Below are 144179 nucleotides of genomic sequence, written 5' to 3'. Positions count from 1 at the left end.
AACATAGTGTTTAAATCCTTGTTATATTCAAAGTTGTTTATTTATTCAAAGATCCAACGTTACAGATTATTGATAGCATGAATATAGATCTGCGCATTATCAGAGATTATTTTTGAAAGGATCTTGTTTTCTAATCTTGCTTAAAGTATTCTGAAATCGAACCTTATTGTTTCTCCAAAACATTTATTTATAAAATCATATTTGGGAGATCTTGATTTAAAGGATTGATTTGTAAAGCATATCATTCATATAACGATATCATCGTTACATACATAGTGAGCTTCAAGTTTTATCATATGAATATGTGTTAGGTTTTCCATTGTACTCATTAGCTTTGTTAGAAGCAATATTGAGTTTTTTAGATTTGAAATTTTATATTATAATCACGGTTTGGGTTGTGAACCGGGTGAGGAGAAAGTTGTGCCTTTTGTAAATAGCGGATTGTAAGGGAAGCTCTGTCCCGGTTAAAAGAGCAAGGATTTAGTGGAATCCTTGAGTGGGTTGCTCAAGGCAAGGACGTAAGCCGGGTTGGTTGAACCTTGTAAAATCGTGTTTGCCTTCTCTCTTCCCTTATTTTTTTTAATTTTTGCTTGCATTTCATTATCAGCTTTTGCATGGTTGTATGTTAATTTATATTATACGCACTTGATAATTAATTGGGTAAAATAGAATTTATTGAGATAATAATTTGAATTAATTTTAAGTCCCTGCAATTAATTTGTTAAATATTGAAATAGGGATTAAGTGGTAAAATAAACCAAAAGATTTTTAAAATACCCAATTCACCCCCCTCTTGGGATTACACCTAAATTAACATTTGATATCAGAGAGGGTTTACATAGACTTAACCATTCATTTTATAAAAAGATAACATGGCACACATCAGTGTAACTCCATTCGGTGAGGGACACTCGTCCACTAGACCACTTATTTTCTACGGTGTAAATTACACCTACTAGAAAAGAAGAATGAGTATATATCTTTTAAATGTGGATTAGAAAGTGTGGAAAATTGTTTCTAAGGGAAACCATGTTCCCATGAAAGTAGTTGACAAGGTAAATGCTCCTAAGAGTGAAGATGAATATACAGAGGAAGACTGGAAATCTGTGCAAATAAATGCTACTGCAATGAATTTGTTATTCTGTGCACTAGATGTAAATGAATTTAATAGGGTGATGGCCTGTAACACAGCTAAAGAGATTTGGGAAAAATTAGAAGTCACATATGAAGGTCCTAAGGAAGCAAAAGATAGTAGGATAGACATGCTCACTAGTGAATATGAGGTATTTAAAATGATTGCTAATGAATCTATTCAATCCATGTACACTAGATTCACATGCATCACGAATTCTTTAAATGGTCTTAGTAAATCTTACCCTACCTATGAGTTGATCAGGAAAATACTTAGGGGACTACCTCTAGTCTGGGAAGCTAAAGCTACTGCAATAGCAGAAGGGAGAAATCTGAAGGAGATGTCTGTTGATGAACTAATCGGATCGCTCATCACCTATGAGCTTGTAATAAATAAGAGGAAGAATGAGCAAATTAAAGCAAAGAAGCTACAACACTTAAGGCATCATCAACACTTAATACCTTGATTTTTTGTAGTGTAAGAACTTTAGAGAATCAATCCAATATGAAAATTCATGTAATATATCCAATTGTTCGCTTAAACGTATATATCATAATGATTGGTTAAAATATGAAAATATTTGCTATAGCATGCTAGCTTTGAACCTGAAAGGAATGAGATAATATTTACTTGAATGGGACTTTTGTCTCCACACAACCCATATCATTCTTGTGATATATTCAAAGTAAAGGGTTAAGGGCTCAAATGGTTTAACATTTAGAACCTTTATTTTCTAAGATGAAAAACATAAATCATTAATTCTTGAATATAATCTCAGAAGCATGATTGAATAAATCCACTTCCAACTGGACAAAGGTATCCTTACCAAGTAAATAATTTTTAATGCTTAATTCATGCTCAAATATGAATATCTTAAGTTAAGCATGTTGACTCTATGAGTTCAATCCTATTTTGATAATGACAAATCACTTGGTATTTGATCTGTGCATTGAAAGTGTGAACAAGAACATTATTTAGCATGCACGGAAGTTGAGGAAGTCATGGAAGCCATGAGGATTAAGGAATATACAACCAAGCACAATCCATGGAACTAAAAGAATAGAAGAATGGAGATGCAAGCGTCAAGTTCAAGATAGTCATGGGAATGGGTATTTAGATTTCATTATATTTGTATAGTTTATATGATGATATAGCTAGAAGCTCAAAATCATGCTTTAGACTGACCTTAGGACACATGCATATCATGAAGAATTTATTTAAAAGAGTCTAAGTTAAAAAGGATTTTAGAGGCAAATTTTTAGAGACCTCATCGACGAACCCTATGGCCTCGTTGACGAACTCATGAAGGTCACTCAAGGACGAACACTTTGTTCTCATTGACAAGAAAATACCGAGAGTCCAAAAATTTCAGACAAGTCTCTCATCGATGAACTCAAGTTTACGTCGACGAAAAAGTTTAGAACACTTGTCAAGGAATGTCAGAACTACGATTCAACGGGGATACGCATGGAATTTCATCCATTCTAATTGATCCAATGGTTGAGATTAAACCTAGGGTTGAGAACTCATATAAAATCAGCTTAAGAACCCTAGTGCCTCACTTTGTGAACATATCATGAGAGCGTTAAACGAAAATTCTCTACGGGCCTGCATTCCAACTTCTATATATCAAGTTTTGGGCATTCTCATTCAAAAGTCAAGAACTCTCACTCATATCTTACTGCAACGTTCCATACATCTTGAGGTTTGAGGTTTGGTAAAAGTATTTTACACATTTAAATATTATTTTTGTTATTCCCATAGCTCATTAAATTTATATATATATATATATATATATATATATATATATATATTACTTGGTAACAAAAATAACAATTTGAATAGCTTATTCGTAGATTTAATATACATGCTTGAGAAAAATTTGTTTGAACTAAACTCTTTTAGATATTCTTGAATATATTTTTTTGTCCTAAGATTGACTACTACAAAAACTATTTGATTGCAAAATTTGAGAGTGTTTAACTACATGCTTGTGAGAAATCTTTGCAATATTTCAAGTCATATTTTATTCAAAGAGTTAATCTTGCAAATTACTTGATAGTTGGAACCGAGATCTAAGTGTTACAAAAAATTATTTTTACAAGGATCATATCTTGATTTTCCTGCATCAAGTGGATTGGTTTGAAACCCTAAGATCTCCAAAGTTCTTATCTTTAAGAAATCAATTTTTGGGAGATATTGATTAAAGGATAATTTTGTGAAGCATATCATATATATAACAATTTTATCGTTACATATATACTGAGTTTCAAGTTTCATCATATGAATATGTGTTAGGGATTTCTATTGTACTCATCAGCTTGTGTAGAAGCATTATTGAGTTTTTTTTTTGCAAAATTGTTATATTGTAATCACGATTCAGGTTGTGAACCGGATTTGAGGAGAGAGTTGTATCTTTTGTAAGTAGTGGATGTAAGGGAAGCTCCATCCCAGTTAAAGGAGCAGGGATTTAGTAGAATCCTTGAGTGGGTTGTTCAATGCGAGGACATAGGCCGGGTTGGCTGAACCTCATAAATATTGTGTTTGCCTTCTCTCTTCCTTTACTTCTTTTAATTTCCGCAATGCATTTCATTACCTATCTTGCATGTGTGTATGTTGAACAACCTTACAAGCACTTGGTAATTAATTGGGTATAATTGAATATAAAATTATTGGATTGAATTAATTTCAAGCCCTGGTAATTGTCTGTGTTAAATCTTAAAATAGGGACTGATTGTTGAAGTAAAATTAAATATTTTCAAAATACCTAATTCACCCCCCTCCCCTTGGGATTACACCTAAATTCACAAAGCATACTTTGTCTATCACACAAGCTTGAGCTTTAGGAAATTTATCATAATACTATATATATCATTTAACACTAGACTTATCTTAGAGCATAAATGATTAATCAAATTCTTGTGCTGCTAGCTTTCCACATGTTTAGTACTAACATCTTTAGAGGAAAGTATTTAAATCTCAAAGCAATGATGGGTTCTCTTAGATAAATGATCATGCTAATTCAAGAATCCTCACTCAACCATGAACCTCAAAGTGTTAGTACCATGTAACGTGGTTTGAATTTTCACAACATACAGTTGAGTCAAAAAGAAGAAGAAGAAGAAGAAGAAGAAGAAGAAGAAGAAGAAGAAGAAGAAGAAGAAGAAGAAGAAGAATTAAGTCTAAATTCTCTTCTAAATTTATTAGTGAATTATCTTTAAAGAGTATTTATGTATACTCCCTTTATAAACTCTCGAATTTAAATCAAATCAATTAGAGCTTAATAATGGTACTAAATGGCTAAGATGATTGTACTAGGTTTAAATCTAGACGAAGGAACAAATTTTTTAAAAAAACCTATGCATAAGCAATTAATATTGAAAGTCATCTGAATTGGTGCCTCTCACAAAACTTAAAGCTAAATTCAAGATATTAAAATTTGAGAGCATAAGATAATAATGATTTGGCTGCATTACTGAGGGGGAGCATCTTTGTAAAGTTTTGTCTTATAAACACTGAATATCTTATCATGTTTATGTTTTTGATAGTACTGCATGCCACTTGAATTGGAACGCCATCTGCATGGTTGATGCAGAATATTGTGAATTGCATGCTGGTAGTTGATCTTGGTTGTTGCATGTATTAGTTTGAACACCATCTGCATGGCTGATGTAGATTTGTGAATTGCATGTCGTAGAAACAACCAGGGCTTTGTGTGCATGTTCCTGTAATGTGCTAAATGGAAAAATGAACCATTTACAAACAGCATGCTGCTCAAATTTTTAAAATTCCTTAAATTTTCCTAGAATGCTCTATATACATGTTTCTAATCCTAGGAAAATCTAGTTCATGGACACCATTTGGTCTAAATCATGTTTTCTGAACTTTTTACTGGACCTAAATGGTTAATTAGGATACTTTAATTTCAAATCTCATGCCTTGATTAAAGTCCATAAACTATGAGTAAATGCACAACATAGGGGACGTTTTCATTTCACACTCACTCATTGAGTTATTTGAGTGGTGTTGTTTTCATATTAAACCCCAATAACATAGCTATTGCATAATAATTTTAGTATAGCCTTGATGGCCATCGTATGTTAATTGAAATGCAATATGCAATGTCTATATGATAAATGATTATGATATGCTACATGCTAATTTTTTTTTTTTGAAAGGATGAAGTTTGCATTGTTGTACGCATGAGCATATACAAGGGAGCATAAGCCCCATCCTTAGAGAAAAAGGATTAAAATCACCTGCCTTATGGACTTATATGCATCATATTGCTTATTGTTTTGTTTTTATGAACACTTTGCATAACTTAAATGAAAAGTTTCTTATGCATGATACTCATTGTCAAAATTGAAATCATTTTTGTAACATATAACTTTGTTTTTAATTTAATATTCTTTTAAATGTCGACTTTAATATACAACGCACATTGGACCTAACTGCACTTATTGCACAACTTAAAAATTCAATAGTCTTCTTGTTTGAATATGCTTGAACTATATTAAATATCTTCTTAAATTATGCATATTGTGAGGGGGGGACCTTTTCATGCTAACCCAATTTTGCTCCTGTGTTTGTCATCGTCAAAAAGGGAGAAATTGTTGATTTTTTTAAGTCTGATCCCTGTTTTGATTATGACAAATCACAACATCTCACTTGTGTACCTAGTGTATGAGTAGGTTTATCTTTCTGTAAGCACAAGTGACCAATGCAAAATGGAAGCCATGTAATACCTAAACGAGCATATTTTGTGGCGTATTCCATGAAGATTCAAAGAGCAAAGCATGAAGACTTTATGATTTTCAATCGTAATATTAATTAGGTTTATATTGTGCATGAATGATCATCTGATTTAATTTGAAGCTCTATATCAATCTCTCAAAATGACCAAGACCTTAGATTGACCTTAGGATCCCAAGTTTTTCATGAAAACCTTTTATTCAAAAAATTAAACTTATACCTAAAGGTTTAAATTGGTTTTGAAATAAAAACAAGGGCAAAAATCATTTTTGGAATGAAAAACTCCAAAACAAGTTTTTTAAAATCTCTCTCATGTTTCTTCCATCAAATTGATGAACACTTTTCTCGATTAATCCATTCTCATCTTAAAAATGTTCAACATGAAAATTTTGAAAATTTCTTTTAGCTTTCTTTTGATACCAAGAAAATCCCATTTGGGGTTTTCTAGATAAAGTAATGCCCGAATTACTGAAGGGTGTCCGTAGCCGAAAATTTCATTCACATTTCTACCGCCTCAATATCTTTCATCTTTGAAAACTCTTTTGGGTGAAAATATTTTGGGCTATTCAAGGAAGCTTGGAGCATATATCCACTTATATATCTTTGCTCCAATGTCTTCTCAATCTTGAGATAATTTTGAAAGCTTGAGAACATATTCACATTTATATATTTTTCTTGAAATCTTTCTTGTTTTTGAAGATCAAACTCACACTTCTCCATTCTACATTTTTTAATATATTTTTGGAGAAAATCTTTTGAGCTTTTACAAGCAAGTCTTAAGCTTATATTAATATTTATATATTTTTCTTGAGAGCCTTCTTGCATTCAAAAGGTCAATCTTATACAAACTATTTCTCCCACTCTTTATTTTAAATATATTTTGAAGAAAATATTTTGAAGTTGTTGGCCTTACAAGGCTTAATATCCTATTTTGATGCTAACAAACAAGTAGAACTTAACATATTTGGTTAAGTGATGTTATTTTCAGGACTAAATGAAGAATGCAAGGATAAAGAGTTCATGAGAGCTTGTACTTCAGAGAAGGATAAGTATATCAAGCTTGAGGCATGGATTCAAGAATAAAAAGCTTGATCAACATGAAAAACTCAACATGGAAAGCTCAAACTTCAAATGCTATATCTTGAAAGCTCACAAGGATCAAGGAACATGAAAGCTTTATATAAATGCAAGTGATCCAAATTGAAAGCTCAGAGAAGTCTGGAAGATCAGAAGTTCAGCAAAGAAGATCAAGAGACCTTAAAGCCAAGAAAATGTCACACCAGCTTAGGTCCAAGTCTTTGTAAGTACTTCTAAGTTTATTCAAATATGAATTTTTCAATTTGAAGCTCTTTAGGCAAAGAGACTTAGAGATCTTAATATAAAACTTGGACAAATATTTCAAAGTAAAACGAGAAAATATTCCAAGATTAATTGAGCAAAGAAGAGAGAGTTTAAAAATATGGTTGAAATGCAAAAATGTTAGTTGACAGACGACTGTCTGTTAATGGATAGACGACTAGAAAATTTAGTAAAGCTTAACTGAAGACAGAAGCTTAATAGACGATTGTCAAGGTTCTGACAGATGACTGCCAGTGCAAAGTGAGAAGTCTGTGAGTATTCTACCAGACGACTGTCAACTCTCTGTGTATATTGAAAATTTTGAATTGTTCATGGATAGGCGACTGCCACCACCATATGGATAGGCGACTGCCACCCTACTGAGTTGTATTATAACTACATTATTCTAGTGACAGACGACTGCCAATCAAAGGACAGACGACTGCCACCTCTCTACCTATGTTTTTATAGTTATATCATACGGACAGACGATCGCCAGGACTTCATAGTCATCTGCCTCACCACATTTTTAAATTTTCCAATGGATATAATTTTTGAAATTCAAATTATTGGAAGCTTAAATAATTTTATTATTTGGAAACAACTCTAAGTATTCTTAGGGAACAAGCAAGGAGGTTTTTCACCTCTATAAATACCTCAAGATACATTGTTTTTTAAACAACAAAAGAGACACCAAGAAATCAAATTATGCAAATATACTCCCTCAAGTCTTCTGAAATTCTGAAATTTTGAAATTTTTTCAAAGCTCACATCATTCACGAAATCAACTGAAGTCTTACTAATCTTCTCACCAATCTTGTGCTTAAATTGCTAATCCTTTCATCAATTGAAAGAACTCTACAGTGAAACAATTCTAGAGCTTCAATTCTGAATTTCATATTCTGAATTTACTTTGAAGTATGTTAGTTGTGCTGTAATTGTTGTACTAACCAGCTCTTTGAGGATCAAGTTCTTTGCACACATCTATTTGATTTTTATCTTGTAGATTGACAAATCCAAGGACTATTTGGATTGTTGACTAAGCAAAGGGATATTTCTTAGAGAGGCGGGCTCTAGTCTAGTTAAGGAGTGACCAAGCGAGGGTACATTGTTTGGAGAGGCGGCTCTAGCCTAGTTAAGGAGTGACTGGAAAAGGGGATATCATTTGGAGAAGGCGGGCTCTAGCCTTAACCAAGGAGTGTTGTACAGGTATTGTTCCACCCATTAAAGGAGCATATTTAGTGAATCCTTTGGTGCTTTGCCAAAGGCGAGGACGTAGGCTAGGTATAAGCCGAACCTCGTAAAAATCTCCGTCTCACTCTTTCTTTCTCTTACTTCTTGTTTTCAATATATATTTCAATTGCGTGGATGGTTTAAATTTGAAATCATATATACTACGTAAATTTGGAAATCAAACAAACTTAAAGTTCAATTTTGATTTGGGTTGCGGAAATTGAAAATGGAGTATGTTGGTTAAACCATTCTTTGGGGAAACCATGCGGGAATACGTTACTTGGTTAAACACCCAAAGATAAATTAACTGAAAGTTTATTTGAATTCTAAATATTTGGAAAAAGTGATTGAATTTTATATTTAAGATCATATTGAAGAAGAAAATTCACTACAGGGCTGCAAATTGATATAAGCAAGTATAAAATTATCATTCACAACAAGGCTTGGTTCAAATTCTTATATTATTCAAAGTGTTTTATATCTCATTCTTGGTTTGGCTATTTTTGCTTTCAAATTGTGGTTGATTGGTTTGGATATTGTGGTTGAAGATTGAATGTTTAATTATTTGATTGTTTAAAAAGAATCTCAGCTATTGTGTAATTGATAAATTAAACAAACAAGTTAAAGAATTAAAAGAAAGTTTTAAAATCTAATTCACCCTCCCCCCCTCTTGGGAAACTATTCCTAATTTCAATTGGTATCAGAGTCAAGTTATAGCAAATCTTAATTAGTAGCTATAAAAAGATCTTAATCGCTAACTTAGGCGTAGCACCCTTTGGAGAGGGACAATCTTCAACTAGGCCACCAATCTTTTGTGGTTTGAACTATACCTTCTGGAAAAAGAGAATGCAAATATATCTTCAAACTATGAATTGGAAAGCTTGCGAGGTTGTCATGGAAGGTGACCAAATTCCCACTAAGATAGTTGATGGAAAACAAGTCCCCAAGGAGAAAATTGATATGATAGACTTAGACTATAAGATGCTGCAAGTAAATTCTAGTGTCATGAATGCTCTATATTGTACTTTAGATGCCAATAAATTTAATATAATAATGGCTTACAAATCAGCTAAGGAGATATGGGAAAAATTAGAAGTAACATATGAAAGCACTATAGATGTTAGGGATAATAGGATCGATATGCTTACAAGTGAATATGAAGCTTTTAAGATGAACCCGGATGAAACCATAACTATTATGTTTACTAGGCTCACTCACATAATTAATTCCTTAAATGCACTAGGAAAAACTTACACTACTTATGAGATGATTAGGAAAATTCTTAGAGGGCTGCCACTAAAATGGGAACCAAAAACCACTACCATAACTGAAGGAAGAAATCTGAAAACCACTTCCTTAGATGAGTTAATAGGTTTTCTGCTTACATATGAAATGACAATGAATGAAAAAAATGGAAAAACCAAAACCTAAGAGACAATAGCCTTCAAAGTCCTAAAAGACAACTCAAGAAGTGAAGAAGAAATGGATGAAGATGAAGAAGCCTTCATATCTAAAAAGCTAGTAAGGATACTAAGAAGGAGGAACAAATTTAAGAGAAGTAATCAAACCTCTGAATCAAAAGAAGAAGTCAGCAAGAAATCAAAGAACAAAACTCATACATGTTACAATTGTAACAAAGCTGGACATATAAAACTGGAATGTCCTCTACTTAAGAGAGAGTCTAAGAAGAAAAAGAAAAAGGGCGTGAAAGCCACTACTTGGGACCTGATGAGTACAAGTAGTTTTGAAATTGAATCAAGTGACCAAGAGGTTGCTTATACGTGCTTTATGGCTTGGGATGATGAGGAAAGCTCCTCATCTAAATCTTCAAATAATTCTTGTAGTAATTCTTCAAATGAATCCAATGATGAGGGAATTCCATCTTATGAAGAACTACAAAATGATCTATTCAAAGTATATAAGATGCTAATCAAAGTAAATAAAAAAAAAATGCTTCATTGAAGAATAAGAATGAAGGTATAATGAAAGAATTAGAATCCCTTAAGAATGCTAAAAGGGAAAAGGATTCAAGGATCAAGAAAATTGAAAAAAGTATGATGCTGCAATGAAAGAATTAGAAGCTAAAACTCTTGCTGAAAAAGAAAACAACTTGAAAATTAAAGAATTAGAATGCAAGAATGAAAAAATGATAGAAGACCTTAGATCCCTATCCTTTACAGTATATGAGAAAGATATATATATATATATATATATATATATATATATATATATCTCTTTTGAAAAATAAAAATCATAATTGAAGAATAAGAATGAAGGCATAATGAAAGAATTAGAATCCCTTAAGAATGCTGAAAAGGAAAAGGATTCAAGGATCAAGAAAATTGAAAATAAGTATGATGCTGCAATGAAAGAATTAGAAGCTAAAACTCTTGCTGAAAAAGAAAACAACTTGAAAATTAAAGAATTAGAATGCAAGAATGAAAAAATGATAGAAGACCTTAGATCCCTATTCTTACAGTATATGAGATATATATATATATATATATTTCTGAATTAGAGATAAAATAAGAAAATTATCTCTAGAGTTAGAGAAATCTCAAAAGAAGGTTGATAACAAGAAAGAGATAGAGTTAAATGATCTCAAAAATCATATTAAAGATAAAGAAAATATCATTTATAACTTTACAAAAGAAAACCAAACTTTGACAAAATGCTAGGCTCCCAAAGAATGACTTTAAATAAAGAAGGCATTGGTTTTAATGGAATTGAAAATATAAGGATAAAGAATCTTCATATGGGTTGTTTTTCAAAAGAAGCCAAAGACTATGCTACCACATCTAGTAATGCCTACACTAATACTATATGTTATCAATGTAAGAAAAAGAGGCATATCAAGTTTGAATGTCCATTCAAGAGAAAGAATGTGAAAACAAAAAAAATATGGAGAACTAAGGAAACATCCCTTGTGAAACCTACAGGACCCAACAAGGTATGGGTACCTAGATAAAAAGCATTGAAAAACTTATTGTGTTTATTGAAATACATAAATAATTAAATAACATTGTTGGCCAAAAATCTTAAAAAGATTCATACAAACTCATGATAGAGAGTTTTTGAAAGAAAAAGTCATATGAAAGCAAAAATCAAGCTTGTTACATATAAGAGAAGTTAACTAAAAGAGAAGAAGAACAGTTGGTCAGGGCAGACGACTCCCAGAGAGCTGGCAGGCTACTATCTGTGTAAAAGACAGTGGACAGACGACTGTCAACTTAGTGACAGACGACTATCTCGTGGCGAGTGATGTTCATTTCACATAAAAACACTATTTTAAACCCCCCCCCCAGACGTCTGTCCATTCATCTACCCGTCTCTAATCAACTCCTCTTCCTTTTCTCCAAAGTTCCTTCTCTCCTAAACTCCTCCCAACAACCATTCATCATAACCCTAATCTATACACGTCTAGGGTTTCTAAACTTCATCTAGTTCAAAATGGTTTGTACCAAAACCGTAGGAAGAAAAGAAAAAGCCTCCTCGTCTTCTTCAAAGCCTACAAGCAATGATGACATAGAGAAATGGCTGGTTTCTTTGCATGCAAAAGCATTATATCAAAATCACATTTTGGCAATCGATCCAATGTTCTGCAAGGTACTAGATGTCACTTTCTTTGAAGAAAATTTTCCGAAAATTCTCAAAATGTTCAAAACTATAGGATGGGATAAGTTCATTCTTCACCAAGTTAAGGGGTATTACCCAGATCAAATTAAGATTTTTTATTCAAACTTGGTAATGAAAGAAGTTGGAATTGCTACCAAAATTTATAGCCAGAAGATAACTCTTACCCCACACTCTTTATGAAAAATTCTTCACATCAAGCATGGAGATTTTGAGTGTACTCCAGTTGAAAAACAATGGACTATGGAACAAGGTTTTTCACCACAAGAATTTCTACCTCTTGTGATGAATGATACACCTGTTTATTTTGGACATCCTCCACCATATAAACAGCTCAATCTTCAGGCACAAATCCTGCATAAGATCATTGCATATAATATTATTCCAAGGTTTGGATCCTTTGATCATGTGTCATCCTTCGATTGTTTCATAATGTGGTGCTTACTAAAAGGGAAGAAATTAAACTTAGCCAACATTATACTGAAATGGATGGTTATGAAGCTTGAATCCCCTAGAATTGGGCTTCCTTATGGCGGCATTCTTTCCTTGATCTTTGCTCATTTTCAAGTGCTCTCTCCATCTTCAAAAATAGTGAAGCGAACCCATTACCATGTTTTCTCATCTACTACACTAAAATGAATGGGTTACAAAAAGTATACCGAGGGATGGATGTTTCGGGGCAATAGACCGGCAAGACCTGCACAAGAAGAAAGGAATCCAGCTCCTGAAGAAGCTGATATGCCACCTTGGTTTGTTCCGTTTTATCAGAATTATACCAGTTTTAGTTTGAAATGCGGGAAAATTTTGCTTCTCTTCAGGATAATATCTCAACCATTGATGACAAATATACCTTGTTAGATAATCGCATTGCTAAAATAGAGCATCATGTCACTAAAAATGACACTGATTTAGGTAACGTGGGTAATGAAAATAATGATGAAGAAGAAGCTACAAGTGAAGAAGCTGAAGATGAAGGAGAAGATGAAGAAGAAGCTGAAGAAGAAGTGGAAGATGCAGGAGATGATGAAGAAGCAACTGAAGAAGAAGAAGAAGAAGGTTCACAGCAATCCAAAGGAAAAGGAATTGCTGAAGATAGTGACACTAATTCTGATACATAGAATTTTGATGTTGTCTTTGCTACTTTATATGTTACACATGCTCAAAATCTGGATGTATTTTGCCTTTTTGTTGATGTAAAAAGGGGGAGTTTGTGTGAGCAAAGTCTATGAGTCTTTGTATGTATTTGTTTCTAATTCTGAAGCTCTGAACCTATGTAATGTTTTGTTAATAGTTTGATAAGTTCTAATGTTAATGTTAAATCTGAAACTTTAAAACTTCTGAACTTATGACTTAAAAGAAATTATTGAGTATACTGATTGTCAGGGGGAGTGTTATAACTTATCACCTGCATTTGCTCATTTCCCTTTTAATCAATTGATACCATGAATCATATTTTAAATTGGATAATAACAAAGGCAGAAAAAGCTGTTAGTAAAGATATGCCTCTTAACACACACTACCCATGGTATATTGAAAAATAAATTGAGGTGTATACATGTTTGATGATATACTCAAAATGATATTTGAACTTGATCATCATATTTTTTTCTTTTTTTTTATAAACGTCAAAAGGGGGAGAAGTGTTTAGCAAAAATTGAGTTACAAAAATTGAGCTTGAACATAATATATCAAAAGGATGAGAAGTATTTGAAATTGTTTCAAAAACTTGAAACTTGAAGATTGTTAAAATGATGCTTATTGAAAGGCGGAGTCTTATTTAAGGCTCACTCCAATTTTTTGCTTCTTGTTTGTCATCATCAAAAAAGGGGAGATTGTTGGCCTTACATGGCTTAATATCCTATTTTGATGCTAACAAACAAGTAGAAATTAACATATTTGGTTAAGTGATGTTATTTTCAGGACTAAATGAAGAATACAAGGATAAAGAATTCATGAGAGCTTGTACTTTTGAGAAGGATAAGTATATCAAGCTTGAGACATGGATTCAAGAATAAAAATCCTAATCAACATGAAAACTCAACATGAAAACCTCAAACTTCAAATGAAGCTCAAACTTCAAATGCTATATCTTGAAAGCTCACAAGGATCAAGGAACATGAAAGCCTTATATAAATGCAAGTGATCCAAATTGAAAGCTCAGAGAAGTTTGGAAGATCAGAAGTTCAGTAAAGAAGATCAAAAGACCTTAAAGCCAAGAAAATGTCAAAACAACTTAGGTCCAAGTTTTGTAAGTACTTCTAAGTTTATTCAAATATGAAGTTTTCATTTTGAAGCTCTTTAGGCAAAGAGACTTAGAGAGACCTTAATATAAAACTTGGAACAAATATTTCAAAGTCAAACAGGTAAATATTCCAAGATTAATTGAGCAAAGAAGAGAGAAATTAAAAATATGGTTGAAATGCAAAAATATCAGTTGACAGACGACTATCTGTTAATGGACAGACGACTGGAAAATTTAGTAAAGCTTAACTGAAGACAGACGACTGTCAAGGTTCTGACAGACGACTGCCACTGCAAAGAGAAGTCTGTGAGTATTCTGCCAACCGACTGTCAACCCTTTGTGTATATTGAAAATTTTGAATTATTCATGGACAGACGACTGCCACCCTACTAAGTTGTATTATAACTACATTATTCTGGTGACAGACGACTGCCAATCAAGGGATAGACGACTGCCACCTCTCTGCCTATGTTTTTTATAGTTATATCATATGGATAGATGACTTCCAGGAATTTATAGTTGTCTGGATCACGACATTTTTAAATTTTCCAATGGATATAATTTTTGAAATACAAATTATTGGAAGCTTAAATAGTTTTATTATTTAGAAACAACTCTAAGTATTCTTGGGGAACAAGAAGGGAGGTTTTCCACCTCTATAAATACCTCAAGATACATTGTTTTTTAAACAACAAGAGAGACACCAAGAAATCAAATTCGGCAAATATACTCTCTCAAGTCTTTTGAAATTCTAAAATTCTGAAAGTTCTTCAAAGCTCACATCATTCACGAAATCAACTGAAGTCCTGCTAATCTTCTCACCAATCTTGTGCTTAAATTGCTAATCCTTTCATCTATCGAAAGAACTCTACGGTGAAACAATTCTAGAGCTTCAATTCTGAATTTCATATTCTAAATTTACTTTGAAGTATATTAGTTGTGTTGTAATTGTTGTACTAACCAGCTCTTTGAGGTGCAAGTTCTTTGCACACATCTATTTGATTTTTATCTTGTAGATTGACGAATGCAAGGACTGTTTCGATTGTTAATTAAGCAAGGGGATATTTTTTAGAGAGGCTGGTTCTAACCTAGTTAAGGAGTGACCAAGTGAGGGTACATCTTTTGGAGAGGCGGGCTCTGGCCTAGTTAAGGAGTGACCGAATGAGGGGATATTGTTTGGAGAAGGCGGGCTCTAGCCTTAACCAAGGAGTGTTGTAGAGGTATTGTTCCCCCCGTTAAAGGAACAGGTTTAGTGAATCCTTTGGTGGTTTGCCAAAGGCGAGGACGTAGGCTGGGTATAAGCCGAACCTCGTAAAAATCTCCGTCTCACTCGTTCTTTCTCTTACTTCTTATTTTCAGCACGTATTTCAATTGCATGGATGGTTTAAATTTGAAATCATATATACTACGTAAATTTCAATTTCGATGTGGGTTGCGGAAATTGAAAAGGGAGTACGTTGGTTAAACCATTCTTGCGAAAACCATACGGGAGTACGTTACTTGGTTAAACACCCAAAGATAAATTAACTGAAAGTTTATTTGAATTCTAAATATTTGGAAAGAGTGATTTAATTTTATATTTAACATCACATTGAAGAAGAAAATTCACTACAGGACTGCAAATTGATATAAGCAAGTATAAAATTATCATTCACAACAGGGCTTGATTCAAATTCTTATATTGTTCAAAGTGTTGTATATCTCATTCTTGGTTTGGCTATTTTTACTTTCAAATTGTGGTTGATTGGTTTGGATAGTGTGGTTGAAGATTGAATGTTTAATTATTTGATTGTTTAAAAAGAATCTCAGCTATTGTGTAATTGATAAATTAAACAAACAAGTTAAAGAATTGGTTAAAGAATTAAAAGAAAGTTTTAAAATCCAATTCACCCCCCCCCCCCTCTTGGGAAACTATTCCTAATTTCAAAGGTATTTTGAAAGGCTTAAGCATATATTTACGTTCATATACATATTACTTGAGAGCCTTAGTGTATTTGATTTTGCAAAGGTCAATCTTGAAAAGAAAATCATTTTCCATACAGTCACACTTACTTGAAAAATATTTTAAGAGAAAAATCATATACTCTATCGAGCTTCATTTAAATATCATTTGAGAGTGCATTTAATTTTTCAAAATGTACACATCAACTCTTTAAGGAGTATCTACTTGTACGAAAATCTTTTCAAACAAGCTCCTCACGGTTCGGGTTGTGAACTGTGACCAAGTGAGTGTACATCACTTGAAGAGGGGGACTCTACCTTGTAAGGAGTGGTTTTACGATATGGGTACAAAATCGGGCCAAGCGTGGGGTATCGCTCGAAGAGGGGACTCCACCCTACTCAAAAAGTGTTCACTAAGTGTAGGGTATTGCTTAGAGAGGAAGCTTCCATCCTACTTGAACGAGTGTGTAACAGTTTTGCTCCACCCGATTAGGGGAGTAGGCTAGTGAAATCCTTGTGGGGTTTGTCCAAGGCGAGGATGTAGGCGGGATTCGCCAAACCTCGTTAAACTGTGTTAATTTCTCTCTCTCCCCTATCTCATTTAAATTTTCGCAAGTGTGTGTTTAATTACTTATTGTTGTGATTGCCTTACATACACGCATATAATTGTTTTTGGGATATTGCGTGGTGAATTGGTTTAATTATTCCGCAAAGTTTTTTAAAAATCCAATTCACCCCCTTTCTCTTGGGAATACATCATTCTTGTCATCCTTGCTAACCAAACTTGAGAAATTAGATTCCTTTATATTTTACTTTCCTTTCCCTCATATTTTTTAAGTTCCAAATGGAGCCTAAACATTCAGTAAATATTTGAGAGTTCATAGTAAGACCTTAACCTTATATTTCAAAGCTTAAATTTTAAGACTTAAATTTGAATTTGTATGTTTTTTAACAAAATTACAATATTAAATCATCTTAAAATTTTTGCTCAAATTTAGACTATTTATAAGACACAAATATATGCTCTCAAAAACAAATTAAATTTTAAAAAAATTTAAAAAATAAATATAAAATATAAAAGAATCTACGTTTTATGTTTGACTATTATACATAATTATTAAAAAAAATTTAAAAATAAAATATTTAATAAATCAATATAAAAATTTTGATATTATATGTCACTATCACTTGATTATTTACTTAATTTTTAATCATATTACAACAATTTTTTATTTATAGCAAGAAGATATCATAAAAAAAAAATTCCTTATTCTCTTTCCTTCTCCTTTCCTGAAATAAAAATATTAATTTAAACAAGACTAAAATTTAAGTTTATATAAACTTAAATAAAATATAATATTAAATTTTATTTAAACTTACACTAATCAAAATCCATATACACGAAAATGATATCAAACACTAACTTCTCACTATAGGGACAATAGATAAAATTGCCAAGATCTAATTTCAGTAAAAAATGTGTGTGCAAGCGCATGAGAGAGAGAGAGAGAGAGAGAGAGGAGAGAGAGAGAGAGAGAGAGAGAGAGAGAGAGAATAAACTCAAGAAGCCAAGGGGGGAATGAATTCACAGGCCAACTGTGTTTATGTGTGTGTGTGTGTGTGTGTGTCTGTGAGAGAGAGAGAGAGAGAGAGAGAGAGAGAGAGAGAGAGAGAGAGAGAGAGAGAGAGAATAAACTCAAGAAGCCAAGGGAGGGAATGAATTCATAGGCAGACTCTGTGTGTGTGTGTGTGTGTGTGTGTGTGAGAGAGAGAGAGAGTGAGAGAGAGAGAGAGAGAGAGAGAGAGAGAGAGAGAGAGAGAGAGAAAGAATAAACTCAAAAGGGCAATGGGGACTCAAAAGAAAATTTGTCCTTGGGCTTACTTTTGCTTAGAAATCATAACACAACATTTATAATTGCGGAGTTGGTTTTTGTTGACCTCATTGGTCACACCTAGATTTGATTATGACAAATACTCTTGGTAGTGATAATTGTACTGAGAATTGCATGCAGGTTCACCTTGTGCGTGCTTTAGGACTGAAAGTCATATCATGATGGCGTAAGGTGTTCGTGCCAAAAAATAAAGATATATGTGTTGTATTTTGTATCCATTTGATTATTTCATCATTCTATATGTAATTTATTATGAACTGTGCGCGTGTATGGTTTGTAATAATTTGCATCATGCATGGTTGGTAGGTATGCTTAAAACGATCATAGTTGGACTTTAGGTACCTACACAGACCTTAGGGATTTCTCCGGTAGAATAGAAAGACCTTAGGTCTCTAAACAAATGCACAAAAGTCCTCATATCACATATATTATCAGGGGAATTACAAGTAGCTAAATATGTACTTAAATTGAAAAGGTTGAGAGGGTTTGGGCGACCGAACCCAGGCCGTGTAAAATGGCTCGGGCCACTGAACTAGTCAACTTGTTGACTCTGTGTTCGGGAACCCGAACCTCTTTTGAACGTATCTTCCTCGGGCACCCGAATGCTCCTCAGAGCACTTTTCAACCACTCAGGCGACCATCTGTTTATGTTCAATAGAGGCTTGGGCGACCGAACTGCTTGGTTTGGTTAACCGAACTCAGCTTCGAGCACCCAAACCTCGGACATTTGGCTACTAACTTTGATTCAGCCAACCGGACCTCAACTCGGGCACCCAAACCTCTTAAAATTGACTTTTTTACTGTGTCTATTCGAGCACCCGAACCTTAGGCCAGGCACCCAAACCTTGTGGGTTAAAATAATTTTTACTGATTTTTAAATGGGGTAAACTGGGTTAATTTTCTTAATGGTCTTTTAGACAAATCTAATTATACCCATTGTGTCCCCAACGGTCAAAAAATCCTTCTTGCCTATATATACCAGTTCATTTGTCTTAATTAGTAAGGATTAGCAAACTTGATTAGGGCAAAAATTCTCTCAACTCTCAAAACCCTAAAAACCCTATATTATCCAAATATTTCTTGCAAACACTCACAGACTCCTCATTCTCTTTCTCTAAGCATTGTGATATCTCTACAAGGCTATTGTGCTTAAATCTCTCTAGCTTATACTCTCTCTTGATATATTGATTAATTGATTTTACTTGAGAGTATATAGCCTAAAGTTCTTCCACCGATTTCATTTGATAAATCTAGTGTGGAAAAACTTTAAGGGTTTTAGGTTCTTGCATTATTGTTACAAGTTACCTAACCCTAGTTTTTGTGTACAAAAATCCTTTACAAAAGCTAGTCTTTCAAACAACTCTATTGTGCTTTATACATTGAAATATCCTATTGAGTTTGTTTGATTTATCTTGCTTAGCATATTTGAAACCCTAATATGATTTTGTGATATTCAAATAGTGTGTTTCAAATCTTTCTTAGATATACACTCTAGATCTAGACTGAAAATATATACGTGATTGAGTATTTAGCACACATTAGAGCACTGAACATATTTACATATCATTCGTGCTTGCATTATTGACTGAGCTATATTGGTGCACACATCTGCTTGTGTTGAAGCGCATTTATGTGTACAAACAATTTATACACATTGGATGTATTCCAAGCACGAGCCTGAAGAGGAAAACTAGCCCTGTGGAATAGTCCCGGATTGGCTTAAACCCGATTAGGAAAGCTAGGTGTGCCATCCTGTTAAGGCGTGTCGGTTGAGGTCATCTTCTTGAATTGACCTGGTTGCATAGGTGCCGCTCCACCTGTTTAAGAGAGCATTTTAGTGGTAATCCTTGTGCTAGTGTGGCCAAGGTGGGGACGTAGGCACTGTTGGCCGAATCCTGATAACATATCGTACGTGCTCTTTACATTTCCGCAATTTACATTTACTGCACGTGTATGTGTGTTGATGATTGTATAGACTAACCCTAGGCTAAATTACATTGTTGTTAAAATTTATAACCCTAGGTAACAAATTTTTAAATATCCAATTCACCCCCCTCTTGGAATTGCACCATAACTATCAGTTTTGCATCAATCCTTCTTGCCCTAATGTGCGCCAAGGGGAGAATGAGAATGAATTAACAAGCCACAACTCCTATGGCATGGGGATGGGGGCCTCAATTTTGAACCTTTTTCTACTTTTAATGGAAGAGCTCTTACCCACTGCTTACATGCTAACTCATGCACAATCATTATTGTCATCTTTAGAATATATATATATATATATATATATATATATATATATATATATCTAACTCATGCACAATCATTATTGTCATCTTTAGAATATATATATATATATATATATATAGAGAGAGAGAGAGAGAGAGAGAGAGTATAAATCACTTTCTAGTTTAACTCAATTTTACTACTGTTCCCTGTGAGTCTCATCGAGTTTAATTAATTTTTTAAATAATATATTACATATTTAGTGCATATATTCAATAATATAAATGAAGAAAAATTAAGATGATTTGATGTTTGAACCCTCAACAATGCCAGTCATATCCAAGAATCGACCAGTTAATGTTAGCGGTATAATAAAGAAATTGAAAAGAGAAAAAGAGTAAAGTTCAACATCGGAGTTTTTCAAATATGACACTTCACCCCTTATATTTTTAAAAATGACCAAAAAATTCCTTAAAATTTAAATTTATTCACAACATGAACCTTCCATTAGTTGACCGTCAATCAACCATTAAGTACTTGTGAAAAAAAAATTAATATTTTACTTGTAATAAAATGAATTTTAAAATAATATTGACTTAAATAAATAAATTTACAAAATTAGCTAGTGTAATGTCTTGAAAACTAAATAATTGAATTGGAAACTTAACCGATTCTTGAATTGAACATGTTAGCCGTACTGGCTACATAATCATATTTAATTTGTTTTGATGATATTAACATAACTTGTAGTTCCAAGTTTAACATATCTTTGCAAATCAAGTTAGTACAGGTACAAGTCACAAAAACATGAAGGTACTGGATCAAAGGCAATGATTAGATCGAGTAGACATTCGAGCATGAAAGATCAAGATGGACACTCACTCAGAAGAACTCAAGCACATCCAAGAAAATCATAGTGTAATAGGGAGTATTTGGGGTAGGAACTGTTGTAAATCTTGCAGTATTATTTCCCGCATGATCATTGAGCAAGAGTTGAGCAAATTGCATGTGCATACTAGTTCGTGAGAGTACATAGGATATCATCGAGTCATAAGTTCAGTACTTATGAGTTTTCAAAGTCAAAACAAGAGTTTTATAAAAATATTCTTTACTCAAATGTATTTTTTTATTGAACAAGTTTTAAATCATATTAGTGTTATAATCTTTTAAATACTTGGTCCTGGTTGGGTTTAAAACCTCATTCACGCACCACTCAAATTCCTCTCTCAAATTCCCTGAACACCCTTCTGTATTTTGAGCAACGTATTAAATCATTTGTGGTGTATGTGATTGAACACATTTTGGTACATATCTGCTTTACTTGAAAGAACTTTTATTTGTACCATTTGATTGTAAATTTGAGTGATTCCAGGCGTGGCTTGAGGGGGCGGTAATCCAACCCGGTAAGGATTGTTGTAAAGGTTGAGGTCAGCCCTGTGCTAATTGACCTGTTTGTATAGGTGCCGCTCCACCCGTTTAAGTGAGCAAGTTATAGTGGTAATCCTTGTGCTTGTTAGCCAAGGTGGGGATGTAGTCAATTGGCCGAACCTCGATAACATCTCTGTGTGTCACTTTTACTTTACTGCTTTCTGGTGCATGTGGTGTTGAGTAAATTGCTTTATTTAAATTCTGGTATATTTGCTTTACTTGCACTAGATTGTCCTTAAGGTTATGAGCATACTGGTGTTAGAACATTTACCTAGGGATTAAATTTAAAAATGCCAATTCACCCCCCCTCTTGGGATCACGGTAAAGCTAACAGAAAATATTGTTTTGAGAAAACACTCTTTCTTTACTGAGCATAACTCATATCATATTAGAGTGCATATCTTTGAGCTTAATGTGTACATCGCTACTTATGTTTTCGAAAGCATGCTTTATGTACGAAAAATATTTTTATTTTATCGATGGGGTTTAGCCCATAAGTTTGAATTGGGGAGTCTCAACCTCATAAGTGAGACCGGTTCAGTTCAACCCGAAAATTGAACTGGGAAGTCTCCACCCCGTAAGGGAGACAAGTTGGGCTCGGCCTTGTAATTGAGCTGAGATTTACCTTACCCTGTAAGGAAAGGTTGTAACAGCTTCTGCTCCACCCGTTTAAGTGAGTAAGGTTAGTGGAATCCTTGGGGGGTATGCCCAAGGCGGGGACGTAGGCTAATTTGGCCGAACATCGATAACAAATATCGTATGTTGCTCTCTCTCTTCTCTCTCTCTCTCTCTCTCTCTCTCTCTCTCTCTCTCTCTCTCTCTCTCTCTATCTCATTTATATTTCTGCACTTAAATTTCCAAATGTGTATGCTTTCTTTTATCGTTCTAATTATTTGCATGCACACCTCTATTTTAAATGAGATATGTTCCACGTGTATGTATGCATTTATCGTTTTATTGATTTACATACACATGTGAAAATGGGATATGATATGTAGTGAATCAGCGTAAATGTTTAATTTAGCTAAAATATTTTTAAAACCCAATTCACCCCCTTCCCTCTCTTGTGATCACACCAATTCCAACAAACATATCTAGTAAATTGATGGTTTGGTTTTGCACCAAATCGTCGACAGTTTCTAGGGAAACCATCGATAGAAATCAACTAAGGCTGGTTTATACTTTGGTTCAAAGAAGTCACTTAAAAACAGGCATAAAATCATTTTTAAGACACACCAAAACCCTAATCTCTCGTACCTCTCTTTTTTATGATGATAAAAGGGGGAGAAGTAAAATTGGTATATTTGCATTTTTTATGTATTAAGAACAAATCTATAATGATGCTTAAATTGTTATAAATGGAAGTTCAAATTTGTCACTTAAATGGTTCTTAATGAAAGTTTGGTTCATTTGTGGTCTTAACTTATATAGAATGAACTTTCTAGTTAAATATATTGCGTGTTATAAAGCTCTAATAATATCAAATATCTAGTTGAATGTGTTTATTATGTCTTATATGCATATAGTAAGAGGAAGCAAAATTATATCGTATTCAACAATACGTATAAATTAAGGGGGAGCTTAAAATTATATCTCGTAAGAATACCAATGGTTTGTCATCATCAAAAAGGGGGAGATTGTTAGTCTTGGTGGCTACATGTTCCTAACTGTCATATTTTGATGATAACAACCTGCCGGCCCAGGAGTAGAGTCTAGAGGGGGGTGAATGGACTCTTTTGCGTATTTAGGCTTTTCTCTGCAAAAAATAATTATTGGCAAGATACAAACAATTATATCACAATAAATAAAATGCAAATCATGCACAAGAAAAAAATTAAGGAGTAAAGGGAAGAGAAGCTTAAACACCAATATTCAACGTGGTTCGGCCTCTTACCTACGTCCACGTCTTGAGATACACTCAAGGATTCCATAATCCACTATGCGTCTCCTTCAATAGCAGAGAAGCCTTTACAAAGGGGAACAAATCCCTATTGCTCACCAAGAGCCACAAGGTTCACCAAGAACCTTCACACGGGAACACTCCCTTTCCCTCACCAAGAGCTGTAAGGTTCACCAAGAATCCTTGCAATTTTGTTCACCAAGAACCCTCACACTTTGGTTCACCAAGAACCCTTTTACAACTTGAGAGGATGAAAATGATTTACAGCAACAATGCCCCTTAATTAAACTAATAATAAACACAATCAAACCTCTTACAAATCTCTCTAAGTAATGATTCACAACTAGAATAAAGAGCAATAGAGACTTTGAGCACAAGAATGATGGACTAAAATGTGGTGTGCTTGGGAATAATATATGAACTACTAAATCAATATTTAAAACAAGTTTTTATACTTTTATTTATAGGTAAAATGGGCTACTAGCAGTTTTATGGCCGTTAGGATGATAATAATATGTTTACTTTGAAAACTAGCCATTTATAGCTGTTGGGGCTTGAATCCCGACACAAATCATCGATTGTTTAACCTAATTCATCGATTGTTTGACCCAATTCGTCAACTATTTGCCCCAATTAGTCGACTATTTCACCTAGGCCACATTCTGCCCAAAATCGTCGACTGATTACCTTAAATCAGAAAAAATCTTCGACACAAAAGTTGTGGGATTTTTTCTTAACTTTTCGTAAATACCAAGATCGCCCATTTTTTTCACTTTTCTAGAAAAAGTTATGCTCCAAGTAGCGAAGGGTGTTCAGGAAATTTGAGAGGTACATAACTTAGGTTTTAAACCCAACCAGGACCAAGTTTTTTTTTAAAGATTATAACACTAATATGATTTAAAACTTGTCTCATATAAAAACACATTTGAGTAAAGGATATTTTCATAAAACTCTTTGTTTTGTGTTTGAAAACCATAAGTCTCAAACTATGAAAACTTATTTTTCAATTGAGTGATATCCTATATACTCTTATGAACTAATATGTATATGCATTAATCTCAACTCTTGGTCAATAAACATGTGTGAAATAGAACTGCAAGAGTTACAATAGTTCCTACCTCAAACACTCCCTGTTACACTATGACTTTGTTGGAAGTGTTTGAGTTCTTCCGAGTGAGTGTCCACCTTTTGATCTTTCCTACTTGAACATCTACTCGGTCCAATATTTGCCTTTGATCCAGTACTTTCATATATTCATCACTTGTATCTGTACTAAACATGATCTACAAAGATAGGATACACTTGGAACTGCAAATAGGTTAATATCATCAAAACACATTAAATATGATTATGTAGCCACTAAGGCTAACAATCTCCCCTTTTTTGATGATGTCTAACCTATTAAGATTTTACTTAATGTTTGCATTTGAGTTTGTGCTTATCATAGCTTGATATGCAAAGATTAATTTACCTAGAACCACTAATGGGTTGTTATCACCAAAACATGACAATTATGATCATGTAGCCCCCAAGGCTAAAAATCTCCCCCCTTTTTAATGATGGCAAACCATTGGTGCTCTTACAGGATATAATTTACAAGCTCCCCTTTAATTTATGCATATTGTTGAATAAGATGAAAATTTTATTCCCCCTTACTATATGCATATAAGACATAATTAAATCATTTAACTAGATATTTCATATCACAAGAGCTTAATAACACACAATACAAAAATTAGAAAGTTCTTTCCTTTCATTATAGAATTTCAATGTAAAAGACTCATTCCATTCATACAAAATTGCAATCCAAATGTCAAATTGAACTTTCATCAAGATTTACACAACATAAAAAATCAAACAATTTCACACCAATTTTATTTCTCCCCCTTTGATCATCATCAAAAAGAGAGGCACTATTCTTTTAGCTTAAAAGGTACCCCACGATGAGTTAAGGGTTAATGGTATGTAGTACTTATGCTATTATGATTAATTTTCCCTAAGACTCAATTTTATGCAAGAAATATGCTGACTATGCATATTCATAAGTTTTTCCATTATATGTTCATATGACTAGGGAAGACATCTCTTCTCTATAAGAGGTGGGTTACTTGGGCATGCTCCTGAGATTTTAATCGAAAGTAGATGACCTGGGTTGTCCGTCTCAGAAATACAAGGTTTTTCTATTTGTCACCCATAAATTTATTCCTAAAGAACAAACTTTGAATAAAGAGCTTGTGAGGGTGTGCATGCTATTTCATCCCATAAACAATAGCCAATATTTTCATATAAATATTAACCAATTAACAAGAATATACACAGTTCAAAGATCATATTGGATTTACATTTGAACTTATCATATTGACTTGATCTTTTAAAGTCCTAGCATATTAATAAACCATGCATAAACTGGGTTTTTACATTTTAAGCTCATATATGGCAAGGGTCTTTGATTTTTCACTATATAAACTCAATTAGTCAACAATTATCCCATTTTGCCTAGGTATGATTAAATCTACCTAGTTCCTATCAAATCCTAAGTTCTAAGGAAACAATAGTCTAGAATTTAGGCACTTCTTTTTGGTATCCATTCTTCCTTGGGTACCAAGTGGTTTGTTTTCTTGACTACCCATTCTTGCTTCCTTTCTTTACCTTTAGCACCTCTAAAGGGGCAAGTGTAACGAATGTGCCCTTTCCTTTCACAATATAACAAGTCTTGTTTGCACATGAAGGATTTGATTTATTTGCACTATTTGATGAGGCATAAAATTTATGGGAATTATGAGAGGAACCATAACTTAAATTCTTTTTTATAAAAGCTATTTCTTTGGGTTCCTAAGATCTTGTTAAAATTTTCTTTCCCATCGATGAATTTACTATAATCTTCATTTTTATTTTTCAAGTGAATATTTTCCTTTAAAATATTTTCAATTTAATCTTTTAAATTTCCTACTTCTACTTGAAAATTTTCATGGTCTTTTTGAGCATTTGAAGTAAGCTCCTCAATTTTAATTTTAAGGGAGATATTTTCTTCTTTTAGAGAGGAACAAATACAAGGTTCCTTTTGTTTACATTTTGATAATTGTTCTTCTAGATTTTTGTTCCTTCTTTTGATCACAGCTAATTCATTATATATTTTAGCACATGTGATCCTTAATTCATTATAAGAGGAAGCATAATCATCCTCATCCGAACCTACTTCCTCTTGTTTGTCTGCCATGAGGTAAGAGTGTGCTTCTTTTTCTATTTCATCAATGGTGGATAATCCATCAATTTCATCTCAAGTAGCACCAGCTATGGCATTATGATCTTCGTTTAGAAAATTACCTTTGTTTTGATTTAAAAGGCAATTTACCATGTCATGTCTGGTGTTATTGTCATTACGACATTCAATGCTATTATTGCTTAATTCTTCTCTTCCTATTTGTTGCCTTCTTTTACTTAAGAGTTTCCTAAGTTTTCTTGTAAAGAATATAATATCATCCTCACTATCCTCATCTATGTCTAGGTGAGTAACACTAAATGAATCTAAGGCGCGACCTATTTCTATCTTAGGCTTCTCTGGGTTGTGTGTTTCTTCAATGGTCATTGATGACACGGGTAAAATTTAGAGAATTTTTTGAATATAATCTTCTAATGAGTAAGTTCTACCGAGTGCTTTTAAATTGTTTATGAGGTATGTGAACCGAGTAAGCATGGATGAAATTTCTTCACCTTCATTTAATTTAAACATCTTTTATTCTCTAACTAGCATGCATGTTTTTGATTGTATATCTTGAGATGTTTCTTCATAGGTGATTTGAAGCATATCCCACATTTCTTTTGCGATTTCACATCTGCAAATACATATTCAACATCATTTAAAGCACAGTTAAGAAAATGTCTTTCTTTAAAATTGAGTTCTACTAACCTATTTTTGCTTATTGATAGCTCCATTATAGCCTTCGAAATATCCTCATTCTTGTCATTTTTCTTTGTGAATGAGAAGTCTCCATTTGAGATGATCTTCCATAAATCCAAGCTATATGATTGAATGAAGACGACCATTTGATTTTTCAACGAGAGGGAGTTTGTGCCTTCAAGCCTTGGTGGTTGATATATGGATCGTCCTACGGAAGAAGAGGTGTTCACCATATACGCCATTGATATTTCTGCTCTGGAATTTACTCCGAAAAACTAAGCACCTCGATCTGATACCACTTGTCAGCACGAGAGTAAAGTCTAGAGGGGGGTTGAATAGACTCTTTTGCGTATTTAGGCTTTACTCTACAAAAAAAAAAAAAAAAAAAATTCTTGGCAAGATATAAGCAATTATATCACAATAAATAAAATGTAAATCAAGCACAAGAAAAAAACTAAGGAGTAAAGGGAAGAGAAGCCGAACGCTGATGTTTAACGTGGTTCGATCTCTTGCCTACATCCACGCCTAGAGACACACTCAAGGATTCCACAATCCACTATATATCTCCTTCACCGATGGAGAAGCCTTTACAAACGGGAACAAATCTCTATTGCTCACTAAGAGCTGCAAGGTTCACCAAGAACCTTCACACAAGAACCAATCCCTTTCACTCACCAAGAGCTGCAAGGTTCACCAAGAATCTTTGCAATTTTGTTCACCAAGAACCCTCACACTTTGGTTCACCAAGAACCCTTTTACAACTTGAGGATGAAATTGATTTACAACAACAATTCTCCTTGAATGAGCTAATAATAAATACAATCAAACTTATCACAAATCCCTCCAAGTAATGATTCACAACTAGAATAAAGAGCAAGAGAACCCTAAACCCTAAACCCTAAACCCTAAACCCTAAAACCCTAAACCCTAAACCCTGTCGAAAACCGTCTACTGATTACCGTAAATCGTCAATTGATTACCCAAATCATAAAAAGTCTTTCACACGAAAGTTGTGGGATTTTTTTCTTAACTTTTTGTAAATATCAAGATTGCCCATTTTGGAGTTTTCTAGAAAAAGTTATGCTCCAAATACCTAAGGGTGTTCAGGAAATTTGAGAGGTGCATAACTTGGGTTTTAAACCCAACCAGGACCAAGTTTTTTTAAAAGATTATAATACTAATATGATTTAGAACTTGTCCCATATAAAAATACATCTGAGTAAAGGATATTTTCATAAAACTATTTGTTTTGTGTTTGAAAACTATTAGCTTTGGTGTACTCCCAAGAGGGGGGTGAATTGGAATTTTTAAAATTTATCCCTAAGTTTAGCTAATCTAATAGTAGTATATTCGCAATGTAGGGTCTCTCTATATAGTTCCAAATGCGCAGATAAATAAAACGTGTGAAAATTAAATCATGCGCAGCATTCATAATATAACATATAAGTGCGATAATTAAATTATGAAAAAATAAAATGCACTGAGAATATGTTATCGAGGTTCAACCAATACTGTCTATGTCCCCACCTCTAGTTCGCGAACCTAAGGATTCCACTAATGCTCACTTAACGGGTGGAGTAGCACTGGTTACAGTCAAATCAATTAACGGGGCTGACTTCAACTTACACCTTACCAAAATGGTGCACCTCGCTTTCCTAACTGGGTCTAAGCCAATCTAGGACTATTCAACAAGGTTAGTCTCCCTCTTCAGGCCCATGCTTGGAATACAACAAATGTGAAATACAATTTTTGTGTACACAGAAATATGCTTCTTACACTAAGCAAATTATATACCACTAAGCACAGTATAATCAATCAATCAATGCACATCAATAATATACGAACTATAAGCTTAGTGTAGATAATACTACAACTCTTAAGATAATGTCATTAGGCAATTCAAGTGTGAGAGTGTGTTTGCAATCTATCTTTGAAATAATATATAAATATATATCAATCACAAATAGGGTTTCAAAGTTTTCAGAGAATGTAATCACAGGATCTCTAAGATGATTTTCTCAAGATTCTAACACAAGAGATATTTGAAATCATGCTTGTTAAAAAAAATATTTCACAAAGCACAAGAACAAGCCTTTGAATACTTGCAACAACAATGCAAGATTCACAAGCTCAAATGAGTTATCCCAAGATAATATTTATCAATGAAATAATCTGGGATCAACTCAAGCTAACTCTCTAAAAATGATTTCAACAATAATAAATGAGAGAGTATACTAACTTTAAAGTAATGTATGAAAGCATACAAATATGTTCACTCTTCAAGTTGCGACAATAATGCAAATGAAGAGAATACAATAAACGCTCTCTTTATCAAAGATGGTTTCTCAAAGAAGAATCAAAGAGAATATAAAAATTTTGCTCGGAATGTTGAGTGTATAGTTAAAGGGGTATAAAATATTTGAGAGAAATTTTCCTAATCACTTTTTCTAATTTCATGCTAATGCTTACAAATGAGGGGGTCCCCAAAATTATAACCGTTCAGGACATGTAAGGTATTATTAGGATTGTTTTAAAACATTTTAGCAAAGTTAACCCCATTTAAAAAATTTAACCTCAGTAAAAAAAAATGTCTAACCCGAGAGCATTGGTCGACCGAGCTTAAGGTTCGGTTGATTGAGTCACACGGTTCGGTTGACCATGGAAAATTTGAATTGAGAATTCGATTCGACTGTACAGAGGGTCTCAAAGGTGATTTTTCCAATTCCACGCAGTTCGGTCGACCAGGTGATTTTGAACTAGGTAGTTTGGTCGACCGAGCGGTTGGAATCTCCCACGTGGGGGTTCATTCGACTAGAGCATTACCCATATAAATCTGGTCGGTTGACCAAGGAGTTAAAACGTTGACCTGGTGGGAGTTCGGTTGACCAAGTTGTATGAACTTGGCAAGGTACGGTCGACCGTGCTATGGTCAAAATGTTGACCTCCATACGGTTTGGTCGACCAAGTGATTTACACTGTGAAAGTTCGGTCGACTGAAAAACTGTTCAATGCACAGTTTCGGTCCTATTCTTTATCAGAAGTCGTCTCTGTTCATATAGGTATAAGTTTTAAGTTATGGGGGACTTTACATGTGATGATTAGGGATCTATGGTCAATCTATGGTCAATGGTCAAGGCTTTTCAACTATGCCCAAAAATCCAGCGTCGATTGATCTCTAATCAACCGAAGGGTGATCCCTAAGGTCCATCTATGGTCATTAAGCTTATAAGTTCCTACATGCATGATGCACACCAATTATTACAAACCATTCCTATTTTACTATTACAAACCCAATATTAAACTTAATATGAAATTTCACCAATGAATCTTCTGGGTCTTCTTTTTGCTTCAAGTTAACATGTGTCATCAAATGATCTTTGCTAATATAAACCTACACACAAACTTGATAGACATTAAATACCTGATTATTTGTCATAATCAAAATAGGGTATAACCCATAGGGTAAACAATCTCCCCCTTTTTTATGATGACAAATACTTGCCTACTTCTCCCCCTTTTGGCAATAGTAAAAAGGGTCTAGATAAACATTTTAAGTATATATAGGCAAATAATCATCTGAATACAGGAAATGTTTAGGAAAATATTTTTTTTTTTAAGAAAAATCAACAGCATAACGTTTGAAAATAGAACATTTCCAAAAAATCTCTATAAACAAGTGACCTAATTAAGTAATATATTTTCAAGATATCCACAACTACTTACTCAAACAGTTCAATATTCTCAAAACATAAATATAGAAGTATAACTTTCAGTCATTTAAGAGATATAATAGTTATACAATGCAAAATGAATAACAAAGATAACCTCAGCAATTTAGCACACAAAAAATACAACTGGTCATTTAAATGATTTAAATGACATGAAAACGGAATTAGACCATAAATATGTACAAACCATTTCAATTGAAACATATCGTAAGACCTGTGGAAGATTTGAGTATAAAGCACATGGCATATGATAGCAAATAGTTGGTTTGAGCACAGACATAGTCAAACAAGTTCGCGTGCATTTACATGTGAAGTTATCGAACCAGTTGTGCATTTAAATATATATATATATATATATATATATATTCCCCTTTGATCTTTGCAAAAAGTACTGGGGGTTGCTTGCCAAAAAGATTTTAATTTAAAGTAAGCAAACAACATTTTTCTGGTTTTGCATTTTAAGCATATTCATAATATAACCAGAAAACCACAACCATAATGATCCTAAAAATTTAACAATCACATACAAGATCATATGGCAAATCAAGTGACTGTGGCAACAACAACATATTTAAAATTTATGATTTTCTATAAGAATAACACATTTAAGCACATGCCACACTATATTTAAAATTTACCTAAGCTAAAAGGTGGTGAGCATAACAGGGTAGATATTTAAATTTAGATGCTCCTCCTATCAATTTGAACCATAGCTTAGATGAAATAAATTACTTATACTTTGCAAGGGATTGATTTCATTGAATATGTCAAAGTATAAGTGAGCACACAAATCATTCGTCAACAACTATACTGGATATTTATTAACAATATTTATCTCTAATCAGTATAGTCATCCATATAGACAACAAGTGCATCGGAAATAGATATTAAGGCATTCTATGCAATTCATGACCCAAGAACATTCCAAATCAAATCATAGAACTTTAAGTGCAGGATACAATGTTCAAGGATATCAGAAGACCCTCAATATTCAATAAGCGTATTGATGCATATGAGTTCTTTAAGCCTTTTCTGTAGGGATGGAGTTCAGTCCCTCTAAATACCTGATGATTATGTAAGGATGAAAGTTAATATTCAATTAGTTTTCACTCATCCTTTCAAAAATATTTTTATTTTCATTTTATCATAATCATCTTTGTACATGGTTTTATTTAGGAAAAGTCTACCGAAATTTCAGCAGCATGCCATCTGTAAATTGGACGTTTTCTCATGAAACCTATACCTAATAGATTCAAGCAAGTAATATATAATTCAATTTAAGCATGCAAGAACCTATAACCACTACCAGCATGCAATACACATCAACTTCATCCGCCATGCAGGAGGCTTTCAACACAAGCATGCAATCCAATAGTAATCAACAATCTATGAAATATAAACTATCCATCAAAGAGATTATAACCATTCATTGAATCATAGATAGTGTTGCAGTGCTAAACACATATAGGCATAAAAACATAAATGATATAAGAGTATAAGAGCATTTTAATATATATATATATATATATATATATATATATATATATATATAGAATAACAGCTCCCCCTGAGCTATGCTCTTATTCAATTTATGTATTTTCTTAATTATCTACTTTCTTTAGCCAAGGATATTAAGTTTTTCAATGGATTTTGACTTGGCATGAATGCATTAAGCTTATCGGACCAAGAAGTCGGAATTAATATTTCTTTAAATGAACTAATCCTACATTACCTCTTTTCTTTATGAGTCCTAACGAGTGAGAGGCACAAGCTCTAATGGCTTTGAGTTTTAAATGCATGAGCATAGGTCTACTTGAATTTTATGCGTTCAATTGGATAGAGACCTAGTCCAATCATATTAGCCATTCAACTGACCTCTAGGTAAATAAAGCTCTAATGGGTTTGACTTAAAGTTTTGAGAGCAAGAGAAGGGAGTTTGAATAAATACTCTTTGAGAATTAAATCACTAATTGGTCCATAAGAGTAATCAGGATAGGCAAGACATTTATCAGGATAAGAAGTCTAAAGACATTGTCATAACTGTTTTGGCAAAGAGCACAAAAGAGTATATTATTATTTATGGAACAATGCTCTTTGGAGGATGGAAGGTATCCTTTAGATATTATCACAATTTAGAGCAAGAATACGAACCAAGGAAAGGATGAATCTATACCTAATATGACCGTGGTTTGGTAAAGATTTCCTATGGAGGGATTAAACCAAAAATAAAGGATTTACAAGTTAAACTCAAAGGGACCAATCCCCTAGTGGATGCCTCTAATTTGGTTATAGCTATGAGAAGCACTCAATATATATTAGTCATTTATGACCAATAGTGCTTTTAGCCTGGAGTGAGGACTAAACATTTTATTAGGCATTTAAGACTTTTAAGATGAGTTTAGGACAAGATGTTTAAATAGAAGAATTTATTTCTTAAAACTTAAACTTGAGCAATGGACAGAGTATGTTTAACTTTAGATATACATATTTAAGCGTGAGTTAAGCAATTTGAATTATTTTCCAAGAAAATAATGCTTCATCCATTTGGAAGTGGATTTCATTTAATTATGCTATGGCCAATGTTTTCATATTTTATCCAATCATTATGATATATATGCATTAAGTTCAGATTGGATATATTACATGTATTTCCACATTGACGTGATTCTCTAAAGGTTCTTAGTGACACAATATTACATAGTGAATGCATATACCAAGATTTTGACATATTAAGCAAAGACCACTTCCTACCCTTTTGGTCATCACTATCCCTAAATCTAGGAGCTAAAGATGGATAAAATGATTATATAATATTAATTTAGATCTATTTTTCCTTAGGTCCTACAAGGTTTGCTTTCATGATTATCCATTTCATCTCCTTTTCTAAGCCTCTAGCACTTATGGATGAGCAAGTAAATCGACTATGCCATTTTCTTTTACAATGTAAGTAAGTTTTGTAAATACATGAAAGATTATGCTTACAACAATTATGATTACTTCTTGGGGCATGAGAGTGGGAATCATATTATAATCCTAAATCCTTTTTTAAAAGATTTTTCTTTTTAATTTTTAAGAATTTATTATGATTATTCTTTACATTTAAAACTTTGAGAGTAGCTCTAGAATAATCATTCATTTCATTTTCAATATCTTCTTAATCTTTTTCTTTTCAAAAGTGGCAAAATATTCTTTCAATTCTTTTAACTGATTTGCCAATTTCTTATTTTCATTCTTCAAAATTGTTTTCTGTTTAGACATCTAAACTAGAAGCTTATGCATTTTAGATAAAGTACATTCTAGTTCTTTATTTGAAGGCATGCTTTCAACAGCAAATTCAATACATGATTCATCACAAGAATTCCTATAATCAATATTACATGAATCATTGCATGCAATAATATCATTAGAAACAACAGATGATCCATCATAAGTTATATCACAACATTTTTCATATGAATCATCACATGCATTATCAACAGAATTGTCATTATATTCAATAGATAATTCAGCATATGATATATAACAGAATTCAGCAATAGAATCATCACATGCTTCATTGCACGAATTAGTAAGTGAGGTAGAGTAAGAGACATATACCTCATCGTCTACTAATGCAACCTACTCATGATTAGCCACTACATGATCATTAAGGCTTGGAGCATTTGGAGTGGCAATCTCCTTTTCTTGGGTCTCTCCATATCTCTTTTCCAGCTAAACCTAGATCTCCTGTGCACTACTACATGTCATAATCTCATGAAGAAAATTAGTATCTAAAGCACAATACAATAAGTCCATGGCATGTGAATTTGCATGTATCAAATTAATATCATTTTTTACTGGCATACAAATTCCCTTATCAATCACCTGCCAGATCCTCCAATTCATAGATTTTAAAAATACGCTCATTTGAATTTTTCAATGGGCGTAATTGACACAACAAAATACAGGATGACTGGAAGGTGATCGTCCCTCTCTCAATGAGGATACACCAATTTGAGTCATTCGGATCTTTTACAAAAGTTGTTAAGCCTAGTGCAACCTGACTCTGATACCAATTGTTAGTTTTGGTGTATTCCCAAAATGGGGGTTAGTTGGAATTTTTAAAATTTATCCCTAGGTTTAGCTTATCTAATAGCTGTATATTCGCAACCTAGGGTCTCTCTATATAGTTCCAAATGCACATATAAATAAAATGTGCGGAAATTAAATCATGCACAACATTCACAATATAACATACACGTGTGATAAATAAATTACAAAAAAAATAAAATGCACACAAAATATGTTATCGGGGTACGGCCAATACTGCCTATGTCCCCACCTCTATCTCGCAAGCTTAAGGATTCCACTAATGCTCACTTAACGGGTGGAGTGGCACCGGTTATAGCCAAGTCAATTAATAGGGCTGACCTCAACCTACACCTTACAAAGATGGTGCACCTCGCTTTCCTAACTAGGTTTAAGCCAATCTGGGACTATTCAACAAGGTTACTCTCCCTCTTCAGGCCCACGCTTGGAATACAACAAATGTGAAATACAATTTTTGTGTACACGGAAATATGCATCTTACACTAAGCAAATTATGTACCACTAAGCATAATATAATCAATTAATCAACGCACATGAATAATATACGAACTATAAGCTCAGTGCAAATAATACTACAACTTTTAAGATAATGTCACTAGGCAATTCAAGTGTAAGAGTGTGTTTGCAATCTATCTTTGAAACAATATATAAATGTATATCAACCACAAATAGGGTTTCAAAGATTTTCAGAGAATGTAATCACAGGATCTCTAAGATGATTTTCTCAAGATTCTAACACAAGAGATATTTGAAATCAAGCTTGTTAAAAAAAATATATTTCACAAAGCACAAGAACGAGCCTTTGAATACTTGCAACAACAATGCAAGATTCACAAGCTCAAACGAGTTATCCCAAGATAATATTTATTAATGAAATAATCTGAGATCAACTCAAGCTAACTCTTTAAAAATGATTTCAACAATAATAAATGAGAGAGTATACTAACTTTAAAGTAATGTATAAAAACATACAAATATGTCCACTCTTCAAGTTGCAACAATAATGCAAATGAAGAGAATATAATAAACGCTCTCTTTATCAAAGATGGTTTCGCAAAGAAGAATCCAAGAGAGTGTAAAAATTTTGCTTGGAATGTTGAGTGTATAGTAAAAGGGGTATAAAATATTTGAGAGAAATTTTCCTAGTCACTTTTTCTAATCTCATGCTAATCTTTACAAATGAGGGGGTCCCCAAAATAATAACCGTTCAGGACATGTAGGATATTATTATGATTGTTTTAAAACATTTTAGTAAAGTTAACCCCATTTAAAAAATTTAACCTCAGTAAAAAAAAATTTCCAACCCGAGAGCATTGGTCGACCGAACTTAAGGTTTGGTTAACTGAGTCACACGGTTCAGTCGACCATGAGAAATTTGAACTGAGAGTTCGATCAACCGTAATGAAGGTTTCAAAGGCGATTTTTCCAATTCCACGCAGTTCGGTCGACTAGGTGATTTTGAACTAGGTAGTTTGGTCGACCGGGCGGTTGGAATCTCCCACGTAGGGGTTCGGTCGACTAGAGCGTTGCCCGTATAAATATGGTCAGTTGACCAAGGAGTCAAAACATTGACCCGATTGGAGTTCGGTCGACCAAGTTGTATGAACTTGGCAAGGTACAGTCAACCGTGCTATGGTCAAAATTTTGACCTCCGTATGGTTTAGTCGATTGAGTGATTTACACTGTGAAAGTTTGGTCGACCGAAGCACTATTCAATGTACAGTTTCGGTCCTATTCTTTATTAAAAATCACCCATGTTCATATAAGTATAAGTTTTAAGTTATGGGGGGATTTTACATGTGATGATTAGGGACCTAGGGTCAATCTAAGGACAATGGCCAAGGCTTTTCAACTCTGCCCAAAAATCTGGCATTGATCGACCTTCGGTCGACCGAAGGGTGATCCCTAAGGTCCAGCTATGGTCATTGAGCTTATAAGTTCCTACATGCATGATGCACACCAATTATTACAGATCATTCCTATTTTACTATTATAGACCCAATATTAAACTTAATATGAAATTACAACAATGAATCTTCTGGGTCATTTTTTTGCTTCAAGTTAACATGTGTCATTAAATGATCTTTACTAATATGAACCTGCACACAAACCTGACAAATATTAAATACCTGAGTATTTGTCATAATCAAAACAGGGTATGACACATAGGGTCCAAAAACCATAAGTCTCAAACTATGAAAAATTTATTTTTCATTTAAGTGATATCCTATATACTCTTATGAACTAATGCATATGCATTTAACTCAACTCTTGCTCAGTAAACATGTGTGAAATAGAAATGTAAGAGTTACAATGGTTCCTACCTCAAATACTCTCTATTACACTATGACCTTGTTGGATATGCTTGAGTTCTTCTGAGTGAGTGTCCACCTTTTGATCTTTCCTACTCGAACATATACTCGATCCGATCTTTGCCTTGGATCTAGTACTTTCATGTATTCGTTACTTGTACCTAACTAAACATGATCTGCAAAGATAGGATACACTTGGAATTACAAATAGTTTAATATCATCAAAACACATTAAATATGATTATGTAGCCACTAAGGCTAACACAACCCATTAGTGCTTTTGGGAAGAATAATCTTTGCATAAAAGCTATGATAGGAGCAAATCCAAGTGTAAAAATCAAGTAAACTCTTAACAGGTTAGACATCCTCAAAAGAGGGGAGATTGTTAACCTTACTGACTACATAATTATATTTAATGTGTTTTGATGATATTAACTTAACTTGTAGTTCCAAGTTTAACCTATCTTTACAAATCAAGTTAGTACAGGTACAAATTGACAAATATATATAAAGGTACTGGATCAAAGGCAAAGATCGAACCAAGTAGATATTCAAGTAGGAAGAATTAAGGTGGACACTCACTCGAAAGAACTTAAGCACATCCAACAAAGTCATAGTATAATAGGGAGTATTTGAGGTAGGAATTATTGTAAATCTTGCGGTATTGTTTCACATATGATCATTGAGCAAAAGTTGAGCTGTAATGACCTACTGTTAATTATTTACTTTTTTTATTTTTTAATATATATATAAAACATATAACCAATCTGTCTGTAATGCTACTGAAACATCTCAGGCCCAAAAACACTAAGGAAGCTTTATACACCATACACTCCTAAGCAGCGGTACACAAGAAGTTGTAAACATCTATATAGAATACCAGAAATCTATAAATCCCAACATATATATGTATCACAAAAACAACGAGTGATGTCATCAAAATCTTGGGATCTACTACAAACCACTGACATCACAGAAACACCTACCCTTCCAATAAGGGCAGCGTAAGCAGTTCTCTACCCACGAGTTTGATTTGCTCGCCTAACTGGATCCCCTAAAAAATAGTAAGTCACTGGGATGAGACAACACTCAGTAAGAGGAAATATGTTATTACTAGTGTGCGACGGCTTAGTGACACTTTTAATATATAGATACGATACTGATACTGTAAAATAGATAGGCTAATATACTGTATAAATCACATGCACTGTAATTTAAAATACAACTGTGTGTTTGAAATTTCTAATCATACATACTTCTAATATCATAATATAACTGCTGCTATATGATATATCTGTACATAAGAACCTCTGTGATAATACTTTGGGATCTGTATGTCATGATTTAACCCCTCATGACAGGGTTGTGCGGCCCGTAGGCGGGACTTACTCTAGTTGGCCTACCAAGTAAGTCAATTTGAATCTCTATCAACCGACAATCTAGCCCACTGTAGTCTCTCTGGACAATCTCCAAGTCTATCTTGTCTAACCGGCCACCTTAACCCAGCTTGCTAGGGAGACTACAATCTCTCCTAGCGCAATTAGACGAAATCAACATACTATCTAAGATATGTCACTCTATCTGAAATAGCAACGGTACCGTGCTCTGCTGTCTGAATCTGCCTGAAATTTCCTCAGGGATCTGATACTGTGTAAAACATAAATACATACATACATATATATATATATATATATATATATATATATCTTTCTATTTTAACATGATTTTAAAATAACCATAACACTATAAATCTGAACTGAAATATCTGACTGAAATATCTATTATATATGTCTGAAATATCTGTAATTTTTGTTTGAAATATCTGTAATATCTTTCTGATATATCTGTAATTTCTGTCTGAGTGTTATGGTTTTAGAAATCATGTCAGTCTGAAAATTACTATAAATCATACTTTCTGCTAATATACCGTATAACTAGATATCTGTAAAATTGTATAATCATCATACTAAACTGTAAGAAACTCATGCCACACATTTGAGTAATCAAAATCTCATGCTCAATTTCTATAATTGTACTGTAATACTAAAAATTGATCAATAAGCTAATATATATATATAAACATAATCTTCTAGTATACATTCTAAAATATCTAGCATAGCATATTTCCCTTACCTGACTACAAGAAAGCCCCTAGTATGACTAGTCCTACACCTGCAAGATTCCTCACTCAACACTCTGAAAACAACATCTCCCAAAACAAAACTTCAGTATTTTTCTGTGTACTACATTTCTTATAACTATGGTAAAGCCAAAATATTGGATAAAAGGTCTTACCTTGAATTTGGGTTGAAATCCAAGTTAGCCCCACCAACGATCCACTCCGACAGACTTGTACAGAACTTCCCCAGGAGTGTCATGGTGGCCTCGGATTGTCGAATAGGCAAGAATCTGGCCTGAAAATTTAGAGAGACGATGGGAGAGACGAACAGGAGAGAGAAGAGTGGTTTTGTGCATGAATTTACAGTTGAAAAATAAGGTTTAGGTTATTTATACACTAGTCTTCATCGACGAGTCACGTCACTTCGTCGACGAGGTCAAGAAGAAAATTTGTCGATGAATGCTTATTCTCATCGATGAAATTCAAAACTAAGATATATCCTCTCGGTATCTTCTCGTCGACGAGACACATCCCTGTCGACGAGCCCCTCATGCATGCTCATTGACAAATCCCCTATGTTCATCAATGAGACCCTATTTAATTTTTCAATTTTTAATTCCTTTTCTCTCCTTCTCCTATTATTAAATTATGAAAATTATCCGGGTCTCTACATTCTCCCCTCCTTATAAAATTTCGTCTTTGAAATTTACTATTTGTACTATACATTATTCTCTGAAGAAAATTTGTCTACTTATTTTATTACTTACCCTCACTTATGGCGGAGGAATACCATGGTTACATTCTAAGTTCCCGGGAGATTACACACATAAAACTAAAAGTCTACTTACTAACTAAATTAATATATGTACCTACAAAAGAAACATTACCTAACTACTTACATTTTACTTGATTATAACTAAATCTCTTGGAACAATTGTGGGTATTTATGTCTTATCTATTCCTTGACCTCCCAAGAAGCTTCCTCTATAACATGATTTCTCCACAAAACTTTCACCAGCTGAATTTCTTTGGTGCACAATGCTTGTGTCTTTCGGTCTAAGATATGTATTGGTGCTTCCGCATAGACTAATGAATATTTAAGCTCTATTTCTGCATAACTAATTATGTGGGATGGGTCTATGATGTATTTTCTTAGCATAACAACATGGAATACGTCATATATTCTAGACAGAGCTGGTGACAAAGCTAGCTTGTAGGCAATTGACCCGACTCTCTTTAATATCTCAAAAGGGCCAATAAACCTAGGCTCAACTTGTCCTTCTTTCCAAATCTCATAATCCCTCTCAAAGGAGCTACCTTCAAGAATACTCGATCCCCCACATCAAATTCTAATTCCCGGTGGCGAGTGTCTGCGTAGCTTTTCTGCCGACTCTACGTGGTATTGATTCTTTCTTTAGTTAGACCTTATCATATGCATGTTGTACTATCTCTGGACCCAAAACTCGCCTCTCGCCTACTTCATCCAAGAAAAGAGGAGAACGACACCTTCTCCCATACAATGCCTCATAAGGTGTCATGCCAATGCTAGCCTGATAGTTGTTATTATAAGAAAACTCAACTAGTGGCATAAACTAGGTCCAGCTACCCCAAAAATCTAGCACACACACCCGAAGCATATCTTCTAATTTCTGGATTATCCTCTCAGTCTGACCATCTGTCTGAGGGTGAAAAACAGTGCTGAATGCTAACTGTGTACCCATAGCTTCATGAAAGCTTTCCCAAAATCATGAAGTAAACCGAGGATCTCAATCTGAGACTATGGATATCGGTACACCATGGACACGAACTATTTACTGAACATATATTTCTTCCAATCTATCCATGGAATAGCCGACTTTAATGGGGATGAAATGAGTGGTTTTCGTCAGACGATCAACGATCACCCAAATAGCATTCAATCCCTATCGTATTGGTGGTAACCCAGTAATAAAATCCATAGAGACGTGATCCCATTTCCATTCTGGAATATAGAGTGGCTACAATTGCCCTGCTGGTCTCTGGTGCTTAGTCTTAACTTGCTGGCACGTCAAACACTGCTATACACATTCGGCAATTTCCCTTTTCATTCCACTCCACTAAAAATACTCTCGCAAATCCCTATACATTCTAGTACTGCCAGGATGAACTTTGTATAGTGATCCGAGAGCCTATTCTAAAATCGTTCTTCTAATATCATTATCTGTAAGCACACACAATCTGGTGCGAAATCTTAGAGCTCCATCATCAGAGATACTGAACTCCTCTCCCTGACCATCCCATATTCTAGCTATTACCTCTGCTAACTCTGCGTCATTACCCTGAGCGACCTTAATCTTCTTATATAGCATAGGCTGCACAACTAGGCTGGCAATAAAAGCTTGAAGATTATCCTCTACTAACTCTATGTCAAGTCTCTTTAAATCCATCAGGATCGGGTGCTGAATCTCCATAGCTGTCAGCACTAGTCCCACTGAATTCCTGCTCAGAGCATCTGCTACCACATTCGCTTTCCCTGGGTGGTAACAAATAGTGTAGTCATAATCTTTAATAAGTTCTAGCCACCTTCTTTGCCTCATATTCAGTTCTTTTTGGGTAAAGAAATATTTTAAGCTTTTGTGATCCATGAAAATTTCGCACTTCCCACCATATAGATAATGACTCCAGATTTTTTTAAAGCATAAATCACTGCAGTTAATTCTAAGTCATGCACAAGATAGTTCTTTTCATATTCTTTAAACTGCCTAGAAGCATATGCGATAACTCTGCCGTGCTGCATCAACACACACCCAAGACCCTTTAAAGATGCATCATTGTATATCACAAACCCATCCTCTCTTAATGGGATAGCCAACACTAAGGCAGTAACCAACCTTTGTTTCAACTCTTGAAAGCTTTGCTCACAGTCATCATTCCATTCAAACCTTACATTTTTCCTCATAAGTCGCATCAGCGGACCTGATAAACTGGAGAAACCGTCAACAAAGTGTCGGTAGTAACCTTGCAAACCCAGAAAACTTCTAACCTCTTGGACATTCCGTGGCCTTACCCAATTCACTACTACCTCTATCTTACTCGGGTCAACTAATACACTTGCCTCAGAGATCACATGGCCAAGAAAAGAAAGTTGCCTCAGCCAGAATTCATATTTTTTGAACTTAGCGTATAGCTTTCTCTCTCTTAATGTTTGCAATACCAGTCTCAAATGATGCCCGTGCTCCTCAAAATTCCTCGAGTAGACCAGTATATTATCAATGAATACAACCACAAACTGGTCCAAGTACTGTTGGAACACTCGATTCATTAAATCCATAAATACTGCTGGTGTGTTAGTCAACCCAAATGGCATCACTAAGAACTCGTAATGCCCATATCTCATTCGAAATGTCGTCTTTGAAATGTCTTCTACCCTAACTTTCACCTGATGATAACCAGACCGAAGGTCAATTTTAAGATAAACCTGAGTCCCTTGAAGCTGATCAAACAGGCCATCGATCCTAGGAAGAGGATACTTATTCTTAACTGTCGGTTTATTTATTTCTCTGTAATCTATACACATCCTCATGGTCCCATCTTTCTTCTTCACAAACAGAACTTGTGCTCCCCAGGGCGACACACTGGGCCTGCTAAATCCTTTATCCAGCAGTTCTTGCAATTGATCTTTTAGTTCTTTTACCTCGGCTGGAGCCATTCGGTAAGGTGCTTTAGATACTGATGTTGACCTTGGTAGAAGATTCATAGTAAATTCAACTTCACGGTCTGGTGGAAAACTAATTAATTCTTCTAGAAATACATCTGAAAATTCTCTAACCACATGAATATTGGCTTGTTTCAGTTCTTATTTTTGGAATTCTTTTATGTAGGCAATAAATCCCTAGCAGCCTTCTTGAATCAGTTTCTTCACTTGAATAGCTGACACAAGCTGCGGTGAAGAACGTACACGTGAACCAAGAAATATATATTCTTACTCACTTGGAGGTATGAAAAACACTTCAAATGACAATTAATACTAGCATGATTAACTGCCAACCAATCCATACCCAGAATTATATCAAATCCCTGCATGTCTAATATCACAAGATCAGCTGACAGTACCTTTCCCTGAATGGTCACGGGAAAGTCCCTAAGTATTCTCCTACATCTCACCACTGATCCAGTAGGCATAGCTATAGCCAACCCAACATCCAACAACTGTGCCCCATACCCCATTAACTTAGCATACACCGATGAAATAAAAGAATGAGTGGCACCTGTATCAAATAAAACAACAATTTTATATGAAAAAGCAGTAAGGGTACCTATAACCACGTCTTCAGCTACCTCGGCGTCCCTCGGTACCAATGCATAGACTCTCTCTGGTGCAGTGTTCCTCTTCTGGCCTCCATGGAGCACCTGATAACCACCCTGAAACAATCTAGGAGCTAGTTCCTGGGCCAGCAATCCCTGACACGACCAAGACCTATGCCCGGGTCTCCCACAATGGTAGCAGATGTCCTCTCCCATTCTACATTCACCTGGATGTCTCCGACCACAACTAGGACAGGTAGGAATAGCCCGTCAATCCTGAGGACCACCACGCGCTATCATCCGTCCCTAACTACCTCCATATCGATCTCCTCTCCATGGCTCTCGACTGAAACTCGCCTAAAAATCCTAAAGCGCGGGTCTCTTTTTTTGACTCTAAGCTGCAGCACCTCTCTACATGCCACTCTCGATAATGGCAGCTCTATCCACCACCTCCACGAATGTCTGAACTCGAAAATCAATAACTTGCTCTAATAAATTCTACCTCAGGCCTTCCTCAAACTTCCTTACTTTCTTCTCCTCATCTGGTGCCAAGTGTGGGGCGAAACGAGACAACTCAATAAACCGTGCGGCATACTATGACACTGTCATCTGCCCCTAAACTAAATGTAGAAATTTTGCTGCCTTCACTCTAAACGATAGCAGGGAAATATCACTCGAAGAACAACTCCTTGAACCGACCCCACGTCACTGGCACTGGATCAGGCCTCCGTTCCTCAATCAATCGCGCTAACCTCCACCAACGCTTTGCCTCTCCTGTCAGTTTAAATGACGCAAATAACACCTTATGCTCGTCTGTACATGCAAGCACTATCAAAATCTCCTCAACATCCTGATCCCATTTTTCAGCTACAATCGAGTCAAGTCCTCCAGCAAAAGATAGAGGCTTCATCCACATAAATTGCTCGATCGTGCTGCCATGCTCTCCCCTGCTCTTAGTCATCTCAGCCATCAACAGCTGGGTGACGCTGCGCAACACTGCATCTGTATCTCCACCTCTCATACTGGAGGGTCCTGGTCTATCACTTCCAGCATTCGTACCACTGCTCCCTGGATCCATCCTGAAAATACAAAGAACACTATTTCAGGATCCTATCTCCCGTACAGATCTAATTTATTTCATTCAACTAAAACTTCAAATTCTCTATTAAATATCCCCCCTACTCCTGACCAAAAATCCAATCCTGCAACCTAGACACACGACTCATCAATAGTTTACTATGGCTTTCTTGAAATCGTCACCCCAGGAAAAAACACAGAAACGACCACGAAAATCCTATATCCAGACCACAAAATAAAACCTCAAATCCTTTTTCCTATATTCTGGTATTGTTTCCGCTACATTCCAGGGTCTACAGAACCTAGCAACCTAGGTTCTGATACCAAAGTGTAACGACTTGTTGTTTATTATTTACTTTTTTTATTTTTTAATATCTATAAAACATATAACCAATCTGTCTATAATGCTACTGAAACATCTCAAGCCCGAAAACACTGAGGAAACTCTGTACACCATACACTTCTAAGCAGCGGTACACAAGAAGTTGTAAACAACTATATACAATACCAGAAATCTATAAATCCCAACATATATATATATATATATATATATATATATATGTATCACAAAAACACCCAGTGACGTCATCAAAATCTTGGGATCTACTCCAAACCATTGACATCGTAGAAACACCTACCCTTCCAATAAAGGCAGCGTAAGCAGTCCTCTACCCGCAAGCCTGATAAGCTCACCTAGCAGGATCCCCTAAAAATATAGTAAGTCACTAAGATGAGACAATGCTCAGTAAGAGTAAATATACTATTACTAGTGTGCGACGACTGAGTGATACTTTTAATATACAGATACAATACTGATACTGTAAAATAGGTAGGCTGATATACTACATAAATCACATGCGCTGTAATTTAAAATACAACTGTGTATCTGAATTTTCTAATCATACATACTTCTAATATCATAATATAACTGTTGTTGTATGATATATCTGTACATAAGAACCTCTGTGATAATACCCTAGGATCTGTATGTCATGATTTAACCCCTCATGACACAGTTGTGCAGCCCGTAGGAGGGACTTACTCTAGTTCGCCTACCAAGTAAGTCAATCTGAATCTCTATCAACCGATAATCTAGCCCACTGCAGTCTCTCTGGGCAATCTCCAAGTCTATCTCGTCTAACCGACCACCTCAACCTAGCTTGCTAGGGAGACTGCAATCTCTCCTGATGCGGTTAAACAAAATCCACATACTATTTGAGATATGTGGTTGCACTCTATCTGAAATAGCAATGGTACCGTGCTCTGCTATCTGAATCTGTCTGAAATTTCCTCAAGGGTCTGATATGTGTGTAATACATACATACATACATACATACATACATACATACATATATATCTATAATATCTCTCTGAAATATTTGTAATTTTTGTCTAAAATATCTGTAATATTTTTATGATATATTTGTAATTTCTGTCTGAGTGTTATGGTTTTATAAATCATGTTAATCTAAAAAATACTATAAATCATACTTTCTGCTAATATACTGTATAACTAGATATCTGTAAAATTGTATAATGATCATACTAAACAGTAATAAACTCATGCCACACATTTGAGTAATCAAAATCTTATGCTCAATTTCTATAATTGTACTGTAATACTAATAACAATAATATTCTTGAAAAATTGATCAATAAGCTGATATATATATATATATATATATATATATATATATATATATACATAATCTTCTGGTATACATTCTAAAATCTTTAACATAGCTTATTTCCCCTACTTAACTACTGGAAAGCCCCTAGTATGACTGATCCTACACCCGCAGTATTCCTCGCTCAACACCCTGAAAACAACAATCCCGAAAACAAAACTTTAGTATTCCTTTGTGTACTACATTTTTTATAACTATGGTAAAACCAAATATTGGATAAAAGGTCTTACCTTGAATTTGGGTTAAAATCCAAGGTAGCCCCACCAACAATCCACTCTGACAGACTTGTAGAGAACTTCCCCAGGAGTGTCTTGGTGGCCTTGGATCGTCAAACCGGCAAGAATCCAACCCAAAAATTTAGAGAGAAGATGGGAGAGGCAAATCGGAGAGAGAAGAGGGGTTTTGTGCATGAATTTTCAGCTGAAAAAATAAGGTTTACGCTATTTATACACTGGCCTTCGTCGATGAGCTACGTCACTTCATTGGCGAGGTCAAGAAGAAAATTCATCGACGAATGCTGATCCTCGTCGACGAAATTCATAATTGAGATATATCCTCTTGGTATCTTCTCGTCAATGAGACACGTCCCCGTCGACAAGTCCCTTATGTGTGCTCGTCAACGAATCCCATGTGTTCGTCGACAAAACCGTGTTTAATTTTCCAATTTTTAATTCCTTTTCTCTCCTTCTCCTATTATTAAATTATGAAAATTATCCGAGTATCTACATGAGCAAATTGCATGTGCGTACTAGTTTGTAAGAGTACATAGGATATCACCGAGTCATAAGTTCAGTACTTATGAGTTTTCAAAGTCAAAACAAGAGTTTTATAAAAATATCCTTTACTCAAATGTATTTTTATATAGGACAAGTTTGAAATCATATTAGTATTATAATCTTTTAAAGACTTGGTCCTAGTTGGGCTTAAAACCTCATTTATGCACCACTCAAATTCCTCTCTCAAATTTCCTAAACACCCTTCAATATTTGGGGCATAACTTTTGCTAGAAGACTCCAAAAAGGGAGATCTTGGCATCTACCAAAAGCTAAGAAAAAACCTCACAACTTTTATGTTGAAGACTTTCATAGATGAGAAGCTTTCAATAATGAACAAATGGGGTCAAATAGTCAACGATTTGGGGTAAACAGTTGACGGTTTGCTTCGGGATTCTAACTCCAACGGCTATAAACAATTAGTTTTCAAAGTAAACAATTAATATATTAGCCCAACGGCCATAAAACGACTAGTAACCCAATTTGTCTATAAATACAAGTTCAAAGGCTTGTTTAAACATTGATCAACATAGTTATAAATCATAGTTCATTTGCTCAACTTCTCTCTTACTCTTCAATCTTAGTTTGATACATTACCTTGGGAGAGATTGTGTGAGGATTTGATTGTATCAAATATAAGCTCATTCAAGGAGCATTTGTTTTGTAATTATTTTCTTCTATTTTTTGTAAAATGATTCTTGGTAAACCTAGGGTTCTTGGTGAATCAGATTATAAGGTTCTTGGTGAATCGGATTATAGGGGTTCTTGGTGAACCTTACTAAAAGACTCTTGGTGAGCGAAAGGGATTTGTTCCTGTGGTATAAAGGCTTCTTCGCTAGTGAAGGAGGTTTGTTAGTGGATTGTGGAAACCTTGGGTGTGACTCAAGGTGTCGATGTAGGCAAGGTGCCAAACCACGTTAACATCGGTGTTTAACTTTTCTTTCTTTCTCTTCACTTTATGTCTTGTGCATGATTTATATTTTATATAATCATTTGTATCTTGTCAAGTTTTATATTTTGTAGAGAAAAGCGAAAAATAAGTAAAAGAATCCATTCACCCCCCCCCCCCTTTTAGACCTGACTCTAGGACCAACAGAACATTTTACTTACGCAATCAATTTAGATTAATGAATAGACATAAGTATGATAAAATAATTTCATTATTCTTTTAAAATATATAAGATAAAAAAATGATATCAAATTAAATAAATTAAATTAAAAAATTGGTTAGTGTAATATCTTGAAAACTGAATAAACGAATTGAAAACTTAATCGATTCTCGAATTAAACAGTTTATCAGTCCAATCTTTTTAGATCAATCAATTGACATATGTATGACAAAATAATTTTATTTTTATTTTAATCTTTTTAAAAATATATAAAAAATAAAAATTACTAATAAATCATAACAATGCCTAGTAGTTATAGTATTACAAAATGTTTGTTGGATGTAATTTCATACAAATCTAATAGTAACACGTCATAAAACATCATTCAGTATTTTTAAATTCAAGTAACCCATCAAACATAATGCTAAAAAAAAACATAAACCAAAATATGAAAATCCATACTTCATAAATCAAAATTATCTATCAAACATGATGCTAAAAAAAACATAAACTAAAATTTCAAAATTCATATTTCATAAATGAAAATTGTAAAGTTAAATGTTAGTATTTTTTAAAATATGAGTGCTTATATTAATTGATTGACCTTTCATCTAACCAATTCACCAATCTTTTTTTAATATTTTATCCAAGTTGTTATGTTATTAAATATGAGATTCATCTAAACTCAGAAAATAAGTGACAATTCAATCAACTAATCGATATGAGCTGATTTTTAAACTATAATTTAATTTTAAAGATATATTTAATCATTTAATTTGTATGTAAATTGTATATGCAAATTTTAAAACAATAAAATCATTTAAGTATTTTCTTCATTTGATATTCTTTTCCTCCCTAACTTCATTTGTTTTCTATTCTAGTATTTTTCAAGTTCCAAATGTGGCCAAAATAATTTTGATGGAGATAAAAAGCAATAATTTGGCATGCTCATGCAGAGTAAAAGTGTGAAAATACATGCAGATAAAGTTCTAAATTTAAGTGTGAAATCATTATTTATAAGAAATACTTTTTTAGTTTTTATCTCATGTAGCAAGCACAAAAACAAAAAGGACAAAAATAAAAAACAAAACAAAACAAAAGTGCTCCATGTAAGTTCTTTCCTCCAAATAATACAATATAAATTTGTTGTAAAATCAAGTCCTAAGGTTATGTACACAGCAAATACGAAAACAATGAATTTACGTAATTTGGCAGTCTACATATATATTCATGAAATTCCTGCACAGTTTCCACAATATCGTCAAATGAAAACCCTAAATTACAATATGTATACAGAGCCCCACATGACAATTCCAAAATACCATCATATGAAAATTCCACATTGACACCATGCCACAACTTGAATATACTGTACCATACCACAAGAGCGTCTTAATTTAAGTATACAAAAATTCCACACGTGAAGAGCTCAAGGTCATCACTCCATGGTAACAATGCAAGCATGCACATGAAAATTGAGAAAAATAAAAGAGAAACAAACCAGTGTTATTTGTAATATTGATTTATTAATTATCAAGACCATGCATCGTATGCTACGCATGCTTATTTTGATATTCAAAAGCATGCTCGCGCAAGTTGCGCGACCAATGCCAACCAGTAACCAAAGCATACATTAAAATATACACGATCATATTTGCTAGCCTGTTTTCCAAACCTAATAGACCAACATTACCACCCAAATGTAACAAGAAGCCAAAAGACGGACAAAATCACAAGGGGTTGATAGGCGGCTTGTCATTTTGCCCTCCCTACCTCTTTAGCAGGATAGAAAGCGACGCTAGAAAGTGATGCTTGAATATGGCATTATAGTGCATCATGGAACTGAGAGAGAGGGAGTGGGAAGAGGGAAAGTGATGCTATACACATGAAAGAGACATAGGAAGCAGCAGGGCGCGAGGCCATCAACAGACAAAGGGCTTTCAGCATTCGCTGGTGAGCCTGAGCAGAATGGAGAAATGCCTGAGAAGTTTTGAAGCTTCTGGATTTCGTCAATGGAAGTGCCACATTGCTGCTTTTTGCTCAAGTAGCAGTTGGTGTTGCCCCCATTCAGGATTTAGACATCGATTCTGTAATATGCCCTAAAGCCAGCCCTTGAAAGACTGGCCAGATAGTGGAAGCAGTTGCCTGCATGCCTGCCTGCTTTCACAAGGATACGTTTGGTTGGCAAAATTTGTATTCCTAGGAACAGAATGGCCACAATGAGGATTTGATAGTTTACTCCAAAACAACAAAGAAAAAAATACATGGGCATCATAAAGCAAATAATAATACGAAATTTTTTTTTACAAGGAACGTACAAAAAATAATTATTCTCAAATTTCTTGTGAAAAAGACTATTCTTTTTCATTCCATGTCGGATGAAACAAAACAAACTTTTGCATGAATAGCCTTCTTCTAGATTATTATACCCCTCATTGTTTTCATTAGATTTTTATCGTATTACATGCTTTTTGTATTTCATCCTATTCCTAGAAATAACCATTCCACGAACCAAACATAATGTAAATCTCTGATTTACCTAGGAAAGCAATTACTCAAGCCAATCCCAATTACCAACAGCTTACAGGAGTTCAAATCGGCGGGCATGCGTGTTAGAGAGAGAGAGAGATTCTGCACAACCCACAATGTTGAAACATAAGCCCCATCTGAGACAACCAGCACATAGCAAGCATAGAACTACACTGCATGATCTAAGAAGGTTGTGGCAATCCCGCTTAAAGCAAAGGGCAATGTAAAGTTAGTTTTGTCCCAGAGAGGTCAATCGAATTTTAGCTTAGGTGGTCTCAACCTAGGCATCAGAAGCTGAGAACTCAGCATGACATGCAAGGTGGAGCAATGGATTTACATGGGTGGTAATTCAGGTTTCATGCAAACAAACCAGTGAGAAACGAACCACAGTAAATAAAATAATTTCCAAGTAGCTTCAAAGATCCCATTCCAATCAATATTTTGATGTTCACATCTAATCAATCTCGGTGATGGAACTTTTAAGTTCTCATCAAACCACCGCTTGCTCATGCAACACTTGAACATGAACAAAAATTAACACTCGAGTCACTGATTGTAATTTCAATGATATTATGAAACAAAAAAGTGTCAGATCCCTGTCCAAAATATTAAGTTTTCCTTACCCAGCATGAGAACACAGCAACTCCGTGCCCCACAGCCAATATATTCAAGTTCTCCTTAGTTCCTTGAGTATAGCTTCTGACAGTTCCTCAGCACTGTACTCTACTCCAAAGCATCCAACAACCTCCATGCTGGGATTCAGCAAATACCTATTTGTTTTAATTGAGATAAACAAAATCTATTTCCACTTCAGCTCAACAAGATAATAAATGGAAATTGAAAACTATATGCTCTGGGCTTACATTTTATCAGATGATTCAATAAGATAATCATCCCCATCCTCTTCAACCTTCTTGAAATAAACGCGGTATTCCTGTGCCATCTGTCTAATAGCAGTGACAGGTCCCGTTAATCCCACTATTCTTGGGTCGAACTCTGCACTCACAAAGAAAATAGGAGAAAAGAAGGGGTAGCCAAATCTTTTTAGTAAAACCAAGGTAATTAGTAAATGTATATTTCCAAGCAAAAGAGAGGTAGAAAAAGATAACCTTTAACATAAGCACGAAGTTGCAGAGGGGAATCACGCTGAGGATCAATTGTGACAAATACTGGCAGAAGCTTAAAGTTCTGTTTTGACTCTTGCAAAAGTAAAATTCATAATATCAATGATCACGCCAAAAATAAAAATTAGTTATTTGTTTAGCAAAGTAATAATTGCAAACCTAATATATCTATTGCCTTGGCCATTATTTGGAGTTGCCCTGGCCCAACACTAGGGGATGAAGTATAACCGAAGTAGAGAATAACCCAGTTTCCAAGAAGATTCTTTTCTGTAACTAATTGGTAATTGGAATTAATTAGAGTGAAGGGGCCACCAATTATTGGCCCTTTGCAGGTGTTTCCTTCAACATTGTTTCCCTGCCCTGATTCAGCAAACGACTGGAGTTAGAATTGGCATGAATCATACAGTTGTAATAATACATTATCCACTAAATGGATCGCTATTTAAGAAGTCTAATGGCAAATGTTCAAAAATTCACATAATATGACCTTTCATTTCCTTGTTATTTCCTGATAAAACAGTTCGAAGAAATATTCTTTATCGATTAAACAAATAGAGAATGGACTCAGGTACATATCCATCCACTCAAGAACAGAAGGGAAGGACATCCCATCATGAGCCGAGCTTGTTCAGGGCATTATACTTGCCTGTGACTGCCTGTCACGTGCGTTTGGGATGGGTTTCCATCATGTAAATACTAGTGTAGGGTTATTTTTCAGAGATAGTTTTTCCCTAGACTAAAAAGGGGAGTATGACTCCTTGGTCATAGTGGGTGAGAATAGCTTAGAAAGCTCTTTAGGGGAGGGTGAGTGTTCATCAACCTATAAAACTCACTAGCTATTGTCAACGTGTTTATCCTACTAGCCTCCCTCGCTAAACACACGTTGTTAAAGGAGGATGATAATGAATTACGTTGTTTTAATGTTTACTACTTAAGTGTGACTGCTTTCATAAGTTGCATATTGCTTCCGCTTATATATGCTTAAATGACAATGAAAATGTTTTGTTGGTGAATTGTGGTAAACGCTAGGCTGCCTAGTTAAACAAAAGGGCTTTAGCTAGCGCTGCATGGTCCATTTACAAAGGTATGAAATATTAGGCCCGTGACACAAGAAATGGGGAAAGGAAAAAGAGAAACAAAACTGAATTTCTTCATTTACTGATAACTTCTTGAAATTCATTAGAAAGCAAATATATATGAAACAATTTAGCATGGTTATCAAAATCCTGATCTGAATCGAGTGATTCTACGATCCTATGATCCATACTTGCCTAATCGATCTGGATCTTAAGTAGAATCTCAATATAGTAGTATCCTAGTAGGATCTTATCTACATATTTAAGATCTTAAGATCTCGATCCTACTTGCGATCCGATCGATCCTACTTTTGCAATGGAATATGGATATTTCCTATTTAGGAATTTAAAGAAAAAAGCCCAATTATATATTTTTATTGACCCAAACTCTTTATTTTTTCATGGACCAAATTTGCATCAAAATTGGGGCAACACACAAGCATGTTCTAGGATTTGTTCAATACAAGTCGAGAGGAGCATCTATTGAAAGCTCTTTTCTTTCAAAATTGAAAGCTCTCTGAGAGCTTAGAGTTCTTGATAGACAAATCCTAGGTTGTCCATCAGTAGTCTTGGATTGTTCCTTCTTCCAGCAACAGTAGAGGTCAAGTCACAATCAGGCTGAGAGCTTAAAGTTGCAGACCTGTAGCAATTATGTGTATCTTTGCAGTTCTTTTTTACTTTTTTCCTTTTTTTTCTCTCTTATTATTGACAAGCCAGAGACCTATCTTTTTTCCCAAAGCAGAGAGCATATAGCTTTCTTTTTCCTCTTCTTTTCTTTGCCACTAACAAAAAGTTCTTCCTCTTCATTCTTTTTTTCCTTCATCTCCTTCTTTATGATCTAACGACAAAACCACAAAAACTGAGAAATTTACATCAATTCATCGAATTAAGATTAGCAATTTTTTCTTCCTTCTTCTCCTCATTCATTTTTCTTTTCTTTTTTATTTAAAAAAATAAAAATAAAAAGGGCAGCCCGGTGCACAAAGCAACAAAGCTCCCGAATATGTTAGGTCCACGGAAGGGGTGGACCACAATGGATCTATATTACGTATGTAGCCTTACCTTGCATTTTTACAAAAGGCTATTTCCACGCCTTGAATCCATGACCTCGCTAGCAACAATCTGCCCTTTGTAAAACACTTTGCAATTCAGGCTATTTTGATTTTTTTGTTTTAGGTTCAAAATTGTTAAAGGAAAAACATGCTAGGTGCTAGCTAGCAAGCTAGCTACATTCCTTAAATTTGTTTTAATTTCATGAACTTACTACCAAGTTTTAAGGATTATTTTATTAAAAGTTATCATAAATTGCCAAATATATAAAATTTTAATTTATCTTACATTTAAGTAGAATCTTACGATCCACGATCCGATCCTACAATCCTATGTAGGATCTCGATTCTAACGACCTTGCAATTTAGGCATATAAAGTTAGCCATTCTTCACCCATCCTCAAAAAAAAAAAAAGTACAATTTATTATTTTTGAACTTCACATGATGGCAAAATCAGTAGAAGATACAATTCAGTTGTAAGTGCATATTGTTATAGAAAAAGGCCTCGAGTTTATGATGTTCGCCAAGCCAGAAAATTGATGGATCTATTTGACCCTTTTGGGAGCCAATTCCAAAGAGTCGAGGATTATTTAGAAATAAAAACACAAAAATATAATAATTCATGTATGATGTGTCATTAGCCCCAATTGGGAAAAACTAAGCATCAATTTTTAAAATGCTTAAGCATCAAGAACCAACATCATATGCAAGATACAAACTTTTTTACTCTCAACAACTCCAAACATCATCAAATTTCACTTCTTTAACTCATCTCCTTAAGCTTCTTAATAAACCTAAAAACGTGCTATTGCAACTATTGCAATTCTCCTAACTAAATGAAAAGGCCATGATGATCCATCCACCTATTCTCAAATTAAAAGTAGTCCCTCATTCACTCTGACTCAAACTAAACAGGAAAATAATCTAACCCAGCTCTAGCTAGAATTCTCGAGTGAGATGAGGAAACTCGTCCTCTCACTCAACACTAAAAAGAAAGCAATCTAGGCTACTAGCCACAGCCCTATACACAACCCCCCCCCCCCCCCCAACACACACACACACACACACACACACACACACAAACCAAGTGAACACAGCATTATGCAAAGGAGTATCTCACAGACCACACTGCCTAATGAACCATATGAAAATTGCATGCTAGAAGAGAATCTCCCACCCCCTTGTTTTTCTGCCAGAAACAGAACCGCATTAAAATTACCCCCAACCCATCTAGAGTAACACAACCCATACACAGCTCCCAACTCCTCCCAAAACTGGGGTTTAAAGACAGGTCCAGTAGGACCATAATCGAGGTGAGTCACCAACAAACCCCCCCCCCCCCTTTTTTTCTCTCAAAAATCCAACCCAAAAATATAAATAAAAGTACACAGCAGCACTTACAATGGAACACCCCCCCCCCCCCCCCCCCCCCCCGCGCAGCACTTACAATGGAACACCCCCCCCCCCCCAATATAATCTGCTCAAGTAGCCATCCGAGTGTCATACACCATCAAATTCCTACCCCCACCCCCCAAAAGCCCCTCGTGAAGAAAGAACAGCCCAATGTCCCCAATCTTTCCCTCTAACTCATTAAATTTTCCCTAACAATTCCGCATGTGCATATACTAGTCCAGATTCTTGTAAGAACAAAATAGTAGGTGAGTATTTTTAGACACCAATTCCCAAACCAAACCCCTTTTATTAGAATCTCTTACCCCTCTAACATTCCAACTCATAACCTCATATTTTAACAATCCTGCCCCCTTTACTACCACCACTCCACTCTGGCAGTGCCCCCTATAATTTATTGAAGTCTAAATTTTTCAACTCTTTTTGAACCCCCTTAAAGGTTCTCAAGTTCCTCTCGATCCAAAGGGAACAAGGTAGCAAAAGCTGCACATCTCCGTAAAGCTATTCCCTTTCTCGTTTTGCCACAACTCCAATATCTCACTTGCTAGAAATCCCCCATGACAAGCAAAGTCACCCAAGGTTCAACAAAGTGGGTGATGAGAGTACTCCAAAGAAAGTTAGCTACCTGAAAGGAGAGCACATATCAGGATTGAGAGCCTTATAGGGTCTCTTGCACTGCAATAGGTAGAGTGTATTAAGCATATTGAGAGATACCATCCAAATGAACCTTCAGATCTTAAAAGGAACCTTACTCACTTTGAAATGGGTGCAAGGAAGGAACAAACAACCAATCTAGGAAACGAACTTCCAAGGGCTTGCACGAGAAACAATGTTACTTTGTCAAGTTTCCCACCCATTCCAATGGGCCCTTACTTTGTATCACCTTGTGCCATAGGGAATTAACTTCCAAGGGGAACATTAACAACCTTTTTCCAGTTATATTTTTTAGATACCACATTGCAAAGGCCCAAGCCCCCTTCTAACAGTCTCCAAACTAAGTAGGTGATCAGTCTTATTCTCCCCAAAATCAGACAAAGTAAAGTCATGCATTACACTCTCAAGAACACCAGCAACAGTCATTGGAACTCTAAAAAGAGATAAGAAATAAATGCCCATGCTGGAGAGGGAGGCACTAATGAGAGAACAAGACCTCCAAGACATAAGTACGCTCTCTTGCACCCCAATAACCTCCTACCAACCCTCAATTACAATTCACAGGATCCAGTATAAAGGTTGCCTCCAAGAGAGAGATCAAGACAGGAAAGCCACCAATCTAAAGAGACCCCATCAAAGACCTTAAACTTCTCTTGAGTGCCAAGTCCCAAACCCCCATATTAATGCTGGCACGGTGGCACCAGCTCTTGACAAGTTGGTTTTATTTCCAAAATATTTTTGAAAACTTTCAACGAAAACCTTTCAAATTTTTCAACATTGTCATCAAGAAACAAAATGCATTGTCCTACTCAAGACAACAGCTGCAGCAACAACAACAAAATATGCATTGTCCTCCCTTCCAAATTACTATTTCAGTTTCTAGTAGTTTCAGTTTCCTGTTTTCTAGCCTAGAGATCTGCTGATTTTGTGGCCTTCCTAATTTGGTGGCCTTCCTCAACTATTTATCTTGTAATCGTGTTTCTTGAAATTCAATAAGAATGGTTATTCTTCTTCTAAAAATTTCTTCATGGTATCAAAGCCTCGTGCTCTTTTCTTCTGATGATGTTGTGTAAGTCGGCGATGACCCACGCCCAAAGAAATCCTATTGGCTCTTCCGGTACATCTGAAACCATTCCACACAATCTCACTATTCCTCCCAAGTTTGTATATGCTGATTACTATTCCCAGAATTCAGCCCTTTATCTCACGGTTACAAAACTCAATGGGCATAAGAAACCATGGTGCGAGCATTGCAAAAAACCATGGCATACGAAGGAGGCACGTTGGAAGGTTCATCATAAACCAGCAAATTGGAAGCCAAAATCCAAACGTGACAGTCACGCCAACGAAGCCACTGCTGAAGAGACTCAAGAGCCTTCTACCAACTCGGATGCAGTCCCTTTTACCAAGGAGCAATTAGAGCACCTGTACAAATTGTTTCAATCTCCAAAACTGTCCTTAACTTCGTCTTGTTCTTTGGTACAAAAGGGTAACTCTCTTGCTACTGCATTTTTAGGTGTTATTCCTAATTTAGTTCATTCTTTGCTAATTGATTATGGCGCAACTGATCATATGACTGGTTGCTCCAAATTGTTCTCATCCTATATAGTCCGTGTGCAGGCAATAAAAAGGTCAAAATTGCAGATGGTTCACTCTCGGTAATTTCTGGGATAGGAATTATCAAACTCACTTCGTTGTTAACTCTCCATGATGTGCTCCACGTTCCAAATTTGTCTGGCAATTTGTTGTCCATCAGTAAAATTACCTCTGATCATCAATGTCAAGCTAATTTCTACTCTTTTTATTGTGAGTTTCAAGAATTTACCACGGGGGGGATGATTGGCAGTGCTAAGGAAAAAGATGGACTCTATTATTTTGACGATGGACCTAACTCGAGTAGAAAATGTCAAAGTACTTGCTTAAAATTTGTTTCTATTTTCAAAGATAATGATATCACGTTATGGCATTATAGGTTAGGCCATCCCAGTTTTCAATATTTAAAATACTTGTTTCCCAATTTATTTCGGAATAAAAGTCCATCTTCTTTTCAATGTGAAGTTTGTCAGTTTGCTAAACATCATCGTGCATCCTTTTCCACCCAACCCTACAAACCAACTACACCATTTACTATGATTCATGGTGATATCTGGGGCCCATGTAAAACATCTACGTATTCTGGAAAAAAATGGTTTGTGACCTTTATTGATGATCACACAAGATTAAGTTGGGTTTATTTGATAAAGGAAAAATCTGAAGTCGAAACAATTTTCAAAAATTTTTACACTATGGTACAAATACAATTTCAAAAAAAAAAAATATTCAAATATAGCGGACTGATAATGGTCGAGAATATTTCAAAAACATTTTGGGCCAATTTTTTCTTGAAAAAGGAATTGTTCACCAAAGCTCGTGTCAACACTCCACAACAAAATGGTTTGGCTGAAAGAAAAAAACAAACACTTATTGGAAGTAGCTCAGGCATTGCTTTTTACCAATCAAGTATCTTTGGGGTGAAGTCGTTCTTACTGCTACATATCTCATAAATAGAACGCCTAATAAGGTTTTAAGCTTTGAAACACCTTTTGATGTTTTTCATAAGTTTTATCCAACAAATTGGCTGTCTTCTTCTTTACCACTAAAGATATTTGGTTGTACCGCTTTTGTTCATATTCATAGTCATAATCGAGGAAAACCTAAACCCCGAGCCACAAAATGTGTGTTTGTTGGTTATGCTCCCACTCAAAAGGGGTATAAATGTTTTGAACTCATTTCCAAAAAAATGTTTGTTACCAAGGATGTTACATTCTTTGAATTACATCCCTATTTTACGCCTCATCTTCAGGGAAGGAACCAAAACAAAGATTCAGTTGTGTTTCATTAATTTTCAACTAATAGACTCGCAAAATGATGTCATTCTCCACCATTGATTATTCAACTTGAAAACCCACGGTTTATATATACCAGAAAAAATGAGTCAAGTTTTTTAGATACTGAAAAGGTAAGTCTTCCTTCCAATGCCATTCATGTGTTCATGATCCTATAATGACTAACACGGAGAAAAAGGAAAAAGCACACAGAGTTGGTACATTTGGACTTATCTATCGTGGACAGAGACAAATCGAAAGACAGTCCTTTACATTGTCTAGAATCTGTAAACATTCCAGGTAATGTCTACCGAGCCTTTACCTTATTTTCAATCCTTTTCACCTTCGAGTTTGTGAGTTCTATGTTTGAACCCGAGTTTGGTTCCAATCCTGAGTTCGATGATTCTGACTTCCATCCAGCAAATCCATTGTCCATTTATGATAGTCATGCGAACAATATCTCTCACATATTATCGTGCTGTACCGCACAACTTTGTCCTCTGGGTATAGAGATTCCTAATACTATGTCGGATGCTTAGAAAGTTCTTGAGTCGAAGGAGGCTGTCTCGAGGAGATGAAACGCTCTGAACAAAAAAGGGACAGGGCGTTAGTTGATCTCCCAAGAGAAAAGACCAAACTGTAGGGTGCAAATGGGTGTTTATAGCCAAGCCTATAAATAGTATGGTTCTCTAGACATGTTACAAAACTCATTAGTCAAACAAAGGGACTTCAATTAAAATCTATGACATTGATTCATCTTGGGGACATTCGACATAGCTATACTCGATAAGAAGTCTCTTTGTCACTCTTGTCAAGCTAATCATACTAGCCTCTACACAGTTGGACGTAAAAATGCATTTCTTAATGGAGACCTGGGAAAAGTGTACATGGATATACCTCTAGGATTTGGTGAAAAGTTTGGCCACACAGGAGTGTAAACTGAAGAAGTCTCATAGGGTGTTAACAGTCACAAAGAGCATGGTTGAGAAAATCATAATTTTGTTAAAAAAGTCGGGGGTATAACTCAAGGTCAGAGGATCTACTGTTGACTTTAGGAGTCCGATCCCATTTTGATATGGACAACCCCATCGTATCTTGTTATATTTAGAATGTGAACAGGTTTATTGTTTCAACACACACAATTAAGGTAACAGAAGAATGGAAGCCAAAAGGAACCCAAAAGATCATACAGTCTGGTGTATTCCATGAGACAAAAGAGCAAAGAGAAAAGAAGGACCTTATTATTTTCTTTGTTAATTGCATTTCGTGTTTGCATTTGTAAAGCATAGCTGCAGATGGGAATGAGATTGATAAGCTCAAACACAGGACCATAGACTGACCTTAGGGAACATAACATTTCATGAAAAAACCCTTCACTTAAAAGGCCATACTTATACATATAGGGTTGATAAGTTCCAAGGTCAAAACAGGGCTAAATCTTAGGTTTTAACTTACCTAGGTCGACTAACCATTGCATGTTCAAAACGCCTCAGTCGGCCAACCTTAGCTAACCGATCTCTTCATATAGTAAGTGCCTCAGGCCCTCAGCCAACCGGTCATGACAATAACACAGCCCAACTGACAGGCCACTTTTACACTTGAAGTGCCTAGCCGACCGGCCATTGTGTTATGGCACAGTTCTAAAAGGCCATCCGACCGGCTCTTTAAGCACAAAATAACCTCAGCCGACCAAGCACCAAGACCGGCAGACTGAACTTTAGCCCCAGCCGAACAAACTAACGAAGGTTTGGAATCGCCTTTGGCCGGCCGACAAACCAGTACCTAGCATAGCCGACAGAACCCCTAGAGAAATTCAAATTTTTGTGAGGTCAGCCGACCAGCACTGGCGCCAGTCGACTGAACCTCTCGGGTTTGGTAATTTTTCCGCGTTAAAACGGGGTTAATTTTTAATTAAACAAATTTAAAAATTCTAACTATATCCCTAACGGTTAGAATTTTGGAGAATTCTATAAATACCCCATTTCAAAGCATAATTAAGAACTCGATTAGCTAAAAATTCTCCGAAAATATTTTTGTGCTATACTTTCACATACTCTCACATACTCAAGCATACATTCAATCTCTTTCTCATATTCATTGTTTTATCATTATAGAAAGAGAGCATTAAGTTCATCTTCTTCATTTGCAAAGTCATTGCAACTTGAAGTTAGATTGAATACTCTTTATTGTGGGCACCATGCATATCATTGTTAAGCTTATACTCTCTCATTCATTCATATTTGAAAATCATTTTTAGAGAGTGAGCTTGAGTTGTTCCCATTTCGTTTAATTGATAAATATTGTTGGGAATACTCTTTACAGTTTGTGAATCTTTGCACACTCATTGCAAGATTCAAAAGCTAGTTTTCGTGCTTATTGGAAAATATTTTTGCAAAGCTAATCATCTTCATCTTCTACACTTTATTGTTGAAAAATACTTTTGGAGATTTTTCTTGTGTTTAAAGATCTTTGATATATACTTGCTAAACATTATATATTTGAATCAAACATCATATTTATCATCATCTCTCACATTATTTCATAAATACATTTTTGAGAGATATTGCACAAACTCTACTAAGCTTAAACTCCCATCATACAAGAGTGCATTGAGATTTATTGTGTACGCATCTGCTTGTTAGAGAAGCACTTTATTTGTACAAAAATTATTTTCCATCTTTGTATTCTAGGCATGGCTTGAAGAGGAGGTCACCATCCTGTAAGGTGTACCAGTTTGGCTCAGCCTGATAATTGAGTTGAGGTGACTCTGCCTCGTAAAGAGAACTGGTTGTGGCTCAACCCCGTATTTGAGCTGAGGAGACCCCACCTCGTAAGGAGAACTAGTTGTGGCTCAACCCTATAATTGAGCTGAAGAGACTCCGCCTCGTAAGGAGAACTGGTTGTGGCTCAACCCCGTAATTGAGTTGGGGAGTCTCCGCCCATGAGGAGAGTTGTAAACGGCGTCGCTCCGCCTGGTTAAGTGAGCATTTAGTGGTATCCTCTTACTAGTTAGCTTGAGGCGGGGACGTAGGCAGGATAGGCCGAACCTCGATAAAAATAAATGTGTTATTCTCTTCCCTATACTCTTTCCTTTCCAACACTTGCATGTCTATATTTGAACTGCTGTGAATGATTTAAATATTCGCATATCTCAATATCTGTGAAATTGGTAACTGCTTAGATAGACCCTAGGTTGTGAAATACTAACTGTGGTTTAAAATTGATCTCGCCTAACCTAAAAAGAATTTTTAAATATCCAATTCACCCTCCCCCCCCCCCCCCCCCCTTTTGGGAATACACCATTCCTATCAATTGGTATCAGACTCTCACTGCAAAAAGTTTAACTGCTTGTGTTAAAGATCACAATGGCTCACGTTGGTGTATCCTTGTTTTGTGAGGGAAAATTCTCTACAGGCCCTCCAATGTTTTATGGTGAAAATTTCACCGAATGGAAACTTAAAATGATTATTTTTATCAAATCATTAAATTGGAGGACTTGGAGAGTAATTTCTCAAGGGAATTTTGTGCCTATGAAAATTGTTAATAATGTTGAAATTCCCAAATTAGAAAATGCATTGAACGAGAACGACGTGAATTTTATGCAAATAAATTTCGATGCCATGAATATTCTATTTTATGCTTTAGATACTAATGTCTTTCATGAAGTCATGCCATGTCAAAGTGCTAAGGAAATATAGAAAGAACTTGAAAAGAGATATGGAGAAACCAAGCAAGAAAAGGCTATCACTCCAAATGTTTCAAGCTCAAAATATTATGAAGGAGAAAATTGATGCTTTATAGCTTTAACTAACGAGGAGGTAAATTCTTCTCCTTCTATTTCATTAAATGATTAATGCATTGATACTTGCAATATATCTTGTAATACTTCTAGTAGCGAATCTTCTAGTGAATCTGATGATGATAGCATGCCAACTTATGAGGAACTTAAAAAGGAATATATTAAAACTCATAAGTTTCTTGCTAAGATAAACAAAAGATATAATGCTTTGAAAAACAAGAATGAAGCTTTATTGAAAGATCTAGAATCTAAAATTCTTGTTATAAAAGAAAAGGATTTGAAAATCTTAAGATTAGATAACAAGAATGCAATGTTGGAAAAAGAGCTAAAAGACTTAAGATCCCAAGTTTCTATCGAAAATGAAAAGGATCTTCAAATATCTGAACTCGAGTGCAAAGCAAACACGATGACCAAAGAATTCATAAAGTTACAAGGTGTTTGCAAAAGCTTAAAAGATCTAAAAACTCAAGGCCTATAAAGAAAAATTGAGGACCAAGCTAAGATCATCCATACATTTTTACTAGGGGCAAAGAAAATTTTGACAAGCTCTTAGGTTCACAGAAGATGGCCTTGAACAAAGAGGGTATAAGGTTTAATGGAATTGAAAATAGGAAGAGGAAGAACCTATACATGAGGTACTTTGCAAGAGAATCTAAACATTATGCTAGTACCTCCTCCAGTCCATATGATCACACCACCTGCATCTTGTATAAAAAGAAAGGGCACATAAATTTGATTGCGTTTGGTGTTTTAATTTGTAATAATGCATATATTATTTTATTTGTAATTGCATTTAGTGTTTTAATTTGTAATAATGCATATCATGTATGATGGGAATGGGATTGATAAGCTCAAACACAAGACCATAGACTGACTTTAGGGAACATAACATTTCATGGAAAAACCCTTCACTTAAAAGGCCATACTCATACATATAGGGTTGATAAGTTCCAAGGTCAAAACAGGGTTGAATCTTAGGTTTTAACTTACACCGATCAACCAACCTTTGCACGTTCAAAATGCCTCAGTCGACCGACCTCAGCCGACCGATCTCTTCATATATTAAGTGCCTCAGCCGACCGGTCATGACAATATACAGCCCGGCCGACCGGCCACTTTTACACTTGAAGTGCCCAGCCGACCGGCCATTGTGTTATGGCCCAATTCTAAAAGGCTAGCCGATCGACTCTTTAAGCACAAACCTCAGCTGACCGAGCACCAAGACCGGTAGACTAGACTTTATCCCTAGCCGACCGAACTAACGAAGGTTTGGAATCGCCTTCAGCCGACCAACTAGTACCTAGCACAGCCAACCGAACCCCTAGAGAAATTCAAATTTTTGTGTGAGGTCAGCCGACCGACGCTGGCACCAGTCAACCGAACCTCTCGAGTTTGGTAATTTTTCAGTGTTAAAACGAGGTTAATTTTTAATTAAAAAATTAGAAAATTCTCACTGTGTCCCTAACGGTTAGAATTTTGGGGAATTCTATAAATACCCCATTTCAAAGCATAATTAAGAACTTGATTAGCTAAAAATTCTCTGAAAATATTTTTGTGCTATACTTTCACATACTCTCACATATTCAATCTCCTTCTCATATTCATTGTTTTATCATTATAGAAAGAGAGCATTAAGTTCATCTTCTTCATTTGCAAAGTCATTGCAACTTGAAGTTAGACTGAATGCTCTTTATTGTGAGCATCATGCATATCATTGTTAAGCTTATACTCTCTCATTCATTCACATTTGAAAATTATTTTTAGAGAGTGAGCTTGAGTTGTTCCCATATCGTTTAATTAATAAATATTGTTGGGAATACTCTCTACAGCTTGTGAATCTTTGGACACTCATTGCAAGATTCAAAAGCTAGTTTTCGTGCTTATTGGAAAATATTTTTGCAAAGCTAATCATCTTCATCTCCTACACTTTATTGTTGAAAAATACTTTTGGAATTTTTCTTGAGTGTTTAAAGATCTTTGATATATACTTGCTAAATACTATATATTTGAATCAAAGAACATATTTATCATCATCTCTCACATTATTTCATAAATACATTTTTGAGAGATATTGCACAAACTCTACTGAGCTTAAACTCCCATCATACAAGAGTGCATTGAGATTTATTATGTACACATCCGCTTTTTAGAGAAGCACTTTATTTGTACAAAAATTATTATATATCTCTGTATTCCAGGCGTGGCCTGAAGAGGAGGTCACCATCCTGTAAGGTGTACCAATTTGGCTCAACTTGGTAATTGAGTTGAGGTGACTTTGCCTCGTAAAGAGAACTGGTTGTGGCTCAACCCCGTATTTGAGCTGAGGAGACTCTGCCTCGTAAGGAGAACTGGTTGTGGCTCAACCCCGTAATTGAGCGGGGGAGTCTCTGCCCCGTAAGGGGAGTTGTAAACAGCGTCACTCCCCCCTGGTTAAGTGAGCATTTAGTGGAATCCTCTTGCTGGTTAGCTTGAGGCAGGGACGTAGGCAGGATTGACCGAACCTCGATAAAAATAATTGTGTTATTCTCTTCCCTATACTCTTTACTTTCCAGCACTTGCATGTCTATATTTGAACTGCTGTGAATGATTTAAATATTCGCATATCTCAATATCTGTGGGATTGGTAATTTCTTAGATAGACCCTAGGTTGTAAAATACTGACAGTGGTTTAAAATTGATCTCGCCTAACCTAGGAAGAATTTTTAAATATCCAATTCATCTTCCCCCACCCCCCACCCTTTTTCTTGGGAAGACACCATTCCTATCACATACAATGTTCATAAGACATTCACAGGATGGGAAGATAGCGATACTGATTGTGTATGTAGACGATATAATTCTCACTAGAGATGACGTACTTGAGATGAACCAATTGAAGACTTCCCTCTCATCAACATTTGAGATCAAGGACTTAAGATCTCTGAGGTATTTCCTTGGAATGGAGGTTGCTCAATCAAAGAAAGGGATTGTTGTCTCCCAACGAAAGTATGTCCTTGACCTCCTTAAGGAGATTGGGATCAGCGGTTGCAACCCAGCAGACACTCCAATAGATCCCAATCAGAAACTTGGAGATGACAAAGAAGGTGATCCAGTGAATACAACTAGGTATCAAAAGTTCGTGGGAAAGTAAATTTACTTATCACATACATGGCCCGATATTTCTTTTGCTGTGAGTTTAGTAAGCCAGTTTATGCATTCACCCTATGAGAAACATCTTGAAGCAGTTTATCGAATTCTCGGATACTTGAAAAGTACGCCAGGCAAGGGTTTACTCTTCTAGAAGACCACACAGCAGAACATAGAGGCATACACTGATGCAGATTGGCAGGCTTAGTTATTGACAGGAGATCCACATCAGGATACTATACTTATGTCTGGGGAAATATTGTCACATGGCAAAGCAAGAAACAAAATGTGCCTACAAGGAGCAGTGCCGAGGCAGAATGTTATATTTGTATGTGTGGCTCTTATGCTTAGGGCTCATCAACAAAGGAAGAAGAAAAGCATATGGAGTAAGTGGTGCAACACAGTAGGGACTCGTCGACAAGCACCCTGTGCTCGTCGACGAGTAAATCCTAAGAGCAAGGAAAATTCAGAGATTCTGAGATACCGAGAGCAAATTTAAAGACTCGTTGACAAGTGAGCTTACTAATCGACGAGTGTCCTGTTCTCGTCGACGAGTGCATCTGGGCTGCGAGAAAATATTTAAATTTTGAATTGGAACGTTAGGGTGGTTGGGTAATTGGAGAGAAACCTCTAAGGGAGTTTAAAAGTGGGTCAAGTCATAAATTCCGTACTCAATCCCAAAAGAAAAAGAATATCCGGCGTTACAAATGTGGTAAAAAGGGGCATGTTAAACCGGAGTGTCCGAATTTGAAGAAAGAAAATGCTGAAAAGCATGAAGGAATTTCGAAATCAGCGAATGTGGTTCAAGGAGGTTCAGTTTGCAGTGATGGTGATGTTCTTTCGGTTTCGTCAAGGTCGGATAACCTTACTAACTCATGGATACTTGACTCCGAATGTTCTTACCATATGACTCCAAATAAGGAGTGGTTCAGCACCTACAAGTTAGTGAATTCAAGTTCAAATCTTATGGGTAATGATGTTTCTTGTAAGATCATTGGCATGGGAAATGCTAAGATAAAAATGTTTGATGATGCTGTGAGAACCTTGAGCAACGTAAGACATATACCGGAGTTAAGGAAGAGTTAGATATCACTTGGTACCTTGGATTGTAATGGTTTCAATTACAAGTCCAAAGGTGAGGTTATGAAAGTATGGAAAGGAAATTTGACGGTGATGAAAGGGCAAAAGCTAGATGGGAATATTTATACACCGCAGGAAACTACTGTTGTAGGTGTTGCTGCAACCGTAGATGCTGAATCTGATGAAACTGTCTTGTGGCATATGCGTCTTAGGCATATGGGGTTACATGGTATGAAGGAACTACACAAGAGGAAACTCTTGAAAGGTATAAAATCATGTCAGTTGGACTTTTGCAAGGTTTGTGTTCTTGGAAAACAAAACATGGCAAATTTCAAGTTAGTTGTTCACAAGACGAAAGCTATTCTTGATTATGTGCATTCCGATGTTTGGGACCCGGTTAGAGTAGCATCAAGAGGTGAACATGTGTATTATGTGAGTTTTGTTGACGATTACTCACGAAAAGTCTGGGTATACTTCATGCGGCACAAGTCTGATACATTTGCCAAGTTCAAGTTATAAAAAGCTGAAGTGAAAAACCAGACGGGGAGGAGAATCATATATCTAAGATTGGACAATGGGACCGAGTACGCTAATTCTCCATTTATGGAGTCTTGTGCGCAGCAGGGCATTAAGAGACACTTTACCGTTCGCCAGCTACCTCAGCAAAATGGTGCGGCTGAAAGGATGAACCGGACTCTTCCTGAAAGAGCTCGGTGTCTCAGGCTTAATGCAGGGCTACCGAAATCTTCTGGGTTGAGGCAGTTAGTATGGCTTTTTTCTAATAAACCGATCACCAAGAATACCGTGGCAAGAGAGGTGTGGATGCGAAATGTAGTACACTACTCCAAATTGAAGGTATTCAGGTGTCCAGCCTATGTTCACGTGTTTAGTGAGGAGAGGTCTAAGCTTGACCCAAAATCTCGGTGTTGCATCTTTTTAGGATATCAGAAGGGTGTGAAGGGTATAAGTTATGGGATCCAGTGGCAAACAAGGTGGTGATTAGTAGAAATGTAGTCTTTGATGAAAAGGCCATGGTGAAGCATACTCAAGATTGTGATGAACAAAAATAGAAGCAAAAAACTAGGGCAAAGATAAAAATGTTGTGCAGTTGGAGTTGGAAGCTCAGGGCAACGGCAATGATCATGGTCATATGGTTGCAAGGAGCTCTAACTCAGTAAATCAGTAAGTCGACTATCTTCCTATACGGAGATCTAGACGTACTATCAGACCACTACCAAGGTATGGGTTTGAAGAGTTTGTGTCTTATGTTTTTCTTACCAGCTACAACAATCCAACTACATTTCAAGAGGTAATGCACGGCTAGGAGAAAGGTAGGTGGATGGGAGCAATGATTGAAGAGATGGAATCACTACATAAAAATCAAACTTGGGAATTGGTGGAACTTCCAGATGGGAAGAGACCGATAAGTTGCAAATGGGTATTTAGGAAAAAGGAAACAATTTCAGAAAAGGAAGGAAAAAAATTCAAGGCACAGGTGGTGGCAAAAGGGTACTCACAGAAGAAGGGAATAGACTGATGAGATCTTTTCATTTGTGGTCCAACACACTTCGATTAGAATAGTGTTGGGGTTGGTAGCTTATCACGATCTTCATTTGGAACAAATGGATGTGAAGACGGCGTTTCTTCACGGTGATTTGGAGGAACAAATTTATATGGTACAGCCGGAGGGATTTAATGAACCAGGAAAAGAAACTTAGTTTGCAAGTTGAAAAAATCTCTTTACAGGTTGAAACAGTCTCTTAGGCAATGGTATAAAAGATTTGATTCCTATATGATCAAGATTGGCTACAAAAGGTGTGAGTATGATGGCTACGTATATGTGAACAAGCTTGATGATGGTTCTCTTATTTTCTTGTTATTGTACGTCGTTGACATGTTGATAGTCGCAAAAGATTTAACTAAGGTGAATCAATTAAAGGAATTGTTGCATAAAGGGTTTGACATGAAGGATCTTGGTTCAGCCAAGAAAATACTTGGGATGGAGATTCACTGGGACAAAACTGCAGGGAGGTTATGGTTATCTCAGGGCGCTTATATAAAGGTATTGGAGAAGTTTAGCATGGCCGATGCAAAACCAGTGTGTACACCTCTAGCGAGTCATTTTAAGTTGTCTACTGTAGATTGCCCAAGTATGGATGAGGATATCCGGGACATGTCAAAGGTCCTCTATGCTAGCGTCGTGGGGAGTTTAATGTATGTCATGATATGTACAAGGCCAGACTTAGCACACACTGTGAGCGTGGTAAGTAAGTTTCTCTCTAATCCAGGAAGACAGCATTGGAAAGTCATCAAGTGAATCTTCAGATACTTATGGGATACATCAGGATATGGCATCATGTTCGGCAAGCAGTAGGGTTGTCCTCCAGTTATGGGGTTTGTAGATGCTGATTATGCAGGGAATATGGATGACAGAAGGTCTACAACAGGTCATATTTTTACCCTTGTAGGAGGACCTATATGTTGGAGATCCATGGTCCAATCTATGGTGGCATTGTTCACGATTGAAGCTGAATAAATGACAGTTGCTGAAGCTGCAAAGGAAGCCTTTTGTCTTACCGGTTTGGTCAAAGAGCTGGGCTTACAGCAAGACGGGGTTATGCTGCGTTGTGACAGTCAAAGTGCTATTTACTTAGCGAATAATCAAGTGTACCATGCTAGAACCAAGCATATTGATGTGAGGTTCTATAATGTTCGGGAGTTGATTACTTTAGGTGAGCTTGTATTGGAGAAATTTCACACGTTTGAAAACACGGCAGATATTTTGATAAACCCAACCAAGCATTCCACGTTCAAGGTGGAGAAGTCAGGTATGTTTTTCGGGTTCTCCTAACGGGCGTATAATCGCCATGGTGGAGATTGTTATATTTGTATATGCGGCTCTTATACTTAGGGCTCATAAACAAAGGAAGAAAAAAAGCATATGGAGTAAGTGGTGCAACACAACAGGGACTCGTCGACGAGCAGGGCATTTGTCGACGAGTAAATCCCGAGAGTAAGGAAAATTCAGAGATTCTAAGATACCGAGAGCAGATTTAAAGACTCGTCGACGAGTGGGCTGACTAGTCGATGAGTGTCCTTCTCTGGCTCGTCAATGAGTGTCCTGTTCTCGTCAACGAGTGCATCTGGGCTACAAGAAAATATTTGAATTTTGAATTGGAACGTTGGGGTGGTTGGGTAATTGGAGGGAAACCTCCGTGGGAGTGTTATTTATGTTCTAGGCATACTTTGTCAGAAGAGAGAGGGATCATTGTGAAGTATATTGTGTACTTACTAATTTCTTAGTGAAATTCTTGTACCGATTGCTTCCGTGGATGTAGGCTTTGCCAAACCACATAAATCCTTGTGTTGATTCTTGTTGTTTCTTATTTTTATGGTTGTGTTTCATTTACTTCTTGTGTTTTACTTATTTCGCTATGCATTCTAAATCACAACACAGAATATAGGGCTATGGCTAACGGAGTTTGTGAGATGCTATGGTTGAAGAGAATTCTTGAAGAGTTGCCGATGCCGGTGAACATGCCAATGAAGTTATATTGTGACAACAAAGCTACCATAAGTATTGCTCAAAATCTAGTACAACATGACCGCATGAAGCATGTAGAGATTGACTAACACTTCATAAAAGAGAAGATTGATAGTGGAGCTTTTTGCATGCCGTTTGTTCCTACTACTCAACAAATAGTCGATATCTTCACCAAAGGACTTTTTAGAGCTAGTTTTGAGCTCTCTGTAAGCAAGTTGGGCATGACAGATATCTACGCTCCAGCTTGGGGGGAGGTGTTATTTATCTTGTAATCGTGTCTCTTGAAATTCCATAAGAATAGTTATTCTTCTTCTAAAAAATCCTTCAAAAGGAGACTTAGGAAACAATAATTAAGATAAGCTTAAGGATCATAAGATTCTATTAATGATATAAATTAAAATAAAAAATGCATTTAGATGTTATGTTTCATAAATTTGAGTAATATAAACCTAAAAGGTTAAATAGTAAGTTTTCAAGACCACGAAAACAATAAGTAGCTTGCATGGCATAGCCCTCATGTAACAAAGAGATGAAGTGTTCAAATTGTTGCATTTCTAACTAAATCAAATCAGTTTATAATAAAAAGTAATAAATACTTACAAAAAAACAAATAAAAACATAGTTTTTAAGACAAGTCATTCAACAAGGAACACAAACATCTAAAATATTAAATAAAAAATAGCAAACATGAACAACAAAATCCAAACTACCAAGCTAACTCATTAACATTAGTGTCAACATCCAGGAACTATTTGCTTCGTAAGTATCACCGAGAACATCCCATCATTAAAAAATTTAAAATCATTATCACCATCATCATTATTATCATCAACTAAGTTAGTGTATCAAATATTTCATTTTTTCAATCCATTAAATGCAATTAAATAACAGTGAGAGTCTAAAAAGAAATACCTTTTAAAATTGCTCTCCTTTCATCATTTTTGTGAACAAGAACTGCTGCTCCAACAATTCCCAGTAAACCAGTTGGCTGGAAAGAAAAAAAAATTGAAAAAATAAATAAATAAAACCATGAAAATTTAACCTGGATTCCCTCGAACTTTTTTTTTTTGGGATAAGTAATCTAGAACATCTAAAACATGTTGAAAAATGTTTAGCATCTACTTTCGATAGAATAATTGAACTTGAGAAGTGGGGCGGTATGCGATAATAATGAGGGGAAGTTAGCATACAACAATATAATTACTCCACGAACGAGAAACCCGCGTTTTCACGGGAATTACAGTGTCGCTAGTTGGCCTCCCATTATTGTATCTTGATTTGTTCGCATAGCTACAATACTGAAATCTCTTAGATGGGCCAAACCTACAATGGTTACAAATGGTTTAGCAAGAAACCTCACATTAAGAGAAAGACATAAATCCACACACCAAGAGATTCTACAAAAAAGAAGAGACAGAGATGTTCTAAAAAAAGTAACTATAAGACAAAGCATTCAAACCTATTTCGTAATGTATAAGATACAAAAATGCTCATCATACCACAAGAAATCCTCTAAATACCAGAAATTGTCATAGCATATGTTGTAGTAGGGATGATTTAAGATATTGGACAGCTTTTGTGCTCCACAGGCTTCAATAATATTACTATGAACCCTTAGGGGAATTGCACTAATAGCCTTTCAAATAGAGGCAAGGTTCTTAATGGTCTTATATCAAGTGAATTAGGGTTGTTTGTTTAACCTCAAATGGGTGCTGAACACCCTCTTACCACTACAATTTTCCCATTGCTGATTCCTTAAGCACCCATTACAGACCCCATTTTTAACTTCTTTGCCCCGATAAAAAGAAGCTAAACTTATAGAAACCTCCCCAAATCCTATTGTCAAATCATGGTACCCTCTTCTCCTCCTTCACACAACACATCCCTCTGCTGCCACCCAGCAAGGTCCCTGCTCCTCAACCTGATGCCGCCATCATCTCCAGCAACCAGTAAGATTTTTTCTCCATCTTCGATTCATGCCTCATAACTTTAGACCATCTCATTCTGTTTCTCCTTTTACAATCAATTTTCACATAAATTGGCGGAAAAGGATTCATATAGCCGACCCCACTTAGTGGGACTAAGGCTTGGTTTTGTTGTTGTGTTGTTGTTGTTGTTGTCTGTTTCTCAAGCACAATGGCAACCCTCTTTTCAGATCCAAAAAAAAAAACCAGAGACAGCTCTTATATCTATACAAAAAACATATCGGTGCACTGGAAATCAGGGCACCCTTTTATCTGCATAATCTGCTGGGCTGTTTTTTCCCTTTATTTTTTTCAGCTTGGTTTTTTTCTTGGAAATCAAAGGAGAATTTCTATTTCATGTATAAGTGTGTCATTTTTAAATTTCCGTTTCTTTCATGATTGAGTGATAATAAGTGGGCATAAACAGCACCCCTTGCACAATATTTATGAACAATTCTTTCCAAGCATTGCTAAAGAGTAATCTATCAGTGCGAGACAAGCTTGTCTATCCCCAAATGCCACCCAACTCAAAACAACCATTATTTAAGGACGTGTTCCTAAGGCAACAGTCCAAATAAAAAAGTCAAATTTCCTCATGCTACTAGTCACCCTAGAACCCGCAAATTTCTCCCTCAAATTTCTAAAAACATTTACTCCCCCCCCCGGGGATCATTCAACACAGTCCACAAAGTCCAAAAAGAGCTACACAAGTCTTCAAAAGCAAACTATTGTGTTGAGGGTGTTGTGCTGAGCCATAAATGGATGTGAACCACCACCCCTCTAACAGGACTGACAAAGAATAAGACCCTAAGATACAGCCTTTAAAGAAGCCAAGTTTGACATCTCAAGCCACTTATCTGGCCTCCCACAGCTCCTGAAGAAGGAAAAGACATCCATTATTCAAATCTAGCATCGCAAATACTCCTACAGAAAAAAGCATCTACCTCTGAAAGCTCCAAATAACTCTATCAACCAAATCCTTAACCATTATAGGGTAAAAGCTTCATTAAAAACCAAGTCCCTTTATCATAATTAACTGAAGAAGCTAACAAAGTCAAATAACCAATCCACTATTTGATTTTTTGGTCGTTTTCCTCTCCTCAATGCCCTTTTTTAAGGCTAACCTTATCCCCTGTAGGAATCGCCTTCAAGACATAAATCATCAAAGAGTTTCTAGGCCACCTAGTTTTCCCTCTCATCCCCAAAAAGACCAAAGGTATTAAGGTCCTCAGTGAGTTCTCACTCCTTAAGATAATTCGGCAATATAGAGTTGGAATGAAATGAAAAGAATGGAATAATTACCTTCAGGATTTGCAAATTTCCCCTGCCCAGTTCCCAAAAGATCATTTCCTAAATCCCTTGTCATTGCTCTGTGACTAGAAACAAAGTCTGGGATTATGAATTTATCAGAATTAGGAGAATTTATGGTCAATGTTGAAAGAATCCTTGAACATCTGACATCATCTGAGCTCCGAATTCTTTGAACAAAGCTAGTCCAAGTATCCAACCCTCGCAAAAAAGAGTCTATTGAGTTTTTTCTTTCATCTTCACCCTTTCTCCGTCTTCCTCATCAATTTTTTAATTAAAAAAATCTCCTGGTTCAAGGTCATAGGAGGACAATGACCCATCCTCATCATTTGCACAATCAGAAAGCACCTCGTCTTGACTCTCTGATTGCATCAATTTCTTTCTTCTTGTCATATAAACCCTCATCATCCATCTTCTTCTTCAGTCATTCATAGACCTCCAACAATCTTCAGGACATTTGGGTCATATAGCTGAATCATTATACTCTGTTGCATCCTCAAGATTTTTTCCATTATTTTCTTCGCTTGCACCATCTTTTTGAACTCCTCGGAAGTTGCCTTATGTCCCCCTTCATCTTCATATTACTGAATTTCTCTTAGTTGTAGCATGGGTGTCTTAAGGCATCTGCCTGTTCAAGTCCAAAAGAATCCCTCCCTCAAAGAAAAGGGCTCCAGTCCTGTCCACTTGCTGACCTATAGCCCAAAACCTGCATATCCAGCAAAGCATAAGGCATTTAATTATTGTGTATGGACCTCATTAGGGCCTAAATTGCCTTTTCTTCTACTAGCACATCTCAACTTAATATGCCCAAAGAAAGGCACTATAACAAATTAATATGCTTATTAGACTATTATATGCCTGCATATGTTCAAATTAATTTGTTCAAGCATACAGAATATATATATATACATATATAATTGTGTGTGTGTTATTACAAGATACAATTTATGAGTTTATTTTTAATGTGAGCTAAGAACTCGGAGTTTTATACATGTCATCAAATCCTTGCTCAATATTTGAACAAAGGTGATATCAGTGCATATTCCAGTATAAATGCATCTATGGTGATATTTCAGTACATATTATAGTATAAATGCATTTATGATGATATTTGAGTCTCTGGTTGAGTAGGAGAATGGAAAGGAAGGAAATTGATTATTTGTGATCCAGATAATGCATATGTGGTGATCTTCGAGTCTTGGTGTATGCTTATATGCTTATGCAACCATCGCTATACTTTGCTTAAAAACACAAGATATCACCATATATAGTATGTTTATGAGCTTGTGCAAACACATACTTTAGTTGTTCAGATGCATTCTCTGAGATCACATCAATTTCCTGCTTTTTCATTCTCCTGCTTAACCACTAACTTTAAAGGATAAGAAGATTCATTATGGATCACTGACCTAGTGTCTACAGAGTCTCTCTTATAGGTAATTTTTTGTTGTGTTCGGATTTGGAATTTGGACATTTAGCTTGACTCATTAAATACCCAAGAATGTTGGATGCTTATGGTTATATCTGGACAATTCCATGACTTGTATTTATTTTTGTGACATTTTTTGGCTGAAATGGTTCTAGCAAAATTCAATCTGGGAGGATAATTGGGTAGGAGAGGTTTCATTGGACTCTTTGGTCCCTCATCTTTTTAGACCACCTTCCACACATAATGCCCTGATTAAAATGCTTTGACGGCCCTCATTTTTGAAATTTCATATTTTCAAAAAACTAAATGGGATGAAAGTGTTGGATTCTTTTATTCCTCGAGTGAGAGATGATTCGAGGATTTGGGTAGGGGATGCCTCTGATTCTTTTTCCACAAAATATTTTTCTCTCTAGGCTCTTCAAATCCCCAAATTCCCACTTGCAAATTTTCATCTGGAAGGCAAAGGTTCCTTCCAAAAATTCAGCACTTTAATCTACAAATGATATGTTGCAGGTACAACAACAATGACAGGCCTAAAGTCCCACTAAGTGGAGACATTTTAAGGCTTCCAGTCTGATATTTGTTTTATGCGTTTTCAGTCGCACAAAAAAACTTGTCATCATTGTCAAGCGATAAGCAGCTTCTGTGTATCTGTTTTCAGTTTTTGATAAGGCTTTGGTGCTACCACAAACTGTTGACACTTGGGAGAAATACGAAGATTGGCCTTATGAATATGAACTATCTTTGCTTTTTTTGGAATTTGTGGATCGAAAGGAATGCAAGGATTTCAAATGGAATAACCCCTTTTGTCAATTACGGGACTGAGTTTTTTCCTTGATTCCTTTTAGGCTCACCTTTAATTTTTTTTTTATTTTGGGTGAGTTCTGCTGCCGAATCTTCAGACAGTTTGGAGGGAGGCTTTCTTGAAAAAAAAAAATGATAAGAAAAAGAATTTATTAACATCAGAAACAAATCATACAAAGAAAGAAGGGAAGACAAGAGGTCCACCTGAGAAGAGAGTGAAATATGCCAACATCTTGCAAAATAAATTACAAAAGCATGCCCACTGATCCCTAACACGATCGGGCAGTGGCAAGCCTCTAAAAAACTCGAAATAATGGAGACCTTACTATAATTGTTTCTTTTATTTTTTTAAGAGGACATCCTATCCTCTGATTTTTGTTTTCTTTTTTTTTTTTTTTTTTCTCTTTTTTGGTAATAATGTTCTTTTTCTATACCCAAAAAAAAAAAAAATGAGAATGGCATTGTACTTTGCTGCACTTTTGAATATTTTTGCTGCTTTTTTTTTTCTGGCAACAATTTTTTATGGGAAGTACTGAATTTTTATGAGCGCTACAGATTTTTGCAACAAACTTTTATCTCGTGTTTTGCTGCAATTTGTTTGAATATTTTTTTATGTAAATAATGTCCGTTGTAGCATGGCCATATTGTTTTGTACCAAATTCTATCAAGTTTATGCATAGGAGATTAGGGCAATCAAGGAATAAAAATAATGGAAGTTGGTATTCTATCCCCACTCTATTTCATTTCTATGAAAAAGCTATTCTATCCCCTTTCATGTTAGAATTCATAAATGAAATGCTCCATGGCCCACAGAATCACTTCCTCCTTAAGATGAAATTCACCCCCACCAAACTGTGCAAATGGATACTACAACGAATCACCTCCAAGATACAACCATGGTCTTAAATTTTCATGAAATTGTCAAAATTTCCGTCGAAATTTTCGGTTTTCGTCACCCTCAAAATCGAAATGGCAGTCAATTTCCATCGAAATATCAACGAATCATCCAAAATTTATCTAGATCTCGAAATTTTAGCGAAACTCGTCAAAATATTAACTATGCAATGAAATTTCCCAAATGAGAAATTTAGGAGTGAAGTGAAATTTCTGTCTTAATTTATTTTATTGATTTTTATTGAATCAAAAGATTATTACAAGTGTTTTTGGAATTATATGAAAAGATAAACTTACAACAACATTTTATTTAACCATTCATGTCTAAATTATCATTATTTATATAATAAATAATATTTAAATGATTTATGAATTTCATTTGTATTAACTAAATATGTTTAATGCACATTATCTTAAAAATACTTTTGATACATATACAATATTACAACTTTCCCACCTCATACACAACATAGATGTATTTAGCTTGTAATATATTAGTCCTAAAACTTTCATTATTATGTCTGTGAACCATTTCAAAAGTTTCATAAAGAATTCCATGTTTTACTACTGATTTCCGTTATTTTTTTCAAATTGAAATCAAAATTTCCGTCGAAATTTCCGTACTTTTGGAGTTTCGAAATTTGAGTTGAAATCAAAATTTAAGACCTTGGATACAAAGGAGCCCAACCAACGTTGTTGATTGTTTGCAAACTACACTTCTTAATAATAAGCCTCTCAAGACGAAGAAGTTCAGACATTATGATTTTGGAAGAGTTTCAAATTAAGCATCAGGGAGTTTGTGCTAGGCCTGGAAAAATTATTTCGTGGGTTAAACCTCCAGCATGGTGGATAAAACTTAATTGTGATGGGAGCTATAGAGGCAATCCAAGTACTTCAGGAGGTGGAGGAATTATTTGGGATTGTCATGGCATGGCGAGAGTGGCTTTTTCAAGATATTTTGGCAATGGTACGAATAATAGTGCGGAATTAAAAGCAATCCGGAAAGGAATTCGTTTGTATAAATGACTACATTATTTTAATGTGATTATTGAAAGTGACTCGCGAATTGTAGTTGATTGGCTTCAGAAAGATAGATGTACTTTGGGATTTTTGGGAAGAGCTCGTAGCAGAGCTAGAAGGAATGATCTTCATGGTGATACATCAATACAGGGAAGGTAATAGTGCGGCTGATTTTCTCGCTAAAGAAGGAGAAACGGGAAACAATGTAATCTACGAAGAACAACATCTTTTACCACATTATTTGAAAGGTATACTTCGAATGGATAGAGTGGGTCTCACTTCCGTTCGTCGTTAGTTCAAATCTCGAGTTTTGTTTGATTGACTTTGATTTGTTTAAGGTTTTTTTTTTTTTTTTATCTAGGCCTTTTTCTTAGTTTGCATTGTTTAGATCTATTGTCCTGATTTGGTTGGTTGTTGGTGTTGTTTTTGGGAGGGTTTTATTTTATTTATCTGTAATTTCTTTTTTGCATATCTTGTAACCACGGTATTCCTTGGCCAAAAGTGATGGCATATTAATAAATAATAAAAGGTGCCGCCCTCTTTTATAAAAAAAAAAAAAAAAAAGTTCGTATCTGCAGTATACGAGTTTACAGAAAGTAGTTTTAAATGAAATGAGTGCAAAGAGTATCAAAAAAGTAAGAAGTAGATGATTTTCTGACAGTAAAAATATAAATGAACACAACCTTTCATACAATGGTTGTCTCTACGAGTTTGAATTTAAAAGTAATTTTTGTAGAGTTCTCTACCAATTCAAATTTGATATTTGTAACTATCCACTTACCATATTTTAATTCTAAATAACCTATGATAAAACAAATAATCTGGATTAAGAAAATAAAATGATGACCTAGATATAAAAAAGGAATCCCGTATTAATGGAACTACAACCCAAAACAATATGGGCTTTATAGCCCAACCCTTTCACCAGCACAATGCAAACGTGCAAGTGCTAAATGCTCCACAAAAGTGACACAATCCGCCATTAGCTCACCCAAAATGCACATGCATGCACGTACATTAGTGCTTGCACCGACCTATGGGGGCCCAAGTGGGTTGTCCATGAGTAGGCCCATGAGCTACAAGTTATGCGAGGCGCAAACTTACAAATACATCTTCCCTTTCCTAATTTTCCAATGTGAGACAACTTTCCACATGTATCTTTCGCAAGTGTGTTTGATTGGTTTTGAGAACCTCAATAAAAAGACCCAATGATATTGGAAATTTCCAACATTTCATGAACCAACCAAATCATAAATCTAGTGGTTCGTAGTAAACCTTTTCAACTTCCTAGATTAACCATGGCTATTGATGCCCACTTACCGATGATTAAATAGAAATTAGCCCAAATCATGGATGTCACTGTCATCATTACAATGAACATTGGAAAAAGACAAGGGCTCAAAGCATATCCTTAATGTACACCTATTATGATTGGAAAATCCCTAGATTATCCTCCTATAGTCCTAATACTAGTCATTACTCCATAGCACGTACCCTTAATGACATCAATATACCTACTGCATCCTCCTTTTTCTCATAAATCCCACAATAGAACTTCCATAGATACCATATATCATAAGCTTTCTCTAAGTCGAGGAAAAAAAAAAATGCAAATCACTCTTTTTAGCTTAAACTTCTCCAGTAATCTTCTTAAAAGATATATAGCTTCTTAGTAGACTTCCAGGGCATAAAACCAAATTAATTTTCTAAGACCTTCATTTCTAACCTTACTCTTTTGTTCAATTACCCTATCCCACAATTTCATTCACGACGCATAGTTTAATTTCATGATAGTTGTTACAATTTTGAAGATCTCCTTTGTTTTTGTATATAGGTATTAAAGTGTTTTTCCTCCATTCATCTGGCATTTTCTTTTTTTTATAATTGTATAAATAAATGAGTTAATCATATATTTCATCATCACCTAGGCATTCCCACACTTGAATTGAGATATGTCATCCGGTACTATAGCTTTGTTTTCCATTTTTCATTTTTTTAATGCAAACTTAACTTCATTAACTCTAGTTTTGCAAATAAATCTCATATTTTTAGCTTTTCCCTCATTTGTCAATTCTAAGTTCAAGCCTTCAACTAGGTTTTTATTAAATAGTTTATTAAAGTAACTCCACCATCTTTTTTTATGTCTTCTTCCTTAATCAAAACAATATCATCCGCATTTTTTATGCATTTTACATTACCAAAGTCCCTGCTTTTTTCTTTCTGTAGCTATAGCAAGCTTAAATATATCTCTTCCCTTTTGTATCTAGTCTAGCATATAAATTATTATATGATCTATGTTTAGCTTCACCAACAATCATAGTAGTCAAAAGCGTGCCTAGGCGAGAGGCACAGTGGGGGCGACGAGGCTTGTGCCTCATCAGGGTTGAGACGAGGCGACCTTCAAGAGGTGCAGTGAGGCGCATTGAGACTCCAGGCGCAGTGAGTCGCGCCAAAGATATCTGACCTTTTACCTTAATTTTTTTTTTTTTAAACCTTTTAAGAAATAAAACACCTTTGACTCGAACCGGACTCTAGAGCTAGAGCTTTTGAACCAGCCCTAGCCCTAGCCCTAGCCAAAGGCTTCGTCTTTGACTTGAAGCAGCAAGTCCAAGCTTCGTCATCAAGCCTTCGAACTAGCACGAAACTAGAAGGTCCAGGCTTCATCTTCAAGTCTTCGAGCCCTCGTCAGCAAGAGAGCCATGACAAGAGCCCTTCATCTTCAAACAACCTTCGTCCTCGAGCTTTGAACGAGTACAAAACACCTTCATCTCCAAGTCTTTGAGTCTTCAAGCCTTCACCAGCAAGAGAGCATTCGCAATAGCCCTTTGTATTCGAGCTTCGAGCCTTCGAATCAGCACAAACTTCGTCTTCAAGTCTTTGAGCCTCCGGCCAGCAAGAGAGCCTTCGCCAGAGCCTTTGAACAAGAGAGAGGCTTCAAGCCATCGAGTCGTCAGTCTTCATGAGTTGTCACGGCTCAGTGTTTTGCTGCTGCTGCTGCCTGTTGCTTCTTCTTCTTCTTCTTCTTTGTGTTCCTCAGGGCTCACTGGCTCAGTATTTTGCTGCTGCATCCTGCTGGTGGCTGGCAGGCTGCCCTGCTCTTGGCAAGTTATATATTAACTTGCACTAAGGCACTAAGTTCATATTATATAATATGTAATAAATTATGTAGTTTAATGCAAAGTTATAATTAATATATAACATTTTTTACTGAATTTACTGCTGTTTTGTTCGGAAACACAGTATACAAATTGTACATTTAAATTCTAAAATTACTATTGACGTGTTTTGATATACTAATTACCTATCAAATGGGCATTGTACACAATTTTAATAATTGTGCGCCCCTTTGTGAGGCACGCGCGCCTTCACTTTGTGCCTCGTCTCCAAGTACCCTTTGCGCGTCGGTGCGCTTTGTGCCTTTGACTACAATGCTAACGATCTTTTTTGCATTTTTTCTCGCCATTTATACTTTCAAAGTTTTCTATCTTTATAAATTTTTGCAATTTTTATTCCAATTTCCTTTTAATCCCAATGGCTTTTCCCACCATTGTCACCATCAACTTTCTTTACTATTCAAGAATCTTCCTCTAGATTCACCTAAAATCTCTTTAAATATCTTTTTCACTAGATCTAACTATCCTTCTTCAAAGAGTGTTTGCGCCTATACAACCTCCTATTGTTCAATCATCACCTTTGATTATTTTATCTTTAAATTTTATTATATTTTCTCCCTTTAGGTTCCACCACCTAACTCTCTTGCATTGGTTTATATTATCCTTTCTCTTCCATTTTTTAATACATATATCTAACACTCAAACTCTATGTTGTACAGCTAAGTATTCACTTAGAATAACTTTGCAATCCTTCTATTCAAGAATCTTCCTCTAGATTCACCTAAAATCTCTTTAACTATCTTTTCTACCTGCCTAGTTAAGAAAAAAGCTTTTTGACTTTTATTTTGTCCACTCTTGAAGGTTACTAAGTGTACTTCATATCCGTGTTCTCCGTGTATCCTCTTATAACCTTTATTATCCTTTCCAATGTATCCATCCAAATCAACTCCTATGAATATTTTTTCAGTCCCAAATATCACTTGTATAATGCAATCCATATCTTCTCAAAATTATCTTTTAAGATTTTCTGCTAAGCCTATTTGAAAGAGCATAAGCAATAATGACATTTACTAGCCTAACAAGGCTTAGAATCTTGTTTTGATGATAACAAATCAAGGGTACTTAACATTTTTGGTTAAGTTAAGTTTCAAGGCTCAGATGCTTTCATAAAGATCAAGATCAAGTGTTTGAAAAGATTGAATGCCGATTATGCTTAGAGACATGAGTGTGATGAAGCTAAAATTAATTGAAGAATGAGCTCAAGATAGACACAAAGAATGGAAGCAAATGCATGAAAACTTAGTGCTTAGAAAGTTATAGTTTATAAGAAGTATCATGTAAGCACTTCACAACTTAAATATGGATGTTTGAAACTCTTAGGAACTATAGTTGACTTAGAGACTTGTTTTTGAAAACCATGGAAAATATTTTTTAAAAGTCTCATTTACGTTTTCCAAGATTAAAAGTTAAGGTTTTGAAATCAAAATTTTGAAAAATATATATAAGCTGCAAATAGGACAGACGACTGATGGATTTTCATCAGGCGACTGACATTTTTATGCTGTTAATTTTAAAGCAAATAGAGCCAAGACTGACAACTAACCATTTAGAGCACAGTCAACTGACTCAACACTGTGTTTCAAAATACACTGAAATTTGAAAGGCACAGGCGACTGAAGTTCTTGTTTGAACTTTTAAACAGTGTGGGAAAGTTTCCATAACTAATTTCTTGACTCCCAAACTTGGAGAATGCTTGGGAAATACGGCAAGTAACTTGGGGAAAACGGTAATATGCTTTATTACTCTAGAAATACTTGTTATTTTCACAAATTATTTACAACTATCAAGCACATACAAATTACAAATTCAAAGTCTTCCTGCTGAAAAATTTTCTAGAGTATTGCTGTGCTTTTGCTGCTACAACCCACAATTTTCTAATCTATTCTACTGAGATTTTCCAATCAAATCAAAACCCTGGTGATATTCTACTGCGCTTCATTCTTCTATATTATTTATTGCTAAAGTATATTGAATTTCAATTATACAAATCTACTCTAACTGAGAGTATTACTTGAACAAACAAAAGTTGTTCTTTGTTTCTTGGTTTTCTTGACGATCCAGGATTGTTGGATCGTTGCCTATCAAGAGGGGATTCTCGTTGGAGAGGCAAACTCCACCTTTGAGGGAGAGAGGTTGTAACTTCACCTGGTAACGAAGTTGGGAAAAAAAAAATCCTCACAGCATGTTGCTTGGGGCAAGGATGTAGGCTTCTAGCCGAACCTTGCAAAAACTTTGGTCTTCGGCTCTTCTTCCTTAATCGCTTTACTATATTGCAAGTATATAATTTGCGTGTATGCTTATTGAGAACTTGCTGCATATTAAAAGTTGCTGAAATACTGATTTTGGTTTATACTTGAAATCAATATTGTTTGTCATTGATTGGTTTAACAAATTCAGAATAGAATTGAATACTGATTTTGAATATCATAGCTGAAGTTAATTTTGCTAAATTAATTATTCCATTGAAGGAAAGTTGCAGGCATTATAAAATCAATCTTTAATCTTGAAGTTATGAGATTTTTGATCAATCTTATTTTGATATTTGTTATTGGAATTCAGCAGCTGAATTGTACAAAGGATTGTTGACTGAACTTGTGAGGTTGTTGATTAATTTTATTGTGATTGTGTGGTTGTTAGAAATTAAATCTACAAGGGTAATACTTAACAAAGGTATTTACAAACCTAAGTCACAAAGAAATTTTAAAAACCCGATTCACCCCCCCTGTTGGGAATATACCTAAATTCTCAATTGGTATCAGAGCGACAGGTTGTAGTAAATCTTAAACTAGAAGCTACATAAAGATCCCTATGGCACACCTAAGTATATCTCCTTTTGCCGAGGGTCAATTATCATCTAAACCACCTATCTTATGCGGTGTTAACTACACCTTCTGGAAATAGTGAATAAGAATATATTTGCAAACCATGGATTGGAAAGCCTGGAAAGTAGTCACATGTGACCTTATCCCCACTAAAAATGTAGATAACAAAGAAATACCTAAAGATGAAAAAGAGATGACTAACAATGATCTAAAGATGCTGCAAATAAATTATAGTGCAATGAATGCACTATATTGTGCCCTAGATCTCAATGAATTCAATAGGATTACGGGATGTAAATCAGCTAAAGAAATCAGGATAAGCTTGAAGTAACTTATGAAGGAACGGTTGACGCAAGGGATAGTAGAATTGACATGCTCACCAGCGAATATGAGGCATTTAGGATGAACCCTGAAGAAACCATCACTAGTATGTATACTAGGTTTTCTCTTATAATAACTCTCTTAATGCATTAGGGAAAAACTACTCTACTTACGAGTTGATTCGAAAAATCCTTGAAGGACTTCCACCGATTTGGGAACTTAAGGCCACTGCCATAACAGAAGGAAGAAATTTGAAAAATACCTCCCTTGATGAATTAATAGAATCACTCCTCACATACGAGATGGTGATAAATGAAAGAAATTCGAAAGGTAGCAAACACAAGAAATCAATAGCTCTTAAGGCTGCAAAAAAAAGTTCTAGTAAAGAAGAAACAACGAACTAGATGACATGATATAGCCTTAATTACTTGAAGACTTGGAAAATTCTTCAAAAAGAATTAAAAATTTACTCGAAAATTCATAGGCTCAAAATATGATACAGGAGAAACTAGCAAAAAGGAAACAAAGAATTAATCTCCTACATGCTATAATTGCAATAAAGTTGGACATGTAAAACCTGATTGTCCATAGCTTAAGAAAGACGCCAAGAAGAAGAAAAAGAAGGCAATGAAAGCTACCACGTGGGATGACTCAAGCTCAAGTGAATCAGAAAATAAATCAAGTGATCAAGATGTGGCTAACCTATGCTTCATGGCAAAAGATGACAAGGTAAATTCCTACTCTAGCTCACAAGAAGAAGAATCTAGTGATGGATCGAATAGTGACTCATGTGAGAGCATGCCCTCATATATAGTAATGCAAGCTGAATTATTTTCTTTCCATAATAGGTTCATAAAAGTAACCAAAAGAAACATAGCATTGAAAGAACAAAATGAAAAGCTAAAGAACCAACTAGAGACTTCAATATCAGCTAAAAAAGAAAAGGACTCACTTATTAATGAACATATGAGTAAAATAAACAAGATGTCTCAAGACTTAGTAAAGCTTCAAGTAAATGGTAAAAATATAAAGGACTCAGAAATAAGTGATCTTAAGAGTAAATTTGAAGATAGAGAAAAAATCATCTACAATTTGACTAAATGAAAGGAAAACTTTGATAAACTAGTTGGTCGCAAAGATTGTCCTTGGATAAAGAAGGAATAGGATTCAATGGAGTTGAAAACAGAAAGAAAAAGAACCTCTACATGGAGTATTTCGTAAAGGCATCAAAACACTTTGCTAGCACATCTTCCACAAATGCATATGAACATACTACTTGTTTCTTGTGTAAGAAACAGGGATATATAAAGTTTGAATGTCCATTTAAAAGAAAAAAGTTAAAATCAAGAAAGTATGGAGAGTCAAAACTGAAGCTAAAACTGAATCAAAAAGACCTAAGAAGGCTTGGGTACCAAAAGTAACACCTTGAAACCCTTCTTGTAGGTGTGTTTTGGACCACTCCATCAAAAGACAAATGGTACTTGGATAGTGGGTTTTCAATACATACGACCGGAGACAAGTCAAAATTTACCACATTAATACAAAAGAATGGTGGACATGTCACCTTCGGAGACAATGCTAAAGGTAGAATAATCGGTATCGGAAAAGTAGGTAAAGAACACTCTTTAACCATTGATGATGTTTTATTGGTAGATGGGTTGAAACATAATCTGCTTAGCATTAGTCAATTAAGTGATAAAGGCTTTGATGTAATATTTAAACAAGACAAGTGTGTAGTTGAAAATAGAGAAAAGCATGATATCTTGTTCGTTGCAAATAGGGTTGATAATGTGTATTACATAAATTTTGAAAACCTGATATCTCAGGAAGTCACATGCTTAGCAGCCATGAATGAAGCCAGCTGGTTGTGGCATAGAAGACTAGGACACGATAGTATGGATCTATTGTCTAAATTAGCTAAAAAGAACTGTATGGATCTATTGTCTAAATTAGCTAAAAAGAACTTAGTTAAAGGTCTACCTAGCACTAAGTTCGTAAAGGACAAAATTTGTAATGCTTGCCAACTTGGAAACAAGTTTTAAAAAGAAGAATCACATTTCCACTTGTAGGCCCTTAGAACTTATTCACTTAGATTTATTTGGCCCTTCTAGAACACAAAGTCTAGGAGGAAAGCAATATGCTTTCGTTATTATTGATGTTTACTCCAGGTTTACCTGGGTACTCTTTTTATCCTCCAAAGACGAAGTATGTAAGATGCTAATAAATTTGTGCAAGAAGCTTCAAAACGAAAAAGGATACGAAGTTCTAAATATCAAAAGTGATCGTGGAAGAGAATTCAAAAATAAAGACATTGAAAAATTCTGTCATTAATATGGTATAGCTCACAACTTTTCGGCACCTCATACTCCTTATAAAAATGGAGGTGCTGAAAGGAAGAATAGGTTGCTACAAGAAATGGCTAGGACTATGTTAAATGAGCATAATTTACCTAATTATTTTTGGGTTGAAACGGTAAATACCGCATGTTATGTGATGAATAGGGTCTTCCTTAGATCAAGCCTAGAGAAGACCCCCTATGAACTTTGGAAAGGAAGAAGACCAAACATATCTTATTTCCACGTATTTGGATGTAAATGTTTCATATTGAATGATAAAGAGGACTTAGGAAAATTTGATGCAAAATCAGACAAAGGAATCTTCTTAGGATATGCATTGAAAAGTAAAGCCTTTAGAGTCTACAACAAAAGGACCCTCACAATCATAGAATCAATACATGTAGCTTTTGATGAAGCAAAACCATTCTCTAAACCATATAATATTGAGGAAGCTGAAATAAAGCAAAATTTAGAAGACTTAAAAACTCAAGAAGTAAAAGATGAGAATAAGGAATCGAGCTCAACTTCAGATGATAGACCTCTAGATCAATCCGAACTACCTAAAGAATGGAAGTATGTAAGAAATCACCCAAAGGATCAAATCATTGGTGAACCTTCACGAGGAGTATCCACAAGATCCTCTTTGAAAAATATGTGTAGTTATTACGCGTTCCTATCTCGGGAGGAACCCAAGAACATAGGTGAAGCATAAGTGATGACTCTTGGATAGTAGTCATGCAAGAAGAATTAAATCAGTTTGAAAGAAATAAAGTTTGGAAATTAGATCCTAAACCCACTGATCATTCAATAATGGGAACCAAATGGGTGTTTGGGAATAAGAAGGATGAAAACGGCATTGTTGTGCGTAACAAGGCTAGACTCGTAGCTCAAGGATGTAATCAAGAAGAAGGAATAGACAACAATGAGACCTTTGCTCCCGTAACTAGAATGGAAGCCATAAGAATGCTATTAGCCTATGCATCTCACAAAGATTTTAAACTTTATCAAATGGATGTGAAGAGAGCGTTCTTAAATGGATTTTTAAATGAAGAAGTATATGTAGCACAACCTCCAGGATTTGAGAATTTTCATTACTCAGATCACGTGTTTAGACTAACAAAAGCATTATACGGACTAAAACAAGCTCTTAGAGCCTGGTATAAGCGTTTAGGTGGATTTTTGTTGGAAAATAGCTTTTGAGGAAATATGGACAACACAGTGTTTATTTAGGCTAAAAATGAAGATACGCTTATTATACAAATATATGTGGATGATATCATCTTTGGTGCTACAAATGCAGGGTTATGCAAAGACTTTACAAAATGCATGCAGAACGAATTTGAGATGAGTATGATGGGTTAGATGACCTACTTTCTTGGTCTTCAAATTAAGCAAGCTAAAACTGAGACTTTCATAAATCAGTCAAAATACATAAGAGACTTGCTTAAGAAATTCGATATGGACGGTGGCAAGCCTTTAGGGACCCCAATGAGTATGTCTACAAACTTGATAAAGATGAAAAAGGAAAACCAATAAATATGAAATACTACCGAGGCATGATAAGAAGTTTTCTTTATTTGACAGTCAGTAGAACGGACATTATGTTCAGTGTGTGCATGTGTGCCCGGGTTCAAGCAACCCCTAAAGAATCTCACCAAATAGTTGTCAAGAGAATCTTAAGACATTTGATAGGTACTATTGACTAAGGTCTATGGTACCCTAAAGTCACAGGCTTTGAGATGATCAGCTATTCAGATGCGGATTATGCAGGATGTAAAATTGATCGAAAAAGCACAAGTGGTACTTGTCACTTCCTAAGAAGATCTCTTGTGTCTTGGTTCTCCAAAAAACAAAATTCCGTAGCACTATCTACTGCAGAAGCAGAGTACGTGGCAGCAGGTAGCTGTTGTGCACAAACTCTCCATATGAAACAACAGTTAAAGGATTTAAATTTGGAGTATTTGGCTGTACCTATAAAATGTGATAATACCAACGCCATCAATATTTCCAAAAATCCCATATCTCATTCAAGAACCAAGCATATCAATATTAGACATCACTTTTTGAGAGATCATGTGCAAAAAGAGGATATCACACTTGAGTTTGTGAATACAAGTGATCAATGGGCCGACATCTTTACAAAACCTCTTCCAGAGAATAGATTTATCTTTATAAGACGTGAACTAGGTTTATTGCATAATAGAGAAGTAGTCTAGAGAAGAAAATTTGGATGAATGTTAAGTTAGCAAGTAAGGTCAGGCGACTGATAATTAATCCACAGTCAACTGAGCACTCTCTGACTTGCTAAGGTTCTCACGATCAGGTTTTCAGGCGACTGACTCTCTAAGGCACAGTCAACTGACTCGCTACTATTTGGTGAAATTTCAAAGAAACACACTCGTCAGGCGACTAACTCATCGGGATCAGTCGACTGACTGACAGTGGTTTAAATACGAATAGTGCGTAAAACCCTAACTTTTTAAATTCACAGTCTACTGACCCTGCATCTCCTCTAAACCCTTTTCTCCTTCATCTACTAGTTTTCCCTCACACTAAATCTTCCGATTAAACCTCAAAGTTCATCATCCTACTTCATTCTCACTTGATTTCAAAGGATTTCACCGTTCGTTTTTCTCAAAATCATCATGCCAAGAACAAAAACCATAGCAAATAAAGGTTTTTCTTCCGGGAAAGATGACAGCAATAACATAGAGCAATGGCTTATGACTCCTCATGCAAAGCAACTATACTGGGAACATCTTCGATTTACTGAACCTATTTTCGGTAAGGTTTTAGACACTCCATTCTTCGAAAATGATTTTCCCGCCAATTTACCTATGTTCAAAACTTTAGGATAGAAAAAGTTTATTACATATCAAGCAAAAGGAATATATCCAAATTTGGTTAAACTCTTCTATGCCAATATGGTAAAAGGAGACACTGTAACCTCCACTAAAGTTATGGGGAAATCGCTTGCTCTTACTCCACAAACCTTAGCAACCATTCTACATATCAAACAAGGACAGTTTGAATGTCCATCTCTTGGCCAATCTTGGATTATGGCTCAAGATTCTTCCCTTGAGGAATTTCTACCTCTGATTATGACTGAAGACCCTATCTACTTTGGTTATCCTCCCCTTTATAATCAACTGAACATGTAAGCTCAAATCCTACAGAAACTTATCACTTACATTATTTTGCCAAGGATAGGATCACACGACTACGTTTCTTATCTGGATTGCTTTGTTTTGTGGTGTCTGCTTAAAGGTAAAAGCTTGATTTGCCAAGCTTAATCCTTAAATGGATGACCTCTAGAGAAGAAGCTCATAGAGTAATTCTTCCATATGGCGGCATTCGAAATCTTGTCGTTGCACATCTTGGCGTAGCCACTCCTTCCACGTTGTTCATTAAGAGAACCCATTATGACATCTTTTCTTTTACCACACTTAAACAAATGGGTTATGAGCAACATGATCAAGGGTGGTTTCCCAAATTTGGTCAGCGACGACAACAAGTTCCCGCACCTCAGCAACCTGCTCCTTCGGCAGATGACACCCCCTCCTGGTTCATCGCTTATCAGCAGTAGATCACTGATCTTCGTGATGATGTTCATACAGGTTTTAGCTCACATCAAGCTAATTACTCTTTCTCTTGATCAAAGGCTTGGCCAGATTGAACAACATTTGGCCGGATCATCTTCTTCACGCAGTAAGGCTCCAATGGAGACTAGTTCTAGTGATGCTGAAGAAGAAGATGAAGATGAAGATGAAGATTAAGATGAAGATGAAGATGAAGATGAAGATGACGATGTAGATTCAGATGATGCTTATATGTTTTCTTTGCTTGAACCAACTTTGGTTGTAATATGTGCATCTGATACAATTTTTTTCTTATGCTCTTATGATTTTTCTTATGCTATTTTGGGATTTATTAATTATCTTCTTATGCATAATGAATGGTAATTTTCTATTTTGTGCTTATGATGGCTCAATGCATTAGACTTTGTCTACTTTTCTTGCTACCCTTCTCTTTTTTATTGAAGTCAAAAGGGGGAGAAGTTTGGGCAAAACTGAGCATGACATTGATCTTAAAACTGAGCATAACATTGATCTTGCAAATCTTGCAATCTGAGCTTGAACTTGAATTGAACTTGATGAAATGAAACTAAGCTTGATGTAATCTGATGATACGAGTTATAGTTATGATGCAATCATGAAATATGTTTTACTTTACAAATATTGTTAAGATTATGCTTATTGTAAGGGGGAGCTTATTACAGCTTACTCATTTTTCCTCCTTATTTGTCATCATAAAAAAGGGGAGATTGTTGGCCTAACAAGACTTAAAATCTTATTTTGATGATAACAAATCAAGGGTACTTAACATGTTTGGTTAAGTTAAGTTTCGAGACTCAAATGCTTTCATAAATATCAAGATCAAGTGTTTGAAGAGATTGAATGACGATTATGCTTAGAGACATAAGTATGATGAAGCTAAAATTAATTGAAGAATGAGCTCAAGATAGACACAAAGAATGGAAGCAAATGCATGAAGACATAGTGCTTAGAAAGTTATAGTTTATAAGAAGTCTCATGTAAGTACTTCATAATTTAACTATGGATATTTGAAGCTCTTAGGAACTATAGTTGACTTAGAGACCTGTTTTTGAAAACCATGGAAAATATTTTTAAAAAGTCTCATTTACGTTTTTCAAGATTAAAAGTTAAAGTTTTGAAATCAAAATTTTGAAAAATATATATAAGTTGCAAACAGGACAGGCGACTGATGGATTTTCATAAGACAACTGACATTTTTATGCTATTAATTTTAAAGCAAACAGAGCCGAGATAGGCGACTAACCATTTAGAGCAAAGTTGACTGACTCAACACTGTGTTTCAAAATACGCTGAAATTTAAAAGGCACAGGCAACTGACCCTCTGGTCACAGTCGACTGAAGTTCTTGTTTTAATTTTTAAACAGCATGGGAAAGTTTCCATAACTAATTTCTTGACTCCCAAACTTGGAGAATGCTTGGGAAATATGGTAAGTAACTTGGGGAAAACAGTAATATGCTTTATTACTCTATAAATACTTGTTATTTTCACAAATTATATACAACTATCAAGCACACACGAATTACAAATTCAAAGTCCTCCTACTAAAAGATTTTCTAAAGTATTGTTGTGCTTTTGCTGATACAACTCACGGTTTTCTGATCTATTCTACTGAGATTTTCCAATCAAATCAGAACCCTGGTGATATTCTACTGAGCTTCATTCTTCTATACTACTTATTGCTAAAGTATATTGAATTTCAATTGTACAAATCTACTCTAATTAAGAGTATTACTTGTACGAACAAAAGTTGTTCTTCGTTTCTTGTTTTTATGGATGATAGGATTGTTGAATCGTTACCTAACGAGAGGGGATTTTTCGTTAGAGAGGCGAACTCCACCTTTGAGAGAGTGAGGTTGTAACTTCACCTCGTAATGAAGTTGTGAAAAAGAATATCCTCACAGCATGTTGCTTGGGGCAATGACGTAAGCTTCTAGTCGATTCTTGTAAAAAATCAGGTCTTCAGCTCTTCTTCCTTTATTGCAAGTATATAATTTGCGTGTATGCTTATTGAGAACTTGCTGCACATTGGAAGTTGCTGAAATACTGATTTTGGTTTATACTTGAAATCAAGAAACTATATTGTTTGTCATTGATTGGTTTAACAAATTCAGAATAGAATTGAATACTGATTTTTGAATATCATAGATGAAGTTAATTTTGCTAAATTAATTATTCCATTGAAGAAAGTTGCAGGCTTTATAAAATCAATTTTAATATTGAAGTTAAGAGATTTTTTATCAATCTTATTTTGATATTTGTTATTGGAATTCAACAGCTGATCTTTAATATCATTCATTCATAAAAGATTGAATTTGGATTGTACAAAGGATTGTTAACTGAACTTGTGAGGTTGTTGATCAATATTATTGTGATTGTGTGGTTATTAGAAATTAAATATAAAAGGGTAATACTTAACTACGGTATTTACAAACCTAAGTTATAAAAAAATTTAAAAAAACCAATTCACCCCCCCTTTTGGGAGTATACCTAAATTCTCATTTACTATCTCTTAACCTAAGACCATATTGACTTTTATGATTCTATCTCCTACTCTTTTAACATGTACAATACTATCTTTTTAAGTCTTTGTCTACAATGTTTCCTGCTCCATTCTTATACTTTTCTTTTCAAAAGTACCAAAGTTTGAGTCATGATTTTTCAATTTATCAAGCTCTCTCTCCTACCCACATAGTTTCTTGAAGGAAAATTACATTAATTTTTCTTCTAATCATTATGTCCACTATCTTTTTCCTCGTAGGTGTCCCTATATTCCAAGTTGGTAATCAAACCCTAATCTCCTGAACTAAACTCTTTACCCACTCAAGTCTAGAACGATACTAGAAACCTCACATATTTGACACCGCAACTAGGCATTAAAAACAGCGTGTTGCTTTGAAATGACAACCTAACCCACTCCCTCTCATTTTCTGCTACGCCTAGGGGTTTTATAAGTGCAAAAAACCACTGATAGAGTGCCCCAACGAATAATTGATAAGAATTCATATCATAGAGATCGAACAAGTTTTATGCTGCTTGTCAGTTACTTTAACTTACTTAATGTAACCCTCCTCCTCCTCCTCCTCTGAAAGAGAAGTTCTTGCATGGCTTAAACTTGTTCCATATTGCAGGTTGCTAAATTAGTGATACAAGGAAAGGAGGAATAGGCCAGAAATGCTCCCGAGTGGTAAATATTCACATAGGTGGAGATTTATGTTGTGAGTCATGTTTAGAGGGTGGATGAAGTCTTTTAAGAGGTGGAAATTTCGTGGCCCAGGGAGCGAGGGGGGGTGCGGTTTGAAGGTGTGAGAGAGAGGGAGAGAGGTAAAGAGGCTTGAAGGGCCTAGAGGGTTGAAACTCCAAGGCAATCCATTCTATAGTATAGTGAAGATTCACAGGACTTGAGCACACTATCAAAGCACATAAAACTATTTTGCCTCTCTTTTGTTTCGGTTTTCCATTTTGCTTTATGCATGTGCATAGACATACGGGTGTTTTCACAACCGAACTATGCGGACAAAAATCTACACAACACAATTCCGCTGAGTTTGATTGTTTTCACAACAGAACTATCCAGTCACCAATCTACACAACAGAAATCCACTGTTGACAATGAATACATTGATGACTTAGAAATGAGCCTTAAGAGTGTCGGTACTCAGTGTATTACAAATTTGGGCTTGTCTTTCTATGATTTTATCTGTTGTTGAGAATTGATTGTATCAATTCGAATTTGTTCAATGAATTTGCCTTTAAATCATAATAAAATACCTGCAACTACATAACAAAAGCTTGCATCAATCAAATGCACAAGGAGCGCAAAGGGTCTAGAGTGTGACCTCTGAATTAAATTGAAAGCGTCTCCTGAGCGACCCTTGGAAGCAAAGAAGAGAACTCGGGACACGGGCATGGTGATAAGGGTTTATCAGGAATCGCTCTTCGTGTAGAACCATATCGGCGGCGACGACACCCTTTTACAGACAATGCCCATTTGATATTGCTTGCCTTGCCCCGCAAGCAAATTTTCTTAGCGGAGAACTCGCCCCGTCGTTTTGCAATGGAAGTGCCCTTTGGGCTTCGGGGTTTTTGAGTTTTGCTCGACCCGGCTTGGGTTTCATTCATTGTTCATTTTTGGGGATAGTACCTTATTCATTTGGATTCATTTGGAGATACGGTAAAATATTGTCCCCATATCTTCAAAAGCTATCAAAAGAATTCCTAAGATTTAATATTATTGATAGAATAAACTCGCTGATAGTTTATATATATATATATATATATATAAAATTTTAGTTATAATAAAATACCATTTTTAAAATAATACTTAATTAATAAATTAAATTAAAAAATTAATCAACATAATATCTTGGAACTTAACTAAACAAATCAAAGATTTAATTTATTCTCAAATTAATTGATTTATTCAATTCAATCACTTTAAATTAACCAATTGACATAATTATAATAAAAATATGTATTATTATTTTAAAATTTTTAGAAGTATATATGAAATAAAAATTACTAATAAATCATAAAATTGCCTAGTAATTATAATACCATAGATTTGTTTATTAGATGTCATTTTTTATAAAAATTTAACCACTAAATACATCATAAAATAAATAAAATATTGTTCAATATTTTATAACATGGGATGTTAATTGTTCTGTGTATAAAATATGAATGTCGAATAGATTTAAAAAAGCTCAAATTTATAATAATTGGAAGACTATTATTTGGGACAATTCACCTAACTTTTCTTAATTTTATTTAAGTTGTTATATTATTAAATATGATATTCAATCAAATCCAAAAAACAAAGCACAATTTGATCAACTATATAATTCAAATCAATTTTTAAAACTAATTTTTATATGTTAAAGATATATTTAGTCATTTAATTTTCATGAAATGTATATAACAAATATTTTGTAACAATATAATTATTTAAGCATCTTTTTCTGAATTATTGGTATTATTCATTTATTTTTCATAATTTTAAATTTTTTGAAAGTAATTTAATTATATTGTTATGATTATGTCAACTCATTGACCCAATTTAGTTATTAGGTGTTCAATTCACTTATAAGTTTAATTTTCAAAATGTATTGAAATTAATTGATCAACTTTTCCAAGTTATTTTATTCAATTAATGTCATTTTTCTTAATTTATCTTATCAAAATTAAGGGGAAGAATAAAATTATCATTTTATCAAGGATAAATTTTAATTTTTTTACTAAACTTAATGGTTGACTAACGGTCAACTAACAAAAAGTCAGGTCTATAAAATTAAACCTCATAAGGTTTTGTGGTAATTTTTAAGAACTCAAGGAGTGGAGTGTCATTTTTTGAAAAGTGAGGGGGTGTTGCTGAATTTTACCCATTTAGATAAAATATAATATAAAAGTATGTTAAAATTTGTTAGCTTTTTTACTCCGATCTCTGTTTTGATGTTGACAAATACAAATGTCTTATGTGTGTACTTAATGCTTGAACAAATCATTATTCAAGACATACATAAGGGATAGGAAGTAGATGTCAAGAACTTAAAGTGCATAAAACTTGGCGTATTCCATAGAGTCTTCAGAGTAAAAGAAGAAGACATATTTGATTTGTATTTGTAGTGCATTTAAGTTTTATTATTTTTGTTTGTATTAATGCATGCATCTGCATGATATGTCTAAATGCTCAAATCGACCGTAGACAAACCTTAGGGCACTTAGAATTTAACCAAAAATCATTTTCATAAAAACTAAAATCAAACAAAGGTTTTGGAATAGTCTTAAATGACTTTGGTCGACCGAAATGTTAGATTTCTGGGCTTAATTTAAAAGCCCGATCAACCGAATCCTTGGCAATATAAATGTCTCTCAGTTGACCGAATAGGTCAAAAGTCAACATGTTGACTTCGCTCGGTCGACCCTTCTGTTTTGAGCATACCACCCTCGGTCGACCAAACCAATACGTGTCTGACACCTCAACTATTTGGTCGGTCGAACTTATAGTTCATTTTGGCCACGATTGACCGAACCATATGAGCGGTCAATCGAACCTATGCCACGGTCGACCAAACCTACGAAGGGTTCAAAATCGCCCTAAGATGGTCGACCAAATTCGTAGTTCAAAATTGACACAGTCGACCAAACCTATTTATATGGTCGACCAAACCTCTTGGGTTGGAAATCTTTTAAAGGCCTAAAATGTCATTAACTTTTAATTAAAATTTTTCAAAATACCGAGTGTGTCCCCAACGGTCATAATTTTCGGAAAATCTATAAATACCTCCTCATAACTTCGGATTAGCAACTTTAATTAGCCACTTTTTCTCTCTTTTTATCCTAATCAAAGTTCCCTCAAAACATGTTTTTATTACAAAACTCTTTTATTGGGGCAAATCCTTTACTCTTCAAAACTCTCTTTCATTTTTTATTGTAAATCATTTTTACAAGAGAGTATTTTATTTGAGCTTTTACTTGCTTTGATTTCCACATAAATCTTCAAATGCATATATTTTGTTTTGTGCAAAGTTTTTGAATTTATAACCCTAGGTTCTCCTACATCTTATTGAAATTATTTTTTGGAGAAATATTTGGTTTAGGGTTTAAATCTTTGAAGTCTTCATCATACATATTATATTCAAAGATTGCAAAAATATTTTGAGAAACATACCCTTTCTTTACTAAACATTATTGCATATCATTTTAGAGTGCATGTATTTAAAGCTTAAACGTATACATTTCTGCTTGTATGTTTCAGAAGCATTTTTATGTACAAAAATATTTTTATCTACAAAAATATTTTTATGTATCGGTTGGGTTCAGTCCGGAATTGAACTGGAGAGTCTCAGCCCCGTAAGTGAGACCGGTTGGGTTCAGCCGGAGAAATTGAACTAGAAAGTCTCCACCGTAAGGGAGACAAGTTGGGCTCAACCTTGTAATTGAGCTGGGGTTTACCTTACCTCGTAAGGAAAGGTTGTAACGATTTCTGCTCCACCCATTTAAGTGAGTAGGGATAATGGAATCCTTGGGGGGTATGCCCAAGATGAAAACGTAGGATGGTTTGGCCAAACCTCGATAACAAATTTGTGTGTCACTCTTTCTCTATCATATTTAAATTCTTACACTTTAATTTCAGCATGTGTGTGAATGTTTATTTAATGTCATAATTATTTGCATACACATATTTGATTTAAATAAGATATACTGCACATGTATATGTTTACTTTTATTGTTAAAATTATTTTACATATACGCGTGTACATTGAATAGGATATGATATGTGGTAAATTGGCAAAGACGTTTAAATTAGCCAAAAAAGTTTAAAACTCAATTCACCCCCCTATTAGGATCACACCAATTCCAACAAATTTGCTTAAATCCACCAAATCCAAATTTAATTTGTGAAATTCATGCTCCCAAACACATCAATATATGAAATTCATGCTCTCAAATTTTGTGTTTGGGAACATAAATTTCTGACATTGGATTTAGGTTTGGGTAGACTTGAGTAAAATTTAATATAATTTTGTATTACATTTTATCCAAATTCAAAACAAATCCAAATCCAAAACCCCTCTAAAGATACAATTAGAGGACGGTTGGCAAAATTTTTTAAGATGCCCGAAAATGTAATATCTCATGATATTTAATTTCTATGTTTGATTTATTATTGTTTATATTTATCATATTGAGAATGAAAGGATTCTCAACATATGAGTGCTCTATTTCTATCTTTTTCTATTATAAGTTTTATAAGAATCTCATTCTCATAAGAATTTTACTCTTCAGAACAAATTATATTCACTTATTTTGATTGATTTGACAACAATGCCCCTATATTATAATATTATCACATTTCATCATATTATTTTAAAATAATAATTATTAATAAAATATAAGTAACATATTTATTAGGTTATAATAATTTAAAATTTTAAGACATAGATTTGATTATTTATTCTTAATAGGTTTTTGTATTGAAATTATAATTAGTTTTCATATATTTGTTATGCACATGTGAAGGATACACCAATTTTTTTTCTTGAAATGTTTGTTTGGATTTCTATACCAAATCAAACATTGAATCATATGTACGTTGGAAATCATACAACATGAGCCAATATTTCCATGAGGTAATCCATTTCCATGGATGAGATTCTAAGAACGATATTACATTGGAATAATTTTTTATACTGCAAACCGAACGCTACTTAACTTTTAAAAGTAACACTAAAACTCTTTAAGTTATTAGCTTAATTATTTAAAAATATATATCTTAGTGGTTTAACATAAAGGAATTGAATTTATCAATTGATTTCGTTATGTTCTCTTTTCATTATATTCCATTCTTACCTCAATTCATTTTGTATTTAATATTTTTTTCATGGGTGTAATTGAAATCCTATTTATGGCATGTGTTAAGCCTACTTGCTTTTTTTTCTTTTTAATTTTTTTCTTTTTATGGATAAAAATACTCATCCATCTAGTCCTCTAAGGATGGCTCAAGTGCTAAACTCAAAGTTCTTCTAGTTAAATGACCAAGATTTAAGTCTTGAGGGTTATGACTTTTTATTTGAGATGATACCTTGGCATTTAAGTGGAGAAGGATAGAGATGTGGGGACATTATCCCAGTGGATTAGTTAAGTGTCTAAAGTGCCTCAGATAGCATCATTTTTGTTGGCCCTAGAGTTGATGTTGGAAATTATGTGATCCCAAGAGGGGGGTGAATTAGGTTTTAAAAACATTTTGGCTAAATTAAACATTTACGCCGATTCATCACACATCATATCTCATTTAATGTACGCATGTGTATGTAAAATAATTTTAACAATAAAAGTAAACATACACGTGTGCAATATATCTTATTTAAATCAAATGTATGTATGTAAATAATTATGACATTAAATAAACATTCATACACATGTTGAAATTCGAGTGTAGAAATTTAAATAAGATAGAGAGAAAGACTGACACACGATATTTGTTATTGAAATTCAGCTAGACTAGCCTACGTCCCTGCCTTGGGCATACCCACCAAGGATTATACTATCTCTACTCACTAAAACGGGAGGAGCATAAGCTGTTATAAACTCTCCTTACGGGGTGAGTTAAAGTTCATCTCAATTATTAGGTTGAGCCCAACTAGTCTTTCTTACGGGGCAGAGACTCTCCAGTTCAATTTACCGGATTGAACCAAACCGGTCTCACTTATGGGGCTGAAATTCCCCAGTTCAATTTACGAGTTGAACTCAACCAGTACATGAAAAATCATTTTTGTACATATTAAAACGCTTCTAAATACAAGCATGGATGTACACATTAAAAAGCTCAAATACATACTCTCTTATGATATAAGTTATGCTTAGTAGAGAAAGGGTGTTTTCTCAAAACAATATTTTGAATCTTTGAAAAATTATGTGTATGATAAAATACTCAAAGATATAACCCTAATAAAATTTTCTCCCAAAAATTATTTTTCAAAGAATGACAGAAGAATGTAGGGTTTTGCATTCAACTAATTTTTGCACAAATAATATATATGAAAATAAAATGATTATTATATTCTCCAACAAATATTTTAGAAAATAAAAGTATTTGGAGAATCTGGAGTTTAAGTTCAAGAAATTATTTGTGCTATAAATAATTTTTCCCAATAATATTTATCATGAAAATAATTAGGAGAAATCCAAGCAATACTCTCAAAAATGATTTTCAAAAGATAAATAACAAGTGAGAGTATATGCATGTGAATACAAATAAAATGCCCAAAATAAAATACTCTCTTCAAAAATGATTTTGAGATAAATAAGTGAATGAGAGATTGAGAGAGATTTGATTAAAACATTTACCCGAAAGAAGAGATTTTTGCAATCAAAATAATTTAGGGGGATTTTGATTAATAAAGGATTAGAGAGAAAATAATAGTTAATCAAAGTTGCTAATCTGAGTTATGGAGGGAGTATTTATAGATTTTCAGGGAATTTGACCGTTGAGGGACACACTTTGTAATGCCCCAGAAAATGATATGTTTAGAAATGTAAAAAAATAAAAATAAAAAAAAATAAAAAATAAATAAATAAATAATTTAAGGTTTAAAATTAAATTGAATAATAAATAAATAAATTAAATAATAAGAATTATGAATTAAGTAATATAATATATATATATATATATATATATAAAAGTTAAAAGTTATTATTATTGTTACAATATTATTAAGTATATATGTTTTGAAGCTTCAGGATTTCAAATTTTGAAGGTTGGCAGAGAGCAGGCAGTGCCCCCCCCCCCCTCTGAGTGTTCATCTTGTCTCCTTCGTCTCTCTCTCCCACTCTCTTCAATTTCTAGACTGATTTTCGCCCGATCGGAAATCAGAAAATACCATTAGATTCCATTTTCCACCACCGTCATTTCTGCTAGAGTGGATTTGTTATAGAAGCGGCATAGACATATCTCCTGGGGTAAACTCAATTCTCACTTTTACCTTAATTTCTTGAAAATCTTAAGCCCAATTGATGATCGGACACCACCATGAGAATTTAGGAATGATTTTCTACAAGTCTAGCAGAGCGGATTTCTCGTGGGGTCGTCGTAGGCATAATCCCAAAATTAGGCTAAGGGGAGTTATTAAGGGGCTAATTGTTATTTAATTATTATAGATTTGGAAATGTTAAATAATAGGCATTCTGAGGTTGAATTAGGGTCATTGAATTCAGGGCTCAGGTAAGTGTCGCAGGTGTAATTTCGGGACCCTATGGGCATAGTTTAGGAAAACTAAGGTAATTTGATTATTTTGGAGTTTAATAATTTATTTAGGTTATTGGGAGCCTAGGAAATGTTTTATGGGAATTATGTTGGAATTTTGTTGAATGTTCTTGGGAAATGGAAATTGTAGGTTTTGAACTGGAAATGCCACGGGCTTAGGATTGAACTGTGTGGGCATCTCACTAAGTTAGGTAATGGGATAAATTAAATCAAAATTTTTCATGAGATCATTCATTATTTTGTGGCCTTTAATTTCAGGAAAATATGTATATTGTATAATTATTTTTGGCTATTACTACTACGAACAGGGATATGATTTAAATATGTTTATCAGGAAATATGATTTTTAGAACAGATTTTACGTACAGAGCATTACCCATTTCTGTGTGGCATGAGTATTACTTATCATAAAAATTCTGTTATTGGAATATTACGTTTTCCCAAAATTATCATGTAATTTCAGTTTTCAAGAAAATTATTAAACAGTACAGGAACCATGAATTTATGAATATTACATAAAATAGTGCAAGAAATTCATATTCAGTATATTATTATATGCCAGCGCAGATGCCGAGATTATATGTTATATTATGCCGATGCAGATGTCGTGATTCATGTTGGCACAGATGCCATATTCATGTATGATATTACATAATTCATGAAATATTATCATGTCAGATATTATTATGAAACACGAAACAGTTATGTTCAGTATATGAAACATATTATATGTTATCAGAACCCGGATGGTATGGTATAGTTCCGTTTTCAAAAGCACGGTACCGTAGCTATATGTTTACTTTATGATAGTGCATTCACACGACCAAAGTGTGGGAAGTGGCAGTTGATGTGGTTTCAGTGTAGAGTTGTGATGTCCCCCTAGCAGTCCGGGACCAAGTGAGGCAGGCCCATCATACTTACAGACTCATGTTTTGATCTAGAGTTGTTGGCCAGTCATTGCTAGGTCCCGCCTTCAGGCCGCACAACCCAGTCATATGGGGTTAAGACATGACATCAGCTAACTATCCATCCTAGGTGTTATTTCAGTATAGTACAATTATATAAGATGTTTTCCATGTACAATATGCAGTATGTTATATTATGAATTGAAAAATAGTGTTTTACTCAGTTTAGTACAGTCAGACTATTTCAGTTATGTTTATTGTATCATTTAATGTACAACACGAAAATACTCATGTTGCCATATACTGATAATTCCCCTTACTGAGAGGTGTCTCGCCCTAACTATATAAACATTTTAGGAAAACCAGGTAGAGGAGCAGTTAGAGCTCCACGACAATAGAGTCCAACTGAGCTACCCTATCAGAAGGGTGAGTTGTTGAGCTAGGGTTGGATTTATTTTTGGGAAGTGACCCTAGGCTACTTTTGGTCTTTTGTGGATGATTGTATATATATAACAGTTTTAGTAGGACTCTGGTATTGTGGTTGGTTGTATGATATGTTTGTAAATTATGTTTCTTGCTGCTTAGGTATCAGAGTTGTATTTCAGGTATATCCCTGGTACCTATGGGTCCAGATTGATTATGTTTTAACAGATGAACAGGATAACAGGATTATTATATTAAATGATATTATGAAAAAAAATTATTATTATGGTAAAATAGGCAGGTCGTTACAGTTTGATATCATAGCCTAGGTTTCTAGGTTCTGTAAACTTTAGAGTGTAACGAAAACAATACCGAAGTATAAGAAAGGAGTTGAGGTTTAGTTATACAGTCTGGAGGCAGGACTTCTGTGGTGGTTTCTATGTCTTTCTTGGGGTAACGATTTCAGGAAATTCATGGTAAACTATTGATAGGTTGTGTTTCTAAAGTATAGGACTGAATCTTGAATTAAGATAGGAATGTCAAGATAGAGGAATAATATAAGTTTTGGAGTAGATCCGTAAATCATAAGGACAAGGTTCCTAAGCTATGTTTTTGTCTTTTTAGGATGGACCCTAGTGGTAGTAGTGCCCATGCGAGTGGTAGTGATGGAGCTGGACCCTCAAGAGTAGGTGAAGGTGATCCAGAGACCGTATTACGCAGTGTAGCTCAAAAGGTCATGGATGAGATTGCATGGAGCTCCAGAAAATAGGGAGGCTTGACTGCGGTCCATAGGTGCTCGATTGAGAAATTCACCAAGATGAATCCTCTAACATTTTTCAGGAGGAGTTGATCCTGCAGTCGCTGAGAACTGGATGCAGGAATAGAGAAGGTTTTAGCGGTGTTGCAGTGCACTAAAGAGCAGAGGGTCCTATTCGCCACCTATAAACTAACAGGGGAGGCTGAAAGATAGTGGACTGCAGCGAAATTATTAGAGGAATAGAGGGTGGTGCCTTTAGCTATGACCTGGTGCCGTTTTAAAGAATTGTTCTTTAATAGATATTTTCTAACTACAATCAGGGAGGCTAAGGTAGAGGAGTTCCTGAATCTGAAGTAAGGACATCGGTCAGTCCAATAGTATGCAGCGAGATTTATTGAGTTGTCTCGCTTCGCCTCGTTTATCATACCTAATGAAGCAAAGAAGGTGAGACAATTTGAGAGAGGGTTGAGGCATGAAATCTACAAACAGGTTATGGTGTTGAAAATTCAAGACTTTGCTAAGTTGGTTGATAGAGCAGCTTTAGCTAAGGTAGGTGAGCGGTTGGGTCTTGAGGAGCAGAGACAGGAGAAGAGTTCCACACCTTCAATATTTCAGCAGGGCTCTAGTCGGGACCAGTGAAGGAGAGGAAATTATGGTAGAGGTCAGAGGCAAGAGTCTAGGGGTCGTGAGGTTCAAGGTGTGTAGACTTACCTTGTATGTCAGACATATGGAAAAAGACATCTAGGAGAGTGTCGAGTGGGGAGAGGCATATGCTATCACTGCGGCGTATCGGGGCTTATGGCACAAGATTGTCCTACACCAGCTAGTACAACTTCTGCTTCCAAGCAATTTAGAGGAGGTTACCAGGCGCCCCGTGGAGGCTGGCAGAGGAATGTAGCCTCGACGAGGGTTTATGCTTTGACACCAGGAGACACTGAGATGGCCATAGACGTCGCGACAGGTACTCTTACTGTTTTATCATCTCATGCTATTATTTTATTTGATTCAGGTGCTGCTCACTCTTTTGGTGCTGCAAATTATATTAAATTGTTAGGTGGTGAGACCAAGGAATTATCAATAGCTACACCGCTAGGGTCAGTGGTGAGGTGTCATAGAGTGCTCAGGGTTTATCCAATAGAAATTTAGGGGAGAACGTTACTAGCTAACCTGATTGTGTTAGATATGCATGGGTTCAATATAATACTAGGTATGGATTGGCTCTGGCAGCTAATTATGTTAATATTGTAGTCATCTAAAAGAGGTGATTTTCAGACCGCCAAGCAAGCAAGAATTCAGATTTGTAAGGTCGCAGGTGTGTTCTCCACCTCAGTTAGTGTTAGTCATGCAGGCAAGAAGGCTACTCCTAGATAGATGTCAGGGGTATTCGGCCTATGTGAGGCGGTATCAGAAGGAGAGTTGAGGATAGGGGATATCCCTGTAGTAAGAGATTTTCCTGATGCTTTCCTCGAGGATTTGTTGGGACTATCTCTTGATCGTGAGGTAGAGTATGTTATCGACCTGGTCTAGGAATGGCACCGATTCCTAAATAATAAAGAAAAGAGAGGGGAAAAATAATTTTAAAGGGGGGCGTTCATTGATGAAAAGTCTTCTTGGGCTCATCAACATGGACGCCTGTCTCGTCGACGAGAATTTACCAAGGGACCGTTTTCGGGGTCTAAGACTCGTCGACGAGGGTTAGGTGCTCGTCGACGAACTTCCTTCTTTAATTCATTGACAAGGTGACGCGGCTTGTCGACGAGGCCACATGGTAAAAGGTTTATAAGTAGCAAAAAATCGAGATTTAGTGAGAGAAAATTATTTTTCCTTATTCCTTTCTCTCTCTCCCTCTCTCTCTCTCTCTCTCTCTCTCTCTCTCCCTCCCTCCTGCTCGGTTCCTTTCACTCCTCTCTACATTTCTCACTCCGTCTCTCCCCGTTTCGACGATCCGAAGTCGCCATGTTGATTTTGGGGAGATTCTATACAAGTGTACTAGAGTAAATTATTTATTAGACTAACTTGGGTACAATCCCAAAATCAGGGTAAGTAGATTATTTGGGTATTTTCAGTTTTATTGGGCTTATTTGAGTTTAAATTTTGAGTAATATGGAAATATATTGGAGTTTTGTGAAATAAATTAGGATATTATATTTTCAGGAGTAGGGTATTTTTGGGACCTTGCAGACATGGGTTGGGGACCCCAGTGAATATTTCTAGGAGCCCAGGTAAATTATAATTTAGAAATTAAGAGTATGTAGGTTCGGAAAAATATAGTTGATTTATTGAAAATATGTATATATATATATATATATATATATATATGTACTATTTCAGGATTTTGGGAATAGTACACTATGAGCGTAAGGATAAAGTTGGGGGCGAGCCTACTAGCTAGTTAGGTAAGGGAAATATGCTATGCTAGTAAATTCAGAAATATTATTAGTAAATTATAGTATTTGTTTACTAAGGTACATGATATAAATTTTACAGCTTTACAGATTTCAGAATATGAGTTTTATTAATTGTGTGGCCTGAGTAGATATTCTAAACAAAACTTATATAGTTTTTTAGAATATCATGATTTATAGTATATATATGGACAGATATTTTACAAATATTATACAGACAAGTATTTTATAATAATTATAGAATGACATGCTTTCCAAAACCATAACACTCAGACATTATAGATTATCCAGTCAGATATAACAGTCAGATATTACAGTTATTTTAGTCGATAAATTAGGATTTAAACTTTGGTACACTGGAAAAGAAAAACGTAAGAATGAAGTAGGCATTATTATAGACAAAAACTTAAAAGATAGCGTTGTAGATGTAACTAGAGTAAGGGATAGAATTATAAAAATCATGATGGTATTAGGACAAGAAACAATAAATATCATTAGTGCTTATACTAGAGTAAGGGATAGAATTATAAAAATCATGATGGTTTTAGGACAAGAGATAATAAATATCATTAGTGCTTATACTCCTCAAGTTGGCTTAGCGGAAAATATTAAGAGACAATTTTGGAAAGATATGGATAGTATTATACAAGGCATACTAGGGACTGAGAAAATATTTATAGGAGGAGATTTGAATGGACACATTGGAAGAGATAATAAAAATTATGAGAGGATACATAGAGGATATGGATATGGAGACAAAAATGAGTCTAAGGAGATGATCTTAGACTTTGCTATGTCATATGATGTTAGTATAATGAATACTTGCTTTAAGAAGAGAGAACAACACTTAATAACCTTTAAAAGTGGATAAAATATAAGTCAAATAGATTTTTTTTTTTAACTAGGAGGGTAGATCGTTTATCATGCAAGGATTGTAAAGTTATTCTCGGTGAAAGCCTAACCACACAACATAGAGTCTTAGTATTAGATATATGTATTAAAAAATGGAAGAAAAAGAATAAAACAAACCAGTGTAGGAGAACTAGATGATGGAACTTAAAAGGAGAAAATATAATAAAATTTAAAGATAAAATGATCAAAGATGGGGATTGGACCTTAGAGGATGGGATAGATATAAATATTCTTTGGAATAGATTAGCTAGCTCTATTAAAAAGATAGCAAAAGAAATTTTAGGTGAATCAAGGGAAAGATTCTTGAATAGCAAAGAAAGTTGGTGGTGGGATAAAGATGTACAAAAAATCATAAAGATAAAAAGAATTTGGTATAAAACGTGACAAAAATGTAGAAACAGAAATAACTTTGAAAAATATAGGGAGGCAAGAGAAATGCAAAAAAGGCCGTTAGCGAAGCTAAAATATAGATCATTTAATAGTTTGTATGATAGATTAGGTACAAAAGAAGGGGAAAGAGATATATTTAAACATGCTAAAGCTAGAGAAAGGAAGAGTAAGGACTTAGGAAATGTAAAATGTATAAAAAGTGAGGATGATATTGTCTTGGTTAAGAACAGAGATATTTAAGAAAGATGGCAAAGTTACTTTAGTAAGTTGTTTAACGAAAACCAAGTAGAAGGCTTAAACTTAGAATTGTCAAATAAGGAAAAAATTAAAAATATAAGATTTATTCGCAAAATTAGAGTTAACGAAGTTAAGCTTGCAATAAAAAAGATGAAAAATGGGAAAGTTATGGGACTAGATAACATCCCAATTGAAGTTTGGAAATGCTTGGGGGATAACAAAATTATATGGTTAACTAATTTATTTAATACAATTGTAAAAACTAAGAAAATGTCAGATGAATGGAGGAAAAGCACTTTAATACCTATATACAAAAATAAAGGAGATATTCAAATTTGTAATAACTATCGTGGAATTAGACTTATGAGTCATACGATGAAACTATGAGAAAGAGTAGTTGAATAAAGATTAAGGTTAGGAATGAAGATCTCAGAAAATCAATTTGGTTTTATGTCTGGGATATCTTCCACAGAAGCTATTTATCTTTTAAGAAGATTAATGGAAAAGTTTAGGGAAAAGAAGAGGGACTTGCATATGATATTTATTGACCTTTCTTGATAAACCATATGATAGGATACTTAGAGAAGTTCTATGTTGGGTTTTATAAAAAAAAGGGTGTATGTTGTAGGTATACCGATGTCATTAAGGATATGTACGATGAAGTAATGACTAGTGTAAGGACTATAGATGGAGAAACTAGAGAATTTCCAATTACCATAGGTGTACATCAAGGATATGCTTTGAGTCCTCATCTTTTTGCTTTAGTGATGGACCAATTGACTAAGAGTATTCAAAAGGAGGTTCCATGGTGTATGTTGTTTGCAGATGATATTGTATTAATTGAAGAAACTAGGGATGGAGTAGAGGTTGAGTTAAAATTATGGAGAGAAGCTTTGGAATCTAGAGGCTTTATGATAAGTAGAAATAAAACAGAATATATGAAATGTAATTTTAGTAATGATAGGAGGAATATTGGAGACAAAGTAAAACTTGATGATGAAGAAATAAATAGCACTTGTAAATTTCGATACCTTGGATCTATTGTGCAAGTTGAAGGAGAAATTGAAGATGATGTAATGCATAGAGTTAAAGTAGGTTGGGTAAAATGGAGAAGTGCTTCAAGTGTGCTATATGATCGTAGAATACCCTTAAGATTGAAAGGGAAGTTTTATAGGACATCTATAAGACCAGCTATGCTATATGGATCGGAATGTTGGGCAACGAAGAAGCATAATATCCAAAAAGTAAAAGTTGTCAAGATGAGAATGCTTAGATGGATGAGCGGTATAACATTGAAAGATAAATTAAGGAATGAACATATTCATGGTAAGTTAGGTGTAGCTCCTATAGAAGATAAAATAAGGAAGCGACGACTCAGATGGTATGGACACTTGCAACGTAGGTCTTATAGTGCACTTGTGAGGAAGAGTGACTTAGTTACTGTGGGGGGCAGTAGAAGGGGTAGGGGTAGACCTAAAATAACTTGGGAGGAGATAGTGAGTAAAGATTTAATATCCTTGAATCTATCAAAAGAAATGGTCCATGATCGCATAAATTGGCGGAAAAGGATTTATATAGCCAACCCCACTTAGTGGGACTAAGGCTTGGTTTTGTTGTTTGTTGTTGTATTTTAGTATTTTTAGATTAGATTTATAGTGTTATGGTTATTTTGAAATCATGATGAAAACGGTAGGATATATATAGAAATAGCATATACAATATCAGACCCTGATGAATCAAGTTATGTTTAGTTAGTAGAGCACGGTACCCTAGCTAGTATAGATCAGAGTGCAACCACACATCTTAGATAGCGTGTGGATGATTTCTGTCAATCGTGCCTGGAGGGATTGTAGACTTCTCAGAAGACTGGGTTGAGGTGGCTGGTTTGAGGAGGTAGTTACCAGTTTTGGGCCTAGGAGAGGTTGCAGTTTGGCTATACTGAGGATTGGTAGAGTACAGTTGACTTACTTGGTAGGCCAACCAGGATTAAGTCCTGCCTACGGGCCATACAACCTTATTTTGAGGAGTTAAATCATAACGTACAGTTTCTAGGGTAAAAATATCAATTATGTATATGTATACAGATTTATAGAATATCAGTAGATATAGTATGATACTAGAAGTATGAAAAAGTAGAAAACTCAGATATTACGGTTATACTTAAAACTATGATAAATGCAAGATATACTGTATATTGATTTACCAGCTTTTACAGTTTTAGATATTGTCACTATAATATTTATGAAACTCAGTCACCACACACTAGTAATAGCATATATCCTCTTACTGAGCGTTGTCTCATCCCAATGGTTTAATATTTTTCAGGTGATCCAGCTAGACGAGCAGATTAGGGTCGCAGATAGAGAGATCTTTTGTACTGCCCTATTTAAATGGTAAGTGTACTCACGGGATTGTATTTTTCAGATGATGGTATTGGGGTGATATGTAAATATGTATGTATGGTTTAGGAATGCTTAATTCTGGTATTGTAAATATGGATGTATGACTTTATGTTTTTCACTGCATAGGTGTGTCAATTTATGTATAGGGATACCTCAATGCCCATCTGGACCCTGAGATGTTATAGCAGGTATTACAGGGGTATCAGAGTAAAAAAAAATGATGAAATTTTTTGGGTCGTTACAGTTTGGTATCAGAGCTTAGGTTGCTAGGTTCTATAGACTCTAGAGTATAGTGGGAAACAATACCAGATATAGGAATGGAATCTTAAGAAGAGTGGAATAGGATAATAGTGAGTTAATGTTGGGGAATTAGGATGAGAACTTAGGCTTTTTTTTTTTTGCAGTCTTGAGGTAGAGTTTCGAGGTGGTTTTTGTGTTTTTCTTGGGGTGACGATTTCAGGAAAACTGTAGTAAACTATCATCGAATTCTATTTCCATATGGTAGGGCCAGACCTTAAATTAGTAATAAGAGGTAAGGTATTTTAGTTGGTATACTATTAAGGTTCGGATTCTCAGAATAATTTAGTAATATTGTAGGATGGGCCCAAGAGGTAGTAGCGCTCGGGCTAGTGGCGACGATGGAGCAGGGCCTTCTGGTGTGGGAGGCGAGGATTCAAATGCTGTGTTATGTAGTGTGGCTTAGCAGGTCATGACTGAGATTGCCCAGAGCTCTAGGGAACAGGGAGGTCCATCTACAGTTCAGGGATGCATGATAGAAAAATTTACAAAGATGAACCCACCAGCATTTTCAAGAGCGGTTGATCCTATAGTTGCGGAGAACTAGATGCAAGAGATAGAGAAGATTTTGACGGTGCTCCACTGCACCAATGAGCAGAGGGTTCTTTATGCCACGAATAAGTTGATAGGGGAGGCCGAGAGATGGTGGACGACCATTAGCTTACTGGAGGAGTAGAGATCCATTCCAGTGCCAATGAATTGGGCCCAATTCAGGGACATATTCTTTGACAGATACTATCCTGCCTCAGTCAGAGAGGCTAAAGTACAGGAATTTCTGAGCTTGTCCCAGGGATCGATGACAGTCCAGTAGTACGTGGCGAAATTCATCAAGTTGTCGCCCTTCTGCCCTTATATTGTCCCAGATGAAACTAAGAAGGCCAGGATGTTTGAGAGGAATTTTAGGCAGGATATTTATAAATAGGTGGCAGTTCTTAAGATACAAGACTTCTCGGAGTTAGTAGATAGGGCCATGGTAGCAGAGGAGAGTGAGCAGGCAGATGTGGGAGTACCGAGCCAAAGGAAGAGGTCCACGCCTCTGAGTTTTCAGACCGAGCCTAGTCGAGGTCCATGGAGAGGAGGTAGAGCTGGTGAGGGTCAAAGGCAGACGATAGGACACAGTGGGAATCAGGGTGGGTAGACTTATCCCACCTATCCCAGGTGTGGCCGGAGACATTCGAGCGAGTGTCGGTTGGGCAAGAATGTGTGTTACTGATGTGGGAGACCTAGCCATATGGCTCGATCTTGTTGAGGACCATCGAACAATGCACTAGCTCCCAGACCATTTCGAGGTGGTTACCAGGCGCCCTGTGGAGGACAGCAGAGGAACATAGCACCAATGAGGGTTTATGCTATGACACCGGGAGACGCCGAGGCTGCTGGAGATGTTGTTATAGGTATACTTACTATTTTACCATATAAATTTGTTGTTTTATTTTATACAAGTGTCACTCATTCCTTTATATCAGCGGGGTATGTTAAAGTAACTGGGGTAGAGGCTATTGGCCTTACAAGGCTTAACATCCTGTTTTGATGCTAACAAACAAGTGAAACTTAACATATTTGGTTGAGTAATGATATTTCAAGACTTAAAAGGATCAAGCATGTAAATGCAAGGTCAAGGATTCATTACAAGCTTATACTTCAAAGAAGGATGATCATGTGAAGCTTAAATGACATGGATTCAAAGAATAAAGCTTGAAGACCATGAGAACATGGATATTAAAGAGAACTCGATGAAAAGCTCAAAGTATTTTAAAGCCTAAAGACAAGTAGTAGACCAAAGCATGAAGACTTAAGTGTTTAAGAATGACAAATGGCTTAGAAGTCTGTATGTAAGTGCTTTAATGTTTAAATATCTTTTGAAATATTGTTGAAGCTTTTTAGAGGATATTTATGGACTTAGAAACCTATTTTAAAACCCTGAAAAATGTTTTATGAAAGATCAAATCAAGAGAGCAAAACTAATTTTGAAAACTAAAAATGAAAAATCAAAAAAATGAATTGGTCAGCAGACTAACCAGATTACACTGGGTTTACTCAGCCGACTAATAGGAATACAATGGTTAAATAAACTGCCCAGCCGACTGACCAAAAGAACTAACTTTACTCAGCCAACTGACAATGTCCAACCGACTGACATTTTTTAACGTGGTCAAACCAGCCAATTGAAAAATTAATAAAATTTATTTCTGGCAGATAGAAAGGCCTTAGCCGCTTGTCCAACTGATTGACCCTGTGACATATACTACCTAGTCGCATGTCCAGCCAACTGACTCCATGGGAATTTGAATTTTTAAACCTCAACACGAAAAATCTAAAAATTAATTTTTCAAATATTAACGTTATAAAAACTTAGTGGACATTCCAAGTAACTTGGGGAACAAAGAAACTAGTCCTAAAATGTCTATAAATACTACTTTAATCCCAAGAAATTAATAACCAAGAAATTACACAGCAAACTAGCATTCAATCTCTCTAAAAGTTCTCTATTGCTCATACTCTTGCTGGGGGAAATCATCTGAATTGCTGCTGAAACATCAACCTACGGTTCTCATACTGAGTTTTATCAATCACAAAAGAAGCCTTGGTGATCTCTACACTTGAACTTCAATTCCTTTCATATTGGTATTTAAATTGTTGAAGTACATAGTGCTGAATTTGTACTAATCTACTATGTTTAAGAGTGTTCTTGTAGGCAGCTACTCTTTTGTATTCTTGCAGTTTTTTTGACAATTCAAGGTGTTTGGATCGTTGGTTAAGCGTGGGGATATCACTTAAAGAGGTGAACTCTAACCTAATTAAAGGAGTGACCGAGTGAGGGGATATCACTTGGAGAGGCGGGCTCTAACCTACTGAAGGAGTGTGTAAATGGTGTTATTCTGCCCGACAAAGGAACTGATTTAGTGAATCGCTTGGTGGTTTTCCAAATGTGAGGACATAGGTTGGGGATAAGCTGAACCTCGTAAAAACCGTGGTCTCATTCTCTCCTTCCCTTGCTCTTTATTTTCAACACATATATTAACTGTGTGGATGTTTTAAATTCCTAAATCATATATACTACTTGGATTAGATATTAAATAAACTTAAGTTTAATTTGTTTTTGGGCTTGTGAAAATCGAAAGGGAGTACGTTGGTTGATCCATACTTTGCGGAAACTATATGGGAGTACGTTGATTGGTGAAACACCCAAAGACTCTTTAACTAAAAGTTTATTTAACGTCTAAGCTTTTGGAAAGAGTATTGGATTTTATGTTGCACTTCATTTTGAGAAAGAAAATTCATTATCCCAGGGCTTGCATGAACCATAGGGCTGCAAACAAAAAGCTGAATCTTATATCTTAGATATTGTGGTGATTGGAAAATTGATTGATTGGTTACTTGATTGTTCAAATACTTGTGTTGTCATCGTGGATTGAATTTTGTTTTAAGTATTTATTTTGTATTTGATCAATAAACAAGAAGTCAAGAATTCATTGAAAGAAGTAAAGGAGGTTAAGCATTCTTAAAAAGAATTAAAAGAAAATTTTTAAATCCAATTCACCCCCCTTTTGGGACTATACCTTAATTTTCAAAGGCACAGTTATTAGATGTCAAGCTATCTGTAGTCACATTGACAGGATCTATGGTGAGGTGTAGGAAGATACTTCGGAACTTTCTAGTAAGCATTTAGAAGAAAGTATTACTAGCTGATCTCGTAGTACTAGATATGCAGGGGTTTGATGTAATACTGGGTATGGATTGGTTAGTAACTAATCACGCCAGCATAGATTGCCATTAAAAAGAAGTGATTTTTAGACCCCTAGGTGAGCAAGAATACAGATTTGTGGGTTCACATGTGCGTGTCTCGCCAAAGCTAGTGCTAGCTATTCAGGTGAGGAGACTGCTACAGGGTGGTTGTCAGGGGTATGTTGCCTACATAAAGGAATTGCCAAAAGAAGAACTAAAATAGGATAATATTTCAGTAGTCAGAGAATTTCCAGATGTTTTTCTAGAAGAATTGCCTAGCTTACCACCAGACCGAGAGATTGAATTTACCGTGGATCTACTACCAGGGTCAGCACCGGTATCTAAAACATCATACCGTATGGCTCCAGTCGAATTAAAAGAATTGAAAGATTAGTTACAGGAGTTTCTAGATAAAGGATTTATCAGGCTCGGTGTGTCCCCGTGGGGGCCACAATCCTTTTCGTGAAAAAGAAAGATGGGACCATGAGAATGTGCATAGATTATAAGAAGATAAACAAATTGACGGTCAAGAATAGATATCCTCTTCCAAGGATTAATGGCTTATTTGATTAACTCCAGGGGACCCAGGTTTACTCTAAAATTGACTTGCGGTCGGGTTATCATCAGGTAAAAGTTAGAGGAGTGGATATTTCAAAAACAACATTCCGAACTGGATATGGGCATTACGAATTTTTGGTGATACCGTTTGGGTTGACTAATGCACTAGCAGTATTTATGGATTTAATGAATCGAGTGTTCCATCATTACTTGGACCAATTTTTTGTAGTTTTCATTGATGATATATTGGTCTACTCGAGAAGTTTTGAGGAGCACGAGCATCATCTAAGGCTGGTGTTGCATTTATTAAGAGAACGAAAGTTGTACGCAAAATTCAAGAAATGTGAATTCTGGTTAAGGCAGGTTACTAGGATGGCATATTAGTTAACCTGAGTAAAATAGAGGCAGTGGTGAACTGGATAAGGCCAGAAAATGTCTAAGAGGTCAAGAGTTTTCTAAGTTTGGCAGGCTACTATCGACGCTTCGTAAATGACTTCTCTAGATTATCGGGTCCATTAACACAACTCACGAGGAAAAATGTGAAGTTTGATTGGACCGATGATTGTGAGAAGAGCTTTCAGGAGTTAAAGTGGCAGTTGGTTTCAGCACTGGTACTAGCTATTCTATTAGGGGAGGATGGATTTGTGATATATAGTGATGCATCTTTGAAGGGTCTTGGATGTGTGTTAATGCAATATGGAAGAGTCATTACTTACGCATTTAGACAACTTAATGAATATGAAAAGAATTACCCTGTACACGACCTAGAGTTAGCCGCAGTGGTATATGCACTGAAGTTCTGGAGGCACTATCTTTATGGTAGGAGATGAGAGATTTTCATCGATCATAAAAGCTTAAAGTACTTTTTCACCCAGAAAAATTTGAATATGCGGCAGAGAAGATGGTTAGAGCTTATCAAAGATTATGATTGTGCTATTAGCTACCACTCAGGGAAAGTAAATGTGGTGGCTGATGCACTGAGTAGGAAAACGACAGGAGCAGTGGTGTCAGCAGTGGAGGTTCAGCACCCCATTTAGATGGATTTGGAGAGGCTAGGCGTGGAACTGATAGAGGGTGATCACCAAACAATTATTGCCAACCTGTTGTTACAACCTACATTGGAAGAAAGGATTAAAGTTGTCCAAAAAATTGATCCAAAGTTAGCAAAGTTGATAAAGAAAGTGCAAGACGGGCAGGAGGAAGAGTTTAGCATATCAGATGATGGAGCCCTGTGGTTCCGTACTAGATTATGTGTTCCTGCAAATGTTGAGATCAAGAGGATTATCTTGGAGGAGGCACACCGATCTCTATATACCGTGCATTCGGGTAGTACTAAAATGCATCGGGATCTACGAGAATCCTTCTAGTGGAGCGGTATGAAGAAGGAGATTGCTGAATTTGTAGAGCAGTGCTTGACATGTCAGTAGATAAAGATTGAGCACCAGAGACCCGTAAGGCAGTTGTAGCCACTTTACTTTCCTGAGTGGAAATGGGATCACGTCTCCATGGATTTTGTGATAGGGCTACCACCAACATGACAAGGACAAAATGCTATTTTGGTGGTCATAGATCGATTGACGAAGACCGCTCACTTTATCCCTATTAAAGTCAATTATACTATGGATAGGTTAGCAGAGTTGTACCTTCAAGAGATAGTTTGCTCTCATGGAGTGCTGGTATCCATAGTCTCTGATCGTGACCCCCGATATATGTCATGATTTTGGAAGAGTTTTCAGGAGGCCATGGGGTTATAGTTAGCATTCAGAAAAACTTTTCATCCTCAAACTGATGGGCAGACTAGGAGGACGATTTAGATACTTGGGGATATGCTGCGAGCTTGTGTGTTGGATTTTAGGGGTAGCTGGACCTAGTATGTGCCGCTAGTTGAGTTTGTGTATAATAATAGCTATGAAGTCAGCATCGACATGGCACCATACAAGGCGTTATATGGTAGGAGGTGTTGTTCTCCACTGTACTGGGATGAAGTGGGTGAGAGGCAAGTTCTGGGACCAGAATTGGTACAGCAGGCATACGATAAAGTCTAACTAATTAAAGATAGAATTAGTGCAACGTAGAGTCAGTAGAAAAGCTACGCAGATACTCACCACTAGGAGTTAGAGTGTGACGTGGGAGATCAGATATTTTTTAGGGTAGCTCCACTAAGAGGAGTTATGAGATTTGGAAAGAATGGTAAGCTGAGCCGTAGGTATATTAGCCTATTTCAAATACTTGAAAGAGTGGGATCAGTTGCTTATAGGCTAGCTCTACCACCAGCCCTATTTAGAATTCACGATGTATTTCAAGTTTCCATGTTGAGAAAATACGTCCCAGACCCTTCCGACGTGATTAGTTATGTAGAGATAGAGCTTAGGGATTCAATGGCATATGAGGAAGCACCGGTGCAAATCTTAGACAGGAAGGAACATGAATTGCGTACTAAGAAAATTTAGTTAGTAAAAGTCCTGTGAAGGAATCATGCCATAGAAAGAAGTTTCGTGAGAGCTTGAAGAGGAAATCAGACAGAAATACCCACACCTATTTAGTGGGATACAGTAATAGTCAGTATTATTCAAATAACAGCAAGTTTTATTTTAATTAGTTGAGAATAATGAATGTATAGTTGTAATTTTAGATTATAGGGTAGGTAGTGTTTTGATTTTGGGAGAATTTTATTTTATGAGTATATTTGTAATCTCCCAGAACCCTGAATGTAACCACGGTATTCCTCCGTCATAAGTGAGGGTAAGTAACAAAATAAGTAATCTATTTTCCTCAAAGGATGGTGTTCAATAGACCTTGATGAATCAAGTTATGTTCAGTTAGCAGAGCACGGTACCGTAGCTAGCATAGATCAAAGTGCAACTACACATCTTAGATAGTGTGCGGATGATTTTCGTCAACTGTGCCTAGAGGGATTGCAGACTCCCCAGAAGACTGGGTTGAGGTGGCTAGTTTGACGAGGTAGTTACCAGTTCCGGGCCTAGAAGAGGTTGTAGTTTGGCTGGGCTGAGGATTGGTAGAGTGCAATTGACTTACCTAGTAAGCCAACCAGGATTAAGTCTCGCCTATAGGCCGCACAGCCCTGTCATGAGGGGTTAAATCACGACGTACAGTTTTGCAAGGTAAACATCTCAATTATGTATATGTATACAGATTTACAGAGTATCAGCAGCTATGGTATGATACTGGAAGTATGAAAAAGTAGAAAACTCATATATTACTGTTATACTTAAAATTATGATAAATGCAAGATATATTGTATATTGATTTACGAGCTTTTACAGTTTCAGATATTATCACTATAATATTTATGAAACTCAGTCACCACACACTAGTAATAGAATATATCCTCTTACTGAGCGTTGTCTTATCCTAGTGGTTTAACATTTTTTAGATGATCTAGCTAGGCGAGTAGATCAGGCTCACAGATAGAGATATCTTTTGTACTGTCCTATTTAAAGGGTAAGTGTACTCAAGGGATTGTATTTTTGAGTAGATGGTACTAGGGTGACGTGTAAATATGTATGTATAGTTTGGTAATGCTGAATTCTGGTATTGTAAATATGGATGTATGACTTTTTGTTTTCCGCTGCATAGGTGTGTCAATTTATGTATATGGATACCTCAGTGCCCATTTGGGCCCTGAGATGTTATAGCAAGTATTATAGGGGTATCAGAGTTAAAAAAAATGGTGAAATTTTTGGGTCGCTACATAGGAAGTCTCAGCCCTGGAGGTGAGACCAGTTGGGTTCATCCAGAATTTGAACTGGGGAGTTTCAACCCCGCAAGTGAGACAAGTTGGGCTCAGCGTTGTAATTGAGCTAGGGTTTACCTCGCCCTGTAAGGAGAGATTGTAACGGCTTCTACTCCGCCCGTTTAAGTGAGCAGGATAGTGTAATCCTTGGTGGGTATGCCCAAGGTGGGGACGTAGGCTAGTTTGGTCGAACCTCAATAATAAATATCGTGTGTCGCTCTCTCCTTATCTCATTTAATTTATGCACTTTAAATTCAGCATGTGTATGCTTGTTCACTTATGGTTATAATGAATTGCAAGCACACATCACTTTAAATGAGATACACGTGTATGTCTACACATATTGCTTATTCTATTTTACATACACGACCATAATTAAAATGGGATATGACATGTTGTGAATCGATGTAAATGTTTAATTTAGTCAAAATATTTTTAAAACCCAATTCACCCCCTCTTGGGATCACACGAATTCCAACTGTTTGATTCAGGAGCCACCCATTCTTTTATGTCTCTGGGGTACGTTAAGTTATGTGGGATAGAAACTTAGATGTTAGACACCGAGTTATCAGTAGCCACACTGATAGGGTCAATGGTGATATGTAAAAGGATGCTCAGAGATTGTCTAGTGGATATTTAGGGAAAAATGCTACCAGCTGATCTAGTAGTATTTGACATGCATGAGTTTGACATGATTTTGGGAATGGATTGGCTAGTCGTTAATTAATCCAGTATCGATTATAATAAGAAAGAGGTGATATTTAGACCTTTAGAGGAGCAGGAGTATAGATTCGTTGGGTCGTGTGTATGCTCTCCACCACCTCATGAAGGAAGCACCCGAGGGAGGGTTAAAGTTGGAGGATATACCAGTTGTGAAAGAATTCTTTGATGTATTTCCATAAGAGTTACCTGGATTGCCTCCCAACTGTGAGATTGAAGTTGTCGTTGACTTACTTCTAGGGACAACGTCGATATCTAAAGCTCCTTTAGAATGACTCTAGCTAAATTGAAAGAATTAAAGAAGCAGTTGCAGGAATTACTAGATAAGGGGTTTATCAGACCGAGTGTTTCCCACTGGGGAGTGCCAGTTCTTTTTGTAGAGAAGAAAGACGTGACGATGAGGTGTGTATTGACTACAAGGAGATAAATAAAGTAACAGTTCAGAACAAGTATCCTCTTCCCCGTATTAATTATTTGTTTGATTAGCTCCAAGGAACATAGGTCTATTCAAAGATTGATCTTCGTTCCGGGTACCATCAAGTAAAGGTCAAGGTAGATGATGTTTCAAAGACAGCGTTTTGAACTTGGTATGGCTATTATGAGTTTTTGGTTATGCCTTTCGGAGTGACCAATGCTCCTACTGCATTCACGGACTTCATGAACATGGTTTTCCATGAATAGCTGAACCAGTCTGTAGTGGTTTTCATTGATGATATTCTAGTCTATTTAAAGAGTTCCGAGGAGCATGAAAATCATTTAAGGATGGTACTATAGGTGTTGAGGGAAAGGAAGTTGTACACTAAATTCAAGAAGTGTGAATTCTGGCTGAAGGAAGTTACATTCCTTAGACATGTCTCCGAGGATGGTATCTCTGTAGATCCAAGCAAGATAGAGGAAGGATACTACCGACAGTTTGTGGAGGGTTTTTTCAAACTATCAGGTCCTTTGAAGCGACTAACGAGGTAAAATATGAAGTTTGGGTAAACCGATGATTGTGAACAGAGCTTCCAAGAATTGAAGCAATGACTCATCACTGCACCGGTTCTGTCTATACCATTAGGAGATGGTGGATTTGTGATATACAATGAGGAGTCTTAGAATGAACTCAGGGTGTGTCTTGATGTAGTAGGGAAATGTCATTGCATACGCTTCTTGGCAACTTAAAGAATATGAAAAGAACTATTTGATGCATGATTTGAAGTTGACTATAGTGGTGTATGCATTGAAAATCTAGAGGCATTATGTGTATGGGGGAAAGTGCAAAATATTCATAGATTATAAGAGTTTGAAGTATTTCTTCATGCAGAAGGAGTTAAATATGAGGCAGAGGAGATGACTGGAATTGATAAAGGATTATGAATGCACCATCAGTTATTACCCAAAAAAGGTTAATGTGGTAGCTGATGCCTTGAGCTGAAAGTTAGGAAGTGCCTTAGTATCAGCAGTGGTGATGCAACATTAGATTAGAATGGATTTAGAAAGACTTGGTGTAGAGCTAGTAAAGGGAGATCACCAAACATTTATTGCTAATTTGGTGCTTCGGCCGACTTTACTGGAGAGAATTAAGATCGCACAGATGTAGGATGTAGAATTGGTAAGGATCAGGGATAAAGTGTAGAGTGGATAGGGAGCTGATTTTAATATCTCAGATGATGGTGCTTTGAGGTTTCATACTAGACTGTGTGTACGTGACGACGTTGAAATTAAAAGGATCATTTTAGAAGAGGCACATCATTCTTTGTATACAAACATCCAGGAAGCACGAAAATGTATAGAGATTTGTAGGAATCCTTCTAGTGGAGCAATATGAAAAGAGAAATAGCCCGATATGTAGAATAGTGTTTGACTTGTTAGTACATAAAATTTGAGCACTAGAGACCATCAGGATCATTGCAACCACTTCATATTCTAGAATGGAAGTGGGAGCACATCTCCATGGACTTTGTCACAGGATTGCCACCAGCACAGCATAGGAAAAATGCCATATGGATATTTTTGGATCGATTGATGAAGACTGCCCATTTTATTCCCATTAGAGTTAACTACTCCATAGGTAGATTGGCAGAACTGTATATACAGGAGGTAGTCAGATTGCATGGAGTACTGATTACGCATCAAAACTAAGTAATTGGGCATTTTAACCCGAGTTTTATGGTTTATATTTTTAATTAAATGTCTAAAATTGTCCAATATTTTAATAAAGAGCCAAAATCATCATTCTTGAACTTTATTGCACTATTTATGAAGTTTTGGTAATTTTTTGTTGCAGGAAAAATCTCGAAAACTAAAACCGACACCTGTTCGTATTTTGTACATAACTTTTCCGTTCAAGCTCCGATTGAGAAGATTCAAATTTCTAGAGAAGAGGAAAGGATTATCTACAACTTTCGTGTTTTGAGTTTTACGAGAAACGGGCTCCAAAAGAGTCAGATTTGCGATGAACAGAGAATGAAAAAAATGAAAAAATATAACAATTCGGGTCCAGTTGGACAATTCGGGTCGTGGCTTCACGGATCCTAGGGTAGCGCATCCCCCTCTCCCTTTAAATATTTTTTTTTCTTTTCTCCTTCTTCCCTGTTGGGCGCTGCCCCAGCCTTCCTTCTCTCTTCTCTTCCTTTCTCTTCTCTTCTTCTTCCTCTCCCCTGCTTTTTCTTCTATTCTTCTTCTCTTCTCTCTTATTTTGTTTCCCTGATCTGTCTTCCTTACTCTCTTCTCTCTTCTCCTTTTCCTGCTCATTCCCTACTCTTCATTGCCCTTTGCTCTATCCTAAGAAGCCTCTGCCCAGCCTGCTGAAGCTCTCCCACGGCCAGCCGAACTCCATGGCAAATCTCAGCCATTGAAGACCATCGAAGCAGCAGCAGGCACAGCAGCCCCTGCACAGTAACCCCTGCACAGCAGCCCCTGCACAGCAACCCCTGCACAGTAGCCCCTACACAGCAGCACAGCCCGAGAGTCCAGCCTCTTTGCGACACCAGCCTGTGGCTTCACCAACACCAGCAGAGCCATCAAGCAACTCCCTCGGCCAGCAGCTCCAAACTCCCACACAGCAGCTGCTGAACCTCCCACGGCCACCAGTAGAAAAGCCCATCCCAGACTACCCAAGCAGCTCCAACCCGAGGCCACCTTGCTGTCTACAGTAGCCGAGGATACACTCTCACCCTCTCTCTCCTTTTTATTTTCTTTCTTTCTTCTTCTTTCTTCATTAAGTTAATTAGAATTCTTGTTTTATTTATTGAAAAAGATTGGATTTTGAATGTTATTTTAATTTGTTTAGTGTTATTAGATTTCAATTAATTGTTTGAATTCTCAAGTATTTTTCACAGTAAATTTTATTCATAGTATTCAATTATTTTAAGATCCGGAGTAGTTCTAAAATAAAAAAAAATAAAAAAAGAGAATTATTAAATTAGTCGTCTTTCCCTCTTAAAATTTAATTTCTATGTGAAGCTTGGTTTAGTTAGGTTCCTTTTTGTTAAAGTTCGTATTTTTATTTTTTGGTATCATCCAAAGTTTAGATTTTTGATGTGTTTGCATTTTTGTTCGAGTTCTTGGTTTGAATTATTGATCCATATTAAAGGTTTGATTTTTAGTGTGTATGTGTGTTTGATTGAGTTTCCTTTGCATGTTTTAATTTCTTATTTGTAGTTGCCATCTTTAATAATGCGTGTTTAGGTATTTCCTTAAGTAGACGTAGGGTTTCTATTCTTGTTTTCTTTTATTTAGTGCATGTTAGTTTAGAGTTTTAAATTATGTGTCATTTAATTCATCAAAAGTGAAATTGAACCATCTTGAAAATCCGAATCTGAACTAAGTTCAGTACATTTTTATTTTCGATTGGGAGAACGTAAAATCTGAGATTAAACGCATTCCCTGAGGAGACGATCTAGCTCTTGGGCTTAATATTACACGACAGAACTCCTATACTTGGGATAGCTTCCGAGCTGCTCATTTTTCGAGTGAGTCAAGTACCTATTTCCATTGTTTCTAATCGGGATTCACATTTCATGTCTCAGTTCTAGAAAAGCTTACAGAGAGCTTTGAGATCTCAGTTGGCTTTTAGTACGACCTTTCATCCTCAGACTGATGGACAATCAGAGAGGACCATACAGATACTGGAGGATATGCTGCAGGATTACGTATTAGATTTTGGAGGCAACTAGATTTAGTATCTGCCACTAGTGGAGTTTGCTCATAATAACAATTATCAGACGAGTATTGAAATCACACCGTATGAAGCACTATATGGTCAGAGGTGCCGAACTCCACTATATTGGGATGAAGTGGGTGAAAGACAGATTTTACAAGTCAGAGATTGTATAATAGACTTCTGAGAAAATCAAGCTTATCTAGGAAAGAATTAAAACAACTTAGAGTTGATAGAAAAGCTACGTAGACACCCGTCGACGAGCGCTAGAATTTGGTGTAGGAGATAATGTGTTTTTGAAAATTGCATCGATGAAAGGGGTGATGAGATTCAGGAAGAAGGGTAAGCTTAGTCCTAGGTACATTAGGCCATTTAAGATTCTGGAAAGAATTGGTCCAGTTGCCTATAGGTTGGCATTACCCCCAGCATTATCCAAAATTCACGACGTATTTCATATATCTATGTTGAAGAAATACGTCCCAAATTCATCACATACTATAAGTTATGAGGCACTGGAGTTTGGGGATGCTTTATCCTTTGATGAAGTTCTCGTCCAGATTCTAGATCATAAAGAACAAGAACTACGCACCAAGATAATCCCATTGGTAAAAGTACTCTAGAGGAACCATGCAGTTAAGGAAGCCTCACGGGAGCTAGAGGAGGAGATGTGTCAGAAATACCCACATCTGTTTAGTGGGGTCCAACATTAGTCAAGAAGGAAATAATGGTTCAGGTAAGGATTGTTGTATGTAAATAAGGTTTTGTATAGGTTTTGTGCAGGTTAAGTAGTATAGGTGTATTTAATTATAAATCTTCATATAATAGTTTGTGTTTTGAATAATTTTGGGAGAGTTTGGTTTTGAATATCTATAATCTCCTAAAACCGTATATGTAACCACAATATTCCTTCGTCATAAGTGAGGGTGATTAATAAAATTTTGGTAGTTTCTTTTAAATGAGGACAAAAGTACTGGATAGCAAATTTTGAAGATGAAATTTTTAAAAGGAGGGGAGGATGTAGAGACTTGAAAAATAGTGATTAATGAATTAATAAAGAAAAAAGGAAAATTGGTTTGGTGAAGACCAAACCGTCGACCGTTAGGGGTGAGCTCGAAAAATCGTTGACGGTTTTGAGTTACCTTGGCCAGGTAAAGGTAAAATAGTAGAAATGGTTTGGTTAAAGAGGCTAAACCGTCGATGGTTTTCGTTGCGCCAGCAAGCCTATATAAGGCATTCAAGTCATTTTCTTTTAAGAAAACAAAACTCTCTCCTCTCTCTCTCTCTTAGGGTTGTGGCCTCAATACTCTCACTCTTTGATTTTCCTCTTGAAACAAGCCTGAATAAGCTAATAAACATTATTTTGGGATCCCGATGATGATTCTTTGCAGGTTAACTAGAGCGGTTTCGGTGTTTGAAGATTCCAGGCACCACTCCAAAACCGGGGTTAGGAAGTGTTTTTCAGCTTTAGTTAATTATTGGAAGAGTATGGACATAGGAGTATTAAAATAGTAAATATTCTAGGGATCAGCTGATTGAGTTAGGGTATATGGATACAGGGTTGGTGTGAGCGCCACAGGCATAGTTTTGAGATCCCTGCAGGCATAGCACTAGGAAACAGGTAAGGGGAATAGTTTATGTTAGGAATTTTCAAAAATTTAACTTATTAAAATATAGTATGAGATTTTTGAGTAATATATAAATATGATTTCCTGAGTATACATATTTGTAAGAATGGAAACTTGAAATGATACATGTATGTTTGAGAAAATTTGGGTTATTGGATTGAGTAAAACCCTAGAGATGGTTATACCAATATTTTCAACAGAATATTATAGTATAAGTTATCACTCAGTCTGTGTGGCATGAGTATAAAAGCTATGTATAATTATACTTGTTAGTTTTTATGGTAAAGTATTTATAGACAGAATTATTGTTTTATACATTATTAAAGTAAAATAGTGTTTTATACAAAGCTACAGTATGAAAAAGTTTTATACAGATTTTTATACAAATTTTATACAATGCTTTACATAGTATTACATCATTCTTTATAGGGCTACAGTACAGAGCTTTACATAGTATTACAACGTCCTTTATAGGACTATAGTACAGAGCTTTACATAGTATTACAACATCCTTTATTGGACTATAGTACAGAGCTTTACACAGTATTACAACATCCTTTATAGGACTACAAAACAGTATTTTATACAGCATTACAGTATTTCAGATATTTTGTATAGATTTATAGTATGACAGATTATACTAATTTGTGAAATGAAATCATGTTATTATATTGTTTTGGAAATCACAGTATATGGTTTTAGAACCCTGATTGACCATGGTAGGCACGGTACCGTAGCCCTATAGTTACCAGTGCAGCCACACTTCTCAGATAGAGTGTTGGTGGTATACTGTCGATTATGCCATTGAAGTGTAGAGTTACCCCGTGGAGTCCGGACCAGCTAGGTAGGCCAATCATACTCATAGTCATAGTTTCAGATACAAATATAGTTGACTTAGCCTAGTTAGGCCAACCATGGTTAGGTCCAGCCTATGGGCTGTACAACCTGGATCATGCGGGGTTAATATATGATGTTGTTGTTTGTCCATCCAGGGCAATTCTTCTATGCATATATGTGTATTTACTTACACAGAGTTATTGTTTTATACAGAGTATGATGAAAAATGAAAGTATGTAATTTTGAAATATATTTGTATATACGTGTTTACAGTTTTACATGATTTCACAGTGATAGAAAAGGTAAATAATGATTGTATTTTGGAATAATGAAACTCTTAATGCCACACACTGATAATAACCTATTCCCACTTATTGAGAGGTGTCTCACCCCATAAATTCAGACATTTCAAGAGATCCAGGTAGATAAGTGGAGCAAGCTCCGAGGTAGAGGAGGAGGTATTGGTACAGTCCTAAATTTGGGGTAAGTGTTTGAGTTGGAAGATATGTTTTGTATAACCACTAGGACGTTTTGTGGAGTTTTGGGCATGTGCGTGTATATTTAAGGAGATAGTTGAACTCTGGTATTGTATATAAGGTTCAGTTATATTATGTTTCCACTACATAGATAGTATGTATATATATATATATATGGATAGGTATATCCCTGGTACCCCACTTTGGGTTTGGGTTGATTGTGTGGATGTTATAGTTGGTATTAGAGCAGACATATTTTTATATTTATATTTATAGTTAAAAAAATATAATAACAATACTATGGGGGAACTTCATATAGCTTGTGGATCATTTTGCACATCTATGCAAGATCCAAAGGATCACTTGTATTTAGTTGTAAAAATCTTTTTGAGTCAAAACCCTAGCTTTCCTTGAACTAAATCTTGGAAAAATTATTTTTGAGAAAGCATTAGGGCAAGTCAAGAGTACCTTGAGCATATATTCCTAAATAGCATCTTTGCTTGAAAGGTCTTTTAAATTTGAGAAAATTATTTTCACACTCTCTCATTCTTATTAGGAAAATCATTTTTGAGAGAAAAATACATCTACTCTAGTGAGCATAAATCATATCATTTGTGAGTACATTATAGTGCCTCATATTGTACATCTCTACTTGTGTAGAAGCATTTTTTTTTTTTGTACACAAAATATTTTCCTTGTATTCCAGGCATGGCCTAAAGAAGGAGACTCGCCTTGTAAGGAATCTTAGTTTGGCTCGAACCCGGTTAAGTAAGCTTGGTGTCGCAAAGTCCTAGACCCGCCAAATCACTGGCAACGGGTATGGCTGCGAACTGGGAAAAATGGTGTGAATTTTGAAAAAGATATTTCGTGGAAAAATAATGTGTGATAGAGTCATCACTAACCTTTTGGAGTGCGGTTAGATCACTTGATTGCTACCCCGTTAGGAGTAGAATCGGTCTGCGTCACCAGAATTGGGCTCGGGAGTATGATTACACGAGAGGAAGGTATTAGCACCCCGTATGCGCCTGTTCTTAGGAACAATACCAGATTAATAAAAAATTATCCCAAAATAAATTTAATAAGCTTTTGAAAATTAATCCTTATCAAAAGTGCAAAAAAAATTCACAAAACAGATACCATATAGATATTCCCTCAAAACCAGGGCATATCGTATTCCAAAGAGCTCAATGCCTCCCATTGTAATCATCGGCATTGAAAATCAAGAAAATTGTTTACAAAATACACTCCTGGGGTTTTGAAATCTTTAGAGATTTTTCTAGCCACATGCCTCTAAGATAGCCAAAGGATTTTCTAACTGGAGTTTTTTTCTATTTTTTTTTGTTGTTTATTTTTTTGTTTTTTGACTGATTTGGTCACAACCATGAAGGATTGGTTAAAAAAATCGAGATGTGGGGGGGGGGGGGGGAACTAACATCAAATGCCCCAGTTTCATGATGGACAATGCAAATTTGGACTAGGGTCAGGGTCCTAGCTTCTAAGCAGATGATACGGGCCTGGGTTAGGTGCCCCAGTTTCAGAGCAAATGAATCAATTTGGGACTGGGTCAGTGCCCCAATTTCAGAGAGGATGATTGGGTCAACTGCCCCAGTTTCAGAGATGATGAATCAATTAAAGCTTAAGACAGTTGCCCCAGTTACATTCATTTGTGACTGATCCTGCCCATCTTGCATTCCACCAAAAATGACCTTCTTTGAATTGCATCTTTAATGTTTTAAAATGAATATGCGATTAGATAAACCAATCTCAGAAAGGGATGCTCAAACTTGTTTGTTTTCACTTAACCTTTTGTGCTTGCTTAGTAGGAAACAATTTTACTAGTACTTTGGCATGGATATAACTTTGATGCAAACTCAGGGAACCACATTATTGGGAAAACATCTTTTTCTTTTTTCTTTTCTTTTCCATTGACCCCCTAACTAGAGATTCTTTCTTGCTCACATCAAACTTTCTGTCTAGTGTCTTATTATGTAATCTGATCAATATCCCGATCTTGGGGTGAACTTTGAGACACGGGACGAAATATAGGCTAGGGATTCAGGTTTTGACAATAATAAGGAAACCAAGGCTCAAAAATCTCATCCCATAACAAAAATTCTGCCCCAGTTTGGGGCACCATATTTGCAAAGTGTTGACCGAACTTGTCATTAGAACAAACTGCCTATGTACCTTTTCAGGATCAGGTCATTACGTAGTTTAGACTCAATTATTGAGTCTGACAATTCATTTTAGACAACAATGTCTGCCAATCTGGTCAGAACTTTCATTTGGACTGTAATGTAGGCTTAGGATATTGATTAGAGAAGAAAAGGGTACAATACGACTCGAACTTTGCTGAATTTTTTTTTAAAGAAAGGGTAATCTTTGTCAAAGATCACATCTTAAGCATGTCCTTTTTCATTTCCTTTCTTTTTCTTATTTTTCCGCATTTTCTTCCTTTTTGCTTTCCCTTTTTTAGAGGATTTTTAAGCATCATGTTCATTGGAAGCTCAATTGGGACTAATCTTTTTAAAATGCCCCAGTATGGGGTGTGATCATTTGACGGGTTAATCAAGAATTGAATTCTTTTAGGCTCAAGAGGGTTTGCAAGAGGTTTTTCTTTTTCACAGCTTTTCTTTCTTGGTAGCCGAAAAATGGCCTGCCGTCACTTTGGGTAACCAATTGCTGTCTCATATGATCTGTTAGACCTTTGAAACCCCGAACCTAGTTAAGTTTTTGGAAAATGACTTTTGAAGAAAATGGCTTAACATTCAAGTCCAAACAGGTTAGCAAATGGTAAATCCACATCTGAGTTCATTTTAGGAGGATTGGTCGGCCAAAGATGACCATCTATCATTTGATCAAAACGAGAGTAATGAACTAACATGAAATTGTTGGAACAACACAGTCAATTTGTTGAGTTCCTTTGAGAGTAAAATACTCTTTCAGAACATTTGAATTCAATGGGGTAAGGACAATTATTCCATCCTGCCCTTCTTCTGCCTTTGGGTTAAATTTTCAAAAGCAACATCTCTTCTTGACTCATGAATATTGGCAATGTTACTTTGCCTATTCCTGCATAAAAAACGAGCAAACAAAATTTTGCAATTGAACTCATGATACAAATGATATACGAAAGTGTATAACTTCATTTCGTTGATGGGAACGGAATTCTTTGAGACGGAAATGTCATAGAATTGCAAAGAGAAAATGAAAATAAAGTAATAAAGACGACAAAAGCACCAAATGAAGTGGATTGGATAATCAATAGTATGTCAATTTTGTGTTTCCACTCCTACTGTAAAAAGGTAGACCCCTCCATTTAGGCTATTCCTAGATCCATGGCTGATACTCTCTTCTGCTCCTTTTGACATGCTAATCATTTCCTTCCTTGTGATTGGGTAGACAATCATTCTGAATTCCTGACTATTTATCATCGAAAGCCAAACAACCAACGTCCCTCAATGATTGTATTTTGTGCTTAAATGTCCAACATCGGTTAATGGTGTGGCCCGGTGAATTAGAATGATACGCGCAACATGCATCCAAATCATACCATTGTGGTAGGGGATGCCGTACAGCTACTTTAGGGATGACTCAGATGAGCTTCCTTTCGAGTAATTGGGGGAACAATTTCGAATAAGACATAGGAATTGGCTCAATCCTATTAGGACCCCTTCCCTACGTCTGAACATTTTGCTGAGTGAGCGTAGGCCCAAAGGGAGTGAGCTGGGGTCTTGTGCTTGCATGCACTACCTGATTAATTCATGACCCCCTATTCCGGCTACCTTGGTAATAATGCCCTTGAATCATGTAGGCTTCCTCGTCTTTCTTCTTGCCTATCCAATTTTTGTTTGATTCGGTTTCAATGCTATTGCTTTTGACTTGACCTGCCTTGATGTTAGCTTCGATCTTTCCTCTAGCTGCCATGATGTCCATGAAATCATGGGGGGTTGCTTTCAGAAGATGCCTACGGTAGGGATCTTTTAGTGTACTCACGAATAATGTGATGGCTTCCTGGTCACCTACCGAGGGGTCTACATGAACGGTCGCATCCCTCCATCGATACGCATACTCCCTAAAGGACTCTGTAGGTTTCTTCTCCATCTTGAGAAGAGTCATTCTGTTTGGGGCCATCTCCATGACATGGCAATACTGCGTCTTGAAAGCATCCACCAAATTCCCCTATGTATGGATTCAAGCCTTGTCCTGGTGTACGTACTATCTGACCATTGCGCTTGTGAGACTGCCCTGAAAGTAGTGCGTCATCAACTTTTCATTGTCAGTATGAGCGGCCATTGTTTGACAATACATATGCAGGTGGGTTCGGGGGCATATGGTCCCATCGAACTTCTTGAAGTCAGGCATCTTGAACTTTGGAGGAACACCAAATTGGGCACCAAGAAGAAATCTGAGAACCTGATGACGTTGGAGACCCGAGTCTCTTCTACTGCTTTCAACTCCTCTTCAAGCTCATTACAATGGTGCTCGCTTGCAAATTGGTTCATGCCAACTTGCGTCCAAAGTTGCCATTGGTGGTAGACCAGTTGTAGGAAACTTAGGCATGGGTGCTATGGGAATGAAAGTAGCACTATTTAAAAGGGGGTTTCCTACAGCGACAGGAGGTTGTGCCAATGTTTGTCCGTGGACCGGGGTGAACCCCAGAGGATGAGCAGGGTCTGAATCCTCCTTATCATCTTGCAACTGCACCGCTTTCCCTTTACCCATTAGTAGGTTCAAGATCTTACTCATTTTCTCATTCAATTCTTCTTGCCCCTATTCAAGGCCCATAATCATGTCTTCCACTTGCTCAGCTATAGTCCTTGCCATACTCTTGGTGTTGTTAGGGTGGGTAGAGGTGGGATCAAGGTTGGAATTCTAGATTTTAATTTGTCCTAATAGGAAGTTGGAACGTGATTACCGGCCCATTGGAGAGAAAATCTCATGCAACCTAAATAATCATTCGACCAAAGTTTTAAAAAAAAAACCCATTCATTAATGATCTCGGGAATAATTCGTTTTCCCCTTGACAGGGTGTCTTGGGAGATAAAATTTGACTTTATGAATGAAATTGGCTTTTTTTGTAATATTGGCCAAGTGATAAGGATGCCTAAGTGGATGCAGAATGTACAACACACAACATTTTCCAGACATATGTACGACAGACATAGATTACCACATGTGGAGAAGGATGTGACTCCTGTCCCAAACCCAGGGTAAGTATGTACACAAGGTTCTCTGAGGCTCTATCCCAAGAAGAGGATTTTGGATAAATAATGTGTGGTTAGGCTCTAATCCTTATCGACAATAGGTTCCTAGATTGAAACTTCATCCTCCCTCACAGAGGTTCGGACAAAGTTCGCATTAAGCGGAGTGGTTCATGGGTCCCCATAAGCCCTGCCACATGGAGACAAACGCTATTGCACTCCTATCTAAACCTAAAAGGGAAAGCTTGGACATAGAGCTGTGAGAGTGTGTGAGTTTATCAGTTTCGGCCTGCACCCTCTACCCCACATTCATCCATCCATTATTTAGAATTAAACACATGCTTTATTCAAACAAGCCATAGAAGCAAGTGGTCGCATGCTTATCATCTCATGAAAAATCGAGGCATTCACAGTTAATCACATGCTTAAATGAAAACACAAGAAAAGCCAAGCATTTCTTCAATTACTTACTATGGTTATTTGCGAAGTACCTATAAACAAAATAATCACATGAACAGTATGTACAAAATAAGGAAGGAGTAATCAAGAAGGTTTGTTAGATTCAGATTTTGGGATAATTTTCAATTAATCATCGGCTCGACTCTCAAGTGTCCTTAGTGGAGTCGCCAAACTGTCGTGATGTCTTGACCTTGCCCAAAACATTGGGCATGGGTGCGGTTGCGAATTGGGAAAAATGGTGCGAATTTTGAAAAAGATATTTTTATGGAAAAATAATGTCTGATGGAGTCGCCACTAACCTTTTAGAGTGCGGTTAGAACACTTGATTGCTACCCCATTAGGGGTAGAATCGGTTTGCATCACCAGAGTCGGGCTTGGGAGTATGGTTATGCGAGGGGAAGGTATTAGCATCCCCTAAGCACCCGTTCTTACAAATGGTACTAGATTAATAAAAAATTATCTCAAAATAAATTTAATAAGCCTTTGAAAATTACTCCCTATTAAAAGTGTAAAGAAAATGCACAAAAAAATATCATATAGATATTCCCTTAGAACCGGAGCATATTGTACTCTAAAGAGTTCAATGCCTCCCATTGCAATCATTGGGATTGAAAATCAAGAAAATAGTTTACAAAAATACACTCCTGGGGTTTTGAAATCTTTAGAGAATTTTCTAAGTGAAAAGTAATATCTCGGGAGGTTTTTAGAATTTGTTTGGGATGGAAATGATTTTCTAGGCCTAAAAAATATTTTTGTGATTTTTCTAAGTGTGAAAACATTTTTTTTGTGATTTTTTTAATATTTTTCCCGAACTTCAAAATAGCACAAATAAAATTAATACAAAAACCATGGAAGTCAAAGTTTGAAAATATTTTTTGGAATTTTCTAAAATTTTTGTGATTTTTTTGACATTTTTGTGGATTTTTGTGAACTTTTCAAACATTGAAATGATACTAAATAAATAAAATGAAGAAGTCCGACACCAACTGGTCGGGGGAGGGGGTGAACCGGTCAAACATTGACCGGCCTGAGAGAAAACGATTTTAAGGTCTTGGTTGAGACCATTGTCAACACGCGGTACCTTCCACGTACGGGCTGGGTGTTGCATGCATGCTAGGAGTTTGTTAGTGCATGGGTGTCTACGTGTGTGTGTGTGTGTGTGTGTTGCATGCATGGGTGTGTATGTGTATGCATGGGTGTGTTGGTGATTTGTGTTGGTGTGTGTGTTAGTGGTGTATGTAGGAAATTTTAAATTAGTGTTAGTGGGGTGTGTTGGTGTGTGTGTTAGTGGTGTGTGTAGGTGTAAATTAGTGTGTGTGTGTGCAAGTGTAAATTAATGTGTTAATATGTATGTGGCTACGAGTGTGTGTGAGTGGTGTGTGCTTTAGTGCATGAAGCAGTGTGTGTGAGAGGGTGTTAGTGTGCGTGAGTTAGTGTGTGAAAATTGTGGGGTGGTGTAGGGAGAGTGAGAGTGTTCATGGAGCTATTGCTCTAAAATATGGCATATTTGGAGTGAGGCCAATATTTTCTGGTTTGAGGCTATCCAAAACCAAACACCGCTGCTTTACATAAATGGCAGGGGGAGTAATTCTAGTCCCACCAAAGGAGAATACTTGCTTGCACGTTTCAAATAGCCTTTGCACCAAGGAGAGTGGCGGCAGCGGTGGCTTCTTCGGCCATTGCCGGTTTTTCTTGGACTTACTGTTCGTCACCTTTGGCAATTTTCCAAGCTTTACGTTTCCCATCAGCTAAAAACCGCTCAATCCCCATTGGAACTCAAAGTTACAAGTAATCCTATATAGGTAACCTGAAAATTCTACAAACAAAAATGAAGAATTGCGATCCCTGTACTGGCACAATACCAAACTGCCCCACAAAATCAAACTTTATCAAAGAATAGAGCAAATGGCATTACATAGACTGCGGAACTATGCAAAGGATAATTCGAGATGGGCAACGCCCATAACAATAGAAAATGCCAAAATAAGAAATGGTATGCAATGAAAGCACCAACGGAGAAAAGGCGATGAGAGAAATGAACAACTCTGGGTAGCTAGCAGAGAAAACAGAGTGTGGTATATATAAAGGGAGGGAGAGAGAGAAAGAGAGAAAGAGAGAGAGCAGAGCCGCAAATGGATTGGAGAGCTTTTGGAGGGCTTTGGCAGTGATGAATATTGAAGAAGCTGCTCTGCTAATGCAACGAAGATTGAAAGGCAAGAAGATGCTTCGCAGTCACGATGAGGAAGCTGGTGCGGGCCGCGACATGGACTGCTGACAAGGCTACGGAGCTATGAGGGTGATGCTGTGATGGGCTGACGGCGACAGAATGCCTGCGGTGTAGGTGACCAGAGAACTGCTGGGGCTGTTGTTAGCTTCTGGTATTTTTGTCAGAGAAGGGAGAGATGTTGGAGATGGCATGGTAGATGAGAGAAAATAGAGAGTTCAGGGGACTACGAATCTTAGAGAATGGAGAATGGTGAGGACAAAGGCTTGCTTTCCGGTGAAGGAGAAATGGAGACTGTGGAGAGTAATGGAGGGAAAGAGATGGAGAATCTACGAGAACTCGGTGAGGTGGTGCGTGAAAGATTATGGGAGTTGGAGATGGTCGAGATGAGGAGCTAAAAATGGATCTGCACAACATCTTAAAAGCAGGTACAAGCACGTCAACCAAAACAAAATGTTCAAAATAGATCCAAAAAGAACTCACCCAGACAAATGCAAATAAAATGTAAAGAACAAGAAGTCAATCCACTGAAGAGATCCAACCCATTGGCGCATCCACCAGCATAGCTAGGACACTGAAGCCCTGTTTAAGCTCCAACCCCGCTGAGACTATAAATCAAAACCCTTAATCTTTACAGAAACAGGTCTGAACCAGAGCATATCCAATCTCGGCTGGGTTTGTTGAGACCCACAACTAGGAATCCAACTTTCAAGATTTCCTACGAGCAGAAACAAGAAAACCGAGAAGATCACTCCAACACACCACTAGGAGTTTTCAATTCATCTTCTGCAACCTCCAAATCGTGCATCACCAACAGCGAACCCCCAAGGATTCACAAAAAATAAAGAACATTGAGAGAAACACAGCCCATGGTCATGAGCCTTCTAAAGAGAAGGGAGAGTTTCTCTCTCTAACATGACCTGACTTCACTGAGAGCTCTAACTGAGAAAAAGATGTTTGGAAATGAATGGATAAATGGAAGCATGGGGAGATAATGGCCGAGTTTGAGAGGCTGACAAAATTGGCAGTCCAAAAGGTTAATGGAGGACCGAGTGCTATGAAGTCATCATCGAAGGATGTATGATGTAACCAATTGGGGGTAAAGGATAATGGGAGGCTGTCTGTGTTTAGTAACATGCAATGTGAAGATGAAGCTGTTGGGGGATATTGAAGATGGAAGGAAAATGATGCTCAGGCCGTGAGGTTTGGAGAAGAGATGGTTGAGTAGGAGAGCGCGAGAGAGATGGAGGGAGGGTGAAGAAGAAGTGAGATGGGGTTGCTAGCCATACGATGGCATGGAGGTAGCTTGAAGGGACCTTGTGAGTGAAGATGGAGCATGAGGGTGGTGATCTGGAGGATATCCACTGCTCATGTGAAGGTGGCGGTGGCTATGGCGGTGGGTGGTACTAAGTGGTGATGAGGGAAGAGCTGGAGAGTGGGGAGTCTGCTGTAGGATGCTTTGTTAGTGGTGACTGGTGATGTGGGAGAATGAATGGAGAGCCAGGAGAGCAAGAGAGAAACCAGAGAAAAAGAGGTGACTATGGAGAGAAAAAGTGACCAATGAGCAGTCAATGGAGACACTCCCCCTTTCTGCCTGCCATGCAAGTAAAAGTGGAGACTCCTATTTATAGGGGTCTGAGTGATGCCATGTTGATGTGCAAAACATCTTTTCCCCGCGTGGATGGCCCTAACAGAATTCTGTAGTAGGGAATATTTTTCTAACCTCCTTACCCATGCACACGTGGATTTCTGGATTTCTTTATTCATCCTCTAACAGTTTGTGTAATAATCTGGAAAAAAATTTTAGAAAAATTAATTAATTAAAATTATCAACCAATTAATTAATTAAACATTATTAAATTAATGTATTAAATAAACAAATAAAAGGAATAATTAAAAAATTAAATTAAATTAAAATTACTTATTATTAATCAATTAATTAATCAAGTATTGTTAAATTTGATTTGTTGAATAAATAATATGATATATATATATATATAATATAATATTATTATCATATAAGTTAAAGTAAGTAAAGAAAAAAAAAAGAGAAAAGAAGGAAGCTTGAAGCTTCTTGTAGATTGAATTGGAAAGAGAGAGCTCTTGCGCTCTCTCTTAATCCATCACTCCCCTTCATCCTTCCTTCTCTCTCTCTACTTATTTCCTTGGCCAAAATTTGGCCGATCGGAAAACGGAAGGTACCGTTGGTTTCCTAACTCCGCCACCGACATTTCTACTAGAGCGGATTTGTCGTGTGAGCGGCGTAGGCCCCATTCCTGGGGTAAGACAACTTTTCCCTAATTTCTCAATTTATCTTTAAATTAGTGATCAGGCTTCGCAACGGGGTCCTAGTTGTGATTGTCGTCATTTTGGCATGAGCTGTCATGCCCCGAACCCGAAAATGAGTCAAGAGGTGAGAATATAATCTAACCTGTCTCTATATCAAACAAAACATCCAAAATACAAGAGAATGGATGAGGGTCTGGTTCCGTGGGATTCCCAAGCACCCTATACACATCCATACACAATAGAATATACGCAGTGGAAAAATGTCATTCTATACAAACATGGTACCATACCATAGTATATACAAGAGCAGAAATAAGGCTCTGTCATACAACGTACAACTGGGTGCCCAACATATCTCAAAACGGCAACCCACAAAACACAATTTCTAGCACTTACCCAAGCGCTACCTGCAGTACACCAGCCATTACGCTCCCGACATAAGGACGCTAGTTCCGGTTACTTGAAAGACCTGAAAAATATGTACGTATAGCAGGGGTGAGACACCTCTCAGTAAGGAAGAATGTAGGTTATATCGATGTGTGACATTTGAGTGTTATCATGACATAATACATATACAGTTAAATGATGTTCCAGTACTAATTTCACAACAGTGCATACATGCACACACACATAATCAGCAATCCCAATATCGTCACACCCTTCGGCCTGAAGTCAGCCTGTGACATACGGCGTTGGCTCGTAGCCAACCCGCGAAACACGGCGCCACTGGCACATGGCTAGTCCCAGACTCCCATGGCATCATACTAGCGCTAAATTGGTGGAACCACACCCTTCGGTGATCAGCCGGTAAGGCTCACGCCCTTGGATATAGAGCCGAACACTCTTGCCAAACATGACCAGTGATTTCATACACCCTCGGATATAGAGTTGGACACTCTCAGTACCTAGAACAAATTCAGAACCCTGTTCCTACTCGTATTTCAACCAAACACAACATAAACATGCATGCTCATATAATCAAGCAAACCACACCCATTTGGTAATCTAAAATCATGGTTTTCCAAACACATACAATTTAAAACAAGTCAAGGCATGACCATCCCTATAACACAGTATAAATCAACATATACATTCGGTTTTCAACAAAACTAGGGATGCAGCCCGTCGCCCCCTTTTTGCAAAAACTATAATCATGAAAAACCCATAGTTTTTCCCGTTAGATTCCCCCCAAATGAGTAGCCAAAACACACATAGGATTGTAAACCACAGTTCTACCGAGTCTGATTTTGAAAATAACCGACATAAACAAATTCCCCTTACCTTTCCCTAAAATGACAATTCCCAAACTCTAAGGCCCCTAGACAGCAAATCGAGTTCCAAAACCTAAAAATCCTAGTACAGAAGATACTCACAAGACTATTCTCTACAAAACTACCAGATTAGAATTGAAAACCAAGCCTTACCTCGATTTTATGCCAAAACTTGAAAAGAGCCGAATCGAAAATCCAATCTATAGAACTCGTAGAGAATCCTTCCATGATCCTCGTGGTAACTTTAGATCATCAAATCAGACGATGAATGGTGAAGAAATCTGTAGAGATGGAGAGTAGGAGGAGTTTCTAGAGAGATAAAGAGAGAAAACGAGATTTCTTAGCTGAGAAGTAATGAAAACTTCTATTTATAGCACCCTTGACTTAGTAGCTCTCGTCGACAAACTACATCCTCGTCGACGAGACCTTATAGTCTTCTCGATGAGACCATGACCTCGTTGACGAGCCTAGGATTTCCGATTTTTCGAAATCCCTTGGCTTCTCCTCGTCGACGAACCCTGAATTTTGTCGCACTTCACAATACCTCTCGATTTCTCCTCGTTGATGAACACCTACTCCTCGTCAACGAGAAACATGAGGTCTTCATCGACGAACTCTAGCTTCGTCGATGAAGCCTGTTTAATTACCTTTTTACCCCTCTCTTATTTTAATTAAACCCACCTATCATGGTTCGAGTTCTTACAGTCTCCCTTCCTTGCAAAAATTTCGTCCTCGAAATTTGCTATCTCTCATTGACAATTTCATACATACAATAAACACTCACGTATACACTCAATTCTAGAGAAAAACTGGCGACTACTAAAGTGCAGTCCCACCATAACACATACATACATACCCTCACTTATGGTGGAGGAATACCGTGGTTACAACATAAACTATCTCAGGAGTTCACAATCCACACTCCAGACGACTAACCACCTATCACAACCCAAAGTAGGGTGTCATACACATACTCAAAACAATTGCGGATACTTCTGGCGTATTTCTGTTTCCAGTTTCCAAGAAACTTCCTCAACCTCGTGGTTTTGCCACAATACCTTCACTAACGGTATATCTTTAGTACGAAGCTTCTGAACTTTATGGTCCGGAACCTGAACAGGTATCTCCTCATACGCTAAAGTATCCCCAATTTCCAAATCATCATAATTGATAACATGTGATGGATCCAGCACATATCTCCTCAACATGGATACGTGAAATACATCATGGACCCTTGAGAGTGTTGGGGGTAGTGCAATCCTGTAGGCTATCGGACCCACTCGTTCAAGAACCTTGAATGGTCTGATGTACCTTGGGCTCAGCTTATCCTTCTTCCCAAATCTCATCACCCCTTTCATCGGAGCGACTCTCAGAAATACCTTACCACCCACCTCGAACTTTAACTCACGGCAGTGAACATCTACGTAACTCTTCTATCCAACTCTAAGTTGGTTTAATCCTTTCTCGGATCAAACCCACCTTCTCAAACGCATGCTACACAAGTCTAGGTCCTAACACTTAATATTCACCAACCTTATCCCAACACAAAGGAGATCGACACCTCCGACCATACAAAGCCTCGAATGGTGCCATCCCGATACTAGCTTGGAAAATGTTATTATAAGCGAACTCTACTAGTGGCATAAACTGTATCCAGCTACCACCAAAGTCTAACACACAAGCTCGCAACATATTTTCCAAGATCTGTATCATCCTCTCCAACTATCCATCAGTCTGGGGGTGGAACGCTGTACTGAAAGTAAGCTTCGTCCCCAATGCCTCCTGCAAGCTCGTCTAGAATCAAGAAGTAAATTTCAGGTCTCGATCTGATACAACGGACATCGGTACTCCATGCATTCTCATAATCTCATGCACATACATATCTACTAGCCTACTCAATGGATAGCTAACCTTCATCGGCATAAAATGAGCATATTTCGTCAATTTGTCCACGATCACCCAAATAGCATTCTGCCCGTGAAGTGTTGGCTGCAATCCGGTCACAAAATCCATGAAAATATGTTCCTATTTCCACACAGGAATAGGCAAAGACAGCAACGGCTCTGCCGGCCTCTGATGTTCAGCTTTCACTTGCTGACACGTCAGACACTGCTCCACGAACTGAGCAATCTGCCTCTTCATACCAAACCACCAGAAGGTCTTGCGCAAGTTTCGATACATCTTTGTGCTACTAGGATGTATTGTATACAAAGAACAATGCGCCTCTTCTAGAATCATCCTTCTGATCTCATCATCGTTTGGAACACATAGCCTAGTCTTAAACCTCAATACACCTCCTTCAGAGATGTTAAATTTTGTAGCATGTTCCTGCTGTACCTTTTCCCTAACCTCTACCAACTCCATATCACTAGCCTGCCCGGCCTTTATACGCTCAAACCAAGTCGACTAGATCACCAAGCTAGCAATGAAAGCCCGATGATCACCAGACACCAACTCTATGCCAAGGCTTTCTAGATCCCATCTGACATGTTGCTGAGCTACAACTGTAGATACTACTGCATGCTCTGACTTTTGACTCAATGCATCTTCTACCACATTAGCCTTCCCCGGGTGATAACTGATGACACAATCATAGTCCTTAATCAATTCAAGCCACCGTCTTTGCCTCATATTCAACTCCTTCTACGTGAAGAAATACCTAAGGCTCTTGTGGTAAAGATTTCGCATTGCACACCATATAGATAGTGTCGCTAGATCTTCAGTGCATATACAACAGCAGCCAACTCCAAATCATGCATAGGGTAATTCTTCTCATACTTCTTAAGTTACCGAGAAGTATAAGCTACTACCTTACCCTATTGCATAAGCATACATCCCAAACCCTTCAGGGATGCATCGCTATAGATCACAAAACCGCCATCCCCCGAAGGAATGGTCAATTCTGAAGCGGTAAGCAGCCGGTTCTTCAACTCAAGAAAGCACTGCTCACAATCACTAGTCCGTTCAAACTTCACCCCCTTCCTGGTCAATCGTGTCAGAGGTCTAGACAATTTAGAGAAACCCTCTATGAACCAACGATGGTAACCCGCTAGTCCCAGAAAACTTTGAACCTCCTGCACATTCTTCGGCCTCACCCAGTTGACCACAATTTCAATCTTACTAGGATCAACTGATATATCATCACCAGTCACCACATGGCCTAGGAATGCCACCTGATCCAACCATAATTCACACTTCTTCAGTTTAGCATACAACTTCTTCTCCCGCAGAATCTGTAATACTAACCTCAGATGACTCTCATGTTCTTCCGAACTCCTCGAGTATACCAAAATATCATCAATGAATACCACCACGAACCGATCCAGGTACTCATAAAACACCCTATTCATCAGATCCATGAACACCACTAGAGCATTTGTCAACCCAAAAGGCATAACTAAGAATTCGTAGTGGCCGTATCTGGTTCAGAAAGCAGTCTTCGCTACATCCTCAGATCTAACCCTCACCTGATGATACCCTGACTGTAGGTCAATCTTCAAAAAGACCTGCGTCCCCTGCAATTGGTAAAAAAGATCATCGATACGAGGTAAAGGATAGTGATTCCTCACAGTCACCTTGTTAATCTCACGATAATCAATGCACATCCGCATCGACCCGTCCTTTTTCTTCACAAACAGTATTGAAGCTCCCCAGGGCGAAACACTAGGTTGAATGAAACCCCTGTCCAGTAATTCCTGCAACTGCTCCTTTAACTCCTGAAGTTCTACTGGGGCCATTTGGTACGAAGCTTTAGAGATCGGTGTCTTGCCAGACAACAGTTCTATTGCAAACTCCACCTCACGATCTAGAGGTAAATTGGGTAAATCATCTAGAAACACATCCAGGAACTCGATGACTACCTGAATATCCTCGAGCCTCAACTCATCCTGTGGCGGTTCCTTCACACAAGCTAGGTACCCCTGACACCCGTCCAAGAGTAACCTCCTCGCCTGTAGTGCTGATAGAATCTGTGGCATCGAACGCACACACGATCCCAAAAATTCATACTCCTACTCCCTAGGAGGTTTGAACACTACCACCTTCCTATGAAAGTCGATCACAACATAACTGGAAAACAACCAATCCATTCCCAGTATAACATCAAACCCCGACATATCGTATACCACAAAATTCGCTGGTAGCAGCTTCTCCTGAATTACCACTGGGCAGTTTTACCAACATCTTCCTATAGAATGATATAATCCCAGATGGTGTAGTAATAGATAAGACCTCGTTCATGACTTGGGTCTCAACCCCACACAATTTATAAAAACTCACAGATACAAAAGAATGGGTTGCACTCGAATCAAACAAAATAGAAGCCTTATTTGAAAGCAATAATAAGGTACTTGTCACTACTTTCCCTACATGCTCAGCATCCGTTGGAGTAAGAGAGTATACGCTGGACGGAACTGTATTCGTCTGAACGGTTCCCCGAGGTATCATATTACTACCTCGGTTCACACTGGATGCAGGCACGTCTTGCTTCGGTGCATGACAATCATGAAACATGTGACATGACTTGCCACAGTTATAGCAGTTACCCTTAAATGACCGGCGCTCGCACTCGTGCCATTTGTGGCATCTCGTACAACACCCACTAGTCTGGCTCCCCTGAGAACCCTGGCGCTCGGTATTCTGATGGCAACTTGAGCCCTTGTTCCTCTTCTTCCATGATCCCTAACGAGATCCTAACTGAGAACTAGAAGGAACTGTCCTCTTCCTCGATTCCTGATCCATCTTGTCCTCTCAGATACCGGTCTCAATCACAATGGCTTTATCCACAAACACCGAGAACTCACGAATCTGAAGCATACCCACTATTCTATGGATATCCTTCCTCAAGCCCTTCTCAAATCTTTGAGTCTTCTTATACTCGCTCGATAACAAACACGACGCAAACTGGGATAGCTCTATATACCGAGCTGCATACCCCTGCACTGTCATACTTCCTTAAGTCAGATCAGAAAACTCATTCGCCTTTGCATCACGTATTGAAGCCGGGAAGTATCCGTCAAAGAACACCTCCTTGAAACGGCTCCACGACATCTCCTCAGGACCACCCCTCTGCTTCTCTAGTAGATTCAATGCAATCTACCATCGACCCACCTACCCAGATAGCTGGAAGGTAGCATAGAGGACTCGCTGCCTATCCGTGCAGTGCATGACCTCCAAGATCCTCTCAGTCTTTTCCACCCAATCCTCTAGTATCGTTGGGTCATGTCCTCTAGAGAATGTCAGAGGATGCATGCATGTGAATCTCTCAATGGTGCACCCTGCAACAATAGGAGAGCATTCGCATCTCCTCACACTCTGCCCGATCTCCCACAGCACCTGCCTCGTCAATTATCGAGGCACAGTAGGAGACTCATCACTTGCAGTCTCCTCGGAGCCACTTCCCAGGTCATTATCCTTGGGCTCCATTCTGTAATACAATAGGAATCTTATCAATACTCCTATAACACATACAGACAGAAAGTTAACACAATTATCTATTCCCAATCATGTTAACTATTCTTGCCAGGTCCAGGTCTGTCCTATCACATTGACATGAAAGTCATCAATGGTATACCCTACCTTTATTGGAATCGTCATCTTAGGAAAAACACAAAATACCGCCGACAAGTCCCGGTCTAGCACGGAACACCCTCAACCAACTCTACCCATATCCAACATCCTATACTTTGGTATGTACTCACAGATAAGCCTAACCAAGTCTATAAGATCTAACAACTTGGTTCGCTCTGATACCAAGCTGTCACGCCCCAAACTTGAAAATGGAGTCTAGGGGTTAAAATGTAATCTAACCTGTCTCTGTATCAAACAAAACATCCAAAATATGAGACAATGGATGAGGGCCCGATTCCATGGGATTCCCAGGAACCTTATACACATCCATAGACAATAGAATATATGCAATGAAAAAAGGTCATTATATACAAACATGGTACCATAGTAGAGTCTATACAAGAGCAGAAATAAGGCTCTATCATACAACGTACAACTAGGTGCCCAACATATCTCAAAACGGCAACCCAAAAAACACAAGTCCTAGCACTTACCCAAGCGCTACCCACAGTACACCGGCCACTATGCTCCCGACACAAGAACGCTAGTTCCGGTTTGTCGAAGGACCTGAAAAATAGTACGTACAGCAGGGGTGAGACACGTCTCAGTAAGGAAGAATGCAGGTTATATCGGTATGTGGCATTTAAGTGTTATCATGACGCAATATATATACAGTTAAATGCAGTTCCAGTACTAATTTCACAACAGTGCATACACGCACACACACATGATCAGTAATCCTAGTGCCGTCACACCCTTCGGCCCAAAATCGGCCCGCGACATATGGCGTTGGCCCGTAGACAACCCGCAAAACATGGCGCCACTGGCACATGGCTAGTCCCAGACTTCCATTGCATTGTACCAGCACTAAACTGGTGGATCCACACTCTTCGATGATCAGCCGATAAGGCTCACGCCCTTGGATATAGAGCTAGACACTCTTGCCAAACATGGCCAGCAATTTCATACGCCTTCGGATATAGAGCCGGATACTTTTAGCACTTGAAACAAATTCAGAACCCCGTTCCTACTCGCATTTCAACCAAACAAAACATAAACATGCATGCTTATATAACCAAACAAACCACACCC

The 144179-nt window shown here is 36.2% G+C and overlaps 1 protein-coding gene across 5 annotated transcripts; it reads right to left on the bottom strand.

The window, feature by feature from the left end:
* Window positions 1-50286: 50286 nt before the first annotated feature.
* On the bottom strand, window positions 50287-94881 carry LOC131160450 (protein SCO1 homolog 2, mitochondrial). 5 transcript variants are annotated; one of them, XR_009138046.1, is made up of 10 exons: window positions 94579-94861; window positions 72244-72376; window positions 71966-72041; window positions 52610-52810; window positions 52436-52525; window positions 52190-52322; window positions 51950-52096; window positions 51697-51842; window positions 51337-51428; window positions 50287-50996 (listed from the first exon to the last, which is right to left on the bottom strand). XR_009138046.1 is itself a non-coding variant. In XM_058116152.1 (8 exons), exons 1-7 carry the CDS (start codon window positions 94647-94649, stop codon window positions 51994-51996), a joined length of 807 nt encoding a protein of 268 aa, XP_057972135.1. In that variant the 5' UTR covers window positions 94650-94861; the 3' UTR covers window positions 50287-50996; window positions 51950-51993. The 5 variants fall into 5 exon arrangements, 1 of the variants encoding a protein (XP_057972135.1); XR_009138048.1 differs by lacking the exon at window positions 72244-72376 and having other exon boundaries at window positions 94579-94881; XR_009138045.1 differs by having other exon boundaries at window positions 51697-52096.
* Between the last annotated feature and the right edge of the window lie 49298 nt (window positions 94882-144179).

This window comes from Malania oleifera, chromosome 7 (assembly GCF_029873635.1).
Source record: "Malania oleifera isolate guangnan ecotype guangnan chromosome 7, ASM2987363v1, whole genome shotgun sequence".
In the NCBI taxonomy this organism is placed as follows: domain Eukaryota; kingdom Viridiplantae; phylum Streptophyta; class Magnoliopsida; order Santalales; family Ximeniaceae; genus Malania; species Malania oleifera.
The sequence above is the reverse complement of the archived record's forward strand: the minus strand, read 5'-3'. Positions and strand labels throughout refer to the sequence as shown.

Excerpts from the sequence above, each read along its gene's own strand:
- LOC131160450 (XM_058116152.1), bottom strand. The coding sequence starts at position 94,649 with ATGCCCGTGTCCCGAGTTCTCTTCTTTGCTTCCAAGGGTCGCTCAGGA. Across the intron at positions 52,811-71,965 it reads AAGGAGAGCAATTTTAAAAG|GGCAGGGAAACAATGTTGAA; the intron begins GTATTTCTTTTT and ends TTGCTGAATCAG. Across the intron at positions 52,097-52,189 it reads ATTGAATCATCTGATAAAAT|GTATTTGCTGAATCCCAGCA; the intron begins GTAAGCCCAGAG and ends TAAAACAAATAG.